This window comes from Pinus tabuliformis, chromosome Q (genome assembly GCF_031772625.1).
Source record: "Pinus tabuliformis cultivar Carrire ecotype Pingquan chromosome Q, CPIR1, whole genome shotgun sequence".
NCBI classification, from domain to species: Eukaryota; Viridiplantae; Streptophyta; class Pinopsida; order Pinales; family Pinaceae; genus Pinus; species Pinus tabuliformis.
In genome coordinates, this window is record NC_142296.1 from 781,860,914 (window position 1) to 782,005,092 (window position 144,179).

The following is a 144,179-nucleotide window of genomic DNA, read 5'->3' on the forward strand; positions in this document are numbered from 1 at the left end:
CTTCATGGTAAAGGTAGGTAGAAGCTATGACTAATAGCCCTCTGGATTTTGATTTTTGTGAAAATTGTGTATATGGGAAGTAGAATCAGGTGAGCTTCCCCTCTGGTGGTAAGAGGGAGAAAAAGATATTAGAGCTTGTGCACAGTGATGTGTTTGGACCTGTGAAGGTTCCATCAATGAGTAAGTCTGTGTACTATGTATCATTTATAGATGACTTCTCAAGGAATACATGGATATATTTCCTCAAGAAGAAATCTGAAGTCTTTGACAGGTTTAAAGAATTTAAGGCTCTCGTGGAAAACTAGACAGAGAAGAAGATAAAGGTGTTGAGGACAAATAATGGTTGAGAGTTTTGCAGCAAGGAATTTGAATAATTCTGTAAGAAGTGTGGTATAGCATGTTGAGAATGCAACAAGATGATCGATCTTAGTGGAAAGGAGTCGCCTTCACTAAGTGGGACTGCAGGAAAATTATGGCGCAAAGTCTATTTTTAGACTATGTCTATTTTTAGACATATGGATCATGGTCTATGAGTTGCAGGATGCTGTTTATGGATGATTGGTCATGTTGGGAAAAATAGATGGACTTCTATTTCTAGTTCACAGCAGGAGTGATCAAAGTCTATTTTTAGACTGCCAGGTTAAAAATAGAAAAGTCAAATGTTATTGTCTCATAATAATATTTAGACTATAAACTTTATCTTATCCTCTTGGAGCACTTCAGTTTGAGCTACAGATGTGGCACATGTAGCTGTTAGAAGGAAATATGCTTTCTTTGTGGTTCAGTTGAGCTATTGTATGCAGGACATCAGTTAGAACTCATGCATGTGAGTTCTGTGGAGTTGGATGTGGAGTTGGATGTGGAGTTGGATGTGGAGTTGGATGTGGAGTTGGATGTGGAGTTGATGGAGTTGTGTTTAGTTTGACTTGGTTAAAATATTTGTAATTAGTCTAACTACAAATAGAATAGTGATGAGTGATGTGAATTAATTGATTAAGTTAATTCACTAATTATTAACTCATAATGCAACTGAAGAATATATCAGTTAACTCAGTGCATGTACAGTTCAATGGAGACAGGTGTTAGAGGTTGAGATTGCTATCAGTTGTGACTATAGTTGTGCATGAGATCTTGCACAAGCAATGTATTGAGTATGCCCATGAGGATTGCCCAGTATATGCCCAGTAGAATATCCTGTGCTCACGTGATTTTCCAGTGTGAGTGATTCTCAGCAGGTATATTGTGCAATAGAGGTAGGCAAAGCAGCGGAGGAGATTTGAACCTGTGACTTGTTCGGATCTAAGCTAGTTTTGTGTGTAACATGTGGAGATAGTGTTGGATACTTGAGAGGAGTATTGTACTATGTATTATTACATGTTCTCAATCATTAATATATAGATAGTGTGGGGTTTTCAGCTGTAAGCTTTCCTTGGGATACATACTGTGTTAATGTGTGCATGCTATTGATGTTTCATTGTTTTTGATGCTGCTAAATTAATGATGAACGTAGAGGAGGTTATGTATTATGCATGTATTCCACAATAGTGTATAATCGAGATAAAATCTGTGAATAAGTGTTTATTATTCAAAATTTCTACATGGTATCGAAGCTGTTGATCATCAGATCTACTATTCAGGAAGTGTTTACATTCTATTTCTTCAAGCAGAGTCTGTAATCGGGCCAGGTAGCCTCTGGATTCATCCTTCCTTTGGAAGGTGAGATATCCAGTAAAAGCCCATACGGTCAATCTCTGTAAGAGAAATACTTTGTTCTCACGAATCTTAGATCAGAGGCGGTTGAGTTTGGAGCTGGTGGAATTCGAATTTGCAGCAGTTTTTTCTTGGTATCAACGTGGCAATGTCTTTCAACGGATTGCGATTAGAGTATGTTCTTGAGGGCAGCTCAAACTATATTGCATGGAAGGACAGGATGGAGGCAGTGTTAGATGATCATGGGTTGAAGGATTTCATAGAGGCTGATGTCCCAAATCCTATTGATGTTGCGCAGGTTGATGCTTGGACAAAGAAGACAGAAAAGTGTCGAAGGATTCTATTGGAGGGCGTGAAGGATCACATTGTGTCCAGCCTGCATGGAAAGGCTTCTCCATACTTGATGTGGAAAGTGTTGAAATATCTACTCCAAAGAAAGAATGATCAGAGGAAGCTAGCACTCAAGGATAAACTTAGAAACATCAAATGTGAGAAGGGAGATAGTATGCCAAAGTATCTCACAAAGTTCACTCTGTGTCGAGATGAGCTGGGAAGTGTGGGGGTGACTGTCAATGATGAGGACTTAGTGAGCTTGGCTCTCCTTGGTCTTCCGAAGAGTTGGAATTTCTATCAAGACTCTGTCAATGGTCGGGAGAAATTGCCAGGATGGGAAAGACTTTGGTTAGATCTTGTGCAGGAGGAGATTAGGCGGAATACCAGGGACGGATCTTCATCAAAGGGAACTGATGAAGAAAATTGCGCTTTGGCTGCCAAAGCAAAGAAGGGGAAGAGCAAGAAAGCTTCTCAGTCTGGTGCGAAAGGCAAGAAGCAGCACATGTCCAAGGTGAAGTGCTTTCACTGTCACCAGCATGGACACTATGCCACTAATTGTCCGTAGAAGAAGAAGAACAAGCAAGCTGCTGGATTTGCAGTAGGAGAGGCTCTAGCCTCGCAGTTTGAGCTTGATTTTTCATTGATCACATGCTTGATTTCAAGTGTGATGGGATTGATGTGGTTCTTGGATAGTGGTGCGTCTTTTCACATGACAGGAGATCGAGATTTGTTTTCTGATCTAGAGGACAAAGATCTTGGAGTGCACATCGAGATGTGCGATGATGGTAGATACAGTGCGGCTGATATTGGTATCGTTTCCTTTGAGAGGGAGTTTGGTAAACCCTTCGTATTGAAGGAAGTGATGCATGTTCTAGGATTGAATAAGAATCTTATCTCTGTGGTGATGTTATAAGACAAGGGATATGATGTTGTTTTCAGTGAGGGAAAGGCTTTCCTGCGTAGCAAGACAACTGGAGAAACCCGAAAGATAGGGGTTCGAGTGAGGAACCTTTATCAGTTGCATGTAGATGGATGCGCAGCAATGGCATGCAAGGAAGAAGGATTGGTGAGCCGTGATGATGGTGACTTATGGCGCAGGAGATTGGGTCACGTTCACCATGGAGCCTTGAAGATACTGCAGCAGATCACTACAGGGCTTCCTAAAGGCACTCTTGTGCAGTCAAATCAGTGCAAGGGGTGTACTTTGGAAAAGTTTGTGAAAGCTACCTTTCACGAGAAGGATAGTCGCACCAGGACAATCCTTGAGAGAATTCACACAGACATGTGTGGACCTTTCTAGGTAGATTCGACAACAAAACATAGGTATTATGTGATTTTTGTCGATGATGTCTCTCGTAAGTGCTAGATCTTCTTCATGCAGAAGAGGAGCGAGAAATACTCAAAGTTTTGTGAGTTCACAGCACTGGTCGAGAAGGAGTCAGGGAAGAAGGTGAATGCTCTTAGGAGCGACAATGGTGGTGAATACATCTCTGGCGAGTTCAAGGATTTCTGCAAAGCAAAAGGGATTCAAAGAGAGCTCATAGATCCCCATAACCCACAGCAAAACGGGGTTGCTGAGCAGAAGAACAGAAAAATCGTGGGTGCTGCACGGGTGATGTTGCATGATCAGGGCCTACCCCTTCACTTGTGGGTGGAAGCATGCAATACAAAAATTTATGTGCAGAACCGTTGTCCTCATAGGATACTTGGCATGAGTACACCCGAGGAGGCTTATTCTGGTAAGAAGCCTGATCTTTCTCATTTGAGGATTTTTGGTGCTAATGTTTACATGCATGTGACGAAGGATGCCAGGAAGAAGTTGGAGCTAACCACAGAGGTTGGGATATTTGTGGGGTACACTGATATGCCCCACAACTATCATGTGTATTTGCCAGATAGTGGTAAGACTGTTGTGCGACGGGATATAAAATTTTAGGAGGAGAAAGCCATGAAGTGTTAACTGGAGAGGGAGCCAAACTTGCATGTAGATGAGGAGCTATTAGTTCCTAAAGATGAGCTTCAGGATGTGGATTAGCCACAGGACGAGGTTCATGGAGTAGAAGAGATCACTCATGCAGCGCCAACCATCAGAGGGTGAAAGCGCTTGACAGAAGCTGAGCGACTGGCTCAAGATGCCGAGAAATTTGTAGGACCACCTACAGCCCAACGCAGGCAGAGACAGTCACCTGATCGGTACATTGGATACATGGCTCTTATGAGAAAATGTGTTGTGACTGAGCCATCCTCTTTCGAGGAAGCTGTGGAGGATCCCACATGGGTAGACACCATGGTGGACGAGTATGATTCGAATGTCAGAAACAGTGCATGGGAGATTATTCCTAGACCGGAAGGGAAATCAGTGGTGGGTTCGAGATGGATCTACAAAGTTAAGCAGGCAGCTGACGGGAGTGTGGAGAAGTACAAGGAAAGATTTTTTGCCCGAGGCTTTTCACAGATAGAGGGGATCGATTATGAGGAGACCTTTGCACCTTTCGCAAGGTATTCTTCCATACGGATGATTCTTGCTCTCTTAGTGCAGATGGGATGGCACATTCATCAGATGGATGTGAAGATTACATTCCTCAATGGAGTCATTGAGGAGGAGGTGTACATTGAGCAACCCGAAGGTTTTGAGATCTTCAGCAGTGAGTCACATGTGTGCAGGCTCAAGAGAGTGTTGTATGGGTTGAAACAAGCACCATGTGCTTGGTACACATGGATAGATAGTTATTTCACCGGACTTGGATTCTCCAAGAGTGAGGCGGATCCTAACCTATACTAGATTGGTGGAGGCTAAGTTGCTTATCATTGTACTTTATGTAGATGATTTGATTCTAATGGGTGATGAGCTATTGATACTTTCATGCAAGGATGATCTTGCTAAGGAGTTTGAGATGAAGGACTTGGGCCTCCTTCATTATTTCTTGGAATTGGAAATTTGGCAGCGCAATGATGGACTATTTGTTTCTCAAGGTAAGTATGCTTGGGAGATACTGGAGAAGTTCAACATGCATGGCTACAAGCCTGTTGATAGTCCTCTTCCTGGAGGTTGGAGGAAGGAGGATGCCACTTCGGCAGAAGAAGTGGATGCCATTATTTATCAACAGTTGGTGGGGTCGCTTATGTATCTGGTCAATACACGACCCGATATATGCTATGCTATTAACCAGCTTTCACAAGCTATGGTTAAGCCAACCAAGCTCTTCTGGAAGGTAGGCAAGAATGTATTGTGTTATTTGAGAGGCACATCGGGATATGGATTGTGGTATAGACAGGAGGATGAGGTGAAGTTATGTGGCTTCACGGATGTAGATTGGGCAAGGAGCCCAACTAACAGAAAGAGCACGTCAGGAGGGGTCTTCAGTATCAGGTCGACATCAGTTTCTTGGTACAACAGGAAGCATAGATCCATGGCACTCAGTTCAGCAGAGGTCGAGTATATGGCAACAAGTTTAGCTGCATGCAAGGCTATATGGATGAGGAAGATCCTGGTCGGTTTGTTTGGTTCTCACTTGGAGCCTACTATGATTTACTGTGATAACCATAGTTGCATTAAACTCTCAGCTAATCCTATATTCCATGATAGATCTAAGCACGTTGACATCAGGTACCATCATATCAGAGATTGTGTGCAACAGAGAATCATGTTACTTTCATACATTCCAACAGAGGATCAGGATGCTAATATATTGACGAAGGCGCTCACCAGGAGCAAATTCGAATACCACCGATGCAGGATAGGGGTTGCTGATAATCCATATCTTGTTGAGAGGGAGTGTTGAGAATGCAACAAGATGATGGATCTTAGTGGAAAGGATTCGCCTTCACTAAGTGGGCCCGCAGGCAAATTATGGCGCAAAGTCTATTTTTAGACTATGTCTATTTTTAGACATATGGATCATGGTCTATGAGTTACAGGATGCTGTTTATGGATTGTTACACAGTAATTTGTCACCATTGGTGACCGCCCCTATTGCCCCGTTTCCATACATTGGAGGATGCATTCCGGGACCTGTGAGCAGTGACATAACCCAAAAACACTTGCATTATATTCCCCTGAGTATGTACTTCATGTTCCCTGAAGACACCTTCTGCAAATTATCCCTGAAAAGTGCTCTTTTTCCATTGGCGCAGGTCCACAGTATCTTACCCGTGCCAATCACTGAGATCCTCAAAAGAGGGTGCGACCATTGGCGCTCTGTCACAGAACAACACCCGCGCCAGCCCAGTTTGGTAATGATTTTTGCCAAAAGCACGCCCTTCTTCTTTTTCCATTCAGAGCACGAAGTCTTTTGAGGGAAAAATCCACCGGATAGAGGTCGAGAGTCAACATCTATCCTTGACAACCATCCACAGTAGCTTTTCCAAGATAATGCCAATCCACAATGGATGTCCTGGTTCATCGAATCTTTCTACCTTCTCCATCTATAAATATTTGTCCTCATGCATTAGACAAGCTAGTGCTAGTTGTTGAGTTGTAGAGTTCTTGGAGGAATGCTAGTTGTGATTATGCTGCCAGAGAGGAGGTACATTACAAGACACATATAGTTGCTCACCCAGCTAGAGGAGAGGTTCAACGTCAGAACCTTGGTTGTAACTTTTCCTGTCTATTATTAATTAATGAATGACTGTTATTATAGTTCCAATCTCATCGTCTATTATAGTGATGTTTGATTTATTTCCTTTCTGACTGAAATATAGTTGTGCCTTGGTGGATTTTATGCTGGTATTTGTTTCTTCCTTTGCATGTGCAGGTGTCCATTTATGATCTGCTGGAGTGAGGGAGTGGGAATATCAACTCTGCTTCGACCATAGCGTTGGATTCCAGGTTGGTCTTCTTAATTCACCTTTGATGTATAACTAGGAACTTGCGTGGCAGCGTGGTTTGATTGTGGCTAGTTCTGTTTTAGGCTAGTGGGATCGCCTCTGTCCGCAGAGGGGATTTACCTATCCAACAATTTGGCGACTCCGCTGGGGAGAAGCTATTTGGAGTTTGTCTTGCATGTTAATTTTCTCTTGCTTGCTTGAGTGAATGAGCTTTCTGGGTCCGTTTTGAGATTATTCTTTACTGTTTGATCCATCTGAACACTGTCAGCCCAACCTTGGTCGTGTTATTTATTTTTTTAGCCGGCAAGCTAAATTGGCGGGGTTTTTACTCTGACAGTCGCGCCAGTTGGTGCATGTTGCTCAAAAGCAACTCGCGCCAATCCTTTAGTAGCGCAAGTTGCAGGCTGACAGTCGCGCCAGCCCTGTAAATTTTGCCTGTGTGTGGGTGGGAAGCTCTTTCAGCCTCTTTTTATATCTCTTACAGCCTTTGGAAGTGTGTTGAACCTCTGTTTGACTGGTCTTAGCTTTATCCTTCAGTTGTTTGCTTATTTCTATTGATTTTCGTCTCAGCCCTAGAAAATCTAGTGGCTTTGCATGTCTAGCCTTCTGTGGGAAGTTTCGGTCTTTTGATTTTCCAGTCAACTTGTTGGTTGTGTTCTGCACCTATCTAGTGGTTTGTTAAAGCTTGGTCTTCTATGCTCTGCGTGATTCACTTCTAGCCTCTTTGGATTTTTACACGACTTCATTTGAACTTAGATTACATGGTTCATTGAAAGTCTTTGTGTTTTTCCTTGCTTGCATAGTTCATTTTGGTGTTTCAGAACTGGTTCTATTTCATTGAGTGAACTTGGATTGTGCATGTCTCTTAAGATTTGTTTAAATGCATCATGCCATCTTAAAGGAAAGAAAAACAAAATATCTTTTGCATCATATTAATTAGTGTTTATTGTTATTTGTTGCTATTAAAAAGGAAAAAGAAAAAAACTTCATTTCTTGTTATTAGCTGCATTAGGATCTTTGTTGTTTGCTGAGTGATCATTTCGTTTGTGTAAAGATCTCAACCCTCCTGTAGATAGAATTCATTGAATGAAATGGTATAGTTTTGGCATGTAGTTTTCATTTAAGAAGTTTTTGAGATATCACATATGGTAGGACCAAAAAACTGAAACATAATTGAAGATAAACTTTAAAATAAACTCAATGAACATAACAACGCATTGGAACATAACGCAAATACTCTAGAGGTCTAGGTTAGAGACGTGTTCCGGCGTCTTTAAACCTGGTAGCTTACCGTTGAGTGGTTGGGTGATTCCTCCACGGTGAAACGATAGGTGCCAATACAGACTGAGCTCCCACGTACCGTCGCGTATATACGGGAGACCCCACTAGGCTATTATCCTTTATCCATAGGAAGCCGATTCTGCTACCTTACAAGCCGTAATGCACTGAACACAGCATTCGGCAAGATTGACTGCAGTATGGGAAGTCCTTGGTTTTCATCTGATTGCCAAGGTGTATAAGCAGTTTTATGGATTGTTTGGTAAACCTTTTACCTAGAGTCTCCAGAGTAGTCACTTTTGATCCTTTTCGGACTCCCTAAAAGAAAAGGTGCCTGTGAGCGTCTTGTCACTTCGTGCTCATTAAACATTCGAAGGAGACTAGAGTCATCTTTTATCCTTTTCTCGACTCTTAAAATATGAAAAGGTTAAGTTCAGTGTCTTAAAATTTATTGGCCACGATAACATCTACCCAATTAGATTTTGCGTTAGCTTGAGTAGGATTATTTCTCATTCAATGGCAGCCTTCCCGGCGCCCACCGGCCAAGGTGTTCCTCCTGATGGAAACCCTCGTCCATTTCCTTCTGTTGGAAATGTCGGTGTTCAGTATATCGCAACTTTGTCTTTGCCTGGGTTAACCATTGGTTTGCCCGTATGGTTGTTTTCAAACTCGGTGGTCTCAAGTGCGATAACTCCTGTTCAGCCACCACCTCCTCCACCTGAACAACACCATGTTGATTCTAAGGTGGACCCCTCCCCTTCTTCGCCTATTGCTGCGTCCTCATCTTCTACTTCGCTTGGTGAAACTCTAGAGTTAAGTAACCAAGTGGCTAAGAAGAAGAAGAAGAAGACCAAAAAGAAGAAGTCTCCTAAGGGAAAGGTCGCATCTACCACGAAAATATCTGAAGTAGAACCACCTTCTGCTCCTCCGCGGAAGGTTAAGTCTCCTTGTCGATTATGCAAGGAGGACCATTTTCTTTCTGATTGTCCTGGTATTCCCAGGATCCTATATATATGGTCCCGTGACCCGGCCCCCCCTTGTCGTCGCAGATTGACGATACCTTATCAGTTGGTAAGAGAAAAGGGAAGGTTCGTTTCCCTTGTCGAATTTGTGAAGGTAACCATCTCCTTCGCCTTTTTCCACTTATGGATGAAGCCTCCCGTCTTTTGGAAAGTCTGTCAGCTCCCTTACCCCAACTACCCGCTGGATATCAGCGTCTTTTTGCAACTGCAGATCATCTCTCAGCTAACCAAGTGATCAAGCATGATTCCTCTTTGATCCAACCCTCTCTTCCCGAACCTAGCTGTGCTCAGCCTGTTCTAGACCAGTGCCTGATCGGAACGAGTGTTGATTTACATACATCATCTACGCACCACTTTATCATCAAGGATGAACCATCCGAATCCAAACCACACGAAAGTCCAAAGTTCCAGATAACAGTTGACCCGGTCTTTGAAAAGGTCCAGATGACAAGTGACCCGGTTTTCCCTTCGGAAGTTCCATCCTCAGATGATATTACATCTGAATCCAAACCAGACGAAAGTCCAAAGGTCCAGATGACAGTTGACCCGGTCTTTCAAAAAGTCCAGATTACAGTTGACCCGGTTTTGCCTTCAAAAGTTCCATTCTCAGATGATATTATCACTGCAAAGAATGAAGACCCCACCGTCCAAATTCTATTCATCAACATAGACTTTAATGATCAAGTGAGCATCCCTCTCATTCCTTCGCAATAGGAAGAAAGTCCATCAGAATCATATCCAGCCGTTTATCCGGTCCCACCTCCAAGCAACCTAGTTGTTTCCTTCAATTGGGATCAACTAGGCAATCCTCGGTTACCAGCCTCCATACCATTTCGAATTATAGTCCAAGTCTACCGAATGGTTATGGCCGGTACAATTATTGATGAGGGATCTCCTGTGAGTATCCTTTCTTTAACAGCTTGGGAAGCACTTGGTTCGCCACTGCTTCTGCCTAAGATGAGAAACCTTACAGGCTTCCATCGAGAAACCACTCGACCTTTAGGAATTCTTCCCAATGTCCCTATCACATTAGAAGGGAAGACCGTTCAAATGGGCGTCATGGTAGTCCAAGGTCCATTAGATTAAAATTTACTCCTTGGACGAGACTATATTTATCGCATACGTGCAATTGTGTCCTCACTCTTCAGAGTGATGTGTTTTCCGCACGAAGGAAGGACGATCAGGATCGTAGACCAACTTTCGTTCCCCGGTTCACACTTCACATATAGTCATCTACCATTCCTAAATGGTCTTATTTCCACAGGAAATGCCTCAACATCCACTCCGTCATTTTGATGACGGCAGCTCACCCGGGCGCGTGACTGAAGCCCGGGGGGCATGCATCCTCCTTCAAAATCGAGTCTTTCCAAGTGAACCTTCATTCCATCCACTTCGTGAATGCCATGAAGCTTGGGGGGCATGTACCTCGATTTGCATTATCATGCTGGGGGCATGCAAAAATTTAACAAAGCATAGTTTTTCGTTTCAAGCTTGTGTAAACATGAAATCGAATCCAAGCAAAGTTCTCCATGGTTCAAGCTTGTGTAAAAATGAACCCATACCTAATTTACATCCCGTGATTTCCTTTTATCTGCTAAATTCTGCTAGATGAGCCTTGGTTGTTTCATTCCATCGCCACCATCTCTTTGGCCGATCATATGCTTTCACTTGGTGGTTTATCCTTTCCTGAGGAACCACAGCGATGAGTGGTTTATATTAGCCAGCCTCTTGACCATTACATGTTTTGAGCAGTTCCACCATTTCCGGAACCAGTTGCTACCCTTTATACCACTCGTTCCTTCAGAACGAGTCGCCTTTATGCTCTTTTCTGACTCGTAAAATATGAAAAGATTGCCGAGTATTTTTTCCTTTTTGACTCGTTAAAGAGAATAAAAATGGAGGTCTGCTTTTAGCTCTTTTCTGACCATTTAAAAACAAAAAGATTGCTGAGTCGCTCCTCTTGACTCGTTAAACGTTAATAAGGGGCGGTCGTTTTAAGTTCTTTTTGTCGACCGTTAAAACATAAAAAGATTACCAGGTTTTTGTCGTTTCAAACTCGTTAATGGTTATGAAACGACGTGGTTTTGACCACTTTTTTACTTTTTTAGGTCGAAATCACTAATTATGAAAAGTACTCCTCGATCGTAATGGTCGGGCGGTTCTTTCGGGCATTATTTTATACTTTTTTGGGCCCGAGAGACACAACTTTACGAAAAAGGACACCCCTAGAGTTTCCTTTTCTGCTGTCTTTTCAAACTCTCTAAACATGAAAAGACGTCGAGTTCTTCCTTTGTCAGACTCGTTAAAACCTGATGACATCGGATTTTGTCGAAATGACACACCACAAGCATATGCTATCCCCATCAAGCTTGTTAAAAATAACTGGGGTACTCGCCAGAAATGGCGGGGGGAAAAGAAAATTTTTGAACCCTAATTATTATCGTGTCGGCAGTATGTCGCTCTTGAACATGGCACTTTTCTGCTTTCGTGTCCAGGGTAGGGATATCTCATCTCATATTTTTCACTTGCTTCCATGGACTTGGGTACCTTATTTGACCTCTCATCCACTCATTGCCTCATCATCATGACCTTTGATACATTGATGTCAAATACTGCCAATTCCATTAATGTGCTGCCGATATGTTCAAGAGAAGTTGACCTCTGCAAAGAAACAACCTCCCTCTGATAGTTCGTACAATCTTGATTCACAACATTATCTCTCTGTCTCGTGTCGATGATGTGGGAAACATTATGGCCCACCTTCGATCAAGGTCACTTCCTGTCGACTTCAGCTCATTATCCAGGAAGTTGATCTAGAGACTCCCTTCCGGTGCCTTGGAGCCTGCATGCCTCAATGGCAGGTTCTTCGTGTTCGACGTGAGGTTTTCATCATTGGCCTCCGATCGAATGATTCTACGGGTGTTCGACTTCAGATCATTAATTCGCACGCCGTAGATTGTACCTATAGTACCTTGAGGGCCATTGTCATTATTGGTGGTACCTCTCGCGTCTGTTAATAGTTTCCACTATTGACTGGTAATCAGACGATGTTCATGCATGTTCGACTTCAGCTCATATATTCACATGCTTGAACTTGTACTCTTGTTCGGGTCGAGATGGAGCGCAAGACCCTGGATTGTGTCTGTTGTAATCCAGGCGTGATTCTTGATACATGACTCATTCACTGGATGGCTACGACCATACCTGAGTCAATTCATTGATCCTAACCAGATGGCTACGTCCATACTATGGATCTAGATTATTTATGTACTCTCTTATGGATGGCTGCGACCATACCACGTACATCATGTAATTGAACTATCAGTCGTGTCTCTTAATGCAGATCCTCGGCGACAGTTCTATATGTGTTCTTGTAAAGCATTTCACCCCTCTCTCTACCTCTCGGACTTCATGCTTTAGGGGGCATCTGTTACACAGTAATTTGTCACCATTGGTCACCGCCCCTATCGCCCCGTTTCCATACATTGGAGGACGCATTCCGGGACCTGTGAGCAGTGACATAACCCAAAAACACTTGCATTATATTCCCCTAAGTATGTACTTCATGTTCCCTGAAGACACCTTCTGCAAATTATCCCTGAAAAGTGCTCTTTTTCCATTGGCGCAGGTCCACAGCATCTTACCCACGCCAATCACTGAGATCCTGAAAAGAGGGTGCGACCATTGGCGCTCTGTCACAGAACAACACCCACGCCAACCCAGTTTGGTAATGATTTTTGCCAAAAGCACGGCCTTCTGCTTTTTCCATTCAAAGCACGAAGTCTTTTGAGGGAAAAATCCACCGGATAGAGGTCGAGAGTCATCATCTATCCTTGACAACTATCCACAGTAGCTTTTCCGAGATAATGCCAATCCACAATGGGTGTCCTGGTTCATCGAATCTTTCTACCTTCTCCATCTATAAATATTTGTCCTCATGCATTAGACAAGCTAGTGCTAGTTGTTGAGTTGTAGAGTTCTTGGAGGAATGCTAGTTGTGATTATGCTGCCGGAGAGGAGGTACATTGCAAGACACATATAGTTGCTCGCCCAGCTAGAGGAGAGGTTCAACGTCAGAACCTTGGTTGTAACTTTTCCTGTCTATTATTAATTAATGAACGACTGTTATTATAGTTCCAATCTCATCGTCTATTATAGTGATGTTTGATTTATTTCCTTTCTGACTGAAATATAGTTGTGCCTTGGTGGATTTTACGCTGGTATCTGTTTCTTCCTTTGCATGTGTAGGTGTCCGTTTATGATGTGCTGGAGTGAGGGAGCGGGAATATCAACTCTGCTTCGACCATAGCGTTGGATTCCAGGTTGGTCTTCTTAATTCACCTTTGATGTATAACTAGGAACTTGCGTGGCAGCGTGGTTTGATTGTGGCTAGTTCTGTTTTAGGCTAGTGGGATCGCCTCTGTCCGTAGAGGGGATTTACCTATCCAACATGGATGATTGGTCATGTTGGGAAAAATATATGGACTTCTATTTCTGGTTCATAGCAGGAGTGATCAAAGTCTATTTTTAGACTGCCAGGTTAAAAATAGAAAAGTCAAATACTATTGTCTCATAATAATATTTAGACTATAAACTTTATCTTATCCTCTTGGAGCACTTCAGTTTGAGCTACAGATGTGGCACATGCAGCTGTCAGAAAGAAATACACTTTCTTTGTGAGTCATATGAGCTATTTCATGCAGGAAATTTGTTAGAACTCATGAATGTGAGTTCTGTGGAGTTGGATGTGGAGTTGATGGAGTTGTGTTCAGTTTGACTTGGTTAAACTAGTTGTAATTAGTCTAACTACAAATAGACTAGTGATGAGTGATGTGAATTAATTGATTAAATTAATTCACTAATTATTAACTCATAATGCAACTGAATAATACATCAGTTAACTCAGTGCATGTACATTTCAGTGGAGACAGGTGTTAGTGGTTGATATTGCTATCAGTTGTGACTATAGTTGTGCATGAGATCTTGCACAAGCAATGTATTGAGTATGCCCATGAGGATTGCCCAGTAGAATGGCCTGTGCTCACGTGATTTTCCAGTGTGAGTGATTCTCAGCAGGTATATTGTGCAATAGAGGCAAGCAAAGCAGCGGAGGAGATTTGAACCTGTGACTTGTTCGGATCTTAGCTAGTTTTGTGTGTAACAGGTGTAGATAGTGCTAGATACTTGAGAGGAGTATTGTACTATGTATTGTTACATGTTCTCAATCATTAATATACAAATAGTGTGGGGTTTTCAACTCTAATCTTTCCCCGGGATACATATTGTGTTAATGTGTGCATGCTATTGATGTTTCATTGTTTTTGACGCTGCTAAATTGATGATCAACGTAGAGGAGGTTATGTACTATGCATGTATTCCACAATAGTGTATAATCGGGATAATCTTTGTGAATAAGTGTTTATTATTCAAAATTTCTGCATAGCACGACATAAGACTACTCCATACACACCTAAGCAAAATGGAGTTGTAGAAAGAATGAACAAGATGTTGATGGAAATGGAAAGAAACATGATCAGTGGTGCCAGGTTAGGACAGGAATTTTGGGCAAAGGCGGTGGAGATAGCATGTTACCTGGTCAACAAATCACCTTCTTCAACGTTGGAGGATAAGACTCCACAAGAGGTATGGGCTAGTAAGAAACCCTCTCTTTCACATCTGAGGGTATTTGGATGTGATGCATATGTACATGTTCCAAAGGAGAAAAGAACAAAGTTGGATTGTAAATCTGAAAAGTGCATCTTTACTGGGTATAAGAATAGTTTAAAGAGTTATAAGCTTTGGAATCCAGTAATAAGGAATGTTGTGTATAGCCGAGATGTGGTGTTCAGAGAGGTGAAAAATGTTATTAAACATGAAGTCCCATCAAAGGAACCTGATCTGGATTTAAGTAGGAATGCAACAAATTATAGATATAACCATAAATATAGAGATGCAACAAAAATAATACTTCATTACTGTAAAATACTGAAATATGCTTACAAATAGAAATGGAAATAAACTAGCTAGGGCAATGGTAGCTTATCTCTGAGAAGAGATGTGGAAGCTACATGCCTCTGAGCTGTGTTACAATGAGGCTCGAAGGCCTATTTATTGTTGAGAAACAATGGAAAACCCTAAACATCCAAAACCTTAACCCTAGAAAATGAAATGCCAAACTGTGGGCCCCGTTTGGGTAAATTGGTACATCAATTTCTCGAGGTCGTAACTTTGGCATACGATCTCTGTTTGATGCGCACAGTATCTCATTAGAAAGATCTATCCGAGAAATACAAATTTGGGAAGAGGAAAATCGGTCCATGGACCCATGTTGCTCCCAATTTTCCCAAAAAAAATGTCATTTAGGGCCTCAAAATGGTTCTGAAAGTTCAAGACCCAAAAAACTGCTAAAAATAGTAAACTGTGCTACAATTAAGGAAACTGAAAAGCTGAAAGAAACAATGGTGGGGGTCCAAGTGGACTTTGCGGGTGGCCACCAATATCCACCTAGATCATTCCTCCCCCATTAGGAAGAAATGGTCCCCATTTCATTGAGTTCCTCCATGAGATGAGGAAACTTCTACTAAACTTGGTCCCTGGTGAGCCACTTGCCCTCGTGAAGGAGTTGGCCTACTTTTACAGCTCGACATAGTTGGATATTCTATTGGTCAGTGTGCTTGATCTATGTGTCCATGATCCGATTAGTTGTAGCTTGTTCCATGCAATTTGGATTTAACTCTATGGGTGTGAGTTGTTCTGCAATGTCGAATGTGTCTAGTAATGGTGGAAAGTATGGCCGAAGGCGGTCCACATTGAACACTGGATGCAGGCCAAGGAATGGGGGAATGTTGAGCTCAAATCCATTGTCTCCAAAAAACTTGGTAATGGTGTAAGGACCATATTAGAGTGGTCTGAGTTTCTAATAGGCTTTGGTAAGGTGTTCCTTTTGCAAATGCAACCATACTTTGTTGCCCACCTGAAACTTGTGTGGCACTCGATGTTGATCATGTCACTGCTTGTACTTGGCATTTGATTTCTCTAGAATTTCGTGGACCTACAGGTGAATATGTTGGATGTGATCAATGAAGTTTTTTTCCTTATCTATTTCAAACTAGACATGAGCTGAATCTGCATGAGTAGCTGCAAATGGCATGGCCACATCAATGGGACATAGTGGCTGGAATCCCAAGCCCACCTAAAAAGGGTTGTGGCTAGTCGAGTTGTGGAGAGCCCGATTGTAGTTATGCTAAACATAGGGGAGGTTCTCATCCCATGTGTGTAGATTCTTTGAGTTGTGCATGTGCAGAATGTGTATGATCATCCTATTAACAACCTCTGTCTGGCCATCAATTTGAGGATGGAAGGTTGTGGACTTAGTGAGTTTGGTGTCCAGCATCGACTAGAGACTGGACCAAAATCTACTGAGGAACCTGTTGTCCCGATCTTAGATGATATACTGTGGGATCCCAAAGTGTACACACACTCATTCAAAGAAGAGTTTAGCAATGGCTTTTGATGTGATATTCTTCTTGTAGGTCGGCATAATGGCCATCTTCGAGAACCTGTCGATGACCACAAAAACAGAGTCATTTCCATGCTTAGTAGAAGGAAGGCCCAACATGTAATCCATGGAGATGGATTCCCAAGGTCAACTAGGGGTAGGGAGAGGGGTATAGAGGCCTTACTTCTTAATGGTCAATTTGGAAATGGTGTAGGCAGTGCATGATTTGATGTACTTCCCAACATCCTGTCGAAGATTCGTCCAATAGAATTACTTCTATAATACTGCCACTATTTTCTCGACCCCGAAATGCCCAGCATCCCAACTGTAGTGTGCTTCCAAAATCATCTTGGCACGCTCACTTGAAGGAACACAAAGGTGACCTAGGTGGCATAACAGGGCATCCTGGAGGTGAAAATATGGAACATGCTGACCCTCCAAGAGTGTCTGGTATGTGTGACTAAATTTTTGGTTGCTTTTGTAGAGAAGTGGCCAATTAGAAGTCTCGTGCCCACAAGAGTTGAGCACAGTGGTTAACGCCATGATCGGTGGTCAATTGAGGCAATATGCAACATTATTGGTGTTGCCCTTCTTATAATAAGTCCCATCCTTATTATGTACCAACACGATTGGGCTCCCACAAGGCGATGAACTCGGACAGATGTGACCTTTCTGCAGTAGCTCCTGAATCTACCTCTTGATTTCATCATTCTCCAGAATGGAGCACCGATAGATTGGTCCATTGGACAGCGGCGCACCTAGGGTCAGATCGATGGAGTTCTTGACCTAATAGTGTAGAGGAACTACTACGAGGGAAGTGGAGATGTCCTTGTACTCCTCCATGACCTTGTCCATCTATAGTTGTCATGAGGATGAGGCTCATCTGGAGGTCGTGGCCACTGTCTTCTTCTTTCCTTGAGGGCGTATCATCAGAAAAATAAATTTCTCGGGTTTGGAAATGAGCTTACTGCATTGTTTTGTAGTAACCAAAGAGATGGCAGTAGGCGGTGCTACCTCAAGTATCCTGTACAACATATTTCCCAAAGTAACAATAACAGCATAGGGCATTGATTCATACACAGCATGTCTCTTCCACAAGTATGTTTGTCCTAATAATACATCACAAACATCAAGGGGAGTAACGTCACACAATACCTCATTCGTCAAGGGCTTGATGTTGTATGGAATGCGACACTGTTGGCTGACGCGAAGATCCTGTCCTTGGTGAAGCCACCTAATGGTGTACAGTTGTGGATGTGATGTGGTCGGTAAGCCTAGCTGCTTCATAACCTCTACTGGAATGATGTTCTTTTGGCTCTTGCTTTTGATAATGAACTGTAGTGGGGAGCCCTTTACCCACATATGGGAGTGGAAGAGATTCTCCTCCTCCTTTAGATCTTCAGGTTCCTCCTTCTAGATCTTCATGGTGGCAATGGTGGCGTTGGGCTCTGCATCAATAATCTACTTCCCTTTGTCATTCCCCTTGTTGGGTTCTGACTTAGAGTCAAAACATGCATCTAATTCTAAAACCTTTAGCTCAGCCACCAGTGACTGCTTGGCCCGACACTCACTTGTGTTGTGAGTGGAGCTCTTATGGAACTCACACCACTTTCTCGTGTCCTTTTTTGGCTTCGCGGCACTGTTCTTTGCTTACAACTTTGGTAGGTTGTCTTGGGCTACCCTGCCTTGGCTTTTTCCTTTGTTATGTAGTTTGGGGGCACCTTTCCCTTATTTTGGATTTGCAGATCCAAAGTCTCGCTTCTTTTGTTTAAACATTTGCTAGATCTTGACAGCATATTGGTATGCCGTGCTGAGCGAGTAGATGTTCAGGAATTCTATTTCTTCCTGGATGTACCTATGCAAGCAATTGCGATATTTGAGTACCAAATGCTACTGCAAATCCTTGATACCCAACTTTGTGCGAAGGGTATGGAAAATATTGGTAAACTGTGGCACATCTAGGTCCCTTCCCTGTCGCAGCATGGTCCACTTTATGTATTGATTCTCATAGCTTCTAGCAGGGTAGTACTTCTCCTTGATGGCAGCCCAGAATGAATTCCAAGTGGGTGTGGTTGAAAATAGTGAGGCCGTACTTTGATCCTTCTGATCGCAGTAGGTTTCCCACCAGTCCTTGAAGTGGGGGGTGGCTTTAAGAAGAGCAAAAGTAATATTTTATCGGCCGGAAAAATCATGAACAGAAAAATACCCTTCTAGTAGATTTAACCATTTATATATGGCGTCTACATCTATTTGACCCTCAAATATGGGAATGCCAAAGTTAACTTGTACCTTAAAGGGTGTGGCGCTTCCAGGGTAGCTACTGGAAGTAGATGTGTCGCCCCTGGGTAGCCACTGAAGGATCTGGTTAAATTTGTCCATCATCACGTCCCTTTGTCGCTCGAGGGCCTCTCGGGTAAGATTTTGATAGGATCTCCTACCCCCTCATCTTTCTTTTCATCCGCCATGGGAGGTCGTTGGGATTTGCGAGGCTAGTCTTGCAAAGGTTCGACTAGCTCAAGCCCTAACTCCTTATATCCCGACCTCGTTGGGGACATGAAAAGAAATACAGAGAAAGAGAAGACCGCTCTGATACCACTGATCTAGATTTAAGTAGGAACACAAAAAATTATAGATATAACCATACATATAGAGATGCAGCAGAAATAATTCTTCATTACTGTAAAATACTGAAATATGCTTACAAATAGAAATGGAAATAAACTAGCTAGGGTGATGGTAACTTATCTCTGAGAAGAGATGTGGTGGCTACATGCCTCTAAACTATGTTACAATGAGGTTCGAAGACCTATTTATTGTTTAGAAACAATGGAAAACCCTAAATATCCAAAATCCTAACCCTAGAAGATGAAACACCACATTGTGGGCCCCGTTTGTGTAAATTGGTACATTAACTTCCTGGGGTTGTAACTTTGGCATACGATCATCATTTGATGCAAATGGTATCTTGTTAGAAATATCTATCCGAGAACTAAAAGTTTAGGAAGAGAAACATTGTTCCATGGACCCTTGTTGCTCCCAGTTTTCCCAAAAAACATCATTTAGGGCCTCAAAATGGCTCCGGAAGTTTAGGACCCGAAAAACTGCTAAAAATAGTAAATTGTGCTATAATTAAGGAAACATAAAAGCTGAAAGAAACAATGGTGGTGGTCCAAGTGGACTTGGTGGGTGGCTACCAATATCAACCTGGATCAAAACCTGAGAAGATAAAGCTCAAGCTAAGGGAGGAAGAATCAAACTCTACTGCAGAAGAGGAATCATAAGATGAAGAGCCACAAACTCCAATTGTGAGAAGATCAGTTCGAGAAAGGTAGCTAGAAAGGTATAGTCCATCTGCTTTCTGTTCAAATTTCTCTTCACCTATTACTAATGATGATCCCAAAATTGTGAAGGAAGCAGTAGATTCAGAGGATGGAAAACTCTGGAAAGAGGCCATGGTTGATGAAATGGCATCTTTGCACAAAAATGAGGCATGGGATCTAGTGGAGTTTCTGGTTGGAAGGAAACCCATTGGCAGTAAATGGGTGTTCAAAAAGAAGATGAATGCACAAGGAAAGGTGGAGAAATACAAATCTCGGTTGGTAGCAAAAGGTTATTCCTTGGTGCCAAGAATTGATTTTGGTGATATTTTTTCTCCCGTTGCTAAGGTAGCTTCTATTAGATTACTTTTATCTGTTGTTGTTTCTTTTGATTTTGAGGTAGAACAGATGGATGTGAAGACAACATCTCTTCATGGGGATCTAGAAGAGGAGATCTACATGAAGCAACCCTCAAGGCTTTGCGGTGAAGGGTAAAAAAGAACTGGTATGCAAGTTAAAGAAGTCTCTATATGGGCTGAAACAGTCACCAAGGATGTGGTATTAGAAATTTGATAAATTTATATGGGGACTTGGCTTCACTAGAAGCAAAGAAGATCACTTTGTGTATTTTAAATTAATTGGTGATTGTGTTATTTATCTAGTCTTGTATGTGGATGATATGTTGCTGGTTGGAAATGACAAAGAAATTATCCAGGATCTAGAGACCCAATTGTCCTCCAAATTCAACACGAAAGATCTTGGTGCTGCAAACTATATTTTTGGAATGGAAATTAAGAGAGATCAGGAAAAGAGGAAGCTCTTGTTAAATGAGAGGAAGTATGTCAAGAAAATACTACAGAGGTTTAATATGTATGATAGTAAACCAATGAAGGTTCCTAATCCTGTAGGTGTAAAGTTATCTGTTGAATAGTGTCTCAAGACATAAGAAGAGGAAGAGGACATGTCCTGTGTTCCATATGCAAGTGCAGTCGGTAGCCTGATGTATGTGATGGTCTGTACTAGACCAAACATTGCACACACAGTGGGAGTATTGAGCAGGCTTATGTCAAAACCAGGAAAGCAGCATTGGATAGCAGTGAAGCAGGTTTTCAGGTATTTGCGTGGCACTAGTGATTACGGTTTGTGCTACCAAGGAATACCAGGATTGGAAAGAGTTTTGGATATCCATAGATTTGTTGATGCAGACTAGGGTAGAGATCTGGATCAGAGAAGATCTACAAGTGGGTATGTGTTTAACCTATTTGGAGGTGCAGTTAGTTGGATGAGTAATAAATAATATGTAGTGGAATTATCAACTACAGAGGCAGAATACATGGTAGCCACTGATGCAAGCAAGGAATCAGTTTGGTTGCAGAGATTCTGTTCAAGTATGGGGTTAGTACATGTAGCTATAAGGATAGACTGTGACAGCCAAAGTGTAATTTTCTTGGCAAAGAACCCTCCTTATCATTCAAAGACGGCACATTGATGTTCAATATCACTTTGTGAGGGATATGATATAAGACAAAAAGGTGTTGCTGGTAAAGGTGGACACTTTGAAGAATACTACAGATGCATTGAAAAAATCTATGAGCTCTGAGAATTTCTCTTGGTGTAGAAACAATGGGCGTTGTAGGGCTAGATAAATGACTAAGCTCTCATGTGGCCCCTTGTGGAAGAAAAAAACAAGTGGGAGAACGTTGGTTTTTGTTATATTCTTTCCATGACTAGCCAACCTAGTTAATCGGGGCGTTAGAGGAGGGGTAGAGGGCCCCCTTCATTGCATCGATTGCACAGCGAGGGGGTCATAAGGGTTTTGAGGGGGGAGGGTATCCCCCCTCTACAGGTCCAAGGTAGTGCCCCAGGGAAATTTTTTTTGTACCCTATATTAGATGGGCAGTCCTGCTTATGGTTTTGTGCATGGTTTTTGCACATGGTTTTAGGCGTGATGGTTTTCAGTCCAGGGTAGTGGATGCTTCAGAATGTATATATATTGTAACATATGAAACGAACATAATGAAAAATCAAGCTGGTAGTCCCAGTTTTGGGATCTAAGGGAAAATCTCTGTGTATATTTGTTTTATGTGTTATGGTCTCGTCTTTGTTTATTTTCTATTTTTAGAATTCGTATGCAGGCAATTTCTGTACGGGGTTAAAACCTACAGTTCTTGCTATTCTCTTGATGTTGCATGTGTATGTTTCTCCTTTTCTTATACTTTGGCATGCTTCATGTGTGTTAGTTCCAGTCTTCGCAGCCTGTCACCAAGGATCATCATGAGCTCTTACTAGGTCTAGTTTGGTTAGATGTTTTTCACATGATATTAAGCACAAAACATGTCACAAATTTGTCCATTAGAAGAAGCTTGGAAAAATATTTCCAACAGTATATCACACTCCTGTAACCGGTTTTTGGATCATAAGATATGATCGAAATGAAGGATTGATTCTTGGTTATGCATGTTTTGAGGTCAGTTGCTACTCATAGGGACAAGTTTACTACAAAATTAGTTTGGATAGGATTTTTACAAAAGTGAAAGAGGATTTTGTACAACACATACCAAATAAAAAAAAAATCCTTCAATTTATGCACAGATGCTACTATGTGGGAGATATGCAGTGACATTTGGAGCCAACATTAAAACAAAACAAAATTTTCATTTATTTTATTGTTTTAGTCATTTTAGTGCGGTGCCATTTTACAATAGATGGAAAGTAATTTTGCAAAACCCAAGGAGGTTTTTGTTAACCATGAGCCATAAAACAAAAAAATCTTTCAGTTTATTCACAGGTGTCGTGAATTTGGATATGTGACTAGATCTTTACAACTCATTTTCACAGATTTAAATTTTTAATGATTTTCTGTTTTAGAGATGATTTTGTGGCACAGATTTCGAGCAATTGGAAACAAATTTCCAAAATTTTAGAGAGGTTTGCCTCCAAAATGAACTTATATACAAAAACCTCTTTCATTTTTGTAAGAGGTGCTATGGTTTAGGAGATACAAGTTCATCTTCAACACCTATTTTCAGAAATTCGGTCCAAGTTTAATGTAACTGATTCTATTTTGAAGAAGATGGTTGAGCTCAATTCCCTTAGTATAGGGATGAGAAAATGTATATATTTTATGAATTTCATAGTGTAGAGGTTTGATTTTTTCAACAGGAAGAAGCACTTGGACTGTGTAAAGTTTTGTTGAATATCATAATAAAGTAGTTTTTGCCCTTTAGGCATGGGATTCATCGCGGTGCTTAAATGTTCAATATGTTTTTTCTCCTTTGTTTCAACATTATCTAAGTGATATGATAAGAATTCATCCATAATGATGCTCCTTTCATGATGATTTTTCTGTTAGTTGTAATGGTTGTCTTAGCAGAATTCATCCATTGCCAGATGCTCTGTTGAACAACCTCGTTATTCTCATTCATCTAAAGTTGTTGTTGCAGATCCATCCTTTGTCTGATGCCTGCAGGGCAACAAGATTTCTCCCTCATACTTCTTACATTTACAATCTTCACTTGGCTGAACACGGCACTTAATTTTCCCCAGGTTTTCCACTAGAAGCTGACGTTGATTCCATAGTCCAAATCATCCTTTCGCTTGTTGTTTTGACCCAAAACAAATCCAATCAAATCCTCTGAGCTAATATACCTAGCCTAAAATCTACATTAAGTTAAGTCATCTCAATCCTTAATTTCCAGTATCCTAATTGAGATTGACAAGGAGAGAGCCCTCTCCCAACTTGGTAGGGTTAGCTACCAGGTTAAGCGTGGTTTGATGTTACCCTAGACCTACCTTCTTTTAGCCTGAGGTAGATCCAGGCTCTAACATAGGGCTAGCTACCAGGTTAAGCTTGGTTTGTGGTTACCTTAGAATTTCCTTTCTCAGACTTAAGGTTAATTATGAGTGCTAACATAGTGGCGACCATACTAGGGAAGAGGTGACAAATCTTCTCTGGGAAAGATCATTCAAGATGCAGATCTGATTGCTGATGGTGTACAAAATTCAGACACATATGAAGGCTGAAACATTCACCTGGAAACTCCAACTCAATCCAGATATTCTAGCGCTCACTGATCCGTTCATGCACTAAAATAAAATGGTAGGGTATGTGGCAAACCCTGTGTTTTGTGAATTTTTAAAAGAAGTTAGAGATCAGTTAGTGGATATTGAAATTGATGAAGTATTTTTCATTACTGTGCTTCAATGTTTGAGATCTCTTAAGTTTCCTGCTAAAGCTAAAACTGGTTTCATTGAGTTAGTTGTTAAAAAATTTGAGAAGGAGATTCAATATTTAAATGATCAGATCTAATCATATGAATTCTGAGATCCCAAAAAGTTCTTGGAAACTCTCCCTCCTTTAAAACAAGAAACAATAGAGCTGCCCGTGGATGTTTGCATTGACAGTTTGCAGTTGGAGGTCTGTGTTGAGGAGTTAGGGCAGCAAATAGATTCTGGTTTCTTTGATCTTATTGTCACATATATGGAGTATTTTTTTCAGTTTGAATGATAAGTCAACTTGTCTTTCACACAGCCAAATTCGGTTTGTGCATGGATGGTTGTTAGCATTTACATTTATCCCCTGGTTGAAGCACTTTCAAGCAGCATCCTTGTCACAGTTACTTGATTATTTGATCTGAAATTACAGTGTTACTTGATCTACCAATTTTGCAGCAAAGTAGGGTATATTTGTAAATAAATAAGCTTCCAAAGGTAGCGTTTCAGTTTCCGATATTTGTTATGTACAAGTTGTAGTATGTGTATGTGTGGATTGGTATGAGTTGTTTTGAGTTTGCAACTATTTGACTGTATTTCCCAATGGATGAGGCACTTGGTATATGGTGTTCTTGACACCTCCAAGGAGCTTCGATCCCCAATAAGGCCAATGTTAGTTCCAATCTTCGTAGCCTGTCACTAGGGATCATCATGAGCTCTTACTAGGTTTGGTTTGGTTAGATGTTTTGCACATGATATTCAACACAAAACTTGTCACAAATTTTTCCATCATAAGAATCTAAAAAAAATCTTTCCAATGGTGTATCACACTCCTGTAACCAGTTTCTGGATCATAAGATATGATCGAAATGAATGATTGATTCTTGGTTATGCATGTTTTGAGGTCAGTTGCTGCACACAGGGACAAGTTTACTACAAAATCCGTTTGGACGGGAATTTTACAAAAGTGAAAGAGGTTTTTGTCCATCACATATCAAGTAACAAAAACATCATTCAGTTTATGCACAGGTGCTACTATGTGGGAGATATGCAGTGATATTTGGAGCCTGCAATAAAACAAAGCAAATTTTTTATTTATTTTAATGTTTTAGTCATTTTAGTGAGGTGCCATTTTACAACATATGGAAAGTAATTTTGCAAAACCCAAGGAGGTTTTTGTTAACCACAAGCCATATAACAAAAATATATTTCTTTTTATTCACAGGTGTCATGAATTTGGATATGTGACTAGATATTTATAGGTCATTTTCACAGATTTAAATTTTTAATGATTTTCTGTTTTAGAGATGATTTTGTGGCATAGATTTCGAGCAATGGAAACAAATTTCCCAAATTTGAGAGAGGTTTTTCTCCAAAATGACCTTATCTACAAAAGCCTCTTTCCGTTTTGTAACAGGTGTTGTGGTTTAGGAGATAAGAATTCATATTCAACACCTATTTTCAGAAATTCAGTCCAAGTTTAATGTAATTGATTCTATTTTGAAGAAGATGGTTGAGCTCAATTACCTTAGTACAGGGATGAGAAAATGTATATATTTTATGAATATCATAGTGTAGAGGTTAGATTTTTTCAACAAGAAGAAGCACTTGGACTGTGTAAAGTTTTATTGAATATCATAATAAAGCAGTTTTTGCCCTTTAGGCCTGGGATTCATCACAGTGCTTAAATGTTAAGTATGTTTTTTTCTCTTGTAATTCATTTACACATTATGTTTTTCTCCTTTGTTTCAGCATTATCTAAGTGATATGTTAGGAATTCATTCATAATGATGCTGCTTTCATGATGAATTTTCTGTTAGTTGTAATGGTTGTATTAGCGGAATTCATCCGTTGCTAGATGCTCTGTTGAGCAACCTCGTTATTCTCTTTCATCCAACGTTGTTGCTACAGATCCATCATTTTTCTGATGCCTGCAGGGCAGCGATATTTCTCCCTCATACTTCTCACATTTACAATCTTCACTTGGCTGAACATGGCACTTAATTTTCCCCAGGTTTGCCGACAGAAACTGACATCGATTCCATAGTCCAAATCATCCTTTCTCTTGTTGTTTTGACCCAAAAAAAATCCAATCAAATCCTCTGAGCTACTATACCTAGCCTAAAATCTAAATTAGATTCAATCATCTCAAGCACTAATTGCCAATATCCTAATTGAGATTGACAAGGAGAGAGCCCTCTCCCGACCTGGTAGGGCTAGCTACCAGGTTAAGCGTGGTTTGATGTTACCCTAGATCTGCCTTCTTTTAGCCTGTGGTAGATTCAAGCTCTAACAACGTGTTCATCCATTCGTGAAAAATCTCCTCGCATGAATTTTCCATTCACAAAAAAATCTCCTCACATGGATTGCTCGTTCGCGAAAGAATATCCTCGAATGCATTCCTCGTTCATTTGTTAGTGAAAAAATCTCCTCACATGTGCTCTCCATGTTCATCCCATTTTTCATCGCATCATGCCTCATCCATGTACCTGTATTTGTAATCACTCATGATGAGAAAACATAAAATCCATAAATCTCCTAATCTACCATGATGCATTATATTTTTCATTTGGATGCAGGTGAATGGGAGAGAGGACAAGGTTCTTGAAACCATTCAAGCTGGGATGCGGACTCTAGGCACTGCGAGTGAAAATTGCGCAGAAGACACTGGGACATTGAGATGGACAATCCAGATCAGCGCTGACTATTCACAGGATCTGGCTTGGCTAGTGGGAATATTTGCATAATTTTTTGAGGGAAGCAATGCAGGCAACAGAGGGGCTTGGCAACAAAAACTGTGTAATTCCTCCTGGGAGCTGGCAGCGGGCTATAGGAGGCTTGCTGGGAAAAATGTGCATTTTTTTGAGGGAGATTGCAGCAAGCTGCAAGAGTGATGCTCGAAAAAACTTTGCAATTGTTGGGAGGTTGGCCTGCGAAACATCCCTACACAATTTCTTAGCTAAGTGGGATGTTGGGCAGCTGGGTGACTTCTCATCAAAATTGCGCAGTTTTCTGAGCGAGTAGCAGGCTGACTGTCTAGGTGACCGAATGGAAAAACTACCCAATTTTTTGAGGGAGACAATGACGGACACATGGTGTCTGTCCAACATGTTTGCGTAATTTCTTTAGGCAGTGGAATGGTAATGCTTTACATATTTTGTGCAATTTTTTAAGGGAGTGAGTCCCGGGGTCACTGCTCAGTCAAACTCTCTGGTTGACTACCTAGAGGGTTGGTTGATTTGCTTGCGGGCATCGCAGATTGAGATGGCTTACTGAGAAACTTTTTCACTATTCTAGATGACAGTCGGTCCAGTCGACTCCAGGATTATGTAGTGCAAGCTGCCTGGGAGACAACCTCAAGCTCTGCACAATTCTGGGTAGTAGTACATGTTCATTGAGGGCTAAAAGTGTGCAATGTAGCTCAGTGAACATCCAACTATTGGAGGGTGGTCCAGTCATCAGAAATTCAACAAAATGACTAACTATGTGAGCGAGTGAACTTGTGCATATGTGACATTGCAAACACACACTCAACATGACTCGATGACAAGATGCCTAAAACCATCAAGACAACATATACTCAGTGTGACTTATTGACAGTGTGAGTGACAAGCACGAAACATGTGATAGATCGTTGAATGATCGTGACGATGCTTGCGAAAAAATTCATACAACCTCATGTGTGAGTGAAACGGATGTTTACATAGAAAATAAAACTTGTACACACAAAGCAGGACCTTGTGCGTGGCCAGAACATGGTTGCAAGCATGACATTTTGACCAACATGCAAAAAGATGTACGTTGAACAGTCAAGTGAGGAGGGTGAAAAGACTCAACACGAGCTCACGGGATGAGCCTGAGTGCTTGTAAACATCAAGAAAAAATGAAAGGAAGGCTCCAAAATTTAATGTAAGCCAAAATTTTGGAGGGTGTTGTAGCTACTACAACACCACTTTATTGTCAACCTGTACATATGTCTGCTTGTCTTCATAAATTTCCACAATTTCTTGAGGGGTTGCCTCTTCCTGGTTTTTTTTTACTTTAGACCTCGTTTTGGGTCTCATCACAAACTCATCTTGAAAATTGTCTTCAATTTTGAATTTAATCTTGGATTCTTGAGCCGTTGTTACCTATTCTTCTTTTTCTTTGTCTTCCTTGTCATCTTTCATGCTTTGCAATTTAGCTTTCTTCCTCAATTTTGCCATTAGTTTCTTTCTTGGCTTGTCACCTTCCTTCTTTATGGGTTTCATCTTTATGACTGAATGGATGTTCTCCCTTTTTGGATTTTCTTGCTTGGGCTCTTCTTTACTTGCCTTCATTGATGGTGAACCAGTTTGTGGTAATAGATCAATACTTGTAAGAAAATCAGACCAAAGCATTTTCTTCCTTTAAATAACATGCTTAACTAAGATTTTGATTAAAGAAAAAAGGAACATACCTGAAGCATGGTTATATTTTTGAATTTATAGTTTGTTGGCCATTATCTCTAAACTCTTGAGCAGTAAATAAGGGAGGTTCATTGGCTTAATTTCAGTGAAATGCCATAGTAACCAGAGATGGTACTGGTATATTCTACTAAACCTACCCTCATAGGTGAAGTATCTTTGGATAACCTTTAGAAGGTCGACATATTATTCTTGAACATAAATTCTAGGGAAGGTGGAAGTAGACTTGTCTAGATACTCTGGTTTTAAAAACTATTTGTAAGCCAAAATATCTAATTCATCCCCCTTGAACCACTTCTCCCCTAAAGTAGGGAGGTTGGTTGCATCAACAATAAACTTCTCAGTTAATACAATCTCCAAGTCTCCTAGTTTCACTCTGTTGTCTTAGAAATTAAGAGCAAATAAACTAGCAAGTTTAGCATTGTGACCTATTTTCTTAATTGTCTGGTAGAAGGGAATGCACCCTATGTTCTCAAAAGCCACTCTAATGGAAGGGAATGAATTGAGCAAGCTCAAAATGTTGGGTTTGGTACATACAAGGTCTCCTACATTTTTTCTAGTAGCAGGGGCCATCCTTTCTCAACACCTAGCAGAATGAATTTGACTTTAGGCTATGGCTATGTGTACAGACCCAAAGGAATGAATATGGCCATGAGTGACAATACATCTTTACTTAAATAGTTGTGATAACAAGATGGTGACAACGCAGTTTATGGGGTCAAATCAAAGCAGGAGACTTGGAAAATTTAAGACACATAACATGAATCCTTCAGGAAACATTCATCATCAAAATTTTGTGTCTATATCAATCTGACAGCAAATTCAGAGGCATAATTATGTTTTTCAAACAAAAAAGTGTGTGTGAAACACAAATTTTCTAACAGGAACAGACATGATTTTGACACAGTAACCAGGATAAATAACAATGATAATTTCAGAAAAGGTGACTGGCTTCCTACCTCTCCAATATTTGCAGTCAAATTGTGTGATGATGGCTAGCCTGAGATGTAACCCCTCTCTATGTAGAAGAATGCAGAACCATGCTCGAATTGTTCTGCAACCTATAAACTTCCTTGCAATTTCTGAGCTTCTCTATGTTTTATGAGCTTCTCTGTGTTTTCTGAACTCCTTTACGGTATTTGCTTCAGAATTTGATCAATCATCTCATCCTCTGCATGAGGGATGGGATCACCACTTGCAATCAATCATCAAAGAAATTGGTGACATTTACAATGATTTCAAATACTTATGCTAACGTAAAAAGTCTAACATTTAACCTGCGTTCCTCATGAAATTCACATGCTTAAGGTAGTGCATTTTGAGAATTGTAGGGTGGCCGAAGATTTAGATATGATGGATTTGGCAACCCAAATTTGTTTTGGGTGAAAAAGGACATGAGTCAATCATGGTGCATAATGATGTTTAGGGAAGAGGGTATTTTAGGCCTAGGTATATGTAGTTAGATTATAATGAGGATGAGGTTTTAGGCCTAAAATAATCAAGGAATAATATAAACATTAAGGAATGAGGGGAAGTAATGTAATGAGGGAAAAAGGAGATGGGTAGAGGGATTCATATCATGTCTAGCAAGGGAATAGATCAAAATATTTATTATTAATATCCTTTTGAGGTCCTCCCTTCAACAACAGACGCTTTGAACATATTACCAACCTATCATTACCTAATACCCAGACTCAACAATTTATTACAAAACCTTTCCATACAATAGACATCCCTTCCCAATGACTAACCTTGATGACCAGAGTGATGACTTGACTAATAATGATTCCTTTAGGTAGTGATAGGTCAAATCATGACAATGAACAAATTTATGATTTTGACCTCCTTTAAAAGAGAAAAAATTAACTCAAAGTACCTCTCCACTGACAAACTAACATACTCTAACAGATGGTACACTTATTCCAAGATGAATGTTTGGCAGGACATCCTAGTGTGGGTGTACATTAGTTTATTATGGCTAAGGAAATTGGAAAAAGCAATGGCTAAGGAAATTGGCAAAAGTAATGGCTCAGGCTTTGGAAAGGAAAAATGGCAATTTGGCACATTTATTTATGAAAATAATGGAAATTAGGAGAAGATGGAGGTGAAAGGTCATAGGTTGCATGTGAGGAGGAAAATGAAGTAAAATAATGGGAAATGAAGAAAATAGAGGCCTCATTCATTAAAAGGCTTCTGAGGATTAGTTAGTAACCTTTTTCCAGTTCAGTTTTGGAGATCTCTCATTATTCTCTCTCTCTCTCATACTCTTGGAAAATTAGAGTTTTCTTGGAGCCTTTTGGAATTAGAGAAAGAAAGGAAAAGAAGGCAAGAGGAAGCAGAGATCAAGCAAGGAAAAGTAAGATCAAGTAGCTACAACAAGATTCATTGCAGGTATCGACTTGTATGTGTATTTTCCTTGCTAGATTTGGCATGCATGGAATTGCATGTGGTTCTTTTGTATCATGGAATGGGATTTTCTAGGTGTAATAGAGTTTTCAGCCTAGCCTTGCCATTTCCAGAGAGCCATGGTGTGATGGGGCTCTCATTTTTTGGTTGAGCTAGATTACCAGATGGATTCAAAGCTAATTGAGGTGGATCTCTGAATGATAGAATCCATGGCCTGTAACCCCTAAGCTGAATTGTGGGTTGTGATAAATCCAAATCTTTTTTTGCCTCAGATGGCCTAGGAACCTTTCTTGGTGAATGGAAAGATATATGGTAAAGCCAAGAGCTGGTTTTCTCTCCATTGGGACTAGTAATCCTAGGTTTTGGATATGTTGTAAAGCCTCAAGAGTGGGTCTCGGTTTAGGGCCTAGTGATCTAGGTTTGGATTGTGGTAAAGCCTGAGAGACTAGGAGACAGGAAATTTCCTCATGGTGTAGGTGGATAAATCTGGTGGCATGAATTCTTGTTTGGCCTAGTGATCGGGTGGAGATCATGGTAAAGCATGTTAAGATGTGTTTATTGTGTTGGCATAGTGATTCAGGATGGATTACAGTAAAGCTTGGTTTCTGTTGATGAGGGTGAGATGGTTTAGCCTCGGTATGCCCTGGTTGGTTCTTTTAGATGAGTCCCACATTCATAATTGGAATATGGTAGAGGGGTGAATGGATGAAGAGAGATTTGGATCAGCCATTCTATGGTCGGGTGGAACGTGGTAGTCCCATCTCCAGTTGGTTCATTGCATTCATTTATGAGAAATTAATTCCCTTGATTTTCATGTGTAAATGTATTGATGTATATGTGGATTTTGATGGCTGACATGTTTATGGTAATATTGTTCCTATTATGCTAGTTATATGCATATTGTACAACAATAGCTATGTATGGATCTCAAGATGTTTTTACTTGTAAATGAAGGGATAGTGTATCTATGGCATAATAGATGATAATGCAACAAATGACATGAGGGACCAATGGTTCATAGCGATTCTCGGATGAGTATGAGATCCCTACACTTAATTCTATTTTTTACACCTATAGGTTACATGTTGATGTTATGATTGATGAAATGCCTGACATGGCTAGTAGAGGTTTGGTTATGGTCTTGCTTAGCTTATTTCTTTTGCATCATTTTTTTCCTGTATTTTTAATGACTTCATGCTATCACTCCATTCTCGGCAGTGGCATGGGCTCTAGGCCTGAAAAAGTGGCTTAAATATCGAGGTTGCTGGCGCAGAACTGGCAATTTTGGTCCCTGGTCGCTGGTAGGCAAGCCTGTGAGAGAAAATTTAGGTTGGTCACTCCCTTTCCCATAGCATGAGACCAACTATGGCCTAAGAGATGTAGAAAAATGGTGGGACCTAGGGAAGGCTGTCTGAGTGGTTGACTTAACTCCTAAGGGTTTTGTTGATGATGTTGGATGATTGTGTGAGATGTTTCCATTGATTCCACTTCCTTAAGGTCACATAAGAGGTCAAATCTAATCATAGTAGCATCTCATCTCATGTTTACCCTCGTTGGTATGGTCACTTGGGTGGATGTGGGAGGAGGGTGTTACAAAGTGGTATCAGAGCACGGTCCACCCCTCAGACTGGACAGGCGATCTATATTGGTCATGCATGCATGTGTGTCTCCTACACTTGCATTCCATGTCCTTGTTGCATTGCATAATGTTGATCATGGTTGTAGTAAGGTTGTCATGAGGAACTTGATGTTGATTTTTTGGAATGCATCGTCATGAGTATATTACTGGTTACATATTGTTATATGTCGCTTAAATGTTATGGTATGTTGTTTGATTACATCCTTGTATGTTAGGTTTCATTCTTGTATGTTTCATTACATGTATCAATCTTGTAGGTTGATTACAAGAATTGATCGCTTATGCTTGACTACATGTGTTTATGCATATGTGTAGTTTCCTAGGCATTGCTTATGCATATTGTTGGTTGCATGTGGCAATGTGTATAATGGAGTAATGATTTTTGTCATGCATGAGGTCATATCATCCATTGTTGATATGGCCTTGCATCAATGACTAGACACTAGCTAGAGTGATGTTTATGTGTCAATACATTTATTTTCATATGTATATATACTGTTATGATTATGTTATGCATATATCATGCTGATTTGGTGATCTTGCAGACAAGGTATCCTCCCCGACCTATACTGAGGTACATTGATTTATTGTGATTTGGTGTATCTAACATATTATGCATTGCAAGAAAGAGATCAAATGGCTAACAAGATGGTTGACTACAAAGACTCTCCCTATGAATCCAAAGAGCATTATGGTGTTGGGAACTCTTCCGATTTGGCAATTAAATTGAGAATTTTGAAGGAAGAGATAAGGAGTTGTAAGGCGGATAATGATTACATCATACAGGCAAAAGAGAAGCAAACAAAGTTTAATGCTATACTTCTTCAGAGTTTTTTTGGAATTGCAACAATACGGGTCGCTTCGGATCAGACATGGACATGAGAATAGAAATAATGTGGCATATGGCAGTAGGTCTCATGGTAGTCACAAGTCGGATATATATGACACAATGAGAGATGGCAAGTTGTTGGGCACTGTGGATAGGAGGGGAGATGAGTATAGGTACTATTCTAGTTCTAATTCTGATAGACATCATGATCATCATCGGTATCATCCTTACAGGAATAATGATACTAGATACTTTCTGGATGAATTCAAGGAAGAAAAACCACCTACTTTTGATGGAGATATGAAGAAGCTGGAAGATGCAAAGGCTTGGATACTTGGGATGAACATATTATTTGAGTTGCATGATTACACAAAGAACATGAAGGCCAACGTAGCAATCTTTAGCTTAAAAGATAAAGTAGATATTTGATGGGAAGATGTTAAATGGGTCCAAGACATCATGAAATATGACTTGAGTTTGCGGGAGTTCAAGAGGCTTTTCAAGAAGAAGTACTTGTCAGAAAGGTATTACGACAATAAGGCCAAAGAGTTATATGAGCTAAATATGGGATCAATGATAGACGAATAGTACATGACCATGTTTGTGGAGGTATTAAGTTATGCATCGTATCTTACTGAAAAGAAGGCTAAAGTTCAAATATTTTTCAGTGGTTTTCCATTAGCATTTAGAGATCAGATTTAGCATGATGAGCCTTAGTCACTTGAGGAAGTTATTGGGAAACTGAAGAAGTGCTATGAAAAATCAAAGCGTTAGAATGAATCTCAGCATGGATGGAAAGGAAGGGAAAAAGGTAAAGGTAAATGGTAGCCTAAGAGGACAAGGCATTTGCATGCTGATGAGAAAGAGAATGTGGCACTGCAAAAGAGATTTAATGTAGCAAGTCAAGGACATGGGTCACATCAGCAGCAACATCATAGATGTGAGGGCACTGGTTAGTTGGAGTTTTGGACATGAGGTAAGGATTTCCTTAAGAGAGATTTCCACAAAATCAGGGTGTAAGGCCTTAGATATACAGTACACAAGAGGCGCAGAATGTTGGGGATGTTGGCTAGAGTATTCCATGTATCTATGTAGCAGTGGAAAAAAAGTACGTAGAACACCAGGCATCTATCGTTCAGATGGACGGCAAGATTTGTGATCAAGTTATTTCTATTTTGATTGACCCTAGATCTAACTCTAGTTATGCTAGTCCTGACTTGGTGGACAAGTGTGGTTTGAGTAAGGAATTTCATGCAGAGTCTTGGTTAGTGCAGTTGGCTACAAGTACAAAGAAGTGAGTTAATCATTGGGTAAGACCTTGCACATTTGACTTAAATGGTATGCCTATAGCAACACATCTAAATGTACTACCGTTGGGATCATATAGTATGTTGTTTGGCATGGATTAGTTTTATCTTCATAGAACCAAGGTAGAATGCTATGATAAATCTATTGAGTGTGTTAATGATAATGGGGAACCAAGAGTTTTGCAAGGTAATAAGAAAACCACATCCATTAGGATGGTGAAAACTATGGAAGCAAAGCATAGCCACAGGAAAATGTGTATGTTATTTGTAGTACACATTTCTGGTGATAAGGGTAAGGAGGTTGAGGATGAAAATGCGTTGAGAAGGTACCCAATTTCACAGTAGTTCAAGGATGTATTTCCTAAGGACATTATAGAGTTTCCACCTCACAAGGAATTATAATTTTCTATTGAGTTAGTGCCATAGGAAGCTCCAACACCAAAATCAGCATATAGGATGAGCACACCTAAGTTACTTGAGTTAAAGTTATATTTGAAAGAAATGTTGGACAAGGGATACATTAGGCCAAGTGTATCACCTTGGGGCACACCAGTCTTATTTGTGAAGAAGAAATATGGTACTCCCATATTGTGCATTGATTACAAGCAGTTGAACAAAGTGACTATCAAAAAAATGTACCCTTTATCGAGGATTTATGACTTGTTCGATCAACTTAAGAGAGTAACAGTGGTCTTGAAGATTGACTTGAGATACAGATACCATTAGGTACGCATTAAAGAAGAGGACATTTACAAGACTGTGTTTAGGACCAAGTATGGGAATTATGAGTTTCTTGTTGTTCCATTTGGCTTAACTAATGCTCTGACTACATTCATGCTCTTGATGAATAGTGTACTTCATCCATATTTGGATAAGTCTATTATTGTGTTCATTGATGATATACTGCTATATTCTAAAAATGAGGAAGAGAATGCCAAGAATTTAGCAATAGTTTTGAGGCTGTTGAGAGAGAATCATTTGTATGCTAAGCTAAGTGTAGTTTATTTTAGACTGAGGTACACTACTTGGGACATGTTTTCTCCAAGGAAGGCATTGCAGTATATCTAGAGAAGATAAGGGCCATCATGGAGTGGGTAGCTCCTAAGAGTGTGGATGAGGTAAGATATTTCATAGGTATGATAGGATATTACAGGAGGTTCATCATGAACTTCTTATAGATTTCTTATCCCATCACATCATTTCAAAGGAAAGGTAAGAAGTTTGAATGGACAGAGGAGTGAAAGGATAGCTTTGAGCAACTTAAGCAGTTGTTGACACATGCACTAGTACTACATATTGCAGATCCAGACAAAGAGTTTGTGGTATGCACATATGCTTGTAAGAGAGGGATTGGTGGAGTCCTTATGTAGGATGGATAGGTGGTATGCTATGAGTCCCTAAAACTAAACGAGCATGAGAAGAACTACCTGACACATGTTCTTGATTTAGCAACAATCATACATGCATTGAATATGTGGAGGCACTATATTCTTGGTAGGAGGTTTATACTGATGAGTAATCATATTGGGTTGGGGTATTTGTTTGACCAACCAAATCTGAATGCTAGGTAGGGTAGATGGACGACCATGATGAGCAAGTTTGATTTTGAGATTAGGTATATCAAAGGTAAAGAGAACAGGGTGGCAAATTATCTTAGTAGATGGATATAGGTACATCACTTGGTAGCTATGATCTCCTATTGGATAGACTTACATGATAGGATCTTGTAGGAAGGTCAACAGGATGTTAGGTATATGGAGATTGTGCACAGGTTGCATTATGTATAGGTGTTGATATAGGTATAGATATATGTATAGGTTCAGGTGCACAAGGTATGGATTGGTTAGGTTTTGACACAGGATATATGTACCGAATAACAATGATCTCAAGAAGGTGATCTTGAGGGAGTTTCATGTGAAACCTTATTTAAGTCACCTAGGTTATAAAAAGACACTAACAACAGTGAAGAGATATTATTGTTGACCAAATATGAAGAAGGATGTAGCAGAGTTTGTGGCGAGGTGTTTTGACTATCAATGAGTGAAAGAAGAGTGTAAACATCCAGGTGGACTGCTACAACCAATTGTGATTCTAGAATGGAAATGGGAGTTTATTTCCATGGATTTCATCACAGGGTTGCCTAAGATAGTGAAGCAATATGATTCCATTATGGTCATTATGGATAGATTAAAAAAGGTTGCACACTTCATTCCAGTGAATTCTACATTCTGAGATAGCAATGTGGCACGTGTATTCATCAAAGATGTGGTTATACTGCATGGTGTTCCAAATAAGATTGTGTCAGATAGGGATGTGAATTTCACTTCCAAGTTTTGGAAGGAGTTATTTGTAGGTTTGGCCATAGAGTTGGCCTTCAACACAATGTATCATCTACAGATAGATGGATAGACAAAGAGGGTCACCGAGATATTAGAGGACATGTTGAGGATGTATGTGATGCATCAGTAGAGGAAGTGGTAAGAGTATCTCCCTTTGGTATATTTCTAATAAAACAAGTTATTAGGAGTCATTGAGGATGAGTCCTTTTGAGGCATTGTATGGGTGGAGTTGTAACACTCCTATCAGTTAGATTGATCCAGTTAGCAGGGTGTTGATTGGACCAGATATTTTGGCAGACATGGAACATGAAATGTAGGTGATCAAGAAGAATCTAAAGGTAGTACATGATAGAAAACAAATCTATGCATATAGGAACAGGTTGTTCAAGGGGTTTCGGGTTGGGGAATAGGTGTACTTGAGCATCAAACTGAAGAAGATATCCTTGCAGATTGGATCATGTGCTAAGATGACATCACGGTTTTGTGGACCCTTCAGTATCATTAAGAGGATTGAGAAAATAGCCTATCGACTTGTGTTGCCTCTAACAATGAAAGTCCATGATGTTTTCCATGTATCTTTGATTAAGAAGTATGTTAAAGATGTTGATCATTTGATTGACTGGTCTGTATTGCAGGTGGAACCAAATGGAAAATTCGTGCCAGAGCCTCAGTGTATATTGCAGAAAAAGGTGTTGATGCTCCAGAATTGAGAAATCGAGCAATTTAAAGTGTAATGGAAGCACTTTGGGCTCGATGAAGCTACATGGGAGATGGAGGATCAGATGCGGGATATGTTTCCTTCCTTGTTTAGCAGTTGGGAAAGCAACTTCGATATGGTGGTTTGGTATATGCTCTGACATGGTGGCTTGGTATATGCTTTAATATGGTGTTTTCATATATTTTTTGAAATGGTGTTTTGGTATTTTCTTTGATATGGTGTTTTGGTATATGCTTAGATATGGTGTTTGGTATATGTTTTGATATATATATATATGATGTGGTATATGATTTTGGTATATATTTTTGGTGATGTTTCTATATGTACATATGTATATGGATGTAAATACTGCCATGAGCTATGTTATAAAGCTCCACTATGTGGTATGGGTGTTATGTCATTATGATTATGTTGTCATGTTACTATGATTTAATGTGATTATGTTATCATGATTTTATGATGTCATGTGGGTTGGCACTCAACAAGATGATCATTTTAAATACCATAATAAGTTGTGTTATAAAGCTCCACTATGCAGTATGTTATCATGTTGTCATGACGTTTTGCTTTTGAGCAGGTCTTTCATTGTAAATACTACAACGAGCTGTGTTATAAAGCTCCATGAGCAATATGTCTTCTTCTATCAATTTGTTGTGGTATATGTCTAATCGAACACCGAGGGTGGTGTCCCCAAGGGGGAGGGTTCTATAATAACCCTGGTGAAAATTCCATGTAATAAAAGTTAAAAACAATAACAATGGTTGATAGGACACTTACTCCAAGTTGAATTTTGGGCAAGACATCCTAGTGTTGGTGTTCATCAGTTTATTATGGCTAAGGAAATTGGAAAAGGTAATGGCTAAGGCTTTGAAAAGGCAAAATGGAATTTTGGCACATTTATTTATGAAAATAATGGAAATTAGGAGAAAAGGGAGGTGAAATGTCACAAGTTGCATGTGACGAGGTAAATGAAGGAAAATAACGGAAAATGAAGAAAATAGAGGCCTCATTCATAAAAAGGCTTTTGAGGATTAGTTGGTAACCTTTTGTCACTTCAGTTTTGGATCTCTTTCATTATTCTTTATCTCTCTCCTACTCTTGGACATTTAGAGTTTTCTTGGAGAATTTTTGCATCAAGAAAGGAAAATAAGGCAAGAGGAAGAAAAGATCAAGCAGGGAAAGGCGGGATCAAGAAGCTACAACAAGCTTAATTGCATGTATCAACTTGGATGTGTATTTTCCTTGCTGGATTTGGCATGCATGGAATTGCATGTGGTTCTTTTCTTTCATGGCATGGGTTTTTCTAGGTGTAACAGAGTTTTCAGCCCAACCTCGCCATTTCCAGATAGTGATGGTGTGATAGGGTTCTCATGTTTTGGTTGAGATGGATTGTTGGATGGATTCTAAGCTAAGTGAGGTGGATCTCTGAAATGATAGACCACATGGCCTAGTAACCCATGAGTCGAACTGTGGGTTGTGGTAAATCAAGATTTTTTGCTGTCTCAGATGGCATAGAAATCCTTACTCATGAATGGTAGGATATAATGTAAATCCAAGAGGTGGTTTTCTCTCCGTTAGGCCTAGTAATCTCGGGTTTGGGATATGCGGTAAAGCCTGGAAAGTGGGTCTCAATTTAGGGCCTAGTGATCTGGGTTTGGATTACATAAAGCCTAAGACACTAGGAGACAGGAAAATTCCTCACAGTGTAGGTGGATAAATATGGTGGCATACATGCTTATTTTGCCTAGTGATCAGGTGACGATCACGGTAAGTCCTATTATGATGTATTCATTTTTTGGCCTAGCGATCCAGGATGGATTACGGTAAAGCCTAGTTTCTGTTGATGAGGGTGAGGTGGTTTAACCCCAGTATGCCTTGGTTGGTTCTTTTGGTTGAGTCCCAAATTCATGCTTGGAATATGGCACGGGGGTGAATGGATGAAGAGAGATTTGGCTCAACTATTCTATGGTTGGGTGGAACATGGTAATCTCATCTTTGGTTGGTTCATTGCATTCATTAATGAGAAATGCATTCCCTTGATTTTCATGTGTAAATATATTGATGTATATGTGGATTTTTATGATCGATATGTTTATGGTAATTCTGTTCCTATTATGAGAAATTCATGAGAAATTTATGCCTTGGTTGGTTCTTTTGGTTGAGTCCCACATTCATGCTTGGAATATGGCACGGGGGTGAATGGATGAAGAGAGATTTGGCTCAACCATTATATGGTTGGGTGGAACGTGGTAGTCTCATCTTTGGTTGGTTCATTGCATTCATTAATGAGAAATTCATTCCCTTGATTTTCATGTGTAAATATATTGATGTATATGTGGATTTTTATGATTGATATGTTTATGGTAATTCTGTTCCTATTATGTTGGTTATATCCATATTTTAGGATAGTAGCTATGTATGGATCTAAGCATGTTTTTACTTGTAAATGAATGGATAGTGTATCTATGGCCTAATAGATGATAATTCAGCAAATGGCATGAGGGAAAAATGGTTCATAGTCATTCTCAGATAAGTATGAGATCCCTACACTTAATTATGTTGTTTACACCTGTAGGTTACATGTTGATGATATGTTCAACGAAATTCCTAGCATGGCTAGTAGGGTTTTGGCTATGGTCTTGTTCAGATTATTTCTTTTGCATCATTGTTTCCCTGTATTTTTAATGATTTCAAGATATCACTCCATTCTAGGCAATGGCCTCATCTCTAGGCCTGAAAAAGTGGCTTAAATCCTAGGGTCACTGGTACAAAGCTGGAAATTTTGGTCCCTATTTACTGGTAGGCAAGCATGTGAGAGCGACTTTAGGTTGTTGGTCACTCCCTTGCCCATAGCATGAGAGTGACTATGGCCTAAGAGATGTAGAAAAATAGTGGAACCCAGGGATAAGCTGTCTAAGTCACTGAGTTGTATCCAGACGATTCTATTGATGATTTTGGATGACTGTGTGAGATGTTTCCATCAATTCCACTTCCTTAAGGTCACATAGGAGGTCAAATCTAATCATAGTATCCTCTCATCTCATGTTTACCCTAGTTGGTATGGATACTTGGGTGGATGCCGGAGGAGGGTGTTACAGTTAAAGTATCCTCTTCTCCATGTAGTTGAAGCTCCCTCTCAAGGGAACATCTCAAGGCCTTCTCTTCATCGAGCTTCACATCTCTATGAACCATTTCCATCTTGTGAGATGCAGGTACACCCGATATTTGTGAGGTGTATAATTATACCCCAAAAATTTTCCCAACTCACTTGTTGGTTTTAGATTTTTCCTCACATCCTTGGTAACATGACAGTATACTGAGACCAAATATCTTGGAGTGTGCCACATATAGTTTATTACCTAAAAAATCTTCTTTTGGTGTACTATCCCAAGAATCCAATGAGGACTCCATTTCTGCACATATACAACTGTGTTTCATGCTTCATCCCATAAGTGCAATGATAGGCCCTGAGCATGTAACATCGCCCGTGCAACTCCCTCAATACATTTGTTCTTCCTTCCAGTCACCCCATTCCGTTGTGGGTTATGGGGGGCTATTAAATCTTGTCAAATGCCTTATGATGCACAAAATTTCTTGAATTCATTCGAAAAATATTATCCATTGTTAGTGCTGCTAAGACCTTTAAATTTCCTTTCAATATCTTTCTCAACAAGTGCTTTAAATTCACAAAGCTTAGTGAACGTCTGATCTTTCTTCTGCATGAAGAAAATCTAGCACTTACAAGAAAAATCATCTACAAATATTACATAATACCTGTGCTTGGCTATGGAGGATATCGAGAATGATCCACACACATCTAAGTGAACTCTTTCAAGGATTACTTGCATTTGAATGTCCTTATCGTGAAAGATAACTTTGGTGTACTTACCCAATGTACACCCTTTGCATGTGTCTCTATGCTCTAGTGTACCCTTGGGAAGTCCTATAGAAATTTGTTGCACGATATTCAAATCTCCCTGGTTAAAGTGATCCAATATTATATGCCATAACTCACTGATGTCTCAGCTTTGCACCTTATTTTCTTTTGTGCTCAAAGCAACACAATATTCTACATCCAATTTATAGAGGTTCTTCACTCGAACCCTGATCCGTTTCACTTGTCTCAAGGCTATATGATGAAGAAAAGCCTTTACTTTGCTAAATATCACATCGTATCCATGATCCTCCAACACGAAAATTGAAAACAAATTATTCTTCAAACCCAGAATGTACATGACATATTTTAATGTGAGAGGAGAACTAGACTCCCTCTAAAAGGTAATGATACCGATGTCAGTCGCGCTATACATCCCATCATCTTCCATTTCAATGTGCATCTGGAGTGCCTTCTCCTCCAATTTGCTAAAGAAATCTTTGTTGTCAATCATATTAAATAAGGCACCACTATCCAAATACCACACACTACCCATCACCGATTTCACCATGCAAGCGATGAGGGTGAAATCTGTTGGTGGGAAAAGTTCCCTAAGGTAAGGTTTGACAACCTCAACAAAGTAGAACAAGAAAACCAACAAGAAGCAATCCAACAAGCATGCCAAACATGTGAATTATTAAATTTTGACTTGGAAACTTACTCTATGGTCCTACGTTTAATGATGTTCTTGTAGGGTCCAAACCCTCTACTTCCTCCTTAATCAAGAAGACCTGAAAATCAATTCAGAGAAGAATATACATGATATATAATTAAATGTGTATACATAAAAGATATGTTAGATCATCATATATAAACATGGAAATTTCTATTCATGAAATAATAACATATTAGGAACAAGACACGAGCTTCTTTATTGATAATCAGCAATAGTTACAGGAAACGTACAACCTGATCCAAGCCAAAGCACTGACGAAGACTTCCTCTAGATCCGTCCAACCTGAGCCACGAAGACGACCTCTCTAAAAACTACAAGGAGATTCTATAAGGATGATGAAAATATATTTAAAGGAAATAAGGGTTTCCATTGAGACTGGGAGTGCAGGAGGCATAGGAAATTTGGACTTGATCTCGGAGAAAAATGGGTATAATGTTGATATCCCTTCTCTTATGTCCATTAGGCCTACCCAAGGTGTGTATATATACCACTTGGAATTAGTTAATTTAGTTGTGCTATAGGCTCTTGTAGGTGAGCTCTCGATAAAACCTGTGAACCCCACACAAAAAATGGCATAATATTTTATTGTTTCCTATTTAAAAAGGTATATGTGGGTATGCAGTTATAGAACCCACGTATGTACATGCTTTTGAATGGGTGGAGTCATGTATGGATATATATATATATATATATATATATATATATATATATATATATATATATATATAAAGGATCAAGTCTGCATGGGAAAAGGCTACCCAAGGCCATACAAGAGCATCAAATCTACGAGAGTGTTAAATGATGTTATGAAAAATGCCGCTTAATATATGAGGTCAGAAGGGGTACATGATGGTCAAAATGTATTAAGTATATAGACATGAGTCATCATAAAACCCAGGAGGATATCACTAGATTCCAACTCATCAAATACCTATAAAAAGGAGTCAAAAAGAAAACTCATGTATTGTTACAGGGAAAAGTGTCTATACAGAACTGCTTATCCCACTAAGGTGTGGCAGCTACCTTAGAAAAAAACAAAGTAAAGCTACTTTCGTTTTTCCTTTATGAAAGATAGATGAAAGAAGAATAGAGGAGACCAACCTCTGTCTTGCGCTTGGCTCCTAGTTCGATTCCTCTCTCTTCTGATAGTCCTTTGCTACTTGCTTCCTTGTACGCCCAGCTTCACAGAGTACCTGTAGAATCAGAGTAGCATAACACTATGCAAGAACATGGATCTATAATCATAAACAATCTAGGATCGTATGTAAATTGACCATACAAATGCATAAAACATAAATGACACAAGAGTATGGAGGAAAACTTGAATAGCTTTTATTTATAATCAAGAAAGAGCCAAGGGAGTTACAACCAGTTTTTATGGCCCAACATCATCCTCTCAGCAAGTAAGCCCTTCTTCACCTCATACAAATCTTAGATCACCCAACACTATGATGTTGTCTCAAGAAACCAACAGCAATTCCTTACAAGATGCAAAATTCCAGCCTCTAGATCTCTGGGATGAGGGATCCATATATAGATATCTGTAAGGGAGATGAGTCAGCTTGTGATTTGATTAGTGTCTTCCCTCTGATAGTTCTTGCTTCCACTTGGAGATTGATGATATCTTACTCATCCTTGGTCGAATTCAGAGAGGCAAGTGTCACAGGAGAAGTTTCTGGAAGATTCCATGCCTCTCCACCTCGCGGATTGACACTGCCATTTGTCACTTCTCGCCCATCGCACCCCATAGAAGGGCTTTTTGAAATGCAACACACCCACAGAGTGTACTTAAGTGAGATGCAACGCACTTTGCCTATGGAGCAGGTGAAATGATCCTGTTTTGACCAGTTTTGAGTGGTTTTTCATGGAGAACTTCTAGGAGAAGCTGTAATCAGTTGACCTTGTTCCTTTATGGATTAGAACAACACTTTTAGGGACTTAGGAGCCCTTGGTTTATGGACATTTTGTGCTTGGGGTTGCAGTGCCCAAAAATGTCTATAACAGTTGCCCCCTAAAGCATGAGGTCATTAATCTTTTTTCATGTCGGGTGAAATGCTTTATTATGAGGATCCAAAGTTCTTTCAAGCTGGGAGGAGACCTGTAATAAGATACAATACAATACATTACCTTCATAATTTTTTCATGATCCAGCTGAGGCGGGCATTCCCATGCTCAGCTTTATAAATTCATTTTCATGTACATAGGACAGACAATCGTCTGAGTGTAGACTGATGATTCTAGTAGAGCCATCATCCCTTTGATTGGATGATTATCTGTGCAGCAATGATGTACATTTGATGTCTTTATTTCCATGAATATATATTGCAGCCCGGATGGATGAAACTAGATCCGGGGTCTTCAATCTCGTTCGATCTTCACTCGAAGTACAAGTCTATCCATGTGAGAGATGTTCTGGAGTCGAACATGGAAAGAGATCGCCTGATTATCAGCCAATGATGTAAGCTGTTAACAGGCGCGAGAGGAATCACCGATAATGATAATGACCCTCAAGGTACTACAGTACAATTCATGTTGTATGAATAAAGGACTTGGCGTCGAACACCACGCAAAATCTTTCGGTCGAAGGCCATTGATGTAAACCTGTCGCCGGAAGTGAGAAACTTGCCATTGAGGCATGCAAGCTTCAAAGTACTAAACGGGGTGTTCCTAGATCGACTTCTTGGATAATGAGCTGATGTCGACAAGAAGAAATTCGTCATAGGAGGGCCTTAATGAATCCCACATCAATGACACGAAACAGAGCAAATGATTTTAATGAAGGTGAAAACGATCTGGTGATATAAGGTTCAGGGTGGCGGTCATGAAAGAATGGAGCATAAATGTATGGTAGCGGGTGAGACATAGGTGAATTCTCTGAATGACTTCTCTTGAACATATCGGAGACACTGACGTGATGGATTGGTAGCATTAACCCCAAATGTGGATGGTGTGATGGGACCATGGTGATGTGACCGGTGAATGAAACAACCCACCCCGACTTGGATGCGGAGTGAAAGTGTCATGTTCAAGAGCGACTTGCTACCAACAAAGTTTCTTCAAGTTTTCTTCCCAATTTTTCCCCAGTCATTTCCGACTAGTACCTCTTTATTTTTGTCAGGCTTGAGGAGGATAACATATGCTTGTTCTATAATTTTCCCTTCGGGCAAACCCATCCCTATGTCTTAATGAGCCTAGCGATAGTGAAACTCGTTCTTGTATGTTATGGACAAGTTTGTCGCTATTAGGTTTTAACGAGTTTAACGACAAAGATAACTCGGTCCTTTTCAATTTTAGAGAGTCTGAAAAGGGACGTAAAGGAAACTCCAAAATTCCTTTTTCATCATCTAATCCCTTAAGTCCGAAAAAGTATAAAACAATACAGAAGGCATGAATTTTCGATACTTTTAACGAGCCGAACAAAACAAGCGCTCGATCTTTTTGTGTAATAATCCCTCAAGTCCAAAAAGATTAAAATCTAAAGGAGGGATAACACTTTCGGTCCCTTTAACGAGCTGGAGAGGCCAATAGCTCGGAAACCTTTTCATATATTACGAGTCAGTTGAAAAGAGCTTAAAGAAGAGTCGTTTTTTGAGGAACGAGTGATAAAATTAGGTAGCAGCTGATTCTAGGTAAGGTTTGGAATTTTCCAATCACGGCAGTGTTACAAGGATGGCTAGTGGGATCACTCTTCGCAGTTGTTCCTCAAAAATGGGTAAACAATCAAATGGAGGTGAATGATTGGCCAATATAGAGTGGAGGTGATGATGAGAACATGACTAAGGCTTTAAAGGCTGAATTACTACATTCACGATGGTTATTTACCGGGAAATAGTTCATTTTTTAATGAGCTTAAACGCGAGGAGAAACATTTGCTCATGACTTATGTTTATTTTTAACGAGCTTGAACTATGTGCTAAAACTACTCGATTAATCCAGTCATAAAATAAGAATGTCTCATATATGAAAACAACAATTTTTTGAGTTTTTCCCCACATCCTTTCTTTATGCAAGTTAGGAAATGACCAATCCTATGAGTTTAAAGGGTTAGATGACCTACAAATTTAAAAAATAAATGGTCACTCTTTTCTTGCATGCCAAAAGGTTTGCATGCCCCCAAGTATAAAATAAAGCTTCAAATTTACCTTTCATTCTACCGACAAAACATTTGTTTTATCAGGAAAGGCCTACCTCTTTCAGGTTACCAAAGATTGTTCTATTCACACCGCAAACAAAACACTTCTTCGGCGATGTCTACCGAAATAGACAAAGGTGAGACAATCCACTCACATAACTTTGACAACGGAATCTTATTCCAATCTAACCCCATTTTCCAATCACGAACGGGAGTACAGACTAGTCATATATCTCTCGCAGAAACCTACCCTATACCCAAAGTTTTCCTGCCGAAGCAGACCAGGGTGCATGCCCCCTGGGTTTCAATCATGTCCCCTGAATCACTCGCACTCATCAGGTGGACGCACTGGAGATTGATGAGACATTCCTTGTGTGAAAAGACCATTTAGGGATGGTATATGACTTTTTTCTATGCGTGATCCAGGAAATGAAAGCTGGTCTACGAGCTTGACCACTCTTCCTTCATGCGGAAAACACATTACTCTAAAGAGTGAGGAGACAATCGCTCCCATGCAATAAATATAGTCTTGTCCAAGGAGTAGATTATAATCCAAGGGTCCTTGGACTACCATTACGTTCATTTGAACGGTTTTCCCTCTCAATGTTATGGGCACATTGGGAAGGATCCCTAACGGTCGACTGGTTCCTTTGTCAAAGCCTGTTAGATTTCTCATCTCAGGCAAAAGCAATGGCGAACCAAGTGCTTTCCAAGCAGTCGAGGAAAGGATACTCACAGAATCCCCTTCATCTATGATGGTACCGACCATAACCATTCTATATATTTGAGCAATGATTCGGAATGGTACACTAGCCGGTAAACAGGGTCTGCCTAGTTGATTCCAGTCAAAGGAAACAACTAGGTTGCTTGGAGGTGGGACCGAATAGACGGCCGGGTACAACTCTGACGAACTTCCTTCCTGCAGTAAAGGAATAGGTAAATTGCCCCCATGTTCATTGGAGTCTGTGCTTACGAAAATAATTTGGACGGTGTCATCCTTGTTCTCTTCGGTGACTGTATCATCTGAAGATCGAACCTCTGAAGGCAAGAATGGGTCAACTTCCGCCTCAACCTTTTGACTTTCATCTGGTATGGGTTCAGATGGTTTGTCTTCAATGATAGATGCTTCGGTCGACCACCTGGGCAGGTCAGCCATATTTTCAACTAGTGACGGACTCGGCAAGAGTTTTTTATATCCAGGAGGAAGTTGTAACTGTGAAACCAGACGATCATCCAAAACTCTTTTAGCCTCGTCTAAGAAGGGACAATGGTGGACGGCATGATCGACTTCACACAGTTTACAAGGAAATCTATATTTTCCTTTTTTTCCTGGGGCTTCACTTTCACTAGTCGACGGTGTGCTTTCAACATGATCATCAGAGGTTGACGACACCGGGTTGTGCAAACGAGGAGACCAGTCCCTTAAGATCCGAGGGATGCAGGGATAATCTCGATGATAGTGGTCTCCTTTGCAAATGACACATGGTGATTTATGCCTGGTCGGTACAGTGTGTGGATTTTCGCTAGACGACGCTCGGTTTCCCCCTTTTGCTTTTGGCTCCTTCTTCTTCTTCTCTTTCTTCTTCTTTTCCTTCTTCTTCTCAGGTACCTGATTTTTAGCTTTACCAGCCCCATCAAGTGAAGAGGAAGGAGGAGACGAGGAATTAGAGGAAGTAGAAGGTTGGTGGGTAACTCTGGAATCGTCTAGTTGTTGACTCGATTGTTCAGGAATTGTGGTGTTCTGAATGATAGAGGTTGAGAAGAGCCATTCGGGCAAGCCGATTGTCAGTCCTGGAAGCGACAATGTGGCCATATGGGGTGCACCAACATCTCCCCAAGAGGAGAAGGGACTAGGATTTCCTCCAAGGGGAATTCCTTGGTTGGTGGATTCCATTTTCTCAACCTAAGATCAACGTAGGAAAGGGTGATGATTATTCTGTTTAAAATAAATTTTAGATGCTTTGACACAACTTGTTTTCTCAATTTTTAAGAGTCGAGAAAAAACAAAAGATGACACTAGTCACCTTCGATTTTTAATGAGCCTGAAGTGACAAGTGCTCAGATGGACCTTTTCCATTAAGGAGTCTGAAAAGGATTGAAAGGGACTGCTCTGGAAATATAGGTAGAGGGATTACCAAACAAATCTCAAAACTGCAGAATACTTTTTACAGTACGGCATTCAATCTTCCTGAATGTTGTGTTTAATGCATTGCGATCGATATGGCGGCAGACACGGCTTCCTATGGATAAAGGATTAAGCCTATTGTGGTCTCCCAAAATATACTCGACGGTACATGGGAGCATAAGTCCGTACTGGCACTTATCATCTCAAAGTGGAGGAATCACCCAACCAACAGTGAGAACAACAGTTACCAGGTTTTACGACGCCAGAATACGTCTCTAGCCTAGACTTCTAGATGTTGTGCGCTAGGTTCCAAAGCGTTGTTAGATTCATTAAATTTATTTTATAGTTGATCTTGCTTAAGAAATTTTCCTTTCAGGTTCACCGCGTGATGTAGATGTACAATTCCTAAAATGCAATCTAAGATGGTAAACAGTCTTTTATCTTCTTTGTGCAATGAAAATCCTAGCTACTAAGGAAAGAGAGACAATATTATTTCACAGAGCGCAAAGAGCACACACTATATGCATTGTCCTAAATCAAACCAATCAAACAGTCTAAATGTAAATGCACATGCATGTATTTGTTTTTAGCTTTCTTAGTATGTGAATGATAAAAAGAAAGCTAACGCACAAATCTGAATTACTTTTCAAGCGACAATTACTAACAAGTTTCTTTTCAAAATAAAAAATGAAGACAATCACAACACTTTACGATTCAGAAATGAAAACTTTCTTTCGACACTAGAAAAACTACAAATCCAGATCAATACAATAGTAACAGGGTAATCGACTATCAAGAGCAATGAGACTCTCTTCTACGACTGAAAACGACACTTACGACACTTTCAAATCGAGAAACGACAGTACAACTACGTTACTTTTTTGCAAAGGAGAACTGAAAATGACTCAACAAATACACAAAAACATTTACAGTTCTTTGCACAATGGAGGCGGAATAAAAGCAAGGAAAAGGGGTTTCAAACAGAGATATACTGACTACAGGCAGCAAAATTCATGAATAGAACTGAAAAGAATGAACACATAAACCAAAACTGAGGAACAATACCTAGTCTGATCAGTGCACCTGTAACACAGTGGACTTGAAATGCAACACACCTACTACACTCGGGAAGTGCGCTAAAGTTCAGATTCACAGAACAGAGACTGCGTTGGGCCAGAGATGAGACTTTTCTTGGGTTCCGAGTCACAGTTTGCAGTTCAGTTTAGGGGTTTTGGCCGAGAAAATGGTAATAAGTAAATCAAAAATCAGGGGTAGATCTTAGGAGGTTACTAGAGCTACCACAAGAGCAATTAGAGAGTTTGTAAATCAGTTGTTTAATTCATAAAAAAAACCCAGAGATTGACTGAAGCAGCATTTATCTACTTTGCATTTGCATAGAAAATGCAGTTCGAAAGCTACCTGGCTTGACTTCAAGCCCCATCTATAAGTTTATAAAATAAACAACAAGGAAGATAAACAAACAACCTAGTCGCTCCCCAGTGGAGTCACCATTTTGTTACAGGGAAAAGTGTCTATAGAGAACTGCTTATCCAACTAAGGTGTGGCAACTACCTTAGAAACAAACAAAGTAAAGCTACTTTCATTTTTCCTTTATGAAAGATAGATGAAAGAAGAATAGAGGAGACCAACCTCTGTCTTGCACTTGGCTCCTAGTTCGATTCCTCTCTCTTCTGATAGTCCTCTGCTACTTGCTTCCTTGTACGCCCAGCTTCACAGAGTACCTGTAGAATCAGAGTAGCATAACACTATACAAGAACATGGATCTATAATCATAAACAATCTAGGATCAGATGTAAATTGACCATACAAATGCATAAAACATAAATGACGTAAGAGTATGGAGGAAAAATTGAATAGCTTTTATTGATAATCAAGAAAGAGCCAAGGGAGTTACAACCAGTTGTTCTGACCCAACATCATCCTCTCGGCAAGTAGGCCATTCTTCACCTCATACAAAGCTTAGATCACCCAACACTATGATGTTGTCTCAAGAAACCAACAACAATTCCTTACAAGATGCAAAATTCCAGCCTATGGATCTCTGGAATGAGGGATCCATATATATATATCTATAAGGGAGATGAGTCAACTTGTGATTTGATTAGTGTCTTCCCTCTGATAGTTCTTGCTTCCACTTGGAGATTGATGATCTCTTACTCATCCTTGGTCGAATTCAAAGAGGCAAGTGTCACAGGAGAAGTTTCTGGAAGATTCCATGCCTCTCCACCTCGCGGATTGACACTTCCATTTGTCACTTCTCGCCCATCGCACCCCATATAAGGGATTTTTGAAATGCAAAGCACCCACAGAGTGTACTTAGGTGAGATGCAATTCACTTTGCCTATGGAGCAGGTGAAATGATCTTGTTTTGACCAGTTCTGAGTGGTTTTTCATGGAGAACTTCTGGGAGAAGCTGTAATCAGTTGACCTTGTTCCTTTAGGGGTTAGAACAACACTTTTAGGGACTTAGGAGCCCTTGGTTTATGGACATTTTATGCTTGGGGTTGCAGTGCCCAAAAATGTCTATAATATGTATGAGGTGGGCATACCCATGATCAAAATTAATAAAGCATGTCCGCTAATCAAGTATAAAGTGGATCCAGAATGTATACATAAGTGAAAAAAAGAGCTATAGAGTACACAATGGATTATCATATCATAGCCACAAAAGAACACAACAGAGTTATGCCTCAATATCACATATAGAAGAATATTCGATCAATGATGCAATAAGATTGTCTGATAAATGGTCTTGCATAATGGATCCTCATAAAAGTACCAGGTCATAAAGGTGGAATAATGGTACTACATAAACTCAAGTGCTGACATAAAGGATGTTGCTGTGAAGAATTGCAACATATAAGGTGGAAGGTGTCACTGACTGAAAACTGAAGGAGCTATCAAGTGAATCAATATGTTGACACAACCTGAGGTCTTCACTGACTGTAGATGGTACATTTCTATACTTTATGAATAAATGAGATGAATTCAACCATGTAAGAAATCATTTGATTACCAGTCATTGATGTATACCTTTAACAAATGCGAGACAACTCACTTATAATGATCATGAGTGTCAAGGTATCCAAGTACAATCTAACAAGTGCGAATAAATGTGTTGAAGTCAAACACTTGAAAGAATTTATCAATAAAGAGATATTAATGTATTCTCACTATTTATAGTAAAGGAATCTGACACTAATGACTACAAAACCTAAGGTACTGAAAAGATGACTCTATAACTTATTCCCAGAGAAATGAGTTAGAGTTGATGGGAAAAGATCCACTGGAAGGAAGGAATTAAGGCATCCCACATCAACGAGTGTGAGTGTAAACTGTGAGCTAATAATTTGGAAGAACTCAAATGAAGAGAGATGAAGTAACCACTCTAAAGTACATTTTAAGCATACACAAGATGTGGCTAGTGCATGACAAAAATCCTTTGAACAAACTATTATTGAAAGATGAAACAAAGGCGAGGAATCCATCAATGGGGTCAAATGGAAACCAATGTATTGTACGAATCCCAATGTGTGATAATGTAAGCTAACGTCAAACATAAGGGAAACCACTTAGTCAAAGACCCATGATACTGATTGATGTTGAACACAAGGTCACTTATCAATGATGTAAATAGGGCTAGGGTGCGACTCTAGGTTTATTTTCAGAGAAAATTGTTAAAGTCAATAAGATCGAACCTGCCAACAAGAAGTTAATAGGGACCTCCTTAACTAGCATGAGTAAAGGACCAAATAGATGATGTGATACTGAGGATAACTTGACAGGTCTGGTATGGCCGACATAAATGAGTCAAGAGACACTGTAGAATGGCCAACAACAGGTTTACTTCCTTTGAACAAAAGCATGACTCAATGTGACTTTATGGCAGCATAAAATAACTTTGTATAAGTTTGCAATGCAGGAGGCATTAACAAACTCTCCATATGATTGAAAGAGATAATCAACCGGAGGATGACTGACTCACAAACAAGGTTATGGCTTCCCTAAAGCTAGACTAAGTCACATCCCAATGGAGGAAAGACTCATTTTTAAGTGCCTTGTTCAAGGGAGACACAACTGACTCTCATTTCCGCTCTTTTTGGAATATTTGACTTTTTTTTCTTTTTCATATTTAAAGCCAAAAAAAAGAATAAAAGAATTCCTATAATATATTGGAAAGAACAAGTGTTAAGGGAAAGTGCACTAGTTCCTAGGACTAGAACAATCCTATGCTCAATGCAAGGTGAGGGATTTTGGTCATCAACACTCGGGGGAATTTTATTTCCATAGAAAAAACGTGTGTCAATTCACAAAGGCTAATGAATTTATGGTTTGAATCTTATAAAAGGTCATGGTCAAAAGTGGCTTATACATGAGGGTACAAGTAGTCAAAATGCAATGTAGTAGTACAACTTAACACATTAGAGCCTCTAGGGTATAAAACCAAAAAATAGAAGAGAAGAATAAGAATGAGGCTTCAATTCAAAGTCAGAGTGAGACTAAAGAGGACTTCTAAGCCTAAGAACAAAAAGTTCAGCATGGGTTCCAAGTGACAACAAGGTACTATCTAGGGTGCCCATGATAAGGTAGGCTTGTACCACACAAGTTATGACACTTATCAACAACGAGAAGGTTTTGTGTCACATCTTGATGTTGTCGGTGCAAAGGCCAAAATGGAAAAGGAAACTGAAAATGCACAATGTAGGTGGAGAACCTAACCTATATGCCAGTTTTGAGAATCAATACCTGTCAGAGCGGATCAACCATGAAAAATACCTAAAGGAGAAGTCTTCAAAGTTCTATAGAAATAATTAGGAACACTAGGTAAGAAGTTAATTCATCCCATATATAAACTTTAGATAAAAGCTTGTGTTACATAATACAAAACTTGAAAATGTGTACCTTATATGTACAATATGGTACAAGGACCCATGCAACCTCGCGGCTTATGTATAATAGTTCTTCACAAGAAGCCCCTTTCAAGACTCAAGCTAAGGAATCTTTTGGTAACTAAAACTCATGGCTTCAAAAAATTTCTCCTGCAAAGGAAGCTCAATATCCAAGAAATCATGAAAACTAGAAGTATTGAAAGATGTAATTAAGGGGTCCCATGCCCCTATAAGAGAAATCATTTGATCAACTACTGGTACCGAGTCCCAAGAAGTAAAATAATAGTTCAAAATATCCTTCTCAGAAGTATTTGATCATTGAGGACACAATTCCACATAGTTCACCCATGGTGGGGCAGATTCTACTTGAACACTTGGAACATACCAAGGGGTATTTTGAACGAAATTTGAATTAGGAGGGTGTTTATCAGATTCAAGTTGATCAATAGTGAAAATACTTCCATTATGAGGAAAATACATCACTAAAAATAGTGAAGACACTAAAAAATTCATAGCATAGACATAATCATGCCCATATTAAAGTCTAAAGGGCGATCAACCACCACCATATCAATTAAGACAATCTTCCGACATAAAGTAATAGGCAATTGAGGAAGAACACCCATAGATTCATTAGGTCTTTTATCATAGGCTAACAACTAAATATCAACTGCCAATAATTTTGGAGAACCCAGATATTTCCAAGTCGAGGAGGATATAATACTTGTAGAGGATCCTTCATCCACCATACATCGATAGAAATTTGTGGAATTAACTCTAACCCTTATTTGGAAAGGTGCAGTAGAAGGAAGACGAGCCTCAAGAAGATTATTCCAATCAAAGGAAACACTCCTAGAACATGGAGTGGGTACACTTGAAGCAACCAACATCCCCCTAGACCAGAAGATTTTGAACTAAAAATCAAGAATAATTTATTGTTAGGCACTTCACCCCCCAAAAGAGGAATGGGATCAGCCAAATATTGCATTATATCGACCACTTCATCAACCAATGGATGATTAGAATGTTGAGACACCATAACAAACTCAGAAGTAGAAGAACATCCAAACTTGGACCATAACCTTTGTACCACTGAAATATCAGGGCACAAGTGAGTAAGATGATCTCCCCTACATATCTTACAAGGGAACTTAGGTTTAAATCTTCTACGCCTAGGTTATATATCATTTTCAATTCCTCTAACATGACTAGCAGTGGTTGGTGGAGAGTCCCCGCCATGACTTGCAGAGGTTAGTGACTATTTCCCGAGAGAGATAGGACTTGTGCCCCCAATTCTACTCATAGAAGTAGGCAATTCAACATGAATATGACTCATAGAGGAGGGTGACCCAATGCTAGTATGACTTGCAGTGACTAGACTTATGCCCCTAGCATTACTTGTAGCGGGTGAAGGCTCATCTCCGACATGACTTGCAAAGGTTGATGATGATTCATGGAGAGAAACATTGTTATTCTTATCCTTCCTCTTTCTCTTCTTTTTAGATTTCTTATTACAAGATGGAGGAGATATAGGAATCCTATATTTCCAATGAAGAAGATGAACAATTAACACCCATTCGATTCCCTTGAAATAAAGTATTCATATGAGAAGCTTCAAGAACATTTGGAATATTTGGAGTGGACCACAGCCAAACTGGTAGCCTAATATTCAATCCAGGAATATTCAAAGTGGCCATCAAGGGGGTACCATCATTTCCAAAGAAAGGAAAAGCATAAGGATCCCCTTTTGGAGGAGTCCCATGGTATGCCTCCACGGGAATATTGGCCATACCCAAATTATACGCAGATCCTTCCCTAGTACAACATTGTTCAAATAACTTTTCAAGGAAGAGAGATGCGCAATTGAACCTTTTCCCTTAAGGAGGAAACTCCATAATTTCAAGAGAAAGATCAAAATCCTTTCAAGACCAGTGGAGTGATTGGTGAGTCACTCAGAATCAAAGGTCCAAAAAGTGATAAGACAAATCCACCTCAATCCAACTAAATACAAAGAGAAGAGAAAACTCCACTATAAATTCCTAAAGGTACAACCAAGCAAGAACCATCCAAGTATTTCCTCTTTAGGTGGTTAATACTAGACACAAAAATACATGAAAGTCAAGAAAATGACCTCCTAAAGGTAGTTTGGAATGATAAGGGCCCAACCCTATCAATGAAGGTATCAGAAGTAGTTACGTTGACCTCCATACAACAGCCTTTTCTGGTGAAAGTACCCAAGCTTTGCAAGGGTACCCTCCAGAAGTACTATGAAAGTGATGCAACATCTGCCTTAGGTACCATGGGAATTCCCCCCCATAGTCACCTGTGTGGTCCCTAGGAAAGGAAACTAAGGTCACAAGTTCATGTTCAAAAGCCGAGTGGAATAGTTATGGGTGCATGATCTAACAAGTAGGAGAGAGGGTATCTCTCACTCTTATATTCACACATCCTCATGGTTAACTCACATATTAGAGTTATGAAGAAAGAGCTTCACCCCCCACTCCTTTTAAGGGTTTCTTATCGACCTTCTTGTGTGGACACTTCATGGCATAGTGTTATAGATTGTGATAGAGAACATATTTAATCTTCAACATGTCCTTCTTCTTGCTTCCCTAACTGGAATCTAATTTGTAATGGGATGACTTCCCTTTCCCTTTCTTCACATTTCCAACTAAGGCACAATTATCCTCATCATCAGGCTTGGATGAGGATCCATCTCTGGTGTTCTGTTGAATCTCTTCTTTCACCAAGTTGGACAATAAACGCTCCCACTCTTGTAGATTCTTCCTCCAATTTACTAAGTCTTGGTAGCTGTGCCAGGTCTTGGGAAGGCCTAGAAGTGTTAGGCTTACCATATCATCTTCAGCAACTGTAACAATGAAACTTCCAAGCTCATCTCGACATTGGGTGAACTTGATCAGGTACTTTGGTATTTTTTCGCCCTTCTCTATATTGATTTTCCTCAACTTGTCCTTCAATGTGAGCTTCCTGTGGTCACTTCTATTTTGAAATAGGTATTTAAAGGCCTTCCACATTGCATATAGATTCTCCTTACCATTGAGGTTCGAGACAAAATGATCTCAAACTCCTTCTAGGATAATCCTTCTTACCTTTGCGACACATTTTCTCCACTTTGCCAGATCTTAAGCATCAATTGTTGGAGGCTTAAGAATATTTGTCTATGAATTCCTTAAGCTCATTGTCTTCCAACACTACCTCCATCCTGTCCTTCCAATCAATATAGTTCAAACTACCCCCAAGGGCATATTCGAGTCTCAATCCATAGAATGACATCCTATTGGCTCTGAAGTATGATACTGCAAGTTTGATTTCACCTGGAAAAGACAAACTCATATTCTCCTCTTCTAGAGTGATTTCTACTCTGATGCCATGTGGAAATTCCTTATATATTCAAACTGTTAATTGTAATATGCTAAAACAATAGACTTTAATCTACTCTAGTCATAAGTGGAAACAATTAAACGATCGCGAAATCACGAAGAATATGTTGAAATATCGTAACGCGAATATTCCAATTTAATTTTTCCTTGAATTAAATTGTGAATTAAAATTGAATTTAGTCTTAACAACTTCTCGGAAATAATTAATTCATTTATTTTAAATTAATTAGTTGAAGAAATTCAAGTTAGAAGTCATTCTGAAGTCATGCAAGAGTTATCCCTTAAATTAAGGAGATAAGATTGAGTTATATTTGAGTTGTAATTAGTGAACTCAGTTTATTGAGTTAAGTCCAGTTAAATTAGTTTCAAACGGTTTGAAGAACTAATAGTGAGTTAATAGTCAGTTGATGCATTAATGCACTCAACTAGTGCTACTCCAGTTAACTAAATATTCCCTCATCAGAAACTCATGCTAGTCTATTCTGAGAAAGACCCAGTTGAGATTAATGTTCAAGGATAGTGTACTATCAGTTGCATGTGTTTTCTCATGGAGAAAACTCATGCATGAAGTTAAGGATTCATCCTTGAGGATTGCGCAGTTTTGAAGGCTTGGTTTTCCACTTGGTAATAGGCTAATCATCCACAAGGAACAACGTAAGGAAATAGGAGCTTGGAGGGCAGAGAGGAAGGCTAGAGAGAAGACAAGATTGCCTGTGAGCATCTGTGAGGGTTGTACTGAGAGTTGGCTAGCTATGAGAGCTAAGGATTTGTATAATTCCTATGTATTTCCACCATGTATGATAATACAAGAGTGTGGGGTTTTTAGCTGAGGATTTCCCCAAACTATTTTCATGTGTATTGTGCCACTTATTCTTCTTATTCTAGTTATATTGTTCAACACAATATTTAAGCTTCCACAAATTGATAGTAGAAGCAGGTTATAGTATTCTTCTTTGATTTATATTGCATTATCAGGTTAACCTATCACATATTTTCTACAACATATAAGAGAATAATTCAATCAACACATTACACAATGATTTACTAGGGAAAGACACAACTAAAAACCCCTACTATCTGTATATTGCATTAGTCAGAAAATATAAGAATATTACAAGGCTTTTCTCAAGCTCGAGCAACCTATGCACTATCTCTATCTATCTCACTACCTCCTAGACAAGCCCAAGCCAATACATAACCAATTTTCTTCTTTCCCAAGTCCCTATTTCCTTGCGTAGTTTCCTTGGGAATTAGCCCCCTATTAATTAGGGAAATTCCTCAATTGGAATTGCACAAACCTCAAAGGCCTTCTTATGACTTCATGGACCACTTGTACAATTTAGATTATTATAAAACTAATAGTACATTGTCCCCGAACTCCAATATCAACTAGGTAACTCTCAGATCTAACATGCATGAGTTATTTATGATTGAATCATCAGTTTACTAGTTGATCACTATAGGCAACACCACACTACACTACATGCAACACCACACTACTAGACCTCCCACTAGTTCCTCCAACAATTGGAACTGGTTTAACTTACTTTAACTTAGTTAAAATGAAATAATTAATTACAACTCAAAATAAACTCAACCAGGGCTCCTATAATGTAGGAGACACTCTACATGACTCAAGTTAGACCCTCAACTCGAATTAATTGATCCAGATAAGTCAAATTAACTTAGTTAAATAATACAAGTCATCATGAGATGTGGAATTACAATTTAATCCCCAATTTAATTCGAGGACAAAATTAAATTAGGATTTTCTTGTTGTGTTTTCAACAATTTGGCAGGTTAACTAGCTCACTAGTTCTTGCATTTCCAGTTTTTATAGTAGTAACTTTATGCTATTTTTAGAACATGTTAACATGTTTATTTTGGATTTATTCCACTTTGAATGGAGTCCTAATACATCCTATTTAATAACCAAATTTTTCCCACCCCATTTGCATTTATTTACTTAGGCATTCGACAAGTTATCTCGCTCCTTTAGAAGAACAGGGCCTCCTGTAGCACCTCATGTAGCACTCCTATAGCATGTGTAAACTTAACTAGATCTACTTCAAAATATTGGTTTTTGTCTCTTAGTATTGAAAAAATGACCCTAAATCTGTGATTTTGTAAGACCGAAAGACCTCTTAAGCCTTTTCTCTTCTCCATTGCGATTCACCTCTACAGTTTGGATTAATGGACATATTTGTGACTTGAAGAGCATAATGAGGATTTTCATGATTAATTTATGAAGAAATTTGTGAACTATATTGAAAAAAATATATCTTCAATGCAGTGATTGAAGAACGATTTCATTTTATTTCATACATCTTAAGCTATGGTTTCCATTTCCAACATTTCTATTTCTATTGCATAGACTAGGCTTCCTTTTGATGTACCATTTACACTCTGCAAATAGGTTAACATTTCCATTTCTGCAATTAGTTTGGGCTTGGATTTCATGGCATTCACTTCATTGAACCATATCAATGAAAGAAGGAAACATTGCATGCTACCCACATAGTGATGGCACCTCTTAAGTTTGTATGAACCCCAGGTTGATAATTTAAGTTGATAGCCTCAAGAGTTACAACATTCTTGTTGCAATACTAGGGATCATCAATTTTTGGCACCGTTGTCAGGGAGGTGTCAAGGTATGCATTGTTTTCTTCCCTGGTTGATTCATTTCTTTTAATTTATGAAAAAAACACACAAAAATTGCATTAGGCATCTTTCATCTCAAAAATAGAAGATTGTATTGCATTAGTATTTGCATTCAAAAAAGCATAAAAACAAAAAAAATCTTCAATACTACAACTCTCCATTTGATCACGTGGTGAAGGAAGAACCACATCACCATCACGTTTACAAGTAGAAGAAGAATATGTAACATACAATGTAGAATAAATGGATGGAAATGATGACAACGAAGAAGATCCTCTTGGATTTCCCATTCAAGATATTGATACCAATGTTCATATGAAGAACATTCCTCCATATTTCCTTCCCAACTTCCATGGTATGAGGTCAAATGATCCATAAACCTTTCTCTTTTAATTTGAAATCCTTTGTAGATCTTATGGTTACTTACTAAACACTAAAAAATTGAGATTGTTTCTGACAACTTTGAAGGATAGAGCTCTTAAATGGTTCATGAGTTTAGGGACTAATTCAAAAATATCATGGGGTGATATGAAAAATACATTTTTAGAAAAATATAAAGATCACTATCTTAAAGAAGAAATCTTTATAATGAATAAAAATAAGATGTGAGCCTTGAGGATATAATAGACATATTTATGTATAATGTTAAGAGGAAACATTACATCATTTAGGAGCTGACACACTAAAAACTCTCTTACTTGGAAAAATTAGGGATCAGTGGATTGATCTCCTTAATCTCATGAGTAGAGGTGATTTATACCAATTATCATTTGAATAAATTTGTGAAACATGCAAGAGCATCTCAAGATCAAGGGAAAGGGTAAGTAAATCAACATCAAGGTCAATAAGTCAAGACGAACTTCAAATTTTTCTTGATAACTTTAAAACAAAAATTCCTAGCAATCTAAGTGAACAAGTAGAAATGTTAAGAATAAAAAATGAGCAAAAAGAGGATGTTGATATTTGTGTTATCCGTGTGAAATCACACGCTACTAGATATTTCCCATCATTACCAAGGTTGAAGGAAGTTTACTAAGAGGAAAATGGAACAAGTCAATCACCGAAGAAACTATGTTGTAGCTCAAATAAAACCATGGCATCTTAGTAAATTTGATATGATGCAAGAACCTAATTCAAAATTTCAAGGTTATGCACATCCATCTCAAAGTAATTGGAGCACACTATTTCCTTTGAAACCTTGGCCATCTCAACTCCAAAACAAATCTTGAAAAAAAGGTTGGCAAGAACCTTATGGGAGAAATCCAAAATATCCTCAATATTTTTCTCAATGCCTACCATACCCAACTCCATGCTATCCATACCATCCACCTCCACCACAACCACAACCCCAACCACATCCATCTCAAATATCCACTCCCACTCAACTACCTATACCACCATTTCCAAACCCAAACAATGAAGTAACTCAACTCACTTACAAGGTTGAGGTATAACACTTCCAAATAACTCCTCTTGACCTAAATGGTATTCATATTATATCATGAAGAGTATTTAAAGAAAGATATTTTCCTAATGTCATTGAAGAACAACATCTAGAAGAATAACATCAAGAAGAATCATGTATCACATTTTATGGAGAGCAACCAATGGATCTTGAGATTGAAGAGTTTTTGTTATACTTACCATCAGATCCTTTATGTGTGCAAGGGACTAATTGGAAAAAAGTAGAAGATTTGAATGGCACCAAAAAACAATATGTGAAGAATGATCTAGATGAGCAAGTGAACCAAGGGAATCAAAATTGTATTGAGGTTTGGTTCCAGAAAATAAAAAAAGATGGAGCATCACTCTCTTCTTCAACAATGCTTGATATCATCAAAGTCAAAGAATTTGGTCTCTAATATTTAGGTACATGTCAAATCATATGTTTCGAGCCTACACATGAGTTTATATATCATCTTGTTATGAACATGGCTCCATTGGAAGTATTCCTACACTTGAAAGAGATTTTGTTTTTTCAAGTAGAGTAGGATAGAAAAAAAGAAATAAAAAATGGAAAAAGAGAAAAAAGAATGGGAAAAAAATATAATCTCAGGTGAAAATCTCTTTTGAGGCACCTGAGATTGGCTCACCGATTTAAAACCTTGATGAGGCAGTCATTAGGTTGGAAAAAATAGAAAAAAAAAGAGAAAAAGAAAATATCCGATGTGAAAACCTCCTTTGAGGAGGTGCTTAGGTAGACCTACTAGTTGAAAACCTCATTGAGGTAGCTAGTAGGCCTAAGAAAAGAGAAAAATAAATGAAAAAATATATCCCTCTCTGATGAATGCAGGTGCTCTCCAACCTTTTCAAGCAACAAGAACAATTTAGCACCAAAAGAGAAAAAAAGATCAAAAACCTAGTCAAAGGAAGTCAAACTTTGGATTTCTCCTCCTTTGCCCATATACTCCAACAATACCAAGGCCATGTCAATCGATCACCCTCATCCATTTCCAACATCCAACCATCATTTTCAAGCATTTCCCATTCATTTCCCTCACTGGCCTAAAATGACACATGAAGGTTCTATTTTGCTACAGGAGGCCAAAATACACAGGGCATAAATTGTTTTACCATGTATCAAAAACCGTGCATCCATTAGCTAATTTGTTTCATGCGAAGATGAATATGGATGATGGTAACATGCTCAAGGAATTTCAACAAATTCTAGTGAATTTTTTTTGATAAATTGACCTCCATCACCTACAATGATTTTTAATTTTCTCAAGATTTGTACATTTATTGGCCAAGATTTTTTTATGGGGAGATGCATAAGGATGATGGAAACATGATAAAAAAAAAAAAAAATCAGGTCAATCCAATCTACCATTTGATAGATATAGATAAAAAAATTATGCTACATAGGCATTCTAGATTGCTATAGGTGTGTTCTAGAATTGCTACATCAAACTGTTGAGCATGAGAAAGGGAGGAAAAATTGAAGTTTTCATCTAGGAACAAGAGGAGAGGCCCACCATAGCGTCATCATTCATTTTCCACACCACTTGACCTGTTCTCCACTCTCATTTTCATATTTGTCCATGAAAAAAACCCATTTTCACCCCTTCTTCCATCCCTTCCGCCATAAAAAGCCTCTGATTCTTGTCAACAAATTACTCATGAATTATCAATATTTTTAAAGGTATCACATGAAGACACAATCTTGTAGTAGTTTTTACATCCCCTATTAGCCATAACTATAGCATCAAATTTAGAATTCAGTCACCATGAGCACTTCAGGATTGCAATTTTGATCCTTCAACAACCACAAAACCTCATATCAGCTGTTACACAATTCTTGATCACCTAGAAAGCAACAAAATTTGATTCCAAAAGCACCTGCACACACCTGCATCATCAATTTTAAGTTAGCATAGAACATAAAATGTTTATATTCTTCTCAAGAAATTGCAGAAGGAAATGGAGACAAAGAAATCACCTCACATAAGGCACTCAAAAACAACCTCACCCATGTCCAGATTGTCCATGCAACCATCAAAGGATCATTACTAGCAGCTTCAAAACCACTAAAGGCAACATCAACATTCATATCAACAACCTCAATATCACCTACAAAAACATATCAAGGGTAACTCTCAAGTATGCAATCCCCTAAACCTTTCCTATGAACTTATTTTAGCTTGAAAAAAATTGCAATTTTATCAAGGAAAACGTTTTTTTATAGCTAAAATTAGTAGCAGAGCAACCTCAGCATTATCTAGCAGTTAGCCTCACTTTTCCACCAAGACACCTACACGTGTGGGAGAGGAACAAGGAAAAAGTGAAGGGGATTTGAGAAAGTGGGTTGTAATCATTTAGTCATGATGAAGGACAAGGAGTGTGAAGGGGTAAGTGAGGGCCAACTTAGTTAACTAAAAGAACTTTGAGTTTATTTTCCATTCAATGAAAAAAGAGATATATATATATATATATATATATATATATATATATAATAAAATAAAAGGTGTGCCCACCACCTCTTCGCTATGGAAATATTCGTTGCTATAGGATTGTATGATACAGGAAGGAACAAAACCACTACAATAAGAACAAAGTTGCTACAAGAAGGAACATCACTGCTACAGGAAGAACACATTTGCTACAGGAAGCTAATAGAATGATACAGGAGGGAAAATTTCACCCATAGGGAGGCCCACCACTATAGTAGTCATATCTAAGAGGTTCAAAGCACAAGATACCCTACTATAGGAGAAAACATAGGAGATACACATGAAAACAAGGCTACTATAGGAAGAAAAAGAATTTCTACAGGAGCAACAAGGACTGCAATAGGAGAAATAGGGAATGTTACAGGAAGGGATAGCCACATCAAAGGGGAAGAAAAAAACCTCCAATAACTACAAGATCCTGATCCACAACCTGACCTTAAAACCTACTACAAATTGTTTGAGGGTGGGCTAATTATACCCACCAAATTTGCAATACCACTCTTCTTTGAGCTAGAAAGGGAAAGAGGTAGAACTCACATATGGGTACAAATTACAAAATCCAAGAAGGTGGAGGATGTGGCCCTCATGAAGGAAAAAGTGAAAAAAATGGGTAATGAGTTGGCCGACTTGGGGATAAAAGACTTGGTCATGAAGGAGAAGTTACAGAGGCTTAAAGAGAAACTATACGAAAACAAGGCACAACTTTCCACCATGGCAAGTTTTTCCATGAAGACCATCTAATGTAAGCAACCATCCAAATCATATTCCATTGATCTAAGGAAGGGAATTTCATGTAAAGACATATGAGGCATAAAAGAAGAACAACATGGAAAGAAGTTGGATAGGTTGCTCAAAGGATGAGAAATAATTTCAGTAGGGGGGTATGATGGGCCTCCAAATTAGACATAAATTAAGGCCCATCTAACCTTTCCTAGGCACATAAAGGCTATATTAAATCTCTCCTTCTACACTTAATAATTTTTTTATCTTTAATATGTTCCTAGGAAGGGTTGGAGGTAATTGCATATTATGTGCCTATTATTATTTTTTTTTGCAGAGTATTGAGAGAATATGGAGTAAATTATTAATGAGATATAGGGACTTTATCCTTACTATAGAATGGAACAAGATTAGATAATCAATGAACATGATATTATGAACTATTGCACAAATTATGGAGCTCCAGTGATTGAGAAAATATAGGAATGTGCTCCCTGTCATTTAATGCAGATTCCTAGTGTTGAGAAAAAGATCCACTGTTTGAGGGATTTTGGAGGGGAAATCTTCCCCCTTTCAAGGATAATTCTTCCTCATCACTTTTTATAAGTACAAATTCGAATTGGCCTCTAGAGGCATGTATTTCTTAGTCTTATTGTGGAGAAAACTTGTTATTTAGCAACTCCACTTTCATTTCTAGTAGGGATGTACTTGGATTGATTCAAATAATGAAGTTTGGTGCCATTTTTTAGCTTATAAAGCTTGGTTTCCTCCATAGGAATCTGAGTTTCCTTGGGCTTATCCATCCCATGAGCCTCAAAGCCCTCTTTCACATTTTCTTTATTTCCTTTGAATGTCTTTTTCACTTGCATCTCTTATTTCTAAATTTACTATTCAAGCTTCTTTTTCTATATGTTACATTGGTTAAATGATTGAAGTGAGTTGTTTTTCAGGTTATTTATAGACTCACAAGCATGATTTATCCTTATAGCAATTGTTGGCTTGAGGGGGCTTGGACCCAGGTTCAGAGTTAGTTGCACTAACCAACAAAACCCTGCACTACTGGCCCTTTTGGCAACAACCGGCGTAGTGAATGTTGCAGTCTCACACGAGGCAGTATTGGGGGATGCTAGAACTCGGTTTCTACATCCAAAGGACTATGTGATGTTTGTATGTTACAATTAGGGCTTTATTCGACCTTAGCGAACCCTAACCCTTAAACCCTAAAAATTACAGTAACTAACAGATAATAGATTCAAACCCTTCAATGATTGTTCTAAACATTCATAACATCATGGAAATAAACAGATCTACTCCTTTCACTTATCTATTAAGTACTTTTCATGATAAATTTCAAAAACAAATCGAACATGTAGTAAATTCAAAAGTAAACAATAACACATAGATACATAGATAATGCTCCAAAACAACATTTATTATGCTTAGATGTTCAATTACAGACTCTTCCACCCTGCACACACAACTGTCGAGGCCCGCGCACTTATTTGTGGACTTACCAAGCTCTTTGCGCACACAACTACAAGAGCCTTCCTCTTTGCCTAAGTACAAAATAGACAAAATAGACCTAAAACTTGTCTTTTATGCTCTTCGCTATCCTGACCGACTTTTTTGTGACTCTCTATGACTCCTTTTATATCTTTCTTCATTACAATACCATGGTCCACGAACCATGGGCGGGTCACAAAAAAACTTATTCTTAACAAAATAAGGGGCTTTGACCTTCCTAAAGCCCCTTTGACTCCTATCAACCTGTGTGTTTTGCTCCTAAAAAATGTAGAGACTTTAAAATATTAACAAAATTATTACAAAATTTAACCCTAGGGGATCATATCCCAACAGCCCCCCAACACAAAGTCGTGACTCGTCCCGAGTCACTCTACTAGCATTGCCTCGATCTTTTCCTGTAGATTGATAAACTCTATCTTTAACGCTTGAAGATCTATTGTTCCCTGCACATTGGCCAGATGAACTTCTTCAACTAGTTTTTTTGTAGTTGGACCTTCGACTATAAGGCCCGTGGTTCTTTGTATCTACTGCATAGCCTTAAACTTGCTTTGAATTGTCTGGGAAATATGGATTGCCTCATCAACCCAGGCCTACATCCTTAAGGATATGATGGATGCGTTCTGACATAGCTCATCAGTCTGGGACTGGATGAACTTTCCCTCCTGCAGTATGGTGAACCTTTGCACTGGTGCTAAGGTCTGCGTTGTTGCCATGATCTCGTCAAACTGGACTTTCTTTTCTCAGATATCTGTTTCAATTTTTTGCAAGTGTGGATCCTCCTTTAGCGAGGTTCACATCTCCATGGTCTTCTCAAACAACTAGATGCAATCCTTGACTACAACTTCCATATTAGTCATGTTCTCTTTAATAGTAGCCTCACGCCGCTCTCTGACTTCTGGAGGATTAATTGGTTGTAGCTTAAGTTGAAGTGATATCTGCAGCTGCATCTCAAATCAGACCTTGACAATTTCCTCCTTTAAATCCTTCACTACAGTATCTAACTCCTATATTTTCTCAGCAGAGGCCACTTCTGCTGGAATCTGGAGCTTGGGAAGCTCACTACAGGCCTGCGTTATTGTTTCTTATGACTTATGACTACGCACAATGACCTATTCACATTCTTGGAGCACCTATGCCTTCTCCTCGAATATTTGTTGGTTTTTTGTTTTGACTTCACTGATAACCAGTAATTCCTGTTGTTCCTGAACCTTGAGCGTTTATGATACTCCTTGATGCATCTCCTGCAATGTCTGAATAAGGAGTGCCGCAAGGTTAAGACTAAAATTTTTCAGACACAATAGGTGTGCCCTATCTTCTGAATTATCAACGTGCACAGAGCTCTTTGGTATTTGTATTGTGCAGAGGTCTGTGGTGATCTCTGTTTTCATGCTCACTTACTTCAGGCACACTTGTTCTACGCTCGCTTGATTTTTCCCTATCTAGACCAGCAATTCCCGCAGGCCTAATGTACCTTGTCCAGTGTCTGATGGTAGTAGTCCTCAATGTGGCCCCAAATAGTTTCCATGCCATTGTCAACCACATCATTGATCTCATCTAGGTCCCTTTCCATGAGGACCAATGGTGTTGCACTCGCAAACCTGTAAGACTTCTGCCTCTTGCAAGGTCCCATGGAACTCCTCTTCTACCTCTTCCTAAAAATGAAGGGGGACTCTAGGCTTGTTCCCCCTTCCTATTCACACTCTGTCTCTACTTCTACATTGGTGTGCTCTGTTTCAGATTCGTCGAGGTCAATAGTGGCCTACGATGTGGTAGAAACTTTCTCCTTTGGCACTTCCATCTCTTTTGCAAAGAACTTGTCCTTCGGGGCTTCTTTCTCCCTTGTAGAGGCCTCTTTCTACTTCACGGCCTCATTTTTCTGTGTGGAATTTTGTTTCATGGAAGCCTTATGTGCTTCTTTCTTCTTATATTTTGTTGTTGCTGATGTATCTATGTTTTTCTTTTTTTCATCTTCAGCAACCTTACTAGTTCTTTTACCTGCATTAGATGGGGTGAACCATTTGCTCGGCCATTTACTAATGACCCCTATGATATCATATTATGAAACCAGATATGGAATCTTATACCAAGTGCCCATTGCATCCTTCTTCATGCGGATACACAGATTATGAAAATATGCCTTGAAGTCTATAATGTTAGCATACTGCACGTGAAAACTTGGTGATAAATGTGACTGTTGGTTTATCACCATCCACAACTCAAACTTGAACAACACTCACCATATCTTTGTCTCCATGATGCATTCAGGATCCTTTTTTCCCACAACAAGGTGAACTTCACAGCCTCGCATAGCTCTAGATCATGTTATGAGAAGTAGCCACGCGTAGTGGAATGCCTTGCCGTCATCCTGGGCTTCGAGGAAATCTTCCAAGAACTCATGACATAGATACTGAGCCCAATTATATTGGACTTCTTTGGCACACCGCGCAACCCAAAATACTACTGGTGCTAGTACTTAATCAACGAGACACTTCTTGATGATTTTCCAGCTAAAATTTATGTAGCAAACTTCACAACGCCATTTGATATAGACCTAATCGCATATCCGGGTGACTTTTTTACTAACCCAAAGTTTCTCTTCATTTGTTCGGCTAGCTTTGCCTCCTGCAATTTCCCCACAAATGCATCTGCAGGGTTGATGCCCTGATACGAGAATAAGGTTATTCAATGAATTAACATATCAGTAATGGGAATGGGCCCTCCCAGCTAAAGGCACCCATCATGAACAAGCATCAATAATTGGCGCACACAGAAAGTGTTGATGGTGTTGTGGCTAAAATGCAGCACCCACAACATGCTGAGAAACCCCGCACGCTCAATTCTAGACACCCACTTCATTGGTTCAAGTTGTGTAAAATTTGATTCCTCATAGTAGACCTTCTTCAAATATCTACTCGGTTCCAACTGTGGGAACTTTGCGTGATCCCCCAGGTCCCAGTCCTCCATCTTCAAAATTGGTATCCAAGCCAACAAAGCACCCTCAAAAGGTATCTACTTTGGTAACAATGGTGTAGAGACTTGGAAATTTAACGAATCTAGGTCCTTAGTCACTTTGGTTGTTTCTTTCCTAGGGGGTACATAAGGTGGTAGCCGAGTAATTGACGCTTCTTCGTCGGCATCAATTTCTTCAACCACCATAATTAACTCCTCATCTAAGTCTAAGGGTTTTGTCAAATGCATGATCTTATCCATATGACCCTTCTGTATGATCTCAGTTGGGTTCTTGCGTGACGATTGTCACACTGGCACTTGTCGGGCTTCCTTTGCTTCTTCTCTCCTTCCACAAAGGTAGATTGTTTAGGCCTCAACAACCTAGGCTATGTGGTAGGCATGGGTTGTGTTGTTGTCATTCTCTCCCAAAATCTTTGTTTCTTCCACTCAATTAAATTTTCCTCCCACCCAAGCCCTTGCTTTGCAAACTTCTCTCAAGTCTCCTTCTAATCTCCTCCAGAAATGTTTTTATAACTCCAATATTTCTCTAGAGTTGTTAAGAAAGAAATGATTAGAGGTAACCACAAACCAACTTTGGATATTAGGATCTAGCCTTCCTAATGCTCAAAGAGGGCTCTTTATGATTTAACTTTTTTTAGATAATAGTTCTTAGGTTAGTTATGTTTGTACTTGGGTTTTGATTTGAATTTGGTGGTGGGATCACTTACTTAGATGGATAGAGGGATTTCTTTTATCCTTGGGCTATGGGGTCAAATGTCAAGCAAACAGGACTGGATCAAGTTCAAAAAGTAGTGTCTACAGAGAAACGTAGCTGAGTTATTTCAGATCTTAAGGCTGGATGATGAAGTTGGTTTCAATTGGATCCAAAGAGCAATTAAGGGTTCCTTAGGCTGGATTTTGAAAGAAGTGAAAGAGGTCAAACAGGATGGGAGAGAAATTAAGGATTCCCAGATCCGAATATTAGAAGAAAACATATAAATGATTAACTATTCAAGGCAGAGTGTACTTAAACAAATTTTTAAATAAATTTCCAATTAATTCATCAACTTTAGATAACATGCAAGTTTGTGAATGCATAAGAAGATAACAAATTTAACAAAAGAAAATACTTCGCTGTAATAGCTCAACGCATGAATCATGTAATTCAATCTCTTTATTACTCAGTCCAGTCTACTGACTTGAAAAATTGGTACAATAACCCTCAAGTTTATGATCAATACAAATCTACAAATGTATAGTAATCCACATACAAAAATAGTTTACAAAAGATCCCAAACTTTCTTGGGAACAAGAAGATAGAGATAGATGTTCAACTGTTGTATGTTGTCTTTGTTTATTTGGTTGTGTTGTCTTTATGGTCTGATATTTTGTTGTTTATTCTCTACCATGTTGTTGGTCTTCACACTGGCTGTTCTTTTTACTTTGATCTTTCAATTGATACACTTTCACCTGATACTCTTTCATCTGGCTGGCGTGTTACTTTTTCTTTACTATGCCTTTTTCACTTTGATTATCAATTTTCACATTTTGACTATGTATTTTTATAGTAAGGCATTCAACCTTTCCCATGTGTCTGCATCTCATAATTGAATATTTACCATCCTCCTATAAATTTCATCTGCTTCTGTGTACTTGGAAAAAGTGGGTTTATTTACAAAAAGGTGTTTTACCTCATGCTGGAGGTAAAACAAGTTCTCAAATGTTTGATATAGAACCTTTCCAGTAGGCATCCCTTTCATGGAAGAAGTATTTACTTGATCTCTGGCCACCTCTCTAATTCTCCTTTTGTAGTCGTCCTGTGGCATCAATTTATCATTTATCACCAAGGGATTTGGCATACCTTTCTGCCTCAAAACATCAAACTTAACCATGAACCTGTCTATAGCCAACTGCATGGTTTCGCATTTATCTTCAAGGTTCATCATCAAATTCCTCTTGGTGAGGACCTTTTTTACCTCTAGTATTGTGCCAATCCTATGAGGTATCTCTAGCTCCTATAATTCATATTTGTTTTCAGAGTTAAGCAAGTGGATGATCCTAGTGGCTTCTTCTTGCATGTCTCCTAGTTCAACCTTAACTCTCTGAATGGCTTCTGTAGCCTCTTTCACTAAGTCATTTTTCTCAAAGATTACTTGAATGGATGGCTAAATATCATTGGCAAAGTCAATGATATTGGCCCATAATTGTTCCTTAGCTTCGCCAAGTGGTCGCTTTAATGTTAGCTCTTTCTCCAAGCTCTTTATCCTTTCATTCATTCTGGTTTCCTTTTGTACTTCTTCTTTTTGCATAATCTGGGCAAGCTTATTGTCATTCTCTAGATTGGTTATCATTTCATTAATCTTGTTCATCTATGTAGTCTAAATCGACAGGTGATCCATTGCTTTAACCAACATGCTTGCCTCATCACCTAGCTAGGTTGCTGCTGATGTCGAACCTGTTGCTGATGTAGATGTTGTGGCAGCTGGTAGTGTTGTGGCCAATGGAGCTGTAGGAGCCAATCAAGCTTCCAAGGTGGATGATACTGTAGTAGTGACTGTTGGGATAACAGTGGCAGTGGCTGTCTCAAGACTAGCTTGTTTTAACTATATCAAGTTGTCCAACTCCTTCTCCATTTCCTTCAATTGATCATTGAGTTGTAAAACAAGGTCCATCATTTCCTCCCAATGTGTTTGGCTTTCTAAGACTTCTTTGGTCTGTGGGTGCTCTGAATGAGACAATTTGAGTTCTTTTTTGAGAGCAACAATGTCCTCATTCTTTTTCTTTATCAACTTCTCAGCAGCCTTGATATCATTGGGATCATGTCCAAGCTCAATCACCAAGTCCTCCAATGACTTTATTTTGTTATCTTTGGCCTATGAGGAGAACTTTTCTAGTTTTTATTGTACAGTGATATTATCTAATGAACTTTGCAACTTATGTGCAACCATAGCTTTACCTGACAAGGTGGAATGGATCATCTCACGTGCCTGCTTGTGGAACTCAATTTGGTCAATGGGATGAGCATCCCTGGCCAAAACCTCAAAATCTGTTTTCCTATAGTCTGTTGATGTTTTTGGCTGCTGGACTATAGGTTGCATGAATGACATTTGCATTTTTCTTGTTTTGATGTCAAAGGTTGACATCAACCTATTTTGATTTGCAGGTGAGTTCTTGAAGTATTGGGCATAAGTCTCAGCCTTCAACTTCTCATTCCTCAATTTAATTTCCTTATATCTGTCTTTGATATCCTTCTCTTTATCCACAGGCCTGGTGAATGAAGAGACCTCAACGCTGAGCTGTCTCTCAATAAGTAGAGTGTTTGATGTTGAGGGTTGGTTCTTTTCTCTTGGAGTTATTGTGCATTTGCTCCTTTCCACCATTGTATCAGTGTCAGTGAATTCCACTGAGTCAATGGTGTCTTCCTGTTCAGTTACAAGATGAACCTTGGGCCTCTTCCTGTAACTAATCTCAAACTATTCACCTGTGGTTTCCATAGCTGAACTAGAACCCTCCTCATTGGTTCTCTTTGCATTTCTATCCTCATTATTTGGAGTCCATGAAATAGGAGGAATATTCATTGGTTCTCCTAGTTCTGGAACTTGTAGGATGGAACTTGTATCAATCTGTTTTTCTACATCAATCAATGTATTCTCTACATCAACTATAGTATTGTTTATGTCTATTAGAGTGTTTTCCAACCATTCTGATTGGTTAGCAAACCTCTCAATGTCTGATTTGGGATTATTGATGAAAGGTCTCAATCTAACCTTCATCCTTAGCTTATTTATGACTCCATGAGGGTCATACTGTCACATAAAGCTATTCTCGAATTTCATTTGTTGCAAAATCTTATCTGCCTCTAGTCCAGCTTCTCTGGTATTACAAATGAAGGGGCCCAATCGATTTTTCATTTTGAATTGGGTATTCTTCCTAGCTAATAGGAAGTTGACTTCATCAGAATTTATAATTTGGCTAAAGTATTCTAGTACAAATCCTCATGGGGAGGTATTTGGGGAGCTTGTATGGGGAAAGTTGGCATCCATAAATTCTTATTTTTGTGGGGTTCTCGTACAGATACCAGTCTCCCACTTTGATGTTATTTTCAAACTGTAACACCCTTTTGATCCCTTGATGGATTCTAGGCTGAGGGCTACTGGTTAGCATATTCATAACTGGATGGACAAATGAATCAATGAAGTATTTCTAGGAAAAAATAGTGGAAAATGTCTGGATCATTGGTGTCCAATAGATGATTGATCTTGGATTTCCTTTGGTATCTAACTTCTGGATGCTAACTTGGAATTTATATGACTGGTAGTACAAGAACATATGAATAAAATTGATGAATACTTGAAAACTCTCTTGGTTGGTAGCCTGGTGAACTGCTCATGCATTCTGTCTGCTATGAACTGAGCATAGTTATACATTATAGCAGGAGGCTTGCCTGGGGAAAATATGGAAAGGAAGGCAAGAACAACCTCATCCACATGTTCATCTATGGTGTATCCTAAAATGCAGGAGAGCATGGTGATGATTTGTCTGCCTCTCTAAAAAAAAATGGTGGCAGCATATGGAGGACTTTCTGTAGGAGTATGACACTCCTCTATGATGAAAGTTTGGAAAATTTGGGCTATCCTAGGAGGGTCTAACTTGGTATAGAGGTCAAGAAAGCCTTCAATAGAAAGTGGGGTCTCATTTGGGCTTGGCTGGATTTGTAGCATTTGGTTAATGGGTACTGCAGTGATGGTGAATAAAACTTGCTGGTCAGGGGTGACAATGGCTCTTTGACTGGGAATGTAGCAAGCATGGCAGAAGTGAATGGTTTATAGGAATGGGTGTACTTCTGGAAACAAATACTTGGGCAAATTGGACTCCCAAAGGTGATTATCATCATTCTGGTTCAAGAACTTGTCCTTACTCCAGTAGTAGAGCTTTAGAAGGTAGTTAGGGGAAGTTGTGTCCTTTATTTGGAAGTCTCTGTTTGCTAAGGCAAGGTGGTCAATGTCCAAGTGAGGGGTTTGTAGAGGTCTCACATCCAAAGAGGTTTGGGAAGCCATAATTGGGTTTACATATTTGAATTAGGCTTTCAGTAGTTTTAGAGGTGAGGTTTGGAAGCTCTGAAACAGTGAGAGGGTAAGTACAGTTTGTAAAAGGGTTTGGGATGTACAAATAGGTTTCTTCTCAATTCAGGAAAGTTTCTTTAATTAATTCAATTAATTAACCTTTCAATTTAAACTATGTGTTTTCAAATTTAAGGGTCATTCTAGTTTTTTCCAAGAATACTTGGAAATTGATGGTTTGGCGTGTAGACTGGGTTTAGTGGTGAATGCAGAAGGTACTGTAGCTTTCAACTATCAACTGGTTGCTTCAATTGGGTATCGAAGCATCTTCAGGTGGCAGAAGGTGGTCAAATTGGTCGTAGAGGTTTCAGGGTGTCGCAAATGGCCAAGCATCAGTTTGCAGTGGAAAACTAGTGAAAAGAGCTATTTGGGGCTTTTTGAGCCTTTTAACAGGTAACAGTCACATTTTGGCATGGAAATAATTTAATGAACAGTGGACAGTTTTTGGTTTAGGCGGGGAGCTTGTTTTGTGATCCATCGCACCACTTTTGGAGGGCAGACAGTATTTTTCATGAGCATGCGATCTAGCCTGGCACCACCACGTAGCAGAACAGTGCCTAGGAAAAACTATGAATCTCACATGCTCTCGGGTTGGTATCAGTCAGATAATGAATTCACGCAATATAGCTATACACCGTCGGATCTGGGGGTAGGAGATTGAAGGGCTATCATGCAATTGAGTTTCACGCATAGAATCAGGAAAGTGATTTGGCGAGGTCTGGGATTTAATTACAGATAATTGTAATTAATTGGCACATAATGTCAGGTTTTTAATATAAGCAGCGAGTAAATAAGGTGGGACCATGGGTTATGTGGTGGGGTTTTTAAATTACACTAAAGGTTGGTGGGTTAAAAATTTATCAGGGAAATATGAAGCAGGGAAGCTAATTAGATAAAGCGAGGGCATAAAAACTTAGGATAAGGGGGTTTTTGTGGGTTTTCAACAGGAAAGGGAAAGTGATAAGGGGGGAAAGTAATACTTGTAATGGGGAATGGGTTTCACACTAGGCAAAGGGGTTTTGGGAAGGGGGATGATTTTTTAAGGGTAATTTCTAGGGGAATGTGTGAAACAAAGGGGTAAAGGTCAAAATGAGGGGAAAAGGGAAATTAATAAGTAATGAAGGGAGAATGGGGAAATTAGAAAATAAGTATGTGGGGGTATAGTGAAATGAGGGGAAATTAGTTAAACAAGCTTGGTGGATATCCTTTCTTTCTCATAAATCCTCCTGCACATGAAACATAGGATTAAGCATGATAAATGTGCTTTTGACTCAACAACGTTGTTCATTTGCAACGTTTCTTTTACCTACCCTTTACTTATCCTAACATTTCCTCTTCATTTATTGGGTGCATTTGAGCTTGCTGGCCCTTTATTTCCTTTTATTTTGACAAGAAAACTATATAATTCTAACCTTATAACTTCCAATGGCTCAGATTAAATTGATGAGCTCATTCTTATTCTCTACCTAACTACTGATCTGCCAAGGTTAAACAGTTTGGCTAGATCTTTATTCTCTATCTATCAACATGAAATTTAAAGCATGGATGGGTCAAGATTAAGCTATTTGACCATCATGGATTGTGGCATTTCTAACAAGCTGCACACAATCTTATTTTGCATAGTAAAGTAAAAATTAGTGGCATTTGAATTTCCACACTTTCATGATCTATTTTTATTTCATTTTAGGGTTCATATTTTTCACTTTTTTTTTTTATCTTTCTTCCTTTTTTTTGTCCTTTGATTATTCTCTTAAGACATACCCTCTTTACATTTTTTAATTTTTAATATGGAAATCATTTTGCAGAAAGAAAAAGTATGTACAATATTACAAGACTAACCATAGCCAATTAAAAATTATGAATCCTATTATTATATGACCCTAACACATGCAACAATTGTTTTGACACAAACTAAGGTGAAAAATCTCAAAGAAATTTCTCAAGAAGAAAAGTGTTTGAATGTGAAGTATGATGCTGTATTTATAGCCCATTTTGAATTCAAATCCATTTGTTCCCTCTAGATCCATGTCATTAATGCACCTTTGGCAGAAAAATTTCAAAGATATGCTCCTTAAATGCTCTCCCCCCACTCTCTTTAATGGAAAAATCACCATCCATTCATCTACAGTGCTTCCAACGGTTACTTTTTTACCAGACTACGTGGGACCCACCATGGTAAAGAAGTTCCTTCATCGCAACTCTCCTATGTGCCTTTACTCTATTCGTCACACAACCCATTTACTTCGCCAAAGTATTCTTCTGGTAGTGTAGTTTATAGTCCACACTTCCTTGCAATTGACATGAGTACTAAGACTGTCCTGCATTCATATAGTCATTGCACAGGGGTGGGATCACCCCTTTACAACTTTCATTGGCTCCCATTGACCTTTCCTAGAAACACTTCCCCATTCAACTTCGTGAGTTGAACTGCAGCTCCATCCGTAATCTCCTTGACAATATATGGCCCCAGTCAATGCAACTGGAACTTTCCCAGAAACTTCATAAATTTATTATCATGTAGTAGCAATAAATATCAAATTTTAAAGGCGTTTTGCTTAATGTGGCAATCATGCCACACCTTTTTGCGATCCTTCTGCACCTGTTGATGAAAAGCAACCAAGAAGCAATCTTCTTCCAAGTCAACTATCTGCGTGAGGCATTATTCCATGGTATCCCGATCAGCCATCTCTGTGACTACAAGAATCCGTAAACTTGGCATGATGTACTCCATTGGCATCATGACCTCTTGTCCATAAACCAGTCTAAACCGTGTCTGTCCAGTCAACGTTTTACAAGTAGTTCTATACACCCACAGAAAAGCTGGTATGCACAGATGCCAATCATTATGATTTACATTACAAATATTTGTTAAATCATTCTCCAAGATTTTATTAAAGGCTTCCATTGTTCCATTTGATTGAGGATGATATGGTGTGCTTTTCTAATGATACATCTAGAATTCTTCAAGAAAAGTAGCAATTGTTTCGTTCAAGAAGTGTGAACCCCTATCACTCATCAAAATTTTAGGGTAGCCAAAACCGAGACAAAAGGTATTCAAAAATAAATTTCGCAGTTGTGGCCATGCTACAATCCTTCATGGGTTGCGCCTCAGCCCAATTGGTTAAGTACTTTGTGGTTGTGATGATATATCTTGCTCCTATATTCTTTCTTAGTTGATGAATCGGTCCCACAAAGTCTATTTCCCACTTATCGAATGCTTGTAACGAAACTTGTGGGTTCAAAGGAAATTCATCCATTCATGACGACCTCCTGTTCTTTAACAGACATCAAACGATTGACAATATTCCTTGGAATCCTTGTGCACGGTTGGCCACCATAGCCCAACTCGTAGGATCTTCTACGCAGTCGCTCTTCCTACATAATTTCTTCCAACAACTCCTCCATGTGCTTTAGTGAGGATGCTTTGTCATTCATAATATGGGACATACCTATGCTTCACTTCATCCGATCTCATTTTATATAAGTGCCCTGCAATGACAAAAAAAATTGTAGCCCTAACCACCAATTCTTTCTTTTTTTGTGTCGTATACCATTTAGGAGTTGTACCCATAGACAAGAACTAAATTATGTCTGCAAAGTGTTCATCTGTAACGCACACAACAAAAAACTACGCATCATGCAATCCTTCATCCAGATTTTTAGGCTCATCACCATTCTCAATCCGTGAGAGGTGATCTAGTCCAGCATTTAATTGCTCAGGCTTCACAACTACTTCAAAGTCATATTCCTCAAAGAGCAGCAACCATCTACAAATTTGCCACCCCCCCCAACACAGGCTTTTTGACCAAGTACTAAAGAGAGGAATGGTCAGTGTACATTTTGAAGTGCACACCCAACAAATAGTGCCTGAACTTTTGGAGCGCATACACCATTGCCAATCCTTCGCGCTCCATGTTTGAATAATTATTTTCTGTCTTAGACAACTTCATGCTTGCAAATGCCTCGTTGAGTTAACACAGCTCCTAATGCTATGCAGGATGCATCTATTGGGAGGGGGTCCTTGGGGTTAATTTTTGGTCAAAGTTTGGGTAAATTTTGTGATATCTTTTTGGTAAGCATGTAAAGTCTCCACGAAATGTGGAAGAAGAGCACGAAGTTAATATGAGTCAAAGGGGATTTTTTCCCTTAGGTGGGTAAGTGATAGGGAGGTTTTGAGACCCGCCCATGGTCCGGGGACCACGGTATTGTAAGAAAATTTCTATATATAGATGAGTCATAGTGAGTCTAGAGAGGTAACTAAGATAGAAGATCATTGTTAAGGGCAAGTAAGCTAGGGCAGGAAAGTTCTATTTCCTATTCTTAGGCGAAGAGGGAAGGCTCCTGCAGATGAGTGCGCAGAGACCTTGGTAAGTTTGTAGGTTGAGTGTGTGGGCTTCTGCAGCTAAGTACGCAGGGAAACAAAGTATGTACTTGAATGATTATACTTAATAAATATAGTTTTGAGCCAATTTTGATGCATCTATGTATTATTTCTTATTTCTGCAAGTATCTATAATTTCACTCTGTGTTAAACTTCATATGAATTAATGCTTATCTGGTGTGCAAAAGTAGTAGATCAGTAATAGTTATGAATGATTAATAACCTTCGCGAAGATCTGGAAGATGTTTAAGTGAGTGTATAGTAATTGTCTGTTTAGAAGGGTTAAGGGTTCACAAAGGTAGACCTATGCCCTAGGACTATAGGAACCTATCACATAGAACTCTAGATGTGGAAACCTGGTTCTGTCATTCCCCAATATTGCTTCAGGTGAGACACTAGCCTATTCTATGCAGGTTGTTGTTGAAAGGGCCATCAGTTATGGTTTTTTTGGTTGGAATAGATAACGTTGAACCTGGGTCAGGCACCATCAAGCCAACAAATGGTTTCATTATTGGGACTAGGATATGTCTGAGGAATGTGTGATGTTGATAAGTGGTTCCCTACTAAGAAAGAAATTTATAAGTGGATTGATAAAAAATTGCACTCGTTTGCAGCACAAGAGAATAGAAAACATGCTTATCCAAGGAAGACTGGCTGAATAGATACCTGTACATAGACGAGCTTGAAACCTTCTTTTGTTTCTTTCCTTGCGAGTTGCATGAGTGGCTGTCTAGGTTAGCGGATAGCCAAGGTACGTGGAAACTTGATGGCCCTATTATGTGTACCCCAAACATGGTAAAGTACTTTGAAGCTTCAGAAAATAACATCGCACGGGCCGTTGATCATTGGATTGATCGTATCTTAGGAGGATTCATCACTGAGCTCACGATCGATATGACCATCAGCTATAGTGAAGTAGAGTGCAATTTCTTTAAGGGACCAAGAGGTAACTACTTAAAATATCTAAGAACCTAGATTAAGATATTGTTGTGTGAAAAATGGGTTATGCCATTACATTGATGTTTGGGACTACACAAAGCCAAAAACACTTCAGAAGGAACAGAGAATCAGGCTCTGAATATAGTTCATTGCTAGGAACTTCTGATAGAAATGATTAAGGAACTATTCTAAGAACACTGCGAAGCACGTTGCAAATAGTAAGCCAGGGTATCCTGGGGATAGCCCATCCATCCATGCCACCACCACCTCCACCTCCGCCACATACACCTACACCGCCACCTCAACCTCCACCTCCGCCACATACACCTATACCGCCACCTCCACTTCCACCTCTGCCACATACACCTACACTGCCACCTCCACCTCCACCTCCACCACATACACCTACATCGCCACAGACACCTCCACCTCCACATCAACCATTCAAATTGGTGAACATGATGAAGATGTCGATATTTAATGGGGTAGGAAGCAAGGACACCGAACAATTCTAGTTCATTGCGGATGTTGTGTGGAAGGCACAGTAGATTACTGATGATAATATGTAGAAAGTGCAGCTAGTCATGGCGCTTCAAGATAGAATGTTGACTTGGTATATCAAGTTATGTACGAATCAACCCGGTGCGATTATGGCAAAGACTCAATAGGCAATGAACAATGAGTTTAAAAATCCTAAGTCTCAAGTGCAGTCTGTAACAATGTTTAAGGAAATACAATAGTGGGTAAATGAGTCCACGTGGGAATTCGATTAGAGGCTAAAATGCTTGATCTAGCAAGCTAATATGAAAATCACAGATGATCAACATAGAGACCAGTACATTGCTTCGTTATTACCTCATCCGAGATTGTCATTATCACATCAAAAAATAGGAATGGAAGCAAAAGTTATAGAGATTGCAATGATGTTGGAAGCCTCACCAGTGCAGGATACGAATGTTTGGATACAATAGATTCAGTCGTAGCTAGCAAGCATGCACATGGAGTTACAGAGCTTCAAGATAGGAAAGGAAACTCAACCTAATATGCACATGGAAGTTTGGTGCATAAAATGTAAATATAAGGGACCTGATAAGGATCACTGTCATGTTTATTAGAATTACGTGATTGGAGGAGGTCCTACTCCATTGAAGCATAAGAACATTGCAGGACCAAGTGCAGGAATACCCTTATGGTGTGTTATTTTGTAGATAGTTGGGAAGCACACAACCGACCATTTTCACCTCTTATAAAACTTTGTACAAACTCTAAAATAGTTGTTTTATACCTTCTGTAAATCAATTGGGCATGATGAGCGAAATTGTCAAAGCTACGAATTAATGATAAAGCGGACCCCTACGTATCGAATGCAGGAAGAAAATCGTCCTCAAGATCAAGGCGCAGGTGCAATGCAGGGAGGATTCCAAGGCCATGGAAGAGGAAGACGAGGGGATGGAATAGGAGATAGACAAGTTATTTGATACAATTGTGGATAAGAATGACATTTTGCGCACGACTGTTAGACCCCAAATCATCCATCATGTTAGTATTACGAACAGTGTGACCATGTGATAGAAGATTGCTCAGTGTTGATAGCCAAAATGCAAGGGAAAAAAAATCAACAACCCACGCAAAATATACAGATGATGAGGGTGGAGCCTCACAAGAGGAACATAGCATCAATATCGTGACGCGAAGTGGTATTGCCATGAGAGAAGATAAAGGAATGCAACCAGAAACTAAATTCTGGGTGCACAAGGCTATCGAAAAAGAGTTCGAATTTGATCTCAACAAGGCTAAAGAAACTTTTATGGAGTCCAAGAAGAACTTCGCTGAGGCTTCTACATCAGAAAGTCAGGAGACCAGTTTGAAATAATGAAGTGCAGGAGGTCGATCCCTTGCTATTGGCTACTTTTCTAAAAACTTGTATGAAGTTGTTGTAGGATAGGAAGGTGGTGGAAGGGATCCAAGAGATAATTGAAAAATATACGAGTAAAATCAAGACACCTCCTGAAAAACACGTTGTGAGGAAATCGGGTAAAGATAGAAAGAAAATAGGGCACGCAATGAGGTTGAACACACAAATTGGAGAGTACAAAATGGATCAAGTCATCCTAGATCAGGGCTCTGATGTGAACTTGTTGCCAAAGAAGATGTGAGAAAGGATGGGGAGACCTACGCTATAATGGTCTCCTATACAATTACACATGGCCAATAAATAAAAGATGATTCCTATGGGGTGCCTGTACGAGGTAACAGTAGACATTGAGGGAGAAAGCGCTTTGGCTGACTTTGAAGTAATTGAAATGGTGGATGACAAAAATCCTTTCCCTATACTATTAGGAATTGATTGGGCCTTCGACATGGATACAGTAATTAATCTGAAAAAGAGGAATGACATTAGAAAGGAAGGTGCTCTAGGTTATTGTCCCGTTAGATCCCACGGAAGGAGTGTGCTACACTGAACTAATTTTCGACTACGAAGAAGAGGATGACTTGGATTAAATATACAAGATCACAGTGCACAATGAATATTGGATCAATCCCACTATAGATGGGTGAATTACATGGGATAAAGATAGCTCTTGTACCTCAAATTCAGATGAAGAACTCAAGCATTGGTAGAATAGGTTGCACGAAGTTTCAACGCTACACTGCAATATGATGACAAAATCGCTTCGGTGTGTATCCATAGAGGTAAGAAATATTCCTCATTATGATGGCTTAGATGATGTTAGTTTTTTTCTAGATAAGTTTGAAATGGAGGTGCCAGAAGAGCATCGGTTCCAGGCTCTTGATCTAGCATTGTGCGCTACGCTTGCCCATTGGTGGGGTACACATAAGGGTAGCTTTGTTAACTGGAAAGAATACAATGGAATGATGAAGCTAAGGTTCAGGTACGTGAATACCTGCCTGACAGAGAAATATTCAAGCAAGTACAATCTGCGTGAGAATTTGGTGCAATGGACTAAATATTGGGGGGAGGAGCCTCAACCTAAATGGTTCCATATCTTTTATCATACCCTAGATACTATTCTGATGAATTGATACTTCGAAACAGAGCTACACCGTGGAACGACCAAGTGGGATATCCTGAGGGAAAGTTTCTTGTTAATTTTCAGTTTTGAGGATTGATTTGTGTGTATTGATGAAGCACTCTAGGAAATTAAGGCCACAATATTCAGGACACTTGAGGAACCCATAGAATGGTTCAACCGGAATGGAATACATAACTGCACCATGCATTGGAATGCTACAACATGACTGCAGAAGAAGAAGAGGATCCATGAAATATCAACATTCCAGAGTCTGAGGGACAACACGAGGTTGAAGGGCCCAAAGCAACAAACCCTAATATAATAGAACCTTTGAAGACCATGAAAGTGAACATTGGATCCGATGCGTAGCCTAAGTTTGCAAAGATAGGCGATTATTGGGATGAAGATACAGTCGATAAAGTTTCAAAACTACTGCATGAATACCAGGACTTGTTTCCTACCAAGTTCTCAGACCTGAAAGGAATAGTAGGGGATCTAGGTGTAATGAAGATCACTCTAAAGCCCGATGTGAAGCCTGTAAAATAGAGACCCTACCGGCTAAATCCAAAATATAAGGAGAAGGTGCGAGCTAGATAGAATGCTATAGGCTAGAAAAATTGAGTGGGTGAAAGAGTATGATTGGGTAATCCATATGATTGTTCAGGAAAATAAGAAACAAGATGAAATATGGATATGCGTAGATATGAATAATATCAATGATGTGTGCATTCATGACCCATTTCCAACGCCATTTACGATGAATTTTTGGAGAATGTTGGTGGGCAGGAAGCCTATTCGTTCATTGATGGGTTCTTGGGGTACCATCAGTTTAAGATCACACCAGAGGATCACAGCAAGACCACCTTTGTGACAGAGTGGGGATGCTTCCAATACACAGTGATGCCACTTAGGCAAGAATGCGCTTACGATATTCTCAAGGGTCATAATTGCAAATTTTAATGAATTCATCCATAAATTCTTAGAAGTATATTTTGATGACTGGACTGTGTTTGGGATGGTAAAGTGTCATGTTACAAGTCTATGCCTTATGTTGGATACTTGTCGTAGATATCAGATTTCCCTGAATTTGAAGAAATGTATATTTTGTATGTACTATGGGATATTGCTTGGCCATGTGGTCTGCAAGTAGAGATTAATGGTAGAACCTGCGAAGATATTTCTTATTGTCCACTTAGAGGCTCCAAATAATGGAAAGCAATTACGTGTAACTCTAGGCCACACCAGATACTACCAGAATTTTATCAAATATAATGCGCAGGTAACTGCGCCAATGGATAAATTACTGAAGAAGGACATGACTTTCTACTGGGATGAGGAGTGTCAAAATAGTTTGGATTTTTTAAAGGAAAATATGGTGATCGCGCCCATCTTGATGTTCCCAAAATGGAAGAAGGCATTTCATGTTCATGTGGATGCCTCATGTATTGCATTAGGTGTGGTATTGACCCAGCCAGGCGAAGGTGACATTGATCATCCTATAGCATTTTCAAGAAGGAAATTATGAGAGGCTGAGAAGAACTACTCAACTGCAGAATGCGAAAGTTTGGCGATGGTCTATGCGCTACAAAAATTTCAACATCACTTGTTAGGTGCGTAGTTTAAAATGTATACGAATCACTCTACTCTCAAGTACTTGGTCAACAAGATTGTGTTTGGGGGGAAGATCTATCGATGGTTTTTGCTCTTTCAAGAATACGATTTTGAGGTGATTGTGAAGCCCGAAAGATTGAATACAGGAACAGATCACTTATCCCGAATTGAGACAGGTGAAGAGCCTACTAGTTTGGAAGAAGGATTTACGGATGCACAACTCTTTACTATACATGTCACAAATTATCATTTTTTTGACATAATCTAGTTTTTAACCACTAGCACAACCTCGAAGGGATATTCTACACAGAAGAAAAAGGAATTGGTGGTCTGCACGACTGATTTTTCTATGATCACTAGACACTTGTATAAGATGGGCTCCCATGAAATACTGCATCGATATGTTCTGGAGTTTGAACAGTCTATAATCCTCACCTAAGCACATGGAAAAATGGCAGGAGGAAACTATGCAAGCAGACAAACTACGCAGAAGATTTTTCACACAAGATTGTTGTGACCAACGGTACATAAGGACTCTAAGGGTACTGTAGGGCATGTGATGCTTGTCAGAGGATGGGGAAGCCATCTCAGAGGGAAGAACTTCCCTTAAACTCATATATTTATTTATAGATATTTGAAAAATGGGTGGCTGACTTTGTAGGTCCGATACAACCACCAAGGAAAAATCTAGGCACATGATACATTATTATTGCAACTGAGTATTTGATGAGATGGGCAGAAGCACAATCGATCAAATATTGTAGTGTTGCTACAACTGTGAAGTTACTTTTCAAATTTTCCTTGACTCAGTTCGGTTTTCCTAAGATATTGATGAGTGATAGGGGTATGCATTTCTTAAATGAAACAATTACTGTGATACTTGAATAATTCCAGGTGTATCATCAGAAGAGTACACCCTATCATCCTCAAGCTAATGGTACAGTTGAAGTGTTCAATAAGATCTTGGAGAGCACACTAACGAAGGTCGGCAATGAAAAAAATAATGATTGGGATGTACGCATACCAGTAGTCCTATGGGCATATAAAACAATGTGTAAAAAGTTGAAAGGCCAAACTCCCTTCAGGTTGGTCTATGGGATAGAAGTTTGATGCCCATGGAGTATATTGTGGTGAGTCTGTGGATTGTAGCCTTGATTGATATGGATGATCGCGAGGCTATGGAGGAAAACCTCGCGTAGCTAATGGAATTAGTGGAAGATCGGTGTTTAGCAGGATTTCACCAACAAGTAAAAAAGGAGCGTGAGAAGGCATGGCATGATCAACACATAAAGCAGCGCACCTTTCAGGTCAATGATTTGGTCTTGTTATATGACAACAAGTTTATGAGATTTCCCAGAAAGTTTCAAATGCATTGGCTAGGCATTTCCCAGAAAGTTTCAAATGCATTGGCTAGGCCCCTATATAGTCAAGGAAATTACAGATGGTGGCACAGTTCAACTCGCAAAGCTAAATGGAGAATTATTTCTGGGAAAAGTCAATGGCAATCAATTGAAGTTGTACTTGGGTGATCCTGCCCCTACGTAATGACTATATGTTGGCAAGATAGTCCTAGTACTCCAAGAAGCTACAAGGAAGTACGGGACTATAAACTACACTACTCGAGAATTGGAAAGATGAAGTAAGGGGGGTGCGCAATAGAAGAAAGAGAGGCATCAAGAGGAGTTGCGCCAAGAGGGTTGTGCCATGAAGGTTGGTGCCATGTAGCTGGGTAAAAAAGTAGCCATTGGCTACACTGTAGATGATTGGATGGATAAATTTCTAATAGGAGGAGAGGGGAGGCCACATTTATGGCACAAATCTTTGGAAATTTGTTTCCAAAGATGCATTAATGATAGAAAATTGGAGGGGACGGTTTGATTTGAATTCAAATTCACCTATAAATCTAGCAGGCTAACCAACATTCAAACACTCTTCTTTCAAAAAGCTTGCCTTAATCCTTACTTCCAAAGAGTTTACTATATTTCTGAGAATATTTTGGAAGAAATTTTAGCACGACCAGAATTGGCTAGCTTACTTGAGTGGTGCCAAGAGATCATCTTGGAGAGACTAACGACCACTCCCCCATAATAGAAGCCACAACTAATGCACGCCATTTGGAACCACAGTGTTTGAAGTTGTAAGCGTTGAAGTCCTGACCCCTATTCCAACAGTACCTAGGTCTCCTAGACCTAAGCCATCTACCACTAAGAAGAAGCAAAAGAATCGTAACAAGTTCTGGTGCAGAAATTACCACGGAAAAACCCCCCAAATATTCTCTAAAAGGGGAAAATGGATAAGTCACAACAACTACATGAGCCCCTTGATCTTGATGAAGAAGAGGTTCGCGAAGGAATTGAGGAGATGGAAGATGAAAAGGGTGAGCCTATGATTTGGCTCCCGAAATATATCCCACCACGAAAAGGAAAAGTGAAGGTGCCAAAAGACCGAGACCCCGCCAAATTTATGGTCTCTACACCACTGCTTCCAGAGAAGGTGGTCCTTGAAGGTGCACTATTAGGGCACATTCCCTCACTCATGCTATAGGATTGGGACTTGGAATACCATGAGATATTCCCAGAGCTAGTGCCAAACAAGTATTTGGCAAGGATTTATTACGAAGAGACTAGAGTAACGCGATTGGAGCCAATGAAGTGGGTCATAGGGGTTGAGAAAGCAGGCCTGTTGAATATGCTCTGCATGCCACATTTCTATAGAGCCAACATCAACATAGTCTGTGTTCGACAACTGCTCACCCTAGTGCATGATGGGTGTCTCTCATTGGGGGAACCCACCCTTATTATAGATATGCTAATCCATCGTATCACTTTGCTAGCCCATCAAGGGGTGGATCCAACAAAGATGTTTGTAGGAAAAACTAAAGAAAAGAAACTCGTGGACCAAGTGAAGAGTGCATTTGACTTGGTGAAGAAGTCATGCGGATATTCTATCCTCTCTATTACCAACAAGGTGATGTAGTTTTCTGTATATTTCTTGGCCTGCAAGATCACGACGAAGTGTCGCCTAGAGGAGGTTCTAGTGCTAGTGATTTCATTAGTTGCACAATGTGCCAAGGGTGTGCAATACAACTGGGCATAGTACCTCTGGAAGGAGTTTTTGGCAAACTTTCAGGAGGCCCAAGACGACGGAAAGGCATTTCACTATGTTTGACTGCTACTATTAATTGTGCTAGTCACATGGAGGCTGCCAAAAGACAATCAATTCCCTCCACAAGAACCTAATTTACTAGAAGATGCGAAGTTCGCTTCAGTATGGGTGACAAAGGACCCTGCATGGGTCATGGAGATTAAAATGTTTTGGGTGTTGGTTGATATGGATCTCTGCATGGTGATCAACTAAAGGTCGAGGTTGTCACCAACTGTATATGAACAACTGGAAGCTTATGAAGAGTCCAAGGTGGAATTTCACAATGTGTCTATCCACACGAGATGAGATTTCAAGAAAATGTGGTACAAGTTACCCTACCTAGTGAGTGAGGTCGATGCGTAGTAGGTCATTGGGAAATGGCTAGGAGAGTGGTTACACCCCTCAGACACTGTTGTAGGTACAATTAAGGTTGTGGAAGTTCCTTCACACAGAACACAGCTACACAAAAGGAGAAGGAGGCTAAGAAATTTGTAGCTCAAGAGAAAGTTGTGTAGTAGAAGAAGGAAGATGTTGCCACAGCAACTGCTACTAAGGTAGCTGCTGAGAAAGAGTGGGTCCTTAAGGAGACTACTATTGACATTGAGGAGTCTGCTTCTTAGCACACTAAGGACTAGGAGGAGTCTGATCTGGAAGGAGGCAGTGGCATACAATAGGGCACCCCCTTTAGAGTATGGAAGTGCTCCAAGGAGACAACTTCAGGACCTCATAATAAAAGGAAGTCCAACAAACATGCACATGTCGATCTAATGGTCCTCACTAAGGGGGGATTTTATGAAATCGGAGATAAGGTCCGCAACACCATATTAGAACTGTGGATGAAATTCAAGCAGTAGTGCCAATAGGCGTTGGGAAATGTGAAGAAGGATTTGTTCAATCTACAAATTCAAACAGGATGGATGCAAGTGAGTGTGGGCTAAGCAAGCAGGATTCAGGTGAGCCTGCAACAAGTGAGCGCAACTATGTTGGATACAGATTGGAATCTGGATCTTAGATTCATTCAATTGCCAGAGGGGGGCCTATGCACCCAATCAAGGGAAGTAAACACCCAACTTTCACAACTTAAGGCTCTGGGAGTCAATCTCGCGGCACTCCTTTTCCAGACCCTCCATGCACTACACCAAGGTGTATCTGATGAACTAAGGGTCAGGGAGCAGCACATGCTATTGGTGATCAGTGAGGTTAAGACAAAAAACAAGAAGGTATTCGTAGAAAATATGTAGGCGCTAAAGGATAAGGCAGAAATGGCCACGCGTAGCCATAACTTGGAAGAAAAAATTACACAGCATGTAATACGCTCCAAGAGCTCAACATTCCCAAGGACATAGAGTCAGAAGCAAAGATTCGGAAATTGGTTGCATCGGTCAGGGAATCCAAGGATGAAATCAGCCGAGTCCGATTTGAACTTTAGCTACATATATCTGAGTTGTAGTTGAATTTACATCCAACCACTCTACTAGAAGTCTAGAAGCAGCCCGCAGCAAAAATTAAGGAGGGTGGCCACATTAGACACCACAGTCAAGGACTGCACCAACTTATTCGAGCAGACCATGGAACTTTGGACATATTTGTAGGAGGACCCCACTTTGCAGAAGATTAGTACTGGTATTAGGGAGAAGTAGCAGTATTTTGATGAAATGAGGTCACCTGCGTGCACTTTGGCACCCGTTCAGTGCTTCGCATGACTATAAGAAGGAAAACAACTGCAGACAGAGATTGAAGAGTTGTGCCATAAAGAGGCCATATTGAGAGCCAGAAAATAGTTGTGGACAGAGGAGGCAAGCCAACTCACTCTATTACTTCAAGATAAGTTGAAGACCATCCAACAAACACAATGGACAATGGGCCTCGTGGTTGAAGGCCCTACTACAGAAAAGCTAGTCGAAGAAGTAAAGAAAGTCGCAGTGCAAGGTACATTAGATTTGGACGTTTTAAAGATGGATTTCTGTGAAATCCAAGACAAGATTGCAGTGCTAGTCGAGTGACTCGAGGGTGAATCACCCAATTTTTGTTGGGGGCCTATTGGGATGGGATCCCTGGGGTTACATTCTGGTCAAAGTTTGGGTAAATTTTGTGATATCTTTTTGGTAAGCATGTAAAGTCTCCGCAAAATGTGGAAGCAAAGCAGGAAGATAATATTAGTCAAAGAGGCTTAAGCCCCTTAGGTGGGTAAGTGATAAGGAGGTTTTGAGACCCGCCCATGGTCCATGGACAATGGTATTGTAAACAAATTGCTATATATAGATGAGTCATATCGAGTCTAGAGAGGTAACTAAGATAAAAGATCATTGTTAAGGGCAAGTAATCTAAGGCAGGAAAGGTCTGTTTCCTGTACTTAGGTGAAAGGGGAAGGCTTCTGTAGCTAAGTGCGCAGTTTTTACTTGAATGATTATACTTAATAAAGAAAGTTTTGAGCCAATTTTGATGCAGCTATGTATTATTTCTTATTTCTACAAGTATCTATAATTTCACTCTATGTTAAACTTTATATGAATTAATGCTTATCAAGTGCGCAAAAGCAGTAGATCAGTAATAATTATGCATGTTATGAATGATTAAGAACCTTCGCGAATATATGGAAGTTGTTTAAGTGAATTTATAGTAATTGTATGTTTGGAAGGGTTAAGGGTTTGCAAAGGTAGACTTATGCCCTAGGACTGTTGGAACCTATCACACATACCTCTACATGCAAAAACCTGTTTTTATCATCCCCCAATAATGGTTCAGGTGAGATGGCAGCCTGCGCTACACAGTTTGTTGCCCAAAGGGCCAGAAGTTAGGTTTTTTGTGGTTGGCACAAATAACACTGAACCTAGGTCAGGCCACATCAAGCCAACAACATGTACGTGGAATTCCTTCTTCTAGTAAGGGAAGAGTAGAATAGGCGTTGTAACCATTTTTTCTTTCAATACATCCAAACTATTCTACAAATCATCATCCCAACAAAACATCACATCCTTCTTCAGTAATCTCTCCATGGGCGTAGTGATCTGCGCATATGCTTTGATGAACTTCCTATAATATCATGTATGGCCTAATGTCACGTGCAACTGTTTTACATTCCTTGGAGGCTCCAAATTGATAATCACTGCAATTTTGGCAAGGTCCATCATCAACCCCTACTTATAGACAACATGGCCCAAGAGTATCCCATATGGCACGTAGAATATGCACTTCTTCAGATTAAGGGATATCTGATACTTTTGACAAGTATCGAAGAGTAGGCGAAGACTTGCAACGTGCTTTTTCACTAACCCAAACACCATCCAATAATCAAAGTAAACCTCAAAAAACTTATGAATAAATTATTTAAAAGCTATGACTACCACCCTAGAAAAGATCGCAGGGGAATTCTTAAACCCAAAAGGCATAACTGTATACTGAAAATAGCCCCATTTTGTGGCAAAGGTAGTCTTACTCCAATCCTCTGGAACAATTTTGATTTGATGATATCCTAAGAACCCATTTGTAAACGAATAAGCTTCCTGACCTCCAACATTCTCCAGTAATTCATCTATGAATGGCATAGGGAATGGGTCATGGACATAAGAATCATTTAAATTTCTTAAATCTACGCAGATTCAGATTTCGCCCTTCGTCTTCTTTTCCTTAACCACCATAGGACTAACCCAGTTCAATTCTTCTACAGGCTAAATAATCCCTGTTGCAAGTATCTTATCCAATTCTTCATGCACTTTCTCTTTGTACTTGGGATTTAATTGGTACATGTGTTGCTTCACTTGCTTCACATCTAGCTGTAGATTGATCTTTATGACACCCAGATGACCAACTATCCCCTTTAGATCAAAGAAATTTGTGGGAAACAAGTCCTTATATTCCCGTAGTAACTCTGCGACTTTGTCCACTATGTCCTCATCCTAGTAATCACCTATATTTTCGAACTTCAGCTGTGCTTCTGACCCAATGTTTACTTTCTTAGTTTTCAAGGGTTGAGATGTCAAGAACTTCTTCCTTAGGCCCCGTGACTTCACGTTGTCCTTGTGACTCAGGAATACTGATTTTCCTAGGATCATCCTCACCTTCTTCTAAGGTCACATTGTAGCATTCCAGAGCATGGCGCAAATTTCGTACTCCAGTCTGATTGTACCCATGTGACAGGTTCTTCAGGCATTCTGAATATTGCAACTTTGATCTCTTGTAATGCTTCATCAATACACTCAAATCCATCCTCAAAACTGAAAGTTAACAGGAAAATTTCCTTTAGATTATCCCACTCCACGGTTCTATGTCATAGCTCTATTTCTCGATACCAGTTCATCGAAATAATATCCAAATTGTGGCATAATATGTGAACCCATTCGGTTGTGTTTCCTCTCCCCATGCTTTCATCCATCAAGCTAGATGCTCATGCAGATCATCCTTTCCTGTATATTTCTCCACAATGTGGGTATTGGCATATCTAAACCGTGGCTTCATAATCCTTTGGTAATCCTTCTAGTCTACAAAAATTTTCTTATTTGTACCCCACCATCTAGTAGGTGTAGATCTCAGTGTGATGTCTAATGCCTAGAATTGACATTCCTCTAGTACATCCCTTTCAAAGTTATCTAGAAATAAATTTACATCTTCTAAGCCATCATAATATGGTAAATTGTGTACCTCAGTGGATATACTTCAGAGTGAAATAGTAAGTCTGTTGCATCGTTGCATTGATACCTCATGCAATTTGTTCTGCGAGTGCTCAAGCTCCTCATCTGAATCCAAATTGTAGGATTTTTCCTTCTCCCAAGTAATTCTCCCTTCTGTCGTAGGGTTTATCCAATCCTCATCCCGTGCAATAAGCTTATAGATTTTCTCAATATCATTTTCCTCATAATAATCTCAGACTGGTTTAGTATATTGTGCACCCTCAGCTAGATCCAATTGAAAAATAACCCTCAGTTCCTTCTTCTCAAACATCATGATGCGCTTCTTCATATTGATGACTGCACTCATATCAAATGCTCAATCAATGCCAAGAAACATCTGGTATGGATTATTTTCATCCACTATTTCGATCACTTCAAAATTGGCTATAGTGCATGCCCCTTCAATATCCATAGTTACTCCATGTAGGCACCCCATAGGAATAATATTTTGTTGATTCGCCATTCACAGCTAGATCAGAGACCACTGTAGCATTGGCTTTCCCATTCTTTCCCAAGTTTGTTTCTGGAAAACATTCGCATCAGATCATAAATCTATGATCACCTGGTCCATTTCAAATTCTCGAATTTGTGCAGTCAATATCATCTTCTGACCAGTGCTTTTCTTACCTTTATCCACCTTATGCACTACACGCTATTCAAGCAGTGGCTTACCTGTTATAGACATATTTGGGCACTGCAACCCAAATCAAATATGTCCATAAACCAAGGGCTTCTAAGTCCCTAAAAGTGTTTCTTTATACCCTAAAGGAGAAAGGTCGGCTGATTACATCATCGCCCAGAAGTTCTCCCTGAAAAATACTCAGAACTGGTCAAAATAGGACCATACAGACTACCCGATGCTAAGGGTGCAATGCATCTCACCTGCCACATGCAAAACGTGCAATGCATACTAGAAAGCCCTTCTATAGGGTGCGATGAGCGAGAGCAGACAAATGGCAGAAGCAGTTTGCTAGGTGGAGACCCTAAGAATCTTCTAGAAGCTGCTCATTTGACACTTGCCTCTCTGAATTCTCCCAGGGATGAGTAATGGATCATGAAATCTCTAAGTGGAACCAACAACTGTCAGAGAGATGACACTAATCAAAATCCCAGAAGCTGACTCACCCCTCTGCAAACATCTATATATGGATCCCTCATCCCAGAGATCCAAAGGCTGTAATTTTGTAATTTGCAAGGAAGTGTTGTTGGTTTCTCTTTGAAGACATTGTTGGGTGATCTTGCTTTGTATGAGGTGAAGAGGGCTTTCATGCTGGGAGGATGGCACTGGGTCAGACCAATGGGTTGCAATCCTCTCTTCTACTACTTCTATCAATAAAGTTATTTGAGTTTTCCTCCATATTCTTGTATATCTCTAAACCTTGTATTGATATATGCATCTGTACGGTTAATATACATCTAATCCTATATTGTTTATGGTTATAGATCTCTATGCGTTGATGGTATTATGTTGCTTTGACTCTACAGGTGCTCTTTGAAGCAGGACAAGTAAGGAAGGAGTGGCGAAATTCTGTCAAAGGGGAAAGGAAACAAGCAAGGAGCCAAGCGAAAGACTGAGGTTGGTACTCTCTGCTTCTTTCTCATTTATCTCTCATAAAGGAAAACACAAGTGACTTTAGTTTGTTCCTTTCTAAGATAGCTACCCATCTTAGTGGGACTAGTAGCTCTGAATACACACTAGTTTTCTCGATAACATTACCCTTGCCAGCGTAGTTGTCTATCAACTCTTTCAGTCCCTCTACTACTTGTTAAGAAAGATGTTAACAATGAAGGATTTTCTTACGGCACAACACTGAATTCTTTTGGCTTTTCCATTTATGCACCCTGAAACTTTGATGTAGAAGCTCCCGAATCCAAAAAATTATTCTTTTTCTCCATAAAAGTTTCATTTTCCTTATTCAAATCAAATCCAGCCTCCTTGTCAGTAGCCTTGCGTACCCATATATTTTCCCCTGGCTGTTTCCATTTATCCTCCCCGGTAGTTATACCACTTCATGTAACTATATTAACATTGGGTCTATCATCGCAAGGTTCTGATCTCATCATCTGGATGTTCTGAGTAGGCTACAAGTTCTGGGTCTTGTTTTCTTGCATCTTTGCAATGAGCACGTCACAATCCTCTATGAAGTGATTAAGCTAACGACAATATTGACAAGAAGGGTGTGTCAAGTTCTAATAATCTCGTTTAAAGTGGCCTGGTTCCCCATAATTGTAACAAATGATCTGTCTGTGACCTCTTACAACTCCTCCCCCTTGTCCTATTCCTTGTCCTTGGAACCCTTTGTGTGCTGCAATTGTGACTTGATCCTGTTGAGCATGTGCCTCCATATGTACTCTATATGCGGGTGTTTTTTCCATCATTAATTCATGAACCATAAATTCAACAATTGCACTCATCATGACCTACAAACCTAAAAAAATTGTAAAATATTTGTTGGGGAGTCTACACAAATTTCTACAACAAATGACAATTGTTCATCATATGTTTTCCTGTAACCTGGCAGATAACGCACCATGGTACTACACCCATGATCATCCCAATGGTACTTTCTAGCTTCATAGGGACATGATCTTCCCCAAATAGATAATTCTGATACAACGGGCAATGATCCTTGTCGTGACCATGGCCTTTGCACTTTAAACACCATAATTCATCACGAGTCTCATTCTGAACCTATTTTCCCTTTTTGAGACTACAACTCCATATGCAAACTATCTAATTGCGACTGAATCTACTGCACTCCCAAATTCGTATCCTGGATAGGGAAGGCCTCCAATTTCATAGCAATCTCCAATGCCTCAACCTGCATTCTAATATTTTGCTACGATAATGGTAATCTCAAGTGAGGTAATAGCGAAGAAATATACCAATCCTTATATTTCTCATCGGAGATATGTAGATTAGCCTACTATATAAAACATTTCTCTTTTTTATCAAAATATCATGCAAACTCATTTACCTTATGCTTAATTTCTTTAACCTCAGTTGCAGACTGAGATTGAGACTTAGGCTTCTTGAATTCAGTGCATCTTTTGTATCTTTCAATGTCACAGTTGGATGAGTATTGCAATACTTAATATACCAGCTCAGTGCCCTATCCTGCAATGTTGTGACCAACTGCACTTTCTTCAGGTCATCATCCGTTATCTGTTGTGACTTCCACACAACATCTGCTACAAACCAGAATTGTTCAGGGTCTTCTATCCCTGGACCCTTGAATATGGGAATCTTCATAGCATTCACCATATTGAAGAGTGGAGGTGGAGGTGGAGGTGTAGGTGTAGGGGTATGAGGTGGAGGTGACAATGGAGGTGGAGTGGATGGATGTCGTATTCCTGCAATACCTTGATTTACCATCTGCGGCACACGTTGAGGCATCTTCAGACTACTATTTTCTTCGTCACTATTAGACACTCCTAACAAAGGATTGTACTCAGCACCTAAATCTAGATCTCTTCTGAATGGCCTCCCACTTTGTGTAGTTCCCGTCAAGTCTCATCTAAACATCAATTCAATGGTATAACCCATTTCTCACACAATATAATTTTAATAGAAGTTTTCAGGGACTTTAGATATTTACCTCTTTTTCCTTTGAAAAACCAATGTTCAGATTCTCTATAAGTGACCGATGTATCAATCACAAACTTCATAATAAATCCACCAAAGATATTATCGATACAATAATCGACAACCCTCATGATCTTGTTTTACGAACCTTCCAGGCACCTCACTAACTATGGAGTCCACACAATACGGTTATCCAACTTCCAAGTACCTTGACCATTTGCCAAATTAGCCAACCATTCATATAACTTGCACAAAAAAGAGCAGAAGAAAATTGCGTGTTCTTCTGAATACATGTATCTATTCAACCATTCTTCTTTCAACAGGTGCAAATTCCTATTTTCCTAGGATGAAAATTCGTGCAGATTCTGATCTATCCACATTTTGATCTCCTTCTTATTCAGTATCAACTTATGCCACATCACACATTCCTCATATATATCCCGGTCTTGGAAACAGAACCATTTTTTGGCATGAGGTAGGCATGGAACCAGGTTCACAGTTAGTTGTGCTAAGCAACAAAACCCTACACTATCGGCCCTTTCAACAACAACCCACATAGCAGAGGCTACAGTCTCACTCGATGCAATATTGGGGGATGCTAGAATGAGGTTTCTACATCCAAAAAACTATGTGGTGCTTTTTTTACACTTAGGGATTTATCTGGCCTTCACGAACCCTAACCCTTAAAACCCAAAAATTATAGTAACTAACATATAATAGATTCAAACCCTTCGCCGATTGTTTGAAACATTCATAACATCATGGAAATAAATGGATCTACTCCTTTCACACATCAATTAAGTACTTTTTATGATATATTGCATAAACAGATCAAACATGTAGTAAATTCAGAAGTAAAAAATAACACACAGATACACAGATAATGCTCCAAAACAACCTTTATTGTGCTTATATATTCAATTACAGACCATTCCAACTTGCGTACGCAACTGTCAGGGCCCACACACTCATCTACGGACTTACCAAGGTCTCCGGTCACATAGCTGCAGGATCATTCCCCTTCGCCTTAGTACAAAATAGACAAAATAGACCCAAACCTTGCCTTTCTATGCTCTTCGCTATCCTGACTGACTTTTCTGTGACTCTCTATGACTCCTTTTCTATCTTTATTCATTACAATACCATGGTTCGGGAACCATGGGCGGGTCACAAAACAACTTAATTCTTAACAAAATAAGGGGCTTTGACCTTCCTAAAGCCCCTTTGACTCCTATCAAACTGCGCACTCCACTCCTCAAAAATGTGGATACTTTACAATATTAACAAAATTGTTACAAAATATAACCCAGGGAACCCTGTCCCAACAACAACTTTTAAATTCATGTTCGGATAGGGTCCCCAAGGTCAATTTTGGGTTAGGTTAACCAATTTTTGAGAAGAATTTTGTACAGAATGTAAAGTCTCTATGAAATGTGGATGTAGAGTGCACAACTAAGTAGGAGTCAAAGGGGATTTAGCCACTTGTTTGGGTAAGTTATAGGTCAGGTTTGAGACTCACCCATAGGGTGCAGGCCATGGTATTTTAAGAAAATGGCTCTATATATTTGAGTCATAGCGAGTCCAGAAAGAATAACGAAGATAGAAGATTATTGTTTTGTTCAAGTGCTAAGGAAGGAAAGCTATGTTTCTTGTACTTAGGCGAAAGGGGAAGGCTCCTGCAGCTGAATATGTGGATACCTTGGCAATTCTGCAGTTGAGTACGTGGCCCTTGCAGCTGGGTGCGCAGGGTGGAAGAGTCTGTAAATTGAACATTGAACCTAATAAAGACTGATTTTGGAACAAATATATTGCCTTTGTGTATTATTCTTGTTTTTGTTCAAGTTACGCATTATGGCTTAAGGACCTGTTTTCTGTGAAATGAAGTATAATTACTGCATGAAACTATTGAATCTTTAAGATCTATGCATGAACTAAGTAATTATCTTTCTTCACGGAGCTAAAGTTTAAATCTATTATGATTTCTGTTGAATCGGGTGGATCTATGCGAAGGCAGATCTAGGCTTACTATTTAGTGTGCGAAAGTGGACAGTCTGCTTCTTTTCGGTCTATAAAGCCTGATCACGGACCTTCACGAAGGTGTAGAAGCCGTTTTCTTAGAGTTGCAGTAGTAGGCCATAGGAATACATATATTTTCCCGAAGGAAGATCTGAGCGACAAGGGTTCAAATTACTTATCACACGATATTTGGATGCAGAAACCTAGTTCTATTATCCCCCAATACTGCTTTGGGTGATATTGTAGCCTACACTACGCAAATTGTTACCAAAAGGGCTAGCAGCTATGTTTTTACTGGTTGGCGTGAACAACTATGAACCTTGGTTAGGCCCCCTTAAGCCAAAAACTGGTTCCATTGTCGAGACCGAGATCTATCTAAGAGATGTGTGATAAATGGTTTCCTACGAAGAAATCGATTCAAAAGTGGATTGATTGAAACGTGGACGTGTTCGTGGCTTAAGAGAATAGGATACCTAAACTATCCAAGGAACAATGGTTGCAAAGATATTTATACAGAGATGAAACTGATGCGTTCTTTTGTTTCCTCCCTGACGAACTACACAAGTGGTTGTCTAAATTGGCCTATAGTCAAGGAATGTGCAGGCTTGATGGCCCTATAGTGTGGGCTCCTGAACTGGTGTGGCATTTGGAGGCATCAGGAAGTAATATTGCATGGGTTGTGGATCACTGGATTTATCACACACTTGGAAGTTTTGTGACTTATTTTGAGATCAATAGAAATATCAGCTATAGCGAAGTGGAACGAAGGCTTTTTAAGGGATTGTGAGGTAAGTATTTGAAATTAAAGACTTGGATTAAAATGTTTTTATGTGAAAATAGGGTTATGCAGTTACCTTGATGTTTGGGGCTATGCGAAGTGGGATATTCTTTAGAAGAAAAGAATGATCAAGCTAAGAGAATAGTCTGCTCATTGAACCCCCTTCTAGTGATGATGAAGGGACAATGTTGACTATGCTGCGAAGTGCACTTCATTTAATTACGTAGGGTATCCCAAGGATATGTCATCCATTCACTCCACCTCCACCTCCACCTCCACCTCATACGCCTACACCTTCACCCCGTCCACCTCCACTTCTACCATTCAACATGGAAAACGCAATGAAGGTGCATATTTTTAGAGGAGCAGGGAGCGAAGATCCCATAAAATTTTGGTTTGTCGTAGGATTTGTATGGATGACACAACAAATTATGGATGATAACATCAATAAAGTGCAGCTGGTCACAGCCTTACAGGATCAAGCATTTACATGGTACATCAAGTATTGCACTGATAACCCCACTGCGACATTGGGAGAGACCAAGCAAGCTTTGAACAGGGAGTTTAGAAATCCTAAGTCAAAGGCACAGTCATGACTGAGTTTAAATAAATTCGACAAAAGGTAGATGAGAGACCTTGGTATTTTTATCAAAGTTTGAAATGCCTGATCAAATAGGCCAATATGGTGATTACAGATTCCCAGCATCGCGACTGGTATATAGCGTCTCTCTTGCCGTACTTAAGGGTGCCTCTATCACAACAAAAGATAGCAATGCAAGCAGAAGATTTGGAAATTGTGATGAGGCTGGATGCCTTGCCCATACAGGATAGGAAACTTGGAGTGCAACAGATTCACTCACAACTGGAAAGCCTCCAATTGGAGTTGCAGAGCCTGAAGAAAGGAAAGGAAGCCCATCTAGAGGTTCACGTTGAGGTTTGGTGTTTGAAGTGCAAGAGTCATGGCCATGATAAGGACCATTGACCAGTTTATAAGAACTATATCATAAGGGGAGGGCCTGTACCTTTGAAACCAGAGAATAATGTTGGGCCGAGCATGGGAGCTATGTTGTTGTGTGCTATCTGTCAAGTTATAGGACAAAACACAACTGACAATTTCCATTTACTACAGAAGTTTGTACAGACCCCTTAGCAATAGATTTTCAATTTCTGTAAATCTATTGGACATGGTGAATGCCATTGTAGGAGTTACAAGATGATGATGGACATAATCCCTACCTACTGAATGTAGGCAGAGAACTGACCTCAGGATCAGGGTGTAGGTGCAATGTCTAGAGGATTCCAAGGTAGTAGCCGAGGAAGAGGGGGTGGACCTGATCGAGGGCGTTGGTAGGTAATTTGCTATAAATGTGGTGAAGTAGGGAACTTCGTGCGAGACTGTAGAAACCCCACACATCTATCGTATCAATATTGTCACCAGTTTGACCATGTGATAGAGGAATTCTCAGTCCTTATGACAAAGATGCAAGAAAAGAAGGCACACCCTAGCAGCATACATAGAACATTCAAATGATGAGGGAAGAGCTCCTCGAAGAAGATTAGAGCATAAATATAATGATAAGAAGTGGTATGGCGACTGGTTCAGACAAAGGCAAGACCCCTGAGGATGACAAGTGGGTGCACATGGCTACCGATAAGGAAATAGAATTTTATCTTAATCGCACTAAAGAGACCTTCATGGAAGAAAAGAAGAACTTCGATGAGGCCTCCACCTTAAGAAGCCAGTAGAAAATTCCAAAAACTAGTGCAACACAAGTAGATCCTTCAGTACTAACTACTTTTCTAAAGACATGTATGAAGTTACTACACGATAAGAAAGCAATAAAAGGGTTGCAAGAGTTAATAGACAAATGCAAAAATAAAGAATATACTCCTGCTAAACAGTGCATTGTAAGGAAAATTGGTAAGCATACAAAGCGCACGGGGTGCGAGATGAGGCTAACCATGCAAAATAAGAGAATATGAAATGGACCAGGTAATCTTGGATCTAGGACCTAATGCAAATTTCCTACCTAATCAAATATAGGAAAGGATGGGGATACCTACGTTGTGGTGGTCCCCTATTCATTTGTGTATGGAAAATAAACAGAAGATTATTCCGATGGGGCGCTTATATGGTGTAACAGTGGAAATTGAGGGCGCAAGTGCGTTGGCTGACTTTGAGGTCATTGATATAGTGGATGATAGTAACCCATACCCGATGCTACTAGGAATTGCCTGGTATTTTGATATGGAAGTGGTAATCAACTTGAAAAAGTGAAAGATGACATTTAAAAGGAAGTCGCTTAGGGTTGTAGAACCACTAGACCCTCCCAAAGGAACGTGCTAGAATAAACCTGTTCTCGACTTTGTGGAAAGTAATGATGATTTGTATCATATATACAAGATCACAGTGCAAAACGAATATTGGATCAATCCTAAGGCTGATGGAAGAATTGTGTCAGACAAGGATAGCTCCTACACCTCCGATTCAGATGAAGAGCTTGAACACTGATAGAAATGGTTCCATGAAGTATCTATGCTCTGTTGTAATATGCTGACCAAATCAATGTGGTGTGTCTCTATTGAGGTAAGGAAGCTTATTCATTATGATGGTTTGACTGATGTGGATCTAGTTTTATATGAATTTGAAAGGGAAGTACCAGAAGAACGCCGCTTCTAAGCACTGGAGTTGGCATTGCGCACTGCGCCTAACCATTGGTGGTGTATGCACAAGGAGAGCATCGCTAGATGGAAGGAATACAGAAGGATGATGAAATTAAGGTTTGGATATGCTAATACTCGGATGACAAAAAAATACAGTGGGAAGGATGATCTGCATGATCATTTGGCATGATGGACTAAGGCCTAGGTAACAGAACCACAACTAGAATGGGTGCACATTTTCTGTCCTACCTTAGATATAATTCCAATGAACTGGTATTTAGAGATGGATCTTCACCATGGGACATCTAAATGGGACATCCTACGGGAGATTTTATTATTAACTTTCAACTTTTAGGATGGGTTTGAGTGCATTGATGAAGCGCTTGAGGAGATAAAAATAGCTATATTTAGAACACCTAAGGAACTGGTAGAATGGGCTCAGTCGAATTGGAGTACATAGTTGCACCATGTGTTGGAGTGTTACCATGTGACTACTTAAGAGGAAGAAGAGGACCCACAAAATATTAACATTCCAGATACAGAAGGACAATGTGAAGTCGAAGGATCGAAAGCTGCAAACCCAGATATATCAGAACCTTTGAAAACTAGGCAAGTAAATAATGGATCTGAAACAAAACCTAAGTTCACGAATATAGGAGACTATTGGAATGAACATATGGTTGATAAGGTGGCAGAACTGTTGCGTGAGTACCAATATCGGTTCCCAACAAAATTTTCAAATTTGAAGGGGATCATTGGAGATTTAGGTGTTATGAATATTACATTGAAACTGGATGTGAAGCCCAAAAGCAGAGACCTTATTGGCTAAATCCAAAATATAAAGAAAATGTGTGCCAAGAACTGGATACAATGCTAGATGCCAGTATTATTGAACCAGTAGAGGAATCTGATCGGTTAATCCCGATCATGGTCCAAGAGAAAAAATAGAAAGGCGAAATCTGAATATGTTTAGATTTAAAAAATATGAATGATGCATGCATGCATGATCCATTTCAAACACCACTTATAGATGAAGTACTAGAGAATGTTGGCAGACATGAGGTTTATTCATTTATTGATGGATTTTTGGGATATCATCAAATACATATCGCGATGGAAGATCGCAGCAAAACAACCTTCGCGATGAAGTGGGGTTGTTTTCAATATAGCGTAATGCCATTCAGATTGAAGAACGTGTCTGCAATTGTTTTCCGAGTAACAATCGCGGCATTCAAGGAATTTATTCACAATTTTTTTGAAGTCTATTTTGATGATTGGACTATGTTTGGGTTGGTGAACCGCCATGCACGAGTCTGCGCCTTATGTTCGATACATGTTGAAGGTATCAGATCATGCTGAACTTGAAGAAGTGCATATTCTGTGTGCACTTTGGAATTTTTCTCAGCCATGTTGTATGTAAGTAGGTATTGATGGTGGACCCTACAAAGGTTGTTGTGATTATCAATTTGGAAGCTCCTAGGAATGTAAAACAATCACGCGTGTCATTTGGGCACACTGGGTATTATAGAAAGTTTATCAAGGCATATGCAGATAACTGTGCCAATGGAAAAATTATTGAAGAAATATGTGATATTTTGTTGGGATGAAGACTGTCAGCACAATCTAGATGTCTTGAAGGAAAACATGATAATTGTGCCTATCTTAGTGTTTCCATACTGGAAGAAAGTTCATGTGCATGTAGATGCCTCTTCTATTGCTCTAGATGTGGTACTAACATAGGCAGGTGAAGGAGAAATTGATCATCCGATAGCCTTCACGAGTAGAAATTTATCAAATGCTAAGAAGAATTATTCCACTACAGAGCGCAAAGGGCTGGCGATGGTCTACGTGCTGCAAAAATTTAGGCATTATTTGTTAGGTGGACACTTTAAAATGTGTACAGATCACTCTGCGCTGAATTACCTGGTAAGTAAGCTTGTGTTGGGGAGGAAGACCTATTGGGCATGGAATCCCCCCACAGCATGTTTTGGGTCTCAAAGACCAAGTTTTGGTCAAAGGGTTTGTAAGACTCCACGAATTTTGGGCACGGAGCATGAAGTAGAAGTCAAGTCATAGGGCTTTTTTCCCTAAAGTAATGTAATGTAATGTAAAGTCATGTCATCCTACCCATGGTCCATTGTATAAATAGAGCGAGGCTCTAAGTTGTAAAGATAGTTGATAGTAGAGGGAATAGTGAACGAATGGTTCGAGCTTAGAGTAGAATTCTAAGTGTATAGGGTCATAGTGGTAGTAGGAAGAGGCTCTGCATCTGAGTGTGCAAAGGCCTAGTAGAGTTCGCAGCTGAGTGCGTGGACCCCTGCAGCTGAGTGCACAGGGCAGTGTCGAGTCTGATATCAAGATTGAGATTAATAAAGAGAAGTTGATTCTTATTTCTGTGTATTTGTTGTACATTAAATTCTTTATGTTTATATTGGTTTATGTATCACACGCACTGATATGATTGTTTCATATGTTGTAATAACCATTAATCTTACACATACAAGTTAAGTAATTAGGTAATTATCATGAAACATGGGTATTATATCGGTCACGCCCCTAGTAGGGCTACGCGGAAACAGCAACACAGTTTGTAAAGGAATAACAAGTGTGCATAGCAACATACGCGCAGGGTCAAACCGTGGAACTCCAAAAGCCCATAAGACATCCCCAGGGTGTAGAAACCTGGTTCTAGCACCCTCCCATACTGCTTCGAGTGAGACCTCAGTCCGCGCTTCACGGACTGTTGCCGAAAGGGCCAGTAGTGATGGGATTTTCTTGGCTAAATCCCCTCTGAAACTGGGTCAGGTACATACAAGCCAATAAATGGTTATGTTTCCGGGTCCCAGATCTGCAAAAAGGATGTCTGATGTCATGTCACTGGAAACCAATGAAGAAATAAATTGAAGAGTGGTTGGACAAGAATATTCATGAGTTTGCAGCACAAGAGAATAGAAATCCATGAGTATCTAAGGAACAATGGTTGGAGCACTACTTGTATACAGAAATCCACGAAATTTTCTTTGCATCCTTTCCATCTAAGTTGTATGAGTGGATCACAAAGTTAGCAGACAGTGAGGGAAGGTGTAAGCTCGACAAACCAATAGTGTAGACTTTGGAATTAGTGCGTAGACTAGAAGCATCAGAAGATAAGATAGCGCGAGCTGTGGACCATTGGCTCAACCAAATAATAGGAGGATTTATCACTGAGTTCGCGGTAGACACGACCGTCAGCTATAGTGAGGCAGAGCGACGTTTTCTCAAGAGACCGTGAGGTAAATATATTAAATCTTTGAACACTTGGATTAAGATGTTATTGTGTGAAAAGCAGGTTATGCGAATAAATTAATGTTTGGGACTACGCAAAGCGGGAAGATTTACATAAGTGGAAGTAGCAAAGAGTTGGAAAACAATCCCTTAATTTCACCTCGCGGGAAAGCAAGGAGGAGATCGCGAAAGTTTCTCTGAGAAGCACAGTCAATTTGATAAGACAAAGTTCCGCGTTTACCACCTCCACCCATACTGCTACCCGTTTCACCCCCCTCACCTCCATCTCCACCCACTCCACCTTTGCCACCATCGCAATTCAGTATGGCAAGTGCGATCAAACTACCGATGTTCAAAGGAGTAGGAAATGAAGATCTGGACCAATTTTGGTTCGTGGTAAGAGCAGTATGGGAAGCACAGGGCATCGTGGATGATAATATTAAAAAGGCTACACTAGTGAGCGCACTGTAGGATCGCACATTAACATGGTATATCAAGCATTCTAATGACCATCCGAACGCAGGGATTGCAGAGATCCAGGCCATGTTGAACAGGGAATTTAGCAGGCCAAAGTTAGAAACACAATCAATCATCGGGCTTAAGGAGATCACGATGCTCCTAGGCGAGACCCCGGGATCTGGATCAAAGGCTGAAGAGTATGATCCGCGAAGCCAATATGATGTTAATAGATGCACAACATTGCGCATGGTTTGTGGCCTCACTTACGCCACACTTAAGGATGACGTTGTCACAAAAAAAACTTTCCACCCGGGTCGAAGCATTGGAGATGGCAATGATATTGCATGAGACCCCTATACAAGACCCTGGGTTGGGCATCTAGCAAATCCACATGCAATTGTAGAATATGTGTCTGGAAATGCAAAATATAAAACAAGACAGGACACCTCGGCCAAAGGTGAGCGAGGAAGTATGGTGCATAAAATGCAAAGGCCAAGGGCACGACAAGGACCACTATCCAGTGTTCATGAACTACTTGGTAGGAGGAGGGTCGATGCTAGTAAGACCTGAGGCACAGGCAGGACCAAGCGTGGCATCTGCATTATGGTGTGTGATCTGCCAGATAGGAGGAAAACACACCACATATAATTGTCATCTATTGCAGAAGTATATGTAGACATCCCAACAATTGTTTTGTAATTTCTGCAAGTCAGTAGGCCATGACGAATGCACCTGCCAAATATATGAACTAATGATGGACCGGACTCTTGCCTACAGGGTGCAGATCGAAATTTGAGCCCTCGACCCAAATGCAGGGATGGTGCGAGCTAAGTTTCAGGGGCGCGGTAAGGGTTGAGGCGGAATGGGACCAGGAAGGGGTCGCAGACAAATAATTTGTTACATTTGCAGAGGGCCAGGGCACTACGCCCACGATTGTACAAACCCAACAAGAATATCATGTTGGTAATGTACTCAGTTTGATCATGAGGCAGAAGACTGCCCTTCGCTGATAGCGAGGATGTGCAAGAAGGGGGTACTCTAGCCCCTTCCGACCCAAAATTTACAAATGATGAGGTCTGAGCCGCGCCAAGAAGACCCAACTGTAAAAATGATGCTCAGGAGTAGTATGACCATGGGAGAGGATAAAGGGAAGCAACTAGAAGAAAGCACGTGGGTTCACAAGGCTCCTACAAAGGAACCCTAGTTTGATCTAGAACGCGCGAAGGAGACATTCATGGAAGCTAAGAAGAGCTTCACGGAAGCCTCCACTTTAGGTAGTAAGGATCAACTAGAACCAGGGATGGATCCTTCAATGCTCACTACCTTTCTAGAGACAAGCATGAAACTACTGCGTGACAGCAAGGCAATCAAAGGACTACGGAACTTATCACTAGGTGCGCGGGGTCAGGAGAACCACGCTTGGTCTGGAAACATGGGAAGCATGCATTGCACACCGAAAGGGAAATGAGGTTGACTGCGCAGATTGGTGAGTATGAAATGGATTAGGTAATCCTAGATCTAGGTTCGAATGCATGTTGTACTACCAAAGCAAACATGGGAATGCATGGGCAGACCCACACTACAATGGTCCCCTATTCAGTTACGAATGGCGAACCAATAGAAGATTTTGCCCATGGGAAGATTACTAGGGGTAATAGTCGATATTGATAGAGATTTTCAATGACAACAATCCCTATCCCATGCTACTAGGAATAGACTGGGCCACCGAGATGAACAGAGTCATAAATCTGAAGAAGCTTAAAATGATCTTTGAGAAAAATTCACTATGCATGGTAGTACTACTAGACCCAGCCGAAGGAGTGAAATACACTGAACTGGTGTGTGACGATGATAGTGATGACGATCTCGATTGTATTTACAAGATAACTGCGTAAGAAGAAGATTAGGTGAATCTGATCGCAGATGGAAAGATTTCATGGGAGTGTGAAATCTCGTGCACTTCGGATTCAGATGAAGAGATAGAGCTATGGTAGAATCGGCTGCACGGAGTAACATTGCTTAATTGCAACATGATGGTTAGATCACTGTGTTGCGTGACAATAGAGGCAAGGGAGTTGCCGACATATGATGGATTGTCAGCGGTGGATGAAATTATGAGAAAATTTGAAAGTGTAGTACCAGAACAACAATGGTTCAATGCACTGAAGTGGGAACTACGTGTAACATCCACACGATGGTGGGGTACACATCAAGGAAATTTTGAGGACTCACGCAGATGCAGAAGGATGATGCACCTAAGTTTTGGGAAACCCCAACTTCAAATGAAAGTCAGACAGCATGGGCAGAACAACTTGCATGCCCACATTTCCTGATGGATACAAACATATGTTATACAACCCACACAAGTGCACACCACTCCCAGAATAGGGAATCAGAAAAAACCACAACAGCGGGAAAGGTGACGCATGCTATCAATTCTCCATGACGAAGCCTTCAATAGGGTGTGTGGAGGGCTGAACAAGGTTCACCAGGCGATATAAAATGATTGGGACCTGCGCGTGCCAGCGGTTCAATGGTCCTACCGAACCCTTTGCAAAACCCTAAACATGGAGATGATTCCAAAGGTGCGGAACGGAGTGGATACCTTAATTGCTGAAGAAAATCAAAAAAGGAATCCACACATACTGGACCCTGTAGTGGTGACAGTGCACGATGACCAGGAGGAAGAAATCACACATTTATGTGAGGTTGACCATATAAGGATTCAAGAAGCCATCTAGTGAGGGAACCTTAGACTTCACAAACTCGAAAATGATCAGGTACGATTGAGGAAGAAAAGAATTTTGATGGACGTTGAGATTAAGAGGCTGGAATACGAGATCACGCAGGCATGTCTCGTCGATAAACCAAGGATGACAAGGCAAGATACAAGTGATCGTACCACTGCATTAGAAGAATGTCACCGAGAATTTATGACTCTGCTACCATGGCTATGAACGCACCTCACCAAATGCAGTAACTAGGGGAGTGCACTAATTACAGTAAAATGCACAGTGCCGATGGTCGCGCAGACAATTGAGGAGTCTCTGCAGATTATGTTAGCAAGTGAGTTGAAGTCTCGCACAGGTAGTGTGACCACTTGACTAACCATAGGGAGCACAGTCTCAGCGCTCCAGATAGTTGAAAGAGAGCACCGGACTCTAAAAGAGTCCCTTTGGGGGGTGCGCAATGAGGGATGTGCACAGAATCAGCAGGACATAAGGTCCGCGTGAGTAGGCTGGGAAGTAACCATTGGTGTCACTGTTCATGACGAGATGTCCAATTTAAGGCAAAATGGAGCGGGCAGTGGGCATTTAAGACACGAATTAAGAGCTAGATTTAGGGAAATCTACCGCCAAGAAAGCATTGATGGCTCAGAATTGGGGGGAACGGTCAGATTTGAATTCAAAAGGTGCTATAAAACTCCAAGGGCTAACCACGAGATAACACTTGGTAATTTGAGATTTGAGCAATTACGTAGAGCACAGAGTGTTAAGCGCCAAGCAATATTTGAGCCCCGAAGTTTACGAATGACCATAGACAGCTCAAATAGGATGACAACTACTAGGAGAGGTTTGGGATATGTAGAAGAAACCACCAACGAGGCCGCGTAAAACCCCACGATGCATGACGTTCCCGGAGAGACTGGGGTCGCGTCGGAAATCCGAAAATCACCTCGGACCCTGAGGCCCAAGAAAGGTAAGCAGGCAGTAGGACCAGTTTGCATTTCCCCATGGAATCCGAAGTTTGGTAAACTATCCATGGAAAAAAGGACAAGGTTGTCATCATTGAGATAGATGATGAGGAGGAGGACCTGCAGGCTCTCATAGATGAGATAGAAGCAGCAGAAGACATGGAAGAGGAAATCCAGCCAGTGCGCACTGCAGCAAAACTACCCAAGAACATTCCTCCATGGAAAGGGAAAGCTAAGATACCCAAGGATTTGGATGCCGCCAAGAGCGCACTCCAAACCCCGCTCTTCCCCAATGGAATTGTGTTTGAGGGCTCGGCCCTGGGCCACGTGCCCACAATGAAGTTTGAATATTGGGACCATGTGGACAGTGAGAGGTTCCCACACTTAGAGACTAAGAACATCATGAAATAGAGCATGGATGGGTCAGTTACGACACTAGAGTCGCAAAAATGGTTGCACGATGTGGAGAAGGCTGGACTACTTCAACTACTATGGATTCCACACTTTCACCGCGTGCCTATCACAATTTTCATCATCAAGCAACTATTGTGCCTACTGCACAATGGGTACTTATGGCTGGAGGAGCATAATCCCATCATGGCAGATCTTATCCACATGATTTCCCGACTCCCCTGTAAGGGAAAGGACCCCACAGATATAGCCAAAAAAAGCGGAGATTTGGCACTCTCAAGGTCATGAAGAATAAATACAAACTGGAAAAGAAAAAGAGGGGTTACACATTCAACAACATTCAAGATAAAGGGGTGTGTGTAGCCACCCAACTCCTGTCCAGGAAGGTAATGTGAAAATGCCACGAAGATGAGGTACCAGCACCGGTAGTTGTGCTAGCGGAACAATGCGTGGAGGGGGTCCAATTCAAATGGGCTAAGTTCCTCTATGAGGAGTTCCTAACTAATAGAAAATAAGCCTAAGAGCATGGAAAGACCTTCCACTACACGTGGTTTCTCTTGTCGGTTGTACTGGTAATAGGGAAACTGCCTAAGGACAGTCAATTCCCTAATATTGAACAAGACTTACCAGAGGCCAGAAAGTACTTGTCACTTTGGGCTACTAAGGATGCCACATAGATCCGCGAAAGAAAGATATTCTCGGTGCTTATGGAGGCAAGGGTCCAGATGTGGATCAACAGGAGGTTGTGCCTATACCCTACAGTGTACAACAGTTTGCGGAGCTTTGCAGACTTCAAGGCAGATATGCATAATGTGTATATCAAGGCGTGTAAAGATCTGGTGCAGAACTGGACCAAGCTCCCCTTCATCGCCATTGATGATGTGATCTTCTCTGTGTTGGAATCATGGCCTCCCAAGTGGCGCACCCAAAATCTTGTGGAGAAGGATAGAATAATAGCACAAAAGCAAAAGGATGCAACCAAGTTGTGTGTCATGAAGTTGGCCCAGCAAAGGCGCAACGAACAAGCAACCACGGAAGTAAGGCCTACCTGCGAAGCTGAAAAGTAGCCGCAGAGTAGGCAAAGGGCACCGAAAAAGCCATAGCAGTACAGGCAACAGGGGCCACCATGACGCAGGAGGAAGGGGGCCAGAACTTGTCTACAGGACAGGGACTAGATACAATAGAAGGTTTAAACCCAAGCACAACATCCACCCTGATAAAACGGTCGCACGTCATGGAGTGATCAGGTCCCCGAAAAAAGGTCAAGGCATCGAAACTGGACATCGAACTGATTAAACTAATAGAAGGCAACCTCTATCACATCGGCTACATAGTTCGCGAGGTCACTAGGGAAGCGCTCCAGGAAGCCATGATGAAGCAACAGATTGTGTTAGGGGCCCTAAGGGCGTAGTTGCAGGAACTTCAGGTGTGGCCCCCACAGGAAGGAGCAGTAGCCACCTACGACACTACAGGTACATCAGTAGTGAAGCAGCTACTACGCGCACATATGACCAACACCATAGTGCTACCAGAAGGAGCGCTAACAGTGGAGAACGAAGATGACAAAGTCGCGATAATCAAAATCAAAGGAATGGACCTTAATTTGGCTGTCCTTCCATGCAATACATTGTATCAACTACAAGATGGCATCACAGCAGAACTCTGTGCCAGGGAAGGTCACGCAATCTAGGTATTGAGTGAACAGAAGATCAACATCGAACAGCTCAGCCTGCAACATGATGAGCTTATGTCACAGAATCAATAGATCGTGCAAACAGTGGATGAAGCATGTCAGTGCATTCCAGAATTATCCATTGCTGCAAACCTACCAACAAAGATGCAGATCCACTGTCTGGCAAGTGGAGTCCGAAGCACATGCGAGGAAACAACACGAGTGCAGCTGGAGCTGAACCTCTAGATTGCTAAGCTACGGATGAAGGCGCAACATTCCACTCCTCCAAAAGTCAAAGAACAATGCGTTAGCACGATTCAAATAGGACTAGAAGAAATTTAACGAGAAGTGTAGGTTTGTACCATTATGTTGGATCAAGCTTTCGACATCCTCACATCCTTGCAAGAGGACCCCAACATATAGCACCTAGAAACAAATGCGCGCAAACTACAGGAGCAGTATGACAGTGTAAGGGGAACTACGCAAATAGTCATCCTCACCCAACAATTGGCAAAGATGAAATAAGAAAGGGCACTGAAGGAACAGGTGGATGCTGCAAGATAGAAAGAGGCACTTCTCAAAGTGCGCGTCCAGCCTTGGATTGATGAGGCCTTCACCATTACGGCCAAGATTGAGGGAAAGCTCACACAGATGTAGGATATATATGCGCTAAGGCAGGTAGCAGATCCTCACAAAGAAGCATCGGAGGAATGCATGTAGCAGGTCTAGCAAACCACAAAACAGTGCGACGTGGACCTCTGGGCAGTACGGGAATAGTTGGAGGGGCTTCATGCCAAGATCGCCGCACTAGAAGAGTGACTCAAGGTGAGTCACGATGATTGTGTTGGGGGCTTGTTGGCCATGGAATCCCCCCACAGCATGTTTTGGGGCTCAAAGCCCAAGTTTTATTCAAAGTACTCGTAAGACTCTGCGAATTATGGTTGCGGAGCGCGAAGTAGAGGTCAAGTCATAAGGTTGTCTGCCCTAAAGTAATGTAATGTAATGTAAAGTCGTGTCGGCCTATCCATGGTCTGCGGACCATGGGATTGTATAAATAGAGTGAGGCTCTAAGTTGTAAAGATAGTTGATAGTAGAGGAAATAGTGAAGGAATGGTTCGAGCTTAGAGTAGAATTCTGAGTGTATTGGGTCGTAGTAGTAGGAAGAGGCTCTGCAGCTGAGTGCACAGAGGCCTCGTAGAGTCCGCAGCTGAGTGCACGAACCCTTGCAGCTAAGTGCGTAGGGCGGTGTTGAGTCTGTAATCGAGATTAAGATTAATAAAGAGAAGTTGATTCTTATTTTTATGTATTTGTTGTACATTAACTTCTTTATGTTTATATTAGTTTATGTATCGCGCGCACTGATATGATTGCTTAATATGCTATAATAACCATTAATCTTAGACACACAAGCTAAGTAATCAGGTAATTAGCATGAAACTTGGGTATTATACGAGTCACACCCTGAGTAGGGCTGCGTGGAAATAGCGGCACATGTTGCGAAGGAATAACAAGTGCGCTTAGCAACATATGCGCAGGGTCAAACTACAGACCTCTAGAAGCCCATCAGACACCCCCAGGGTGTGGAAACCTGGTTCTAGCACCTTCCCATACTACTTCGGGTGAGACCTTAGTCCGCGCTTCATGGACTATTGCCGAAAGGGCTAGTAGTACTGGGATTTGCTTGGCTAAATCACCTCTAAACCTGGGTCAGGCCCATACAAGCCAGCAAGATCTGCTGATGGTTATTGTTATTTCAGGAATATGACTTTGAATTGATTGTGAAGCCTAGAAGACTAAATGCAGGACCAGACCATCTGTCAAGGATTGAAATGGGTGAAGAACCAAATAACTTGAGGAAGGACTATCGGATGTGAATCTCTTTGTGGTGCACATCATAGATGACCATGTTGTTGATATCATTCAGTGTTTAACCATGGATACAGCTCCAGAAGGATATTCTACTCAGCAAAAGAAGGAATTAGTAGTCCGCTCTGTATATGTTTCATTGATTGTGGGTCACCTGTATAAGATGGGAACAGATGAAATACTACGAAGGTATGCTTCTAAGTTTGAAAGCACTAGTATCCTCACTGAAGCACATGGAGGAGTGGCAGGAGGACACTACCCAGGAAAAACAACTGTGCAGAAAATTTTGCACGCTGGGTTATGGTGGCCGACATTACATAAGGATTCTAAGGCATACTGCAAGGCATGCGATGTTTGCCAAAGGATGAGAAAGCCTTCGTGAAGTGATGAATTGCCTTTAAATCCTTAGATTTCTTTGCAGGTATTTGATAAGTGGGACATTGATTACATAGGTACGATACAACCACTAGGAAAGAAGACAGGTGTGCAGTATATCATTACTGCAGCAGAATATTTAACCAGATGGGCGGAAGCACACTCACTGAAGCATTGTACAACTACCACCGCCACAAAATTTTTGTTTGAATATGTCCTAACATGGTTTGATGCCCTAATACGTTGATGAGTGATAGGGGTACACATTTCTTGAATGTAACAATGAGCGCGATGCTTGAACAATTCTAGGTGTATCATCAAAAGAGCCTACCCTATCACCCACAAGCGAATGGAATGGTGGAATAATTTTAAAAAATCTTGGAGAATACGTGTAGGTTTTAACCCCGTACATAAATTAACTACATATGAATTCTAAAACACAGAAAGTAAATAATGCGAGAGAAGAACACATAAAACACATATACACAGAGATTTCCCCCTCAATCCCAAAACTAGGACTACCAGCTTGATTTTTTCATTATGTTCCTTTCAATGTTACAATACATATTAATACATGCCGAAGCATCGAATACCATGGACTAAAAACCATCGCGTCCAAAAAACATGTGCAAAAATCATGCATAAAATCATAGGTGGGTCCGCCCAACCTAACATAGGGTCCAAAACCAAAATTTTCTGGGGCGCTACCCTGGACCCCATAAATTGGGGTTATGGGTGCCCCTCAAACCCCCTGTTAACTACGTAGAAATAATATAACAAAACCTAACATTCTCCCACTTGTTGTTTTCTTTCCACAGGGGGCCACAAGAGAGCTTAGTCATTTTCCAACCTTGAAATGCCCATTGTCTCTCTACACCAAGAGAACTTCTCAGAGCTCACAAATTTTGTCAATGCATCTACAGTATTCTTCAAAGTGTCTACCTTTACCAGAAACACCTTTTTTTCGTCTATCATATCCCTCACAAAGTGATACTGAACATTAATGTGCTTTGTCTTTGAATGATATGCGGGGTTCTTTGCCAAGAAAATTACAATTTTGTTGTCACGGTCTATCCTTATAGCTTCTTGTACTAACCCCATACTTGAAAACAATCTCTACAACCAAACTACTTCCTTGCTTGCATGAGTGGCTGCCATGTATTCTGCATCTGTAGTTGACAGTGCCACTACAGATTGTTTCTTACTCATCCAACTGGCTGCACGTCCAAATAGGTTAAACACATACCCACTTGTAGATATTCTCTAATCCAGATCTCTAGCCCAGTCTGCATCAACAAAGCCATGAATATCCAACACTTTGTCCAATCCTGGTCTTCCTTGGTAGCACAAACCATAATCACTAGTGCCACACAAATACCTAAAAACTCACTTTAGTGCCATCTAGTGCTCCTTCCCCCATTTTGACATCAACCTGCTCAATACTCCCACTGCATGTGCAATGTCTAGTCTAGTACAGACCATTGCATACATCAGGCTACCGACTGCACTTGCATATGGAACACAAGACATGTCCTCTTCCTCTTCTTGTGTCTTGGGACACTGTTCAGCAGATAAACTCACACCTACAGGAATAGGAACCTTCACCAGTTTACTATGCTGCATATTAAACCTCTGCAATATTGTCTCGACATCTTCCTCTGGTTTAACCAAAGCTTCTTCTTTGCCCAATCTCTTCTAATTTCCATGCCCAAAATATAGTTTGCAGCACCAAGATCTTTCATGTTGAATTTGGAGGAAAATTGGGTCTTCAAATCCTGGATAACTTCTTTGTCATTTCCAACCAACAACATATCATCCACATACAAGACCAGATAAATAACACGGTCACCAATTAATTTAAAATACACACAATGTTCTACTTTGCTTCTGGTGAAGCCAAGTCCCCGTATAAATGTATCAAATTTCTGATACCACATCCTTGGTGATTGTTTTAACCCATATAGAGACTTCTTTAACTTACATGCTAGTTCTTTCTTACCCTTCACCGCAAAGCCTTTAGGTTGCTTCATGTAGATCTCCTCTTCCAGATCCCCATGAAGAAATGTTGTCTTCACATCCATCTATTCTACCTCAAAATCAAAAGCAGCAACAATAGATAAAAGTAATCTAATAGAAGTTACCTTGGCAACACGAGAAAAAATATCACCAAAATCAATTCTCGGCACCTGGGAATAACCTTTTGCTACCAATCGAGCTTTGTATTTCTCCACTTTTCCTTCTGCATTTGTCTTCTTTTTGAACACCCATTTGCTACCAATGGGTTTCCTTTCATCCGGTAACTCCACCAAATCCCAAGCCTCATTTTTGTGCAAATATTCCATTTCATCAACCATTGCCTCTTTCCAAAGTTTTCCATCCTTTGAATCCACTGCTTCCTTCACAGTTTTGGGATCATCATTAGTAACAGACAAAGAAAAATTTGAATGGAAAGAAGATGGACTATACCTTTCTGGCTTCCTTCTTTCTCGAACTGATCTTCTCACAACAGAAGTTTGTGGCTCTTCATCTTCTGATTCCTCCTCTGTTGTACAGTCTGATTTTTCCTCCTTTTGCTCAAACTCTATCTTCTCAGGTTCCTTTAGTTGGACTTCATGTTTAATAACATCTTTCACCTCTCTGAACACCACATCTCAGTTGTACATAACCTTCCTTGTTACTGGATTCCAAAGCTTATAACCCTTTAAACCACCTTATACCCAATAAAGATGCACTTTTTAGATTTACTATCCAACTTTGTTCTTTTCTCCTTTGGAACATGTACATATGCATCACATCCAAATACCCTCAGATGTGAAAGAGAGGGTTTCTTACTAGTCCATACCTCTTGTGAAGTCTTATCCTCCAATGCTGATGAAGGTGACCTATTGACCAGGTAACATGCAGTATCCACCGCCTATGCCCAGAATTCCTGTCCTAACTCGGCACCACTGAGCATGCTTCTTTCCCTTTCCATCAATGTCTTGTTCATTCTTTCTGCAACTCCATTTTGCTGAGGTGTATATGGAGTAGTATTCTACCATGCTATACTACACTTCTTGTAGAATTCTTCAAATTCCTTACTACAAAATTCTCCACCATTATCTGTCCTCAGCACCTTTATCTTCTTCTCTATCTAGTTTTCCACTAGAGCCTTAAATTCTTTAAACCTATCAAAGAATTCAGATTTCTTATTAAGGAAATATATCCATGTATTCCTTGAGAATTCATCTATAAATGATACATAGTACACAGACTTACCTAGTGATGTAACCTTCACAGGTCCAAACACATCACTGTGCACAAGCTCTAATATATGTTTTGCCCTCTTACCACCAGAGGGGAAACTCACCCAATTCTGCTTCCTGTATACATAATTTTCACAGAAATCAAAATCCAGAGAGCTATTACTCATACCTTCTACCATACCTTTACCATGAAGTATTCAAAGGCCCTTCTCTCCAATATGTCCAGGCCTTTGATGCCACAACATGGTCTTTTCTCCAGAGACCACTAGATTTTCTACTCCACTTTCAAGAACCACAGAACTATTGCACCCATCAACAACAGTGCTACCTTGAAACTTGTACAGAGTTCCAATCCAAACTCCTCGCATCAATACCAGTGCTCCCCAAACCATCTTACAAGTATCCTTCTCAAACACTATTTTTACACCTGCATCATCCATCTTCCTAACAGAAATCAGATTTCTGGCTAGTGCAGGAATATGCAGAACACCCGGAAGTGTTCTAACCCTTCCACCTTGTAGCTTCAAATTTACTTTTCCTCGACCAATGATTCTAGCCTTACTGTCATCCCCTAAGAAGACATCACCACCATCATATTTCTCATACTCACAGAACCACTCTCTATGGGGAGTGAAGTGAAAGGATGCACCTGAGTCAATCAACCATGCCTCATGATCTACATGTGTACTTGAAGAAGCCAAGTACACATCCCCACCTTCATCTGAGGTGGTTTTTGCCTCTGCAAAAGGAGCCTCATCAGATCCATTTCCTTTGTCAAGAGCTTTAGATTTATAGTCCCTTTTGAAGTGGCCTTCCTTTCCGCATTTCCAGCACACCACCTTTACAAGTTTTCCTGGAGATTTAGATCTCCCTCTAGATTTAGATCTCCCACTTGATGACTTATTTTTGTTTTTGTTCTGGGACCGTCCTTGTACAGACAAGGCATCACCATTTTGGCTCTCCATATTTTTTCGTATCATCTCCTTTGTCAGCAAGGCTGAGACTATTTCATCAAATTGCAAGGCAGTTGCATTACTACCTATTGCAATAACCAGACTATCCCACAAATCTGGTAGAGAACACAACAAATTGATTCACTTATCTTCATCTGAAATTTTAATATCAACAGATGCTAACTAACTTACCACAGTATTAAATGCATTCAGATGCTCTGTCACCGAGTCTCCATCTTTCATCCTCAGGTTATACAACTTTTTCTGCAGGAACAGTTTATCCACCAGAGATTTAGATTGGTACAAAGTCCCTAACTTGTCCCACAAAGCCTTTGTTGTAGCTTCCCCTAATACATTCAGCAATACTGAATTTGAGACACACAAACGTATTGTTCTCTTTGCCTTCTGATCCAACTTCTTCCATTATTCATCGGAAACTCCTGTTGGTTTAGTGCCTGAATCTACCGCGATCCATTGATCTTTATCCACCAACAGATCCTCCATCTTGAGTTTCCATAACTCAAAACTCTGACCGTTAAATTTCTCGATCTCTATCTTTCCACCACTCACCATCTTCTTTCACCACTAGAATCAATCTCACAGATCTCCCACTGAACAGGGTCTACCACAGACCCGAGAAAAACCCTTTAGCAATAAAGGCGTTCCCCTGAAGCCAAATCTGTTCTGATACCAAATGTAGGTTTTAACCCCGTACAGAAATTACCTGCATACGAATTCTAAAACACAGAAAATAAATAATGCAAGAGTGGAACACATAAAACACATATACACAGAGATTTTCCCCTGGATCCCAAAATCGAGACCATTAGCTTGATTTTTTCATTATGTTCCTTTCAGCGTTACAATACATATTAATACATGCCGAAGCATCCAATACCATGGACCAAAAGCCATCACATCCAAAAAACATGTGCGAAAATCTGCACAAAACCATAGGTGGGTCCGCCCAACCTAACATAGGGTCTAAAACCAAAATTTTCTGGGGCGATGCCCCAGACCCCATAAAGTGGGGTTACAGGTGCCCCTCAAACCCCCTGTTAACTATGTGGAAAGAATATAACACAACCCAACAACACATTGACAAAGGTCTGCAATGCACAAACGAATGATAGGGATATGTGCATACCAACAAGGATATAGGCATATAGGATGACCTGTAAGATGTTGATAGGCCAAACACCATTTAGGTTGGTTTATGGGATTGAAGAAGTGATGCCTATGGAGTATATTGTGCCAATTTTATGTACTGCAACTTTGATAGAGATGGTGGATCATGAGACCTTGGAGGAACAACTCACGTAGCTGATGAAGTTAGAAGAGGATCACTTTCTTTCAGGATTTCACCAGCAAGTGAAAAAGGAAAGTGAAAAAGCATAGCATGATATGCATATCAAGTTGCGCACTTTTAAGATAGATGATTTAGTACTACTATATCATAGCATGTTCACAAAATTTCCAAGGAAATTTCAAATGCACTAGTTGGGGCCATATGTTGTTAAGGAGATCACGGATGGTCGTGCAGTTTGGCTTTTGAAGTTGAATGGGGAACCATTCCCTTGAAAAGTGAATGGTAGTAGGTGGAAGGTGTATACAGGGGATCCTTCCCCTGCGCAATGACTACATGGTAGCCAAGCAGTTGTAAGGGATTGCAAGACTGTAAACTACACTGCCTAAAAAGAAGAGAATCATAGTAGGTAGGCTGCGTGATGGAAGACAGGAGTGCGACAGGTGAATCTGCACTGGATGAGATGCGCCATGGAGGATGGTACCACACAGATGGGTCCAAAAGTAGCCATTGGAGTTATTGTTCATGATTTGATGGAAAAAATTATGTTAACAAGAGCGGGTAGGTGCCATTTATCGAGAAAATATTTGAATATTTATCGTCAAAGACACATTTATGATCTAAAATTGGAGGGAATGGTTAGATTTGAATTCAAAACCTTCTATAAATTGGACAGGTTGGTTTGTTGAAGAACACTTTGTATTCTAAGAATTGTCTGTGAGCCTTGTTGTTTTAAGTATATGAGTCGATAGTTTTGGGAGGACTTAGTTTATAGCCCAATTACCTAAGTGTTGGGATGGGGTCCCCTGGGTCAGTTTTGGGGCAAAATCCCAAGTTTTGGGGTAAAAGCCCAGGTTTTGATGTAAAAAGATGTAAAGTCTCCGCAAATTGTGGTCACGGAGGGTGTAGCTAGTACGAAGTCAAAAAGGGTTTTCACCCTTCTTTATGTAAATTGAGTTGGCTTCGAAGATCTACCCATGGTCCGCAAACCATGGAATTGTATAAATAGGTCGGTCTTAGGGATTTTTAAGAAAATTGAGAAGTTTTCTATGGGTACAAGCAAAGAAGTATAGAGTTGAAGTAGAAGCCTTAGAGGATGGAAAGGCTCTGGAGCTGAGTGTGTAGAGGCCTAGAGTAGAGTCCGCAGACCCCTGTAGCTAAGTGCGGAGGGAGGTTTTGAGTCTATAAGCTTAACTAAATATTAATAAAGAATATTGTTGTGAAAATACTTGTGTTTTATCTATTATCTTATGTTATGTATGAATGTGCTTTATGTTGTGATGAATAATGGTTATATGAAATAATGATGTATTAATGCGTGACTTTACTTGTTCTAAATTGTTATCTAAATGTAATTAATGTGAAGTAATTACACAAAGATTATAACGCTTTTTGTTAAAGTTATCGAACACCTAAGTAGATCTGAGTCAATAATGGTCTAAGAGTAATCTGTGGTGCACGTAAGTAGTTAGTTGACCAATTTAGGGTCCGCAAAAGCCAATTATAGACCTTCGTAGAGGTATAGAGGCTGATTGGAGGAAGTTACAACAATAGGATGTAGGAGTGGAGAGGTCTACACGAAGGTAGATCTATGTCACCAAAAAGACATCGCACTAATCTTTAGGTGTGAAACTTGGTTCGAGCATCCCCCCAGACTGCTTCAGGTGATACTTCGGTCTACGCACTTCTGATTAATGCCGAAAGGGCCAGTGGTGTAGGGATTTTTTTGGTGCAAATAACTCTGAAACTGGGTGAGGACCCCTTAAGCCAACAAATGGTTTCGTTACCGGGACAGGGATCTGCATAAAGAGATGTTTGATGTTGCATCACTAGAATCCGACCAAGAAGGAAATTGAGAAGTGGTTGGACAAAAAGATCCACAAATTCACGGTGCAATAAAACAGGAATTCATTCTTGACAAAAGAACAGTGGTTGGACAAGTATTTATACATAGAAATACATGAGATATTCTTTTGCACCTTCCCGGTCAAACTATACGAGTGGATCGCTAAATTTACAGACGAACAAGGAAGGTGGAGGCTTGACAGTCCGATAGTGTGGACCTCGAAGCTCGTGTAGAGGTTGGAAGCTTATGAAGATAAGATCTCATGTGCAGTTGATCACTGGCTTAATCGAGTAATTGGAGGATTTGTTATAGAGTTCATGGTTGATACCTCAATCAATTACAGTGAAGCAGAGCGACTCTTCTTCACGGGACCATGAGGTAAGTATTTAAGATATCTGAATACTTGGATTAATATGCTCTTGTGTGAAAAGTAGGTTATTCCATTACCTTGATTTTTGGATCTATGTGAAGTGGATGAATCTTTAGAAATCAAGGAAGAACGGGTCCTGAATATAATCCATTGATTGTACCTCCTTCAAGTGACGATGAGGGAGTAGCACAGGCTTCACGATAGAGTGTTGTCCAGTTTATAAGGTAGGGCTTTCCGTAGATACCTCATCTTCCCACACCACCTTGCTTTAGGGAAAACTACTGTCGATTTGAACTGCTAGTCCCACTAAGATGGGTAGCTATCTTAGAAACAAACAATGAAAGCTTTTCAAGAGTTCCTTTAAGTGTGATAGATGGAAGAGAAGAATAGAGGACCAACCTGGATCCTTCGCTTTGATCCTAGCTTGATCTCTCCTTTCCTTGATAGAATTTGCCACTCCTCTCCTACTTGTCCCGCTTCAAAGAGTACCTGTAGAGTCAAAGCAACAACAAACTATCAAAGCATCTCTATCTAAAACATCATAACCAATGTGGAATCAGAAACACATTGACCATACAATTGCATTCATAAACAATAATATTCACAAATAAAAGATCATATGGAGGAAAACTCAAAGAAATTTATTAATAGTAATGTAAGAGAGGATTACAACCCAGCTTCTGATCCAACATCATCCTCCCAGTTGTAGAAGCCCTCTTCACCTAATGAACAAGCAAATCACCCAATAATGCAATGTCTCTTCTCAACAAACCAACAACACTTCCTTAGAAAATACAAAATTCCAGCCTCTAGATCTCTCAGATGAGGGATCCATATATAGATGTCTTGCAAGGGTGTGAGTTAGCTCTAGGTTTTTTATTAGTGTCATTCCACTGATAGTTCTTGGTTCCACTTGGATATTTTATGATCTCTTACTCATCCCTGGGCGAATTCAGAGAGGAAAGTGTCATAGGAGAAGTTTCTGGAAGATTCTGTGATCATCCACCTTGCAAACTATCTCTGCCATTTGTCTATTCTCGCTCATCGCACCCCATAGAAGGCCATTTCAGTATGCATCACACTTGTCCAGTTAGGCAGTCAGTATGCATCGCACCTTGCCCATGGAGCAATCTATATGGTCCAGTTCTGGCCAGTTCTGAGTAGTTTTTCAGGTGGAACTTTTGGGAAATGATGTAATCAGCTAACCATGATCCTTTAGGGTATGAAGCAACACTTTTAGGGACTTAAGGAGTCCTTAGTTTATCGATATATGAGTTTGTGGTTGCAGTTACCAAATATGTCTATAACAGATGCCCCCTAAAGCATGAGGTCGTAAATCTTCTGAAGTCAGGTGAAATGCTTTATTCATGAGGATTTGAGGTATTCGAACTGGAAGGTGACCTGTATAAGATACAATACAATACATCATTATCATATTATTTTCATGATCTAGCTAAGGTGGGCATTACCATGCTTAGCTTTATAAATTCATTTTCATGTACATAGGACAGACAATCGTCTGTTGTTGCAGACTTTTGATTCTTCGCATGAAGAGTCATATTCCCTGGCTAGATGACTATCTGTGCAGCTTCTGTGTACAATTGATGTCTTTATTTTCCTGAATATATCGCAGCCTGGATGGATGAAACTAGATATGGGGTCTTCAAAACTCATGCAATATTCGCTCGATGTACAAGTCAATCCATGTGAAAATATGTTCTGAAGTCGAACATGGAAAGACATCGCCTGATTACCAGCCAATGATGTAAGTTGTTAATAGGCACGAGAGGAATCACCAATAATGATGATGACCCTCAAGGTACTACAATACAATTCACGTGGTGTGAATATATGAGCTGATGTTGAACACCACGCAAAGTCTTTTAGTCGAAGTTCATTGATGTAAACCTATCGCCAGAAGTGAGAAATTTGCCATTGAGGCATGCAAGCTTCAAAGTACTGAAAGGGTTGTTTCTAAGTCGACTTCTTGGATAATGAGCTAATGTCGACAAGAAGTGACCTGTCATAGGAGGGCCTTGATGTATCCCACATATACAACATGAAACAGAGCAAATGATTTTTGTGGAGGTGAAAACTATTTGATGATATGAGGTTCAGGAATGGCAGTCATGAAAAATGAAGCGTGGATGTAATGTAGTGGATGAGGTGTTTGCTGATGGTGAATTCTCTGAATGACTTCTCTTGAACATATTGGTGACACTGATATGGACTAGTAGCATTATCCCCATGGATGGCATGGCGGGCCAATGGTGACGGTGAATAGAAACCCAACCCAACTCAATCGCAGTGATGGAGTGAAAGTGTCATGTTCAAGAGCGACTTGCTACCAATAGAGTTCTTCAAGTTTTCTTCCCATTTTTCCCCAGTCGTTACTGACCAGTACCTCTTTATTTTTGACAAGCTTGAGGAGGATAACATATGCTTGGTCTATAATTTTCCCTTCGAGCAAATGTGTCGCTTTGTGTTTAGCGTGCCTAGCATTAGTGAGGCTCATTCTTATCTGGGTGGACAAGTTTGTTGCTATTGTTTTAATGAGTTTAAAGACAAAGATAACACGGTCCTTTTCTTGTTTATAGAGTCTGAAAATGGACGAAAAGGAGACTCCAACAATCCTTTTTCGTGGCATAATCCCTTAAGTCCGAAAAAGTGTAAAATAATACGAAAGGGATGACTTTTCAATAGTTTTAACGAGGTGACAAAGACAAGCACTCAATCATTTTGTTCAATAATCCCTCAAGTGCAAAAAGATTAAAATATATGAGAGGGATAGTGTTTCCCTTACTTTAATGAGCTAGGAAGGCTAATACCTTGACGATCTATTTTTATATTTAACGAGTCTAAAAAGAGTTTAAAAGAGGCTCGTTTTTTAGGAACGAGTGATATTTCTGGGTAGTAGCTGGTTCTGAGTAAGTATGGAGCTTCTCAAAACATGGTAGTGTGAAGAGGGTGGCAATCAGAATCACTTGTCGCAGATGTTCCTCAAAAGGGTAAACAATCAAGTGGAAGCGTATGGTCAGCCAAATGAAACGGAGGTGATGGAAGGAACACAACCAAAGTTCAGAAGGGCAGATAGCAAAGTGATCACAAAAGGTTATTTACCAGAGGCGGGTTTATTTTTTAATGAGCTTGAACCTTGTGCCAACATGTGCTCAGTGCATGTTAATTTTTTGACAAGCTTGAACCTTGCGGGAACATTTCTCTTACCAGTCTTTTGATAATGTCTCTTGGTATATTTATTTTTTAATGTGCTTGATCACTACTATAACATGTGCTCATGACCTTTTTATGTAAGATAGAAATGACCGAGCTACGAGGTTAAAGGGTTGAGAACCTACAAACTAAGAAAATCAAGGGTCGCTTTTCACTTGCATGCAAAGGTTTGCATGCCCCCAGGTCTTTTAGTAAAAGGAGAGTTTCTAGGTTATCAAATGGAAGTTCCTGCAGTTAGGCAGGATTTTTTCTGTCGGTCAACAAAAAAACTCTTCCTTTGTGATGTCTATCGAAATGGACAAAGGTGATTTCTATGAGCTTCCAATCACATAACATACGAAGGTGAATGCTGTGAGCTTCCATTCACAATCATACAAAGGAAACAATCGCATCAGACCGATCACATAACCTATACAGGAATTTTATTTGGTCCAATTTTTATAACCTTTCAAGAAAATCTCTCTTTTCCTCTGGGTTTGCCTACCGAGGCAAACTAGGGTGCATTCCCCCTAATATTCATCACATTCACCGAACTACTTGTGGTAATTAAGTGGATGGGATGAAGATGGAAGAGACATTGTTGATGTGGAGAGGCCATTTAGGGATGATGGTTGATTTATAGTTGTGTTTGAACCAGGAAATGAAAGTTGTTCGACAAGCTATACTAGTTTGCTTTCATGTGGAAAACACATCACTCGAAAGAATGTGGAGACAATGGCTTCCATGCTATATATATAATCACGTCCAAGGAGTAGATTGTAATCTAGTGGACCTTGGAATACCATCACGTTTACATAAATGGTTTTCTTTCTCAAAGTTATAGGCAACTTTGGAAGGATCCCTAATGGTCGACTGGTTCCTTTGTTGAAGCCCGACAAATTGTGTTTTTCAGGCAAAAGCAATGGCGAACCAAGTGCTTTCCAAGCAATTGAGGAAAGGATACTCACTGAAGCCCCTTCATCTATGATTGTACCAGACATGATCATTTTGTAAACCTGTACTATGATTCGGAATGGTACATTAGATGGAAGGTGAAATTTCTTTAGTTGATTCCAGTCAAAGAAAACAACTAGACTGCTCAAAGAAGGTACCGGATAAGTTTCATGAACTGGAGGGGTCTCTTCCTGTGGTGAAGGAATGGGCGGATTGCCCCCAAGTTCATTAGACTCTATATCGACAAAAAGAATTTGAATGGTGTCGTTCTCATCCTCTTTGGAAACTATATCATCTAAAGGTGGATTTTCTGAAGGCAAGACTGGGTCGACTACCATCTCGACCAGTTGAATTTGATCCAATATGGACTCAGAAGGTTCACTTTCAATGATAGGTGATTCGATCGACAATTGAGTTATGTCAATCGGGTTTTCAACTAGCGAAGGACTTGGCAAGAGTTTCTTGTATCTGGGTGGAAGCTACTGTGGTGAAGTAGGGCGATTATCCAAAATGATTTTGGCTTCATCTAGAAAAGGACAACAATAAAGAGTGTGATCACCTTCACATAACCTACATGGAACTCTAGCTTTTCCTTTCTGTCTATTGACTTCATTTTCACTAGTTGATGGTGTGCTGTCAATCTGACTGTCAAGGGTTGATGACACTGAATGGTGCAACCGGGGAGACCATTCTCTCAATATTCATGGGATGCAAGGAAAATCTCGATGGTAATGGTATCCTTGCAAATTGTGCATGTAGTTTTTGGTTTGGAAACTTTAGTGTGTGGATTTTCGCCAGATGATGCTTTGGTGTTCCCTTGTTTAGCTGGCTTCTTCTTCTTCTGCTTCCCTTTCTTTTTCTTCTCAGTTATTTGGTTTCTAGTGTCACTAGTTTCACCAAGTGAATTGGAAGAAGGGAAGGAGAAACAAATGAAGTAGAAGGCGAAGGGGTAACTTCAGTATCATCCAGTTGCTGATTAGATTGTTGAGGAATTGCTCTGTTTTGAATGACAGAGGTCGAGAAAAGCCATACTGGCAGGCCAATTGTGATTCTTGGAAGGGAAAATGTAGCCATATATGGAGAACCAATATCTTCCCAAGAGGAGAAAGGACTAGGATTCCCGCCAAGGGGGATTCCTTGATTGGTAGACTCCATTATCTCAACCTCAGATCAACATAGGAACAAGGATGTTATTCCATTTAAAATAAATTTCAAAGACACTTGGACGCAACTTGCTTTCTCAATTTTTAAGAGTCAAGAAAAAGCTAAAGGTGACTCTAGTCACCTTCATTTTTTAATGAGTCTGAAGTGACAAGTGCTTAGATGGGCCTTTTCTTTTAAGGAGTCAAAAAGGAATGAAAGTGACTGCTCTGGAAGTCTAGCTAGAGGGTTCACCAAATCGATTGTAAAACTGCAAAATACACCTTGATGATAAATGATAGAGAAATTACCAGGGACTTATGTACGACATTCAATCTTCCCGAATGATGTGTTCAGTGCATCACGATCGATAGGGCAGCTGACACGGCTTCCTAAGGATAAAGGATAATAGCCTATTGTGGTCTCCCAATATATACACGATGATACGGGGAGCACAAGTCCGTAGTGGCACTTGTCATATCAAAGAGGATAAATTACCCAACTTATGATGAAAATGATAGTTACCAGGTTTTACGATGCCGAAACACGTCTCTAACCTAGACTTCTAGATGTGTTGTGTTAGATTCCAAAGCGTTTTTATGTTCATTGAGGTTTATTTTATGGTTGATCTTGCTTAGAAGTTTGTCTTTCAAGGTTCACCACGTGATGTAGATGTGAAATTCCTAAATATGCAATCTAAAATTATAAACAGTCATTTATGTTCTTTTAGCAATGAAAATCCTAGCTACAAAGGAAAGAAGATAACGATTTTTCTTTCAGTAGAGAGCATAGAGCACACACTAAATGCACTTTCCTCAATCAAAATAAGTAGTCAAAATGCAGGTGTACATGAATGTATTTGTTTTTCACTTTCTTAATGTGTGAATGACAAAAAGAATGCTAAGTACAGATCTAAACTATTTTCTTTCAAAGCAACAGTACCAACAATTTTCTCTTTTCAAAACAAAAGGAAGACTAAAATGACACTTTTTGATTTCAAATTTAAAACTATTTTCTACACTTGAAATACTAATAATTTCAAAATCAAGTACAATGACAAAAGTACAATAAACTATCTAGAAGAGGAAGACTTTACAACACTCTTATTTTGATTCAGAATGACAATTACGACACTTGCATCAAAAACGACAGTTCGATTAGGCTACTTTTGACAAAGGAGGATTGCAAATGATCAACAAATACACAAAAACATTTACAATTCCTAACTGATGGAGGCTAAAATAATGTGAAGGAAGATGGTTACAGTAAGAAGGTACTGATCATGAACAGCAAAACTACTTAATAAAGCTAAAAACAGAGAGAAAAGCCAAATTTCAGAGAAGAAAACACAGTTTACTCAATCATCGTACCTGTAACACAGGGAAAGAGGGATGCATCTCACCTGCAACACACAGGAGGTGCGATGCATCCAGGTTGCACAGTTACAAACAGTGTGATGGGCCAAGGAGCAAAAATGAGTTTGGTTTTTGCTCAAAACTTGCAGCTAAGTTCAGTGATTCATGATGATTAATGATGGATAGTAAACACAAAGCATAAGGGTAGGATCTGATGAGGTTCTGAGCTATCGCAGGGGCACTTAAGATGCTTTGTAAGTCAAATTCTTAGTTCATAAACCAACCCGGATATTGACAGAAGCAGCATTTATCTACTTCGCAATTGCATAGCAAAGGTGTTTCGAAGGCTTGCTGGCTAACTTTAGGTTACATATGTAGTTTATAAAGAAAACAATAAACAAACAAAACAAACTATTCATTCCCCAGAGGAGTCGCCATTTTGTTTCAAGGAAAACTAGTGTCGATTTGAATTGCTAGTCCCACTAAGATCGGTAGCTATCTTAGAAACAAACAATGAAAGATTTTAAAGAGTTCCTTTAAGTGTGATAGATGGAAGAGAATAATGGAGGACCAACCTGGATCCTTCGCTTTGATCCTAGATTGATTTCTCCTTTCCTTGATAGAATTTGCCACTCCTCTTTTACTTGTCCCGCTTCAAAGAATACCTGTAGAGTGAAAGCAACAGCAAACTATCAAAGCATCTCTATCTAAAACATCATAACCAATGTAGAATTAGAAACACATTGACCATACAATTTCATTCATAAACAATAAGATTCACAAATACATGATCATATGGAGGAAAAATCAAAGAACTTTATTAATAGTAATGTAAGAGAGGATTACAACCCAGCTGTCTGATCCAACATCATCCTCCCAGTTGTAGAAGCCCTCTTCACCTCATGAACAAGCAAATCACCCAACAATGCAATGTCTCTTATCTCAACAAACCAACAACACTTCCTTACAAAATACAAAATTCTAGCCTCTAGATATCTCAGATGAGGGATCCATATATAGATGTATTGCAAGGGTGTGAGTCAGCTCTGGATTTTTTATTAGTGTCATTTCACTGATATTTCTTGGTTCCACTTGGATATTTTATGATCTCTTACTTATCCCTGGGCGAATTCAGAGAGGCAAGTGTCACAGGAGAAGTTTCTGGAAGATTTCATGATCATCCACCTTGCAAACTGTCTCTGCCATTTGTATATTCTCGCTCATCACACCCCACATAAGGCCATTTCAGTATGCATCGCACCTGGCCAGTTAGGCAGTCAGTATGCATCGCACCTTTCCCATGGAGCAGTCTGTATGGTCCAGTTTTGGCCAGTTCTGAGTAGTTTTTCAGGTGGAACTTCTGGGAAATGATGTAATTAGCTGACCATGATCCTTTAGGGTATGAAGCAACACATTTAGGGACTTAAGGAGTCCTTAGTTTGTGGACATATGAGTTTGGGGTTGCAGTGCCCAAATATGTCTATAACACACCTCCACCTTCACCTCCACAACATACACCTTCACCCACACCACCACCACCTCCATCGTTGGTCAACATGTCGAATACAATGAAGTCGTCAGTTTTAAAGGGCTTAGGAAGTGAGGATCTAGATCAATTCTATTTTGTTGCGAAGGTTGTATAGATATCATAACAAATTACGGATGATAATATAAATAAAGTGTAGTTGGTTACTAGTCTGTAGGATCATGCACTGACATGGTACATTAAGTATTGCATCGATAACTTGCTGGCATCATTAGTAGACACTCAGACCGCTTAGAACAAAGAGTTTGGTAAGCCTAAGTATGAATTGTGATCAATAATTTGATTCAAGGAAATCATGATGAGGCCCAACAAAAGGCCGTAGTAATTAGATCAAAGATTGAAGTGCCAGATCTGCAAAGCTAATATGAATCTCACGGATAGTCAGCACTGCGAATGGTTTGTAGTCTCGCTCCTACCACACCTAAAGGTTGCTTTATTGCAGCAAAAGATAGGAAATTAGGTCGAAGCCCTAGATATTGCGATGAGATTGCATGAAACGCCTATTCAAGACGCTTATTTGGGAGTTCAACAGATTCACGTGGAGTTGTAGAACTTTTGCTTGGAGTTGCAGAGCTTGAAAAGGAAAAAGCGGCTCAGCTGGAGCTATGCAAAAACGTTTGGTGTCTCAAGTGTAAAAACCAGGGGCATGATAAAGATCACTACCCTGTCTTCATGAATTACATCACTGGAGGGGGATTATGCCCCTAAGGCAGGAAGCTCCAGCAGGACCAAGTGCGGGGCCCACGCTATGTTGTGCTATTTATCAAGTAGCTGGAAAACATGTAACTGAAAATTGTCATTTGTTGCAAAAATTTGTACAAACACCCCAACAATTGTACTACAATTTCTAGAGATCGGTGGGCCACAATGAGTGCCTTTGTCGAAGCTATGAATTAATGATGGATAGAACGCCTATGTATCGAATGCAAGAATAAAATTGGCCTCCGGATCAGGATACTAGGGAAATGCACAGAGGATATCAGGGGCACGAACAAGGCCGAGGAGGAGGAGTACCTGGTAGGGGTCGGGGGTAGGTCATTTGTTACAATTGCAGAATGTCAGGACACTACGTGCTGGAGTGTATGAATCAGACATGCCCGTCATGTCAATATTTTACTCAGTTTGATGAAGAATGTCCTATATTAATGGCCAAGATGAAGAGAAGAAGGCGTAGCCTCAACATCCTACCCAGAACTTAAAGATGATGAGGGTCGAGCCCCGTGAAGAAGACCTAAATGTGAATATAGTACTGCAAAGTGGGATCGCAACTAGTGATGATAAAGGAAAGCAACCTAAAGAAGGTTGATGGGTCTGATAGGCTCCAGAAAAGGGGGTTGGGTTTGATCTGGAGCATACGAAGGAAACGTTCATGGAAGGGAAGAAGATATTTGCTAAGGCCTCTTCCTTAGGAAGTCAGAACAAACTGCCAGATACCAACGCACCTATAGAAGTTGACCCCTCTATGCTTACCACATTCTTGGAAACTTGTATGAAGTTATTACATGAAAGAAAGGCTATAAAAGGGCTACAATAGTTGATAAACAAGTGTGCCGGTAAGGATAATGCTCCTAATGGACCATGATTAGTCAGAAAGATTGGTAAGAATAAGGCAAGAACAGGATGCGAGATGAGGCTTACCTGCAAATAGGAGACTATGAGATGGACCGGGTTATTCTGGATTTGGGTCTGACGCGAATGTATTATCTAAAAAAACTTGGGAGAGAATGGGGAGACCTATGCTATAGTGGCCTCTGATTCAACTGAGGATGGCGAAGCAACAAAATATTATCCCTATGGGATGATTGCAAGGAATTACCGTAGATATAGAAAGTGCGAGCGCGCTAGCCAATTTTGAAGTAATATAGATTTCTGATGATAGAAATCCATACCCCACGCTCCTAGGAATTTATTGGGCTACTGATATGAATGGGGTCATCAATTTGAAGAAGCCGACAATGTCATTTGAAAGGAAATCGCTCCACGTTGTGGTACCCTTGGACCCTGCAGAAGGACTGTGCTATATTGAACCGGTCTATGACTATGAGGAGAATGATGATGATTTGGATCATATCTATAAGATAAAAACGCAAGGCCAAGACTGGTTTAATTTGACAGCTGATGGACGGATTTGATGGGACCACGAAAATTCTTTTACCTTGGACTCAGACGAAGAGTTGGAACATTGGCAAAACAGATTGCATGAAGTATCCACATTGCGCTGCAACATGATGACCAAATTTTTGCATTGTGTGTCATTGGAGGTAAAATATTTGCCTTATTACGATGGTTTAACTGACGTGGATAAATTTTTGAATACTTTTAAAAGAGAAGTTCCAGAGGATTACCGCTTCCAGGTGTTGGACTAGGCGCTGCACACTACACCTGCTTGGTGGTGGGGTATGCACAAAGACAACTTTGATGAATGGCGTGATTACATAAGGATGATGAGAGCGTGATTCTTTCGTCCTAAAGTATAGGTAACTGAGAAGTATGATGGAAGGAATGATCCACACAATCACTTGGCCAAATGAACTAAGGTATATGGAACAGAGTTGTAGCTATAATGGGTACATTTATTCTCTCATGCTCTAGACGTAATCCCTATGAATTAGTATTGGGAGACGGAGCTCCACCACGACACTGTATAATGGCATGTATTAAGAGAGGGCTGCGTGAGAACATTCAACTTTTAAGACGAGTTCGAAAGCATTGATGAGGCGCTGCAAGAGGTCAAGGCACCGATCTTCTGAATACCGTAGGATCCTTTGGAATTGATTCAACTAGATTGGAGCACCCAGCTATGCTATGCGCTGGAATGTTATAATGTGACCGCTGAAGGAGAGGATGAGGATCTGTTGAAGCCTTGAAATTCGCTGCAACAACATGGGGAATGACCACCCGGTCTAGACCTTAAAGCAACTCCTTTTCTGTTTGGAATGGTGGTTCCAACTAGTTAAACTAGGTCTAGCTACCTTCTCTCAATCTCCAAAATGGCTTACAATATGACTTTCATCCATCAATGGAGAAGAGATATCGGATCAACCCTCTCGCTGATTAGGCAAGAAAGTGATCCTTAAGTTGATCTGGGCTCAGCCAAGCCACAACTAAAGTTTACCTCTTTGGGAAGAGGACTTAGAAGAATGTAAAAGTAAATCTAAATGCAAACTTATTTTATAATGCAAGCAAAAGGAACTAAATCCTAATCCTATCTCAATTAAGCAGATATAGATCTAACTCAACCGAGAGAAAGATATTTAAAGTATTGAAATTTAAATATGTCTGGCTTATAATGAATATCAAGCTAACGAAATAGTTCAATTAACTAACATTAAGAATACCAAAACATATTCTATAAAAAGACCTTTTAACTGAAATAATCAACCAACAAAATTTAGGAAGAAGTTCACATAAATGATATTGATTGTTAATCAATAATTCGAATAATTAAAGAATAATATGAGGAAGAAGTTCACAACATATTATTATTTGTTAAACCAGTATTAAAAGGCAAATTTCTGAGTAAATAGTTACTCATAAATCAGAATTAACCCATAAGAAAAGAGATAAATAATAATATATGATTCATACAAATTACTCATACTGACAAAAGTGCAAAAATATGAATAAAATGACACATTCCCGCCATCATAAAATGAAACTAGTATTTAAAATAGTAGTATTAGAAATACCAATTTATTGAATCCATTTATTTGGCTCTGGTCTCCAACAATCTTTTACATTTCTTGAATTTATGTTGTTGCAACAAGAGCTACAGAAGTGCAAACTCTGCTAATCATACATAATTTAGAATGCAAAAGAAAAATCCTCAATAATCCCCAAATCTGAGATTTTCACTCCTCCCACCTACAATTCTAAATCCATATTACAGAAGCTCTTTTAGAATTCCATAATTTTATAAGAGAGAAGCCCCTATTACATTCTACACTCTATTATTTATAATATTTACAAAAGAATTCAAAGTACAAAAGTTTGTTGAAGAATAAATCTGTTTAATCAATTTTCATTAGATCAAAATTTCATTCTTGTATTGCTTGAGCCTTCTCATTGATTGAGATTCTTTTCTCTTCATCTTTTCAACTGTTTTATTGCAAAATCAAATCAAAACAAAATTAAAATGAAAAAATAAAATCAAATGCCAAATATAGAATTAAAACAAATCTAATCAAATTCAATTAAATAAATAATTAAAAAGGAAATCTAAGATTTCTATTGATGTCTGTGATGATTTAATTGGCCAAGGATATCCTTGAATGTATTTGCATTTAGAAGAGGCTTGGGCAAATGAAAATGTAGAAAATAAACTCAAAAAAATTAGTTTTATTTAAAAATTCAGATCTTGATCTTCTGTTGGATTTTAGACCTAGTAAATGATCAAATCTATTAATAAAACCTCCTCAGAAATGTTCTCCATGATTTTATCTTTCCAATGAACCATCCTGGGCCTCGTTTGTCTATGTAAAACTCAATTTATGAGTCTTCAAAGTTGATGAGTCAAGATTACCAGAATTCTAGAATTTCTGTTCCCTCAGTTTTTAATTAAATTCTAATCCTAAATTAAATTATAATTATTTATTAATGCTAATTAATCGTAATTATAAACTAAATTAATTATTAAATAATACTAACTTAATTAACTAAAATATACCACTAATTTTAATTTAATTTAATTAATAATATATTATACATTAATTAATTTAAAATTAATATTAAATATTAATTGATAAACGTAAAGTATATTAAAATAATTAGATATTATATTTAAGAGTCAATATATATATTACACTACTCATCCATTCCCTCAATTTATTTGGAACGAATTGAAACAAAACAAAAGTCAAAGTCATCATCGCATCGGCCTTATTGCATTTTTGTTTTTGCTTAAATGTTAAGGTTTAAGGTTCGTGCGATAAGTATTATGTGAGAAAAATTTTGGTTAAGAGTTTTTGCGATATAATTTTTTTTGTGATTTTGGTCTTTGGGGTTATTAAATTAATGAATATGAGTAGGGCTACGTGAATTATTAATTTTAGAAATTGGACTATAATTATTTTGCAATTTTGAGAATATAGTTTTGGCAATTTTGTTTTAAAATAATAAATTGGAATAAATTACCAAGATTTTGAAACTGGGTCATTTTGTACGATCGTTAGTGAAAATATGAAAAATTAATAAAAGTTAACTAAAAGTCAATATTTACAATGAATGACTATTGAACTCTATTTGTTACAAAAAATTAAAATATTGTACATTTATTTACATTTTTAGTCCAAGTGAAAAAACGATCAAACTTCAAAGGAGTGTGATTTACAAACCAGTGGACCAAATGAGACAAAACAAGTATAGATAAAAAGCTTGTAAAGGGTCGAATTAAATGAAACGATCAAAACATAAATCCGATGAAAATAAAAATGATAAAATTGTATGACAATTAACTTAAATAAATATCATAAAAGATGCTTAGCCAAAAAATTTATAGAAGGGTCCTCATTATTTGAGTCAATAAGTCAAAAATGGGCTATGTTGGATTTTCCTTACAACAATGGTAATGCACTTGGAAGAACCAGTTATCTCTGGTTAAAGATAATGAACTTTAATTTATCCAAAGGTTAAAATAATGGAGTTCAGGAAACCGTCTAACAGTAAAACATTTCCATATGTCCCACTTAAATAGATTAAGTAATATGAGTTTGTAAAGATAAGTACTCAAAACAAACTAGAGCAAAAGTCATGAATCAAAATTTGGGAAAATTTATTTTAAAACTACCTTACATAATAATAGAAGAAGGTAGAGATAAGAGTTTTTGATAAAGAATATATTCATTTTATGATTGTCTCTGACATCGCTTTGCTGCCAACGAGCCTGAACAGTACCCTGACGAAGTTTTCTTTTATTTCATACAAGCCTAGTCCGACTGTCAGCGAGCGTTCATAGCCCCGACGGGTTTACTTGTATTTCCCATGCTTCCTCTTTAATCACTCTTTTGATAAGTGTATTTGAATGCTTGTATTTTATGATATATTTTAGCGAAAGAGGTGGAATGGTAATAGAGATTTATGTTTAATGGACATAATACTTTCATAATGTTTGCTCCAAATTCTTTCTGTGCAGTGATCAATCAGAGGCTTTTATTTGGAGGGATGGGAGGGATTTATTGTGTTAAAATAAAATCAATTTTCCTTGAAAAATTAAACTCAATCACTTATAAAGGATGTGTGTTCCTCCATGAAAAATATTTAAAGCCAAATGATCTTATGGTTCCGTATGAATATGACTTTAATGATAAATGAAATTCACTGAAATGGATAGAGTTAAGAGATTTCCCGTGTATCCCAATCACTGTCAGGCGAAGAAAGATACCTTTTATATAAATCATGGCAAAGTTACCAAAATGGAATCAAAACTAAAAAGAAAAGAAAAAGAGTTTCTAAACTAAAGTAAGAAAAGAAATCAACAAACCAAAATAAAATTGAAAAAAAGCAAAAACTAAAATAAAATCCAAATTTAAAATATAAACTCCATCAAGAATACTCATACAAATGTCTCAAAAAAAGAGATAAAATAAAATAATCATTTGAATGTTCTTTCTTTTGTTGAGTTGCTGTGGAGTTATAAGCATTTTGGCTTCTGATAACAATGATGAAAAAATTTATCGATAACGAAAACATTTATGTCTAGTGTCAATGTTTTGTTCCAAAGCATCATCTTAACCATTTTTCTAACAAAAGAAATGCTTAAGGAAATAGTTAAAGGTTCACAAACTCCCCAGTTTAACTTATTCAATGAGGATTATTATTGCTTCTTCCAAGAATCTCAAAGCAAACTAAACAAAAGATAATGAAATTTGACACTGATATGGTAGAAGCATAATAGACTCATGAAGACCTGCAAAAACAAAGTTCAAGATTAGCAAAAATTAAAAACGAAACTAAAACAAAAGTAAAATAATGAGAATGGATACATGAAACTTATCATTGGAGAATTGCTTTTAATCTTACTTGAAAGATATCATTTTCTCCAATACTAGCTAACTTCTTACTTTAATTAGAATTAAAAGCATGAAGAAGTTGAACTAACTGAAATCTTATTTACCCAAAATCATCTTTTATTAAATCTATACTAAAACAAGAAACAAACTCAGAAGAAAACAATGATTCATGTTCTATGAAGTTGAAGTGAACTGAATTCATCAAAAATGAAAGGATTCTTTTTAATGAATTGCAGCGATGAATGTTCTCATAATACTATAACTTTCATATCAAGTCCATGATTTTTCATAAATATTTTAGAATTAAAACCAAATCCAAAATAATGAAATACAGATGTGTAGATGGGGAGGTCTTAATTTCCTATGTTAAATATAGAGTGATATATCTAAAACTCAAATACAAGAGAAATAAAAATAATTTAACCATGTTGCAATTTTTTTACCAATTTCTTCATTACCATAGTGGTTGCCCAAGAGTGCCTTAAAATCTTTTATACAACACAACGTCTTGTTCAACTTTTCGCATCAAAATTTTTTCTGTCATGCATAACTTCAAACTGCGGGATTACTTTTGCCGATATGCGATTGACTGTTATATAATAGTTAAAAGTCATTGGCAGAAATACATATATTGGAGTTTATCACATCATAGGATGTCAAGACAATAAGTGATATAAGTGTTGTGATGCCAAGGTTGCGATATGAGCATATGCAAATGAGAAATTGCGATGTCACAATTTCTATATCGGAGATAGTCATATCGACGATCAGAATTGTTAACAAAAGAAAATGCTGATATGATTCTTGAGATAATAGGGTTGCGATAGATGACATGGCCCACTGGTGGAACCGACTTTGCATTTTAAAAGAAATCAACGATAGACAAATTTTAAGTACAAGATGTAACATTGTTGATACGTCGATTGTGTGATGAAGAACGAACGCAATAAATTTATTATGTGAATTTTAACATTGTATCGGGTCTAGGACATTGGAACTTTTAAACCTATGCCTCTACTATAATTGTGATTTATAAATGGACAAGATATATTTATGAACTAGATATAAATTTCATATCGGGTCCAGAATTTTGTATTTATTTGCAATATTAGCGGAATCAATTATCGGAGATCGGTGATTCAAGGTATTGGAAGTACATCCGATTGAAAATCTCCGATACGTGAAATGTGATATGAGACGTGGCATACTTGTGGGAATAATTTTGGGCTTGATAAGCGATCGATGATCAGATGCTTTTAAAAGGAGATGTAACATTTTTGATATGCTGACGTGCGATGAAGAACGGTTGTTATAGTTTTAATAAATTCAATCTCTTATCGGATCTGAGATATTAGGACTTTTAAATGTATGCCCCAATTGAAATTGTGATTTTATGAGCGGATGCAATATCTTTTAAAACTGAATTTAAATGCCATATTGAGTCCGGGATTGGGTGGCTATCACAATACTTCAATTGATGCTTCATATGAAATGTTCCAACATTAGGATACTCTGATAATGCTACACAAAAATAAAACAAGATTGGGATGTTTTGAAGTATTCAAAATAAAAGTGCCCAACTCAATTTTTCCTTTCTATAAAAACTCCATTCAATAATTTGATTAACCATCGAATTATTCGATCGAAGGAAGATGTTATCACAACTTTCTTATGATAGCGATATTATAATGATCCAACATGAATTTTCTGATAATGTATTTAAAAGCCTAAACAAAATTTTAATGAAATATATAATAAAAATGAATGAATCCTCAAATTCTGATAAAACAACTAATACTTCCCTGAGCATGCTGCAGATTTAAAATTGTTGTATGTTTGTTTCAAGTATCCAAAATCAAAGCAATGAAGACCTGCAAAAATAAACAGAACATAAATAGGCAATAAATCATGAAAAAGAAAATCAAACAATAGATGAAGATGAACATTTTAAAATGCATACCTGGAGGAAATTTGACTGTAAATTTTACCTCGTGAATCTTCAATTTCTCCCATGTATCTTTCAAAATTCCCATATGTTCAAGGTCATCTATTTATTTAATCTAAAATGCTAAGTAATGAACTTTCATATTACATCCACCTCCAATTTACATCGGAAGACAAGAGTGGTGAAACTGAGCTCTTTTTCACACATACTCATGAATAAAAAATTGTCAAGTTGTAGCAAATTCTTGGCATTTATTTATGCATAATCTTCATGACGAATTTTTTTCCAAAATAAGACAATGAAGTTCTTTCACAAATATGTATGACCTAAGAGCTTCTACTTTTTTAATCCACTTTCTGAAAACGAAAGGGGATGCACAGAAAAAAGTCATATTCATTACTTGTTTTATTGAAAATATGAAATAATGAAATAAATGTAAAAAAAAAGAAATTTAATCTAAATTAATCTATTTCTATCTCTAACTTAATGAGGGAAACATGACCAGATATAGTCATACTTCCAATTTAACCATGTAAGCATTTTAATTCATGTATGTATGTATGTACATATCAATCATTAGTAACAAAAATACAAATAAAATTGGACTAAGGAAAATAAATCTAAAAGAAGAATGTATAGTTACTATTAGCAGTTTATTTACAATTACCTTCTCTCGAAATGTTTTTTCTAGTTGAATTTCAATTAGATCATAGAAATCTAGATGAATTTCTATTGATGATTAAAAGGGATTCAAAAGAGAAGATAACATGCCAGATTATGAAAATGAGATTTTAGGTTCAATGGCATGCATAAATATGTTAGTTTTATGTGCAAGTGTTAAACTATTAACAATCTTATGTGAAGGAAAAGTTTCGAAATATTTTTCAAAGGGGTTTATGAAAAATGGATGAAAATCTGTTATATACAGTGGAAGATTATTAATTGAATCAAATTGTTGGCTATATTGTGAAAATTCACTCTCTTGTTTACACTCCATTTGAGAAGGTAGAAGTAATCGATAAGAAATGAACATCAGTTGAAATTGGAAGAGAAATAACTCTTGATGTTCATAATTAAAACTTGAAACTTCGTTTTCTCATTCAAACAATACATCAATTGAGTGTTTAATACTGAACTACTCAATACGCCAACGCAAATTATCTAAAAATTGAAAATTAAAAACAGAAAACAAATCTTAATTTAAACAAAATAAAATAAAATCATAGTTTACACTAATGTTATAATTATTGTTACAACACAATTGGGATTGATTTAAAATAATTTCCTTTTCACAAGACTTGGTCAGAATAATAGAATTCAAATAATTTCTAATACCAACTTGTGAATTAGAAAGATAATCATAACTATAAATAGGAATGAGATCTTGATCATCATATAAATCATAGATTGGAATGTTTTCTTGAATGCTGAAATCATGAGTATGATTAATTATTTGAAAATGAGAACTATTTGAAACAATTTCTAAATTAGAGTGTTCTTCATTTTCACATTTGATTAGACTTTGATCATGAGGATTCAATAGTGAAGTAGACAAATCAGTATCCTCCATGTCAATGTCACTATCATAAATAATCGACATTCATTAGAATTCCTATCAATCTCGTCGAATGTATCAAAACAAAAAGGAATATGAAGTACATGTTCATTAATGCCAGAAGAATGATCAATACTTAATTCTCTATCTTGATAAAAATTAAAAGGCAATTCATTAAGATCAACCTCTCTGTTTTCCAAAATATCATTAATATTAAGATGGGGATAAATTGCAATAAAAAAAAAATCAGGATAAAAGGAAAAATGAGAATCAGAAGCAATGGATTTAAAAGTGTCTTTATTTAAGAATTCTTGTGCTTTCTACTCATTATAAATTTCATATTTGAGATCATTTATCTGTGTACTTGTGCTTTCTTGAAGACTATTGCTTTGCTATCCTGAATTTGACATTTTTTCATCATAAAAGAATTCATAACTTTGTACAACAAGCAGTATTATTGGAAACTTCGATTGCTGCTTGTACTTGCTGATTTATGTTCTGATTTTTTGAATTTAACACATACTAATTTTCAGATTTCAAATCCATATTTTCTTCACGATTATTGCTAATATGTTCTTGGATTTTATTAGTAAAAGTATCCAAGCTTTATAATTGAAATTCACTAACATGTAAAGGTGCATTCCGATTATTGTAAATAATATAACAAGTGCGCACTAATTGAAAAAAATGATTGTACATAATAGAGGCCACTTCATCATTATTTGTTTGCATCTTCATATTGGAATTCTCAATTTTGTTAATGTAATTGGAAGGAGTTTGAGTAAAGCTTGAAATACTTTCACATGGATTATGAATGGGAGGAAGAGAATAAATCTGTTCATAGCAACCTAGTAATCCCTCATCTGTAGGTTTTTCTTCAATTTTAAATTTTAAACAATTTAAATGAAACTTGATGGTAAAATCAATCAAAGGTTCATTTTCAAATCTTTGTAAGTTTTCAAAATCGTCACATACATTTTCATAGTTATAGCCGTCAAATTGATCCCAGCTGTGAATTAAGGCAACTGGAAGAGATTAACACCAGCTTCTGGCTTTTGGCAAGAATGTAAGAGTAAAAATCCTGCATAAAATACCATCATCAATTCCTTTAAAAATAGTATTTGAAAAAAATTGAATGAATTTATCTTACCATTAAACTTTACTAGAAACAAAAGCCTTTCCACTTCTGGTGGAGTATTGGAAGATGCACGTCCAGAAATACAACTCCATATTGAAAGTTTAAGAGGAGCCATTGTAATAAAAATAAAATGTTTATAATACAAAGATTGCAGTTGACAACAAGTTTCAAGCCCTCTTTCTAGCGGCAAAATGTTGAAGCCTTAAAATTCGCTGCAATAACATGGGGGATAACCACCTAGTCCGGACCTTAAAAAAGCTCCTTTTCTGTTTGGAATGGTGGTTCCGACTGGTTCAACTAGGTCGAGTTACCTTCTCTCAATCTCCAAAATGGCTTACAATATGATTTTCATCCACCACTGAAGAAGAGACATCGAATCAACCCTCTTGTTGATCAAGCAAGAAAGTGATATTAAGCTGATCTAGAGTTCAGCTAAGTCACAACTAAAGTTTTCTTCTTTGGGAAGAGGACTTAGAAGAATGTAAAATTAAATCTAAATGCAAACGTATTCTATAATGCAAGCAAAATGAACTAAATTCTAATCCTATCTCAATTAAGCAGATATAGATATAACCTAATTGAGAGCAAGATATTTATAGTATTGGGATTTAAATATGTTTGGATTATAATAAATATCAAGCTAACGAAATAGTTCAATTAACTGACATTATGAGTACCAAAACATATTCTATACAGAGACCTCTTAACTGAAATAATCAACCAACAACATTTAGGAAGAAGTTCACATAAATGATATTGATTATCTAATCAATAATTCAAATAATTAAACAATAATATGAAGAAGAAGTTCACAATATATCACTATTTGTTAAACCAGTATTAAAAGACAGACTTATGAGTAAATAGTTACTCAGAAATCAAAATTCAACCCATAAGAGAAAAGATAAATAATAACATATGATTGAGACAAATTACTCATACTGACAAAAGTGAACAAATATGAATAAAATGACACATTCTTGCCATCATAAAATGAAACTAATATTTAAAACAGTAGTATTAGAAATACCAAATTTATTGCATCCAGTTCTCTGGCTCTGGTCTCCAACAGTCCTTTACATTGCTTGAATTTGTTTTGTTACAACAAGAGCTACAAAAGTACAAACTCTGCCTATCATACATAATTCAAAATGCAAAAGAAAAATTCTCAATAATCCCCAGATCTAAGATTTTCACACCTCCCACCTACAACTCTAAATACATATTACAGAAGTGTTTTTAGAATTCTAGAATTGCAGAAAAGAGAAGCCCCTATTACATTATACAATCTGTTATTTATAATATTTACAAAGGAATTCAAAGTAGAAAAGTTCGTTAAAGAAGAAATCTGTTTAATCAATTTTTATTGGCTCAAAATTTCATTCTTGTATTGCTTGAGCCTTCTCATTGATTGAGATTCTTTTCTCTTCATCTCTTCAACTGTTTTCCTGCAAAGCAAATCAAAACAAAATTAAAATGCAAAAATAAAATCAAAATGCCAAACTTGGAATTAAAACAAATCTAATCAAATTCAATTAAATAAATAATTAAAAAGGAAATATAATTTTTCTATTGATGCCTGTGATTATTTAATTGGCCAAATATATCATTGGCGGATGTATTTGCATTCAGAAGAGGCTTGGGAAAATGAAAATGCAGAAAATAAACTCAAAAAAATTAGTTTTATTTAAAAATTCAGAGCTTGATCTTCTGTTGGATTTTAAACCCAATAAATAATCAAATATGTTAAAGAAACCTCTTCAGAAATGTACTCCATGATTTTATCTTTCCGATGAGTCATTTTGGGCTTCATTTGACCAAGTAAAACCCAATTTATAAGCCTCCAAAGTTGATGAGTCAAAAATGACAGAATTCTAGAAATTATGTTGCGCGAACTTAAAAAATTAGAATTTTTAATTAAATTCTAATCCTAAATTAAATTATAATTATTTATTAATTAATGCTAATTAATTATAATTATAAACTATATTAACTATTAATTACTACTAACCTAATTAACTAAAATATACAATTAGTTTTAATTTAATTTAATTAACAATATATTATATATTAATTAATTTAAAATTAATATTAAATATGAATTAATAAACATAAATTATATTAAAATAATTAAATACTATATTTAAAAGTCAATATATATATATATATATTACACTACTCATTCATTCCCTCAATTTATTTGAAACAAATTGAAACAAAACAAAAGTCAAAGTCATCATCGCATTAACCTATTTCATGTGCCTTATCGCATTTCAACCTCATTTCATGTGCCTTATCGCATTTTTGTTTTTGTTTAAATGTTAAGGTTTAAGGTTCATGCGATAAGTATTATGCGAGGAAAATTTTGCGATAATTTTTTTGATGAGATTTTGTGTTAAAATTTTTGCGATATGATTTTTTTGTGATCTTGGTTTTGGGGTTATTAAATTAATGAAAATGAGTGGGGCTTATCTAAATTATTAATTTTATAAATTGGACTATAGTTATTTTGCAATTTTGAAAATCCGGTTTTGGTAACTTGTTTTAAAATAATAAATTGGAGTAAATTACCAAGATTCTGAAACATGATTTCATCCATTGTATGATTTAGCTAGGTCATTTGTAGGACCACTAGTGAAAAATGAAAAATTAATAAAAGTAAATTAAAAGTCAATATTTCCAATGAATGACTATTGAACTTAATTAGTTACAAAAAATTGAAATATTATATATTTATTTACATTTTTAGTCCAAGCGAGAAAAAGATCAAACTTCAGAGTGTCATCTACAAACTGGTTGACCAAATGAGACGAAACAAGTATCTATAGAAAGCTTGTGAAAATTCGGATTAAATAAAAAAATCAAAACATAAATCTGATGAAAAAAAATGATAAAATTGTAAGACAATTGACTTAAATGAAGATCATAAAAGATGCTTAGCCAAAAAAATTATAGAAGAGTCCCCATTATTTGAGTCAATAAATCAAAAATGGGGGGTGTTGGGTTTTCCCTACAATAGGATCCAAGGAATATTAACATCCCAGAAACAGAAAGCCACCGCGAAGTTGAGGAACTGCAAATAGAGAATCCAGATATCACCGTGCCATTAAAGACTAAGCAAGTAAACATTGGCATAGAGGCGGAGCTGACGTTTGCGAAGATTGGGGATTACTAGGATGATGCTACAATAGATAAAGTCATTGAGTTGCTCTGCGAATATCAGGACTTATTCCCTACAAAATTTTCAGACTTGAAAGGCATCACAGGTGATTTGAGAGTGATGAAAATAACTCTGAAACCGGACGCGAAGCCTATTAAGCAAAGGCCATATTGCCTTAATCCAAAATACAAGGAAAAGCTCTGCTTAGAGTTGGAGAAGATGCTTGAAGTAGGTATTATTGAACCAGTGCAGTAATCTGATTGGGTGAGCCCAATGGTAGTTCAGGAAAATGAGCAGAAAGACGAAATAAGGATTTGCATAAATCTAAGAAAGATTAATGATGCCTGCGTCCATGATCCTTTCCCGACACCATTTACTGACGAGGTCCTGGACAATGTTGGAGGGAAGGAGGCCTATTCGTTTACTAATGGGTTCTCTGAGTACCATCATATCAAGATCACACCAAAAGATAGGAGTAAAACGACCTTCGCGGTGAAATGGGGTTGTTTTTAGTATACGGTGATGTCCTTCAGACTCAAGAATGCGTTGGTGATATTCTCATGCGTAGTCATCGCGACATTCAAGGAGTTTATTCAAAAACTTTTGGAGGTATATTTCTATGACTGGATAGTGTTTGGGCTATTCAAGCACCATGTAGACAGTCTACATTTAAAGTTGGATACGTGCCGAAAGGTATCAGATTGCACTGAACCTGAAGAAGTGCTTATTTTGTGTCCCCTTTGGGATTTTGCTGGGTCATGTGGTATGCAGGCAAGGAATCATGGTGGACCCTACCAAGATCACGGTAATAACCAATTTGGAAGCCCCAAGGTGTGTTAAATAGTTGCACGCAACGTTGGTCCATACTGAGTATTATCGAAATTTCATCAAGGCTTATGCTTAGA